This window comes from Mobula birostris, chromosome 18 (assembly GCF_030028105.1).
Source record: "Mobula birostris isolate sMobBir1 chromosome 18, sMobBir1.hap1, whole genome shotgun sequence".
NCBI lineage: Eukaryota > Metazoa > Chordata > Chondrichthyes > Myliobatiformes > Myliobatidae > Mobula > Mobula birostris.
The window spans coordinates 34,014,131-34,158,309 of NC_092387.1; the positions used below are offsets into that span (position 1 = coordinate 34,014,131).

General features: G+C 42.6%; 1 long non-coding RNA gene across 2 annotated transcripts; it reads left to right on the forward strand.

Moving 5' to 3' along the window:
* Positions 1 to 4,908: 4,908 nt before the first annotated feature.
* LOC140211823 (uncharacterized) lies at positions 4,909 to 80,205 on the forward strand. 2 transcript variants are annotated; one of them, XR_011889597.1, is made up of 3 exons: positions 4,909 to 4,969; positions 43,299 to 43,515; positions 79,904 to 80,205. It is a non-coding gene; the product is annotated as an uncharacterized lncRNA (long non-coding RNA). The 2 variants fall into 2 exon arrangements; XR_011889598.1 differs by lacking the exon at positions 4,909 to 4,969 and adding an exon at positions 22,707 to 22,828.
* The last annotated feature ends 63,974 nt before the right edge of the window (positions 80,206 to 144,179 follow it).

Genomic DNA, 144,179 nt, shown 5'->3' on the forward strand with positions numbered 1-144,179 from the left:
TGTCCTTGTCTCATTGCTACCATCAAGGAATAGGTATAGGAACCCGAAGACACATACAGAATATTTCATGAACAATGTCTTCCCCTCTGCCAACAGATTTCTGAATGGGAAATGAAACCACGTACACTTCTTCAGTAATTTTTCCCTCTTTTTCCCTTCTTATTTACTCTAATTATTAATTTATTAATATATAAATATATACACACTTATCATTGTAACTTATAGTTTTATTTGTGTGTATTGCAATGTACTGTTGCTGCAAAACAACAAATTTCATGACATATGCCGGTGATATTAAATCTGATTCTAATGTGTACACCAGGTCTTAGACAATTTCAAAGCATATCACCTAACATCATATGTTTTTGCAACCCTCTAGCTGGCCCCAAACCAGCATGAGACATAATGCTGTGAAAACATCTCACTGCTCTGGGGTTGTAAAAAATCATTCACTGCTTCATTTAGCAGTAAAAATAATCACTATGTATCTTCGTTATTACAGGTAGGGTTCAAGGAAATGAGAGGTAGCGCTGTGTGCCAACAAAATTTGTATGTGTGCTTTCTTAGGCTCTTGTGCCACAGGTTCGCTACCCCTAGATCAGCCATTAGCTCCTCCTTTGCATTTGTAATTTTGCTAACTCCTTTGGCTCCTGAGGGATTCCTTCAATTCTGACACCAGTTTGTATGCTTAGGATGGCCATGACAAAGTTGGGAATCAGATCCAGGTCCAACCAACAATTGGGAGGTCATCCTCCAACACAGGCCCATTGCAACACAGAGCTTTACAAAAATGATCCCAGAAATGAAAAGGTTAAAGTATGAGGAGCTTTTGATGACTCTGGGCCCGTACTCACTGAAATTTAGAAGAATGAGAGGATGGGGTGTGGGGTCTCATTGAAACCTATCAAATATCGAAAGATATATATATATATATATATATATATATAGTGGACATGGAGAGGATGTTTCTTATAGTGGGCCAGTCTTTGCCACTGACAGCTGTGGAGACCAAATCATTGAGTATAGTTAAAGGGGACGTTGATAGGCTCTTGGTGAGTAGGGGCATGTAAGGTTTATGGAAAGAAAGCTGAAGAAAGTGGTTGAGAGGGATAATAAATCAGTCATGATGGAATGGCAGGACAGACTCAATGGGCCAAATGACCTAATTCTGCTCCTATGTCTTATGGTCTTGTGGTCTTATATAAAAAAAAAGACACATTTATCTTTCAGAAAGGATGAGACCTTGGCTGGAAGCCATCTTGAGACTGTCAACTGTGCTTTCATATTCCTGTTCTCATTCAGTATTTTTTTTACTCTTAAACAAAATGAGGGAGCTGATGCAGCAAACACAGTGTCAGCAGCCTTTGTACAGCCGAGTGTCATGAGGTAGTTTGCTGCGGAATCCTCGATCTTGGTTATTCTCAGAAGCTCGTTCCCTCACTCACTGAGTGCCTGCTGCTAGGCTGAGCTCCGGGGAGACAGGATTTGAAGGGATTAGTCTGAGATTTAGGGACCTCCCTCAGCTCCTACATTTCACTGCAGGCCATCTGATACAGATTATAATTTACCGTATGAAAGGATTAGTTGCTCTGTTCATTTCTCACTGCACTGTCTCCTGGAGACTGAAACAGAAACAAAAGATTAATAATTCTTTCACCTTTCACAAGGAAATAAAAATGCCGACAAACTAATTTTTATATATCCGTGACTAGTTCTTAACATTTACCATTACTGGCAATTCCAGACATATCAACAGCAATTTTATCAAGATGTACAGATACATTCCAGCATTCAGCTCCTTATGAAGGCACAATACCCAGAACTGTGCACACTCAAGTAAGCAGCAAATGCATGTCTAAAACCATGGATGACATTGTTCTGTTGGTGTCAGCTGTGACACCTCTCTCCTTTTGGATAGTGAGTTCAAGCCCCACTCCAGGACATGAACACTATATCCCAACTCTTTATCCATTTCATTTTGTGAGGGTGGGCTGCAATGTTGCAGAGTGTGTTACTCTGCTGAAGCATTAAGCCAGGGTATTTTTCTGGCTTAATATTGAAGCGAGAAGATGTCCAAGAGATGTCCTAATATATCTTGCCAATATTCACTCCTCAACCAGCATCTCAAAGCAGAGGACAATCTATACACTTGCACACAGGATCTTGCTGTGTGCAAAGTTACTGCCCTCTTTCCACTATTACCATATTGAGTAAACTTCATAAAATCTCAAAAGTATTTGGAAATCAAAATGTTGTGAAACGTGCTATTCTTTTAATATTTTAAGTTACAGAGGCAGTACTCTGCGTTAATCAACATCTCCCTCAGATCCAGGTGGATAGAATGATCTACTACGTGGTTTAGAACATAGAACATTATAGCACAGTAAAGGTCCTTTGGCCCATGATGCTGTGCTGACCTTTTAATCTACTCAAAGATCAATCTAACCCTTCCCTCCTACATAGCCTTCCATTTCTCTATCTTCCATCTGCCTATCCAAGGTTTCCTTAAGTACCCCTAATGTACCTCTATCACCATCTCAGCAGGTGGTTCATGCAACCACCACTCTCTGTGTAAAGAACTTACATCTTACATCCCCCTGTACTTCCCTCCAATCCCATTTAAAATTATGCCCCCTAGTATTAGCCATTTCTGCCCTGTGAAAAAGTCTCTGGCTATTTGATCTATGTCTCTTATCATCTTGAACACTGCTTTCTCATCCTCCTTTGTGCAGAAACTTGCTCAACCTATCTGTTTAAGTCATACAATCTGGGATAGGCAGCATCCTGCTAAATCTCCCCGCATCCTTTCTAAAGCGTCCACATCCTTCCTATAATGAAGCAACCAAAACTGAACTCAATATTCCAAGACTGGTCTAATCAGGGTTTTTATAGAGCTGCAACATTACTCTGTGGTTCTTGAACTCAGTCCCCCAACTAATGAAGGTCTACATTTTCTTAAGAATCTTATCAATTTGTGCAGCAATTTTCAAGAATCTATAGACTGTGCGAGTAAAATAAACAGGGAAACTGTAGAAGATGAATTCACAGTGAGTGGGGAAAATGTTCATCTCTATGTTGAGGAAGCAATGAGAGTACAGGTTGTTTTCATATTACACTTTACAAAGGAGTCCATACAGCTCATCAAGTCTACATTGGCTTTCAGAGCTATGTCATCTTCCTCATACATCCAGTTACTATTCTGTCTCACACTCCTCAATGCCACCCTGATTTTCCTATCACCCTACATTAAAGGCAATTCACAGCAGCCACTTACCCTTCTGCCAGAACAACCTTTAGATGTGGGGAGGAGCTGGAGCATCCAGACAAAGCCCACTTGGCCAAAGGGAGAGCATACAAACAGCATTCAGAAAGCATATAGGCCAGGACAGAACACGAGTTCTTGGAGCTGTGAGAAAGCAGAATGAACTAGGCCACAGTGATGCCCCTTTCTGGAGTCATTGGTTGCACTGAGTCTACACCAGCTTTACAAACATTCCCATCATCCCATTCCCCAATTTATTTCTCTTTATTCGATTCTCCCTCACACGCCAATCCCACCACCATTCTCCTACTGAATGCCCACTCTCAAAATCTTTAACAGCGATTACTTAACCACCCAACCTCTGAGTCTTCTCCATAGGGGAGGAAACTGAAGTACTTGGGGAAAGCCCGTGTGGTCAGAGGGAGAAATGTAAACTCTGCATAGACAGCACCAGAGGTCAGCATGAAACCCAGGGCACTGGAGTTGTGATGCAGCAGTAATCCTCCTGCACTGCTGTGCTTTGATCTGGGATCGCATACATAGTAAAAGACCTTAACTGATGATCTGACAATGAAGGGGTCATTAGAGGACACTGATCATAATATAATAAAGTTTTATACAAAGAGTGAAAGTGATATTGTTCAGTTCAATAACGGGATCACAAATTAAGGAACAACATTAACTAAGGAGGCCTAAGTTGGCCCTGTTAAGTTTTAGAAACTACATTGAGGTATGAAAATAACCACGCAATGGCAACCTTTAGAAATTCAATGCATTGCTTACAACACATAGCACTTCAAGGCAAGAACTGAAAAAACAAAAAATGTGGTCCGGCTGCAATTGTCCAGTAAAGTTATAGAATGTACTAGATCAAAGAGTCTGTGGATCGAGGAGGAATTTCATCAGTCAGAGAGCGATGAATCTTTGGAATTTGTTGCCACAGAGACCAAGTCATTGGTTGTATTGAAGGCAGAGATTGATAGCTTCTTGATTTCTAAGGGGTTTAAAGGTTATGGGACGAAGCCTGAATGGGGGTGATAACAAAATCAGCCATGATTAAATGGTGAAGTCAACTTGATGGGCTGAATGGTCTAATTCATCTCATACTGTATATCTAATTGTCCTGTGGTTAATGTATGAAAAGAAAAGGGTTGGAATAAATGGGTCATTTATGAGTTGGCTAGTCTTGGTGAAGGGGATGCCAAAGGTTTTGGAACTAAGGCCCCAGATGCATACATCTATGTATATTACTGATCTGAATGAGAGAATTAAGAGTCATATATCCAAGTTCACTGATAAGGTGGAGGTTGTGAAAAGGATAAAGAGAAAAGTCAGTGTAACTAAATGGCAGGTGAACTTCTGTATGTGTGAAAACAAACTGTGAAGTTATCCACTTTGATGACAAATAAAAAGGGAGAATATTGTGTAAATGGAGAAATGCTGAGATATCTTGTTATTCAGAGGGCCCTTATAATCTTTGCACATGATTTACAGAAGTTAATGTTTAGATGCAGCAGATGATCTAGAAAGTAAGAACACATTGGTCTTTGTTATAAGTGAATTTGAGGTCAAGGGTAGAGACATCTTGCTCAACATATAGGGCTCTGGTGAGGTATTGTGGAAAAGTCTGCTCTTTCTACATAAAGAAGAACAGTCACAACAGAGAGCATGCAGCGAATATTCACCAGCTTTGCTCCTTTACTTCAGGTTAGTTATACAGGGGGAGATCAGATAGACTGGGCTTATATTTCCCTGAGTTTTGAAGAGTTAGCAGTGATTTTGTTGTAACATATAAGAGATTCTGTATGTAGATTTGATTTTTCTCTGGATTATTGTCTCAACATAAGGGGCAGACATTCAGAGATGAGAAAGGATTTCTTTCTCCAGAGGGTGGTGAATTTTAGAATTGTCTACCCAAGAGGGATATCATAGTTCAGTTATTAGTGAGAGAGAGAGATTAATAGAAATTAAAGCAAACAAAGTATATGGAAATAGTGCAAATAAAGGGATACCGGAGTAATGGATCATCTTTGATCTTACTGGATAGCAGAAGGATGTCGATGGGCTGAGCGGCCTTTTCTACTGCTACTTCTGATGTTCTTGTATAGCTGATGAAATATGAACCACATGTGTTTCTAGTATTTTCTATTTTTACTTCAGATTTACAGATTTCATAGTAGTTTTATTTATCTCATAGTGGTCACAGTTTAGCAGAGGTTGTAGGTCAGTTCTCTGGACCACCCAGAGCCCTAGCACCTGATGTCTGTCTACAACCTGACGAACCTTTAGTGCAGAGTTTTGTCAAATCCCTTCCGTAAACCCAAGTATCCCATGGATATCCCCAGTTCATTCATGTAATTTCTTCTTTAAAGAATTCCAGTAGGTTAGTGAGGCATGACCCCATTGCTTCTAAAACCCTGCTGACTGCCTCTTACAGCGTCTATGCTTTTTAGATGAACATTGATAGGGTGCCATAAAATGCTGTCAAGCATTTTTCCCACTACCAATGTTAGACTAACTGGTCTGTAATTCCCAATTACATCCCCTTCTTGAGTATTTTTGCATGTGAGTGAAAATCACTGCTTCTATTTTCTACTTTGCCTCATTCTAGTCTATATTTAATTAGCAGCCAGACTTTTTTTTTGAAATTCATTCGCTCCCTAAAATAATTTGTTGAGAATGAAATTGTAGCTGAATTCTGAATTCATCAATTTGCCACAAGGGTGTTTTTTCAGCTGCTGAATGTACATAGATTGGAATATTGGTTTATTATTGCTGAGTAGGTTTATTATTGCCACATATACTGAGGTACAGTGAAAAGCTCATCTTGCATAACCTCCATATGGATCTTTTCAATATAGCACAGCATGGAGGCAGTACAAGGTAAAACAATAACAGAATGCAGAATAGTTTTACAGTTACAGGAAAGGTGCAGTGCAGAGAGTCAATAAGGTGTAAAGCCATACTAATGTAGTTTGTGAGGTAAAGAGTTAATTTTATCATGCTAGGTGACTGTAGCTATTCTTGAGCATGGTGGTACATGCTTTCAGGCATTTGTATCTTCTGCCCACAAACAAGAGAAAATCTGCAGATGCTGGAAATCTGAGCAACACACACAAAAATGCTGGAGGATTCCGGCCTGAATCGTCGACTGTACTTTTTTTCCATTGATGTTGCCTGGCCTGCTGAGTTCCTGCAACATTTTCTGTGTGTTGCTGTATCTTCTGCCCAATGAGAATGGAGAGAAGAGAGACGGTCTGGGGTGGGTGGAAGCTTTGATAATGTTGACTGTTTGTTGTCATTAGCTGAAAGCTGAGAAGTGGATCCAGGTCCAATATTTGCAATAGGCTGGGGTCAGCAATCTTTGCCTTAAAAATCCTTCAGATTTTGGTTAGCCCGCTGAAAAGGGAAGTTTATTTGCAACAGATCAAAACAGTGGAGATGCTTTCAAGCAACAGAGAAGTACTCACCAGTTTAGGAGAAGGCTGGACATGTCACAAGCTTTCAAAGTGTGGTCATTTTATCCCAGACACTACACCCTGTGCCTCAAATCAGCTCAGGGTGAAGACATGGGAAAGATTTAGGTAAATAAGGAAGTCAGCAAAATTAAAATGCAATCCAGTATTTTCTCTAATGGGAATGTTTCTAAATACACAATCCATTGAGTCCAAAAATAAGCACAATAGTCACTAAAGCACTCAGGTAATCTGATCATTTTCCTGCAGCTGGTCATCGCAAAACACATACACTAATACATAAGCAAACATACACATATTAACATGCACAGACACATATATGTACACAAGCAGTACACACGAATGTTAACAGCAATCCTCCCTGACCTGTGGCAACAATATGTGAAGGATGCACAATTATCAGAGCTGTAACAGTTCCCAGAGAACCCTTAATGCCTTATGTGATGCTGGAGAGAAAGTTCTGATTCAGTGTGGGCACAGGTACAGAATCACACTGCTCCATAGCTGTTCAATATTCTGTATCAGTCCAACATCCCATTATTAATCCTTAAGTAGACACTTTTATTTGGAGCTGAATGAAGGGTGGAAGGCACCAGGGTGAAAAAGACTATTTCATTTAGCCATAACTCATGGCATGTGGGTGAATACGGAGCATTCTTGTAAGAAAGTTCATGTGACAGACAGAAAAGAACTTGCTCCAGTGGAATCCGATATCAGAGCCTGTCTGGTCATAAGTTACAACTGCGGCCCTGCTTTCAGGATAATGGCTGTCTGTGTTATATTCACCCCGTAGGAGGACCTGAGCTTGTATTCATCCCAGGTCAGCAGAGCTATGGTGAGATTACTGATGAGAAGTGGGTCCGATAATAGAGTGAGTATTGTAGTCAGCCCAGCATCAGTTAGCTTTGCAGGTGTGGTTGTGTTGATCTATGGGCTACAGTCATCATCCAGCCACTCTGGCTAACATTTACCTTCCATAGGCACCTAAAAAAAGCCACCAGATATCTATGTGCATATATGAGAAGGCTAAACTGGTGACAGAAACTGTAACGGAAGTACTGCAGTTGTTGTGAATCTGAAACATGCTGTAGTTCTATCTAAATATAGAAGATACGGCTCTACCTTCAATTATATTTCCCTCAGTTTGCTCCACCGTTGTTATTTTTTTTTGTTTATTTTGCTGTGTAAGTTATGTGGAATTTACGTTAACTTAGGTTAATTGATGTTGCTAAGTTTGCAATATATTGTGTTGCTGCTGCATAAAGCTAGCTTTCATGGTATGTAAACCCCTGGGTGAGTGTGATCATGGCAATAAACTTGCAGCTGACTAACTTAAGATAAAGTCTAAAATTCCTGGACAGTCAGCACCTGCAGAGATTAAAACAAAGTGTATGTGTGAGATCAATAACCTTTCACCAGAGACACAGCCAGCCTCATGAATGATCATTGATCTGAAACATTAACTTTCTTTTCTCTCTCTCCACAATACTGACTGACCTGCTGAGTGTTTCCAGCAGTTCTGTCTTTTATTTTAGCTACAGAATTTCTTCCATTAAAATTTTGGTTAGAATTCAAAGTACTTCATTGGTATGAAGTGTTTTGAGGTATTGGGAGATCAAGATAGGCACTGTGTAAATGTAGTTTTTTCTTTTTGCATTTCATGTGATTGTTCAGATTGTTCACTCGTGGGACATTGGACCTTATGAGTAAGGCCAGCATATTGCCCTTGAGAAGATGAGGTGAATTAAACTTCAATAAATAGTCTCCCATATTAATCAACACACACAAAATGCTGGAGCAACTCAGCAAGTCAGGCAGCAAAGCATATCAGAGTCTTGGCCCAAGATGTTAAATGTTTATTTCCCTCCATAGATGCTGCATGATGTGCTGATTTCCTCCAGCATTTTGTGTGTGTTGCTTAAGACTCCCGGTATCCGCAGATTTTCTTGTGCCGCTCACTTCCATGTCGATGTTGGGCCAGTAGTTCCAGAATACTGACCCAATGACACAGAAGAAATGGTAATATATTAGCTTAAGATAGCGTTTGACTGAGAGCAGTAACGGAGAGTGGTGCATTCTCACAGCGCTGAATTAGTAATCCTGAGGTAGAGGTGTACCCTCAGAAGATATATCCAAAAAGGAAGGTATACTCAAAGAAGCCTTGGACAGTTACATGGGGCTTTCAGGGACCATCTTCTGCATTGTTAGTTTGCCTTCTATTTTATTGGATTGAACGATGTGGGCTGATGTTCACAAATTGATAAGTTGACACAAGAGTTTTAGGAGATACTGGAAATCTAGAGCAAACACACACAAAGTGCTTGAGGAACCCTGCAGGTCAGGCAGCATCTATGGACGGAAAGGAACAGTTGACATTTTTGGTCCAGGCCCTTCACTGGGCATACGTTGACGGTTCTCTACTGATGACTTAACTCCACAGAATGCTTGGGCCTTTTTTCTCACACTGGCCATCTAAATGACTGACAGCTGGGAAGTCCACAAACTTCTAAATAACAATGTCGATGAGAAGAAATCATTGAACAACTTCAGCCTTGTAACATCCCCCAAGGCACCTTCACAGCATAGTCATACAACAATAATGCAGAGCCAAAGTAAGTGGTCACTAGTTAAAGGTGACCCAGAACAAGTGGGAGACACACTGGAGACCAGAAGTCACTGGATACATTATGCTGAGAGTGCTGTGGGCTTAGGAGAGGTTCCACTAAAAGATGTCTATGAGGAATTTGCCCACGATAGTGACAATTTTAATACCAAGTTGTTACTGGATTTGGAAATGAATAAGCAAGAGAAAGAGAAAATAGGGTTGAAGTTAGTAAAGGGTCAGCAGAGGTTTGGACGAACTCAATAATTCGGAGTGTAGGAGGCAGAAAGGCCTCCAACACTCCAGAGGAGTATGGATGAAATAGTGGACTGGAGGCAGGAGATGTAGATACCCTGAGACTGCTCATGGCAAATCTCCTACACCTTTTATTGCAGTTTGGTGCTGCCTGTTTTAAACCACTTCTTTCCTCTTCTTAAACATTTATAGAGTTTTCCATAAATAATCAGACATCTCTCCCTGAGTCCCAAATGCAATCCATGGCCTTTAAAACTGGAGTTCCTGACTTAATTCTAGATCAATTTTGTCAAGTAATCAGTATTTTCTGCCTTCATGGTGCTATTTTAATGGTTCCCAATTGCATTTCACAGATGATTTAGAGAATGAATGCATTTCCCTTTTCATTAGCTGGCTCACTGTGCAGGAGAAATTGTCTACAGCTGGAGTCATGGATTCACTGAATCGTAGAGTCATTCTGCACAGAAACAGGCCCTTCAGCCCACCACATCCTTGCCGACCATTTTGCCCCTCCGCACAAATCCCATTTACCCTTATTAGATCTGTACTCTTCAATGCCTTGTCTATTCAAGTATCTGCCTAAACAATTCTTAAAGCTTTATAGAGGGTGCAGAGCCAAATTTACCGGAATACTGCCTGGATTTGAGAACATGTCTAATGAGGAAAGATTGAGCAAGCTCGGGCAGTTCTCTTTTAGAGTAATTGAGGATGAGAGACAACTTGATAGAGGTGTATAAGATTATGAGAGGCATAGACTGAGTGAATAGCCAATATCTTTTTCCTATGGTGGCAATGCCATTACCACTGGACATTTGTTTATAGTGAGTGGACAATGTGCACGGTATGTTTTTTTTTCCACAGAAATTGATAATCATCTGGAATGCACTGCCAGGTTTGGTAGAAGAAGCTGATACATAGGACCATTTAAGAGACTCATAGATAGGTAGATGGAAGCTAGAAAATGGAGGGCTGTGGTCTGTGTAGGAGGGAAGGTTTAGATAGATTATAGTGTAGGTTTATATAGATGAACACAACATCTTGGGACAAAGGTCCTGCACTGTTCTATGTTCTACACTCTTAAATGTAGTGATAGTGTCTGACTCCACTGCATCATCTGCCATTGCAGTCCATATATCAGCAACTCTCTATGTAAGAAAAAACTTACCACCCACAGCCCCTTTAAAACTCTTTTCTCGTGCGTTAAATCTATGCCTTCTTGTTTTTGATAGAGTCTTTCCATTCTGCTAGGTTGCAGCACAGACAGAGGCCATTTGATCCATTTGGCTTGTGCCAGCTCGTGAAAGACCTAGCCAGACAAAAACTTCCACTTCTTGACCAGTCACCACAATCGTTCATAGTTTCCTCCTTCCAGGTATTTATACAAGTTTCTTTTAAAGGTTATTTAAATTTGGCTCTTTAGCCCTTCAAGTAGAACGATCATGATGAAAACACTTGATGTTCAAAACACATTTCCTCATGCTCCTGGCTCTTTATATCAGTATCAATGCTTTCTGTTAATTTGCCCTTAATTTCGTCTTAAACTACCTGACCAAAACCATGCATGATTTTGAACACTTCTATTAAATCTTCTTTTTACCTTGAGGAGGAAGCAACCACATTTTTTCCAATCTTTCCCGAATGCCCCCACCCCAACACTCATTCCTGCATTCTATCTGATGCCTTGTCATCCTCCCAAAATTTTAACCTGAAATTGATGAGAATTGTTGTATAATTGTGGAGTCCAGAGTCACTGAGCACAGAAAAAGGCCCTTTGGACCACCATGTCCATGCTGACCATCAATACTAACTCTATTTGGCCTCAAACAAGAGAAAATCTGCAAATGCTGGAAGTTCGAGCAACACACACAAAATGCTGGAGAAACTCAGCAGGCCAGCATCTACGGAAATTTGGACTACAGGTTTCTAAGCCTTGAAGATTCGTGCTTTCATCTAGATGCTTCTTCAATGTTGTGAGAGGTTCTACCTCCACCGTCCCTTCAGGTAGTGCGTTCTAAATTCCAACCACCCTTTGGGTGAATGGATTCTTCCTCAGATTCTCTCTAAACTTCTTCACACTTACTCTAAACCTGTTTCTGGTTTTGGATTGCTTCCAGCTATCGAGCTTACCTTGAGGCCCATAGTTGGTCAAGGTCGACCATGGATGTTGCATCCCAGATGTCCATATGATAGCCAAGCCAGTATGCAGTCTGGGTCAGTACAATATGGAAAGCGAGCTGTTGTCTACGTGGCAAGGCTCCTCCTCTTCACACACCTGATGAATCCAAAGAAACAGCAGAGACTGATACAGTTTGGCACCAGCGATGTCACAGGAGTCGCCAGTCAGCACTGAAATCAATGTAGGACTGCCTTAGGGACTCCAGCTCTGTAATTTCCCAAAGACTTCCCCACAAGTGGGTGTAGCCGCAAGGCAGTGGAAATTTGAGATCAGAGTTTTCCTTCTCCTAGATGAAATGCCAACCACAGCCGATCAGCCCCTTCTTCTTGAAGCGACAGGCTTTAAGGCGCCAGTAATCTACTTTTTTCCATTCTTCTGTCAGTAGACACGGTTCCACTAGGCTTAGTAGCTAAGCTATAAATGCAGACCAGGTGTTGGACTTGATTGTCAGAGGCTATTTGAGATGTATGCCATTGGGAGCATTTAGTAGGTAGTGGGAAATTATTCCCACTTCCACCCTTGGCTATAACAGCCTTAAGGAACCTGAGCTTTTCTATGCTTCACGTAATTGTATACACCTGCATCAGGAACCCCCCCCCCCCTTAGCCTCTTCTGCTCGACAAAAAACAATGCCGACTATCCAGACTCTCCTGGATTTACTGACAGACAAGTATATGCAGCACAGAAAAACCCAGAAATCTGCAGTTGCTTTGGATAGGTTGCTTGTATCCTGACATTTCATACACATTGAAATTGGCCCACACAGACTCTTTCCCCAGGGTTAGGGAATAAACAAGTATAACACATAGGCTTAAAGTCAGAGGGAAAGATTTAAAAAGGAACTGAGAGGTAACTTCTTCATGCAGAGTGTGGTGTGTATATGAAACAAGCTGCTAGAGGAAGTGGTTGAAGTAGGTATGATAACATTTAAAAGGTATTTGGATAATACATGGATAGGAGAGGTTTCGAGCAGGGGTTCCAAATCTGTGGTTCATGGGCCCCTTGGTTAATGGTAGGGGGTCCATGGCATCAAAAAGGCTGGTTACCTTTGTTTAGAGGGATATAGGCAAATGAGATGACGACTGTCAACATGAACAAAACAGGTTGAAGAGATTCTATAAACTTCTTGCTTTAAGTCAATTTATTTTTACATTGGCTTCCCATCTAACCCTAATCTTCCCCTTCTGGAAGACTAAAATTACTTCCTATATTCAAGCTAATTAAACTCCAGATCCCTCCCATCAAACAACTTTCTCAACTCCTCCTGCCACCCTTGCTACCTGCCCATGATCATAGACATCTCCCTTTTATTTAAATTGCACTTATTGGTAGAATTTGTAACATTTATTTTCATTACCTTCTTCCCGCAGATCTGAAATCAGTTTACCTTGAACTGTTTGTTTTGAATTGCCTTTCTTTGCTCTGGCCATTGCACCCACTGTGTCTGTTGATATCTGCTGCTAATCTCCTCAATTCTTATTATATTTCTGTGTTTTATTTCATCTGCAAACCCTGAAATTGCATTTTGCGTGCTCAAGACAATAATATTTATCAACTGGACCAATGATTCGAGCAACATTTCCCGAAGGACGCTTCCCCCCAGTCTGAAAATCAAATGTTCTCCCTATTCTTTCTCTTCCTTATCCAATTTCTGATTCACACAGCCACTTTCCATTAACTGTAGGGACTGCAGCATTCCACGTTATGTGGCACTTTTGTCAAACTCCTCTTGAAAGTCAATGCTTACATTAATAGCACTACCTCATTCAATTACTCTCCCTGTAATTTTATCAAAGGATGTTAAAAAATTTGTCAAACACATTGCTTTTAACAAATCTGTTCATGTTTTCATTTATTAACCTGTATTTTCTAAGAATTAATTTTATTCCAGATTATTACCTCCAAACATCTACTACATTAGGCTGACTGTCCTGTTGTTACCCAGTTTATTCTCATTCCCAGTTTAAACAGAAACTTATAAACTATTGTCACTACAGCACAACTTATACACACATAGCAAGTCCCAGGCTGTAATATCCAATTATGCAATGGTCATTGGAAACCAAGTGCCAAATTCTTTTTTAATGATTTGTTGGTAACTTTGGATGGTCTTTTGGGTATTGTTTCTAACTTATCAGCTGTCTCGATCCTCCACTTCAAGCACAATGCAAAGAATAAATTACTTATTGCCTGTACAAAATTGTACTTTCACCCTTCCTTGTCAGAGAACCACTGAAATCCCTTGCGTTCAGCACAGTCCGTTTTCCCTGAAGCCTCTATTACTCAGCTAAACCACTTTCTCTCTATTTGCTTTCCCTGAGCTAACAGGCAACAGAAGTTCTATATTTCCAATTTAATTTAAAATGATTTTCTGAGTTAACTGTGGTTATGATCTGGAACTCAGTGCCTGTAAGGGTGCCGGAAACAGAGTCAGTCAAGGCTTTCAAAAGGGAATTGGACAAGCACGAGGGAAAATAATTTGCAGGGCTATGGGGAAAGAGTTTGGAGAATGTGACTGAGTAGGTGGCTCAATGAGGCAGCACAGTCTTGATGGGACGAATGGCCTCCTTTGTGTCCTAATGACTCCTACGCACTTCTGCAATGTTCTTAAATAATTCATATTCCTCCTGTAAGATCACTGCACAGCTGCTCACTTCTGAGATACATTACCTCTAGGGATTAGCTTCATGCCTGCTTGGTGACTTAGATAAGAAGGCACCTCATTCTGGGAGTGAACATCAGGGTTTCACCAGTCGCAGAGCAACAAAAGGTAAAGTAATGATAATTTAGGCAAATTTATGACTGATGACAGGAAATTTGTCTTTCTGTAATCAACATGTCACCTGGACTAACAATAACAACAACTCTAAGATCACTTAAGTCACAAGCGCATCCTGCAGCAATCAGATCAGAGGTACCCTGAGCCAAAGAGATCTTCTTATAATTGTTGACTTTATATGTTGTTGCCAAGTGATAATGTCATGGTCCGGTCCGTAAAGTCCACATTCCAGTTCACGGTCTGGTCCATTGTTCCTCATCCTAGGTTTTCCAGTTTTCCCTTGTTCTGTTGGGTGCTTTAATTGAGGCACCTGATTCACATTTTGGGCTGGTTCGCCTCGTCAGTATCCCGTCCTCGCCTCTGTGGGGTAAGCCAGGCCATTTTTGCCATTACCCTGAGGCTGGACTGTTCCATTCCCTTCCCCTTCCTTCTGTAGCCCTTGCCTGCTACCTTCACCTGTAGCCTCGCATGCTACCTTGCTTGTCTCCACGCCTCCGCTAGGTAGGTCCAGCCATTTGCCACTACTTTGAGTTGGGAACTGTCTCTGTGTCCATGCCTTTGTTAGGTAGATCCGGCCATTTGCCGCTACCTTGAGTTGGGAACTGTCTCTGTGTCCACACCTTCACTAGGTAGGTCCAGCCGTTTGCTTCTACCTTGTGTTGAGAACCGTCTCTTTGTGCCCTTGCCTTCGCTGGGTAGATCCGGCTGTTTGCTACTACCTTGAGTGAGATCTGTCTCAGTGTTCTGTGTATGAGTCCCGGCCCTACGTCCTGCTCCCAAGGAGGGGTCCTGGCTCTGTGTTCCATGTTCCTGTTCTCTCACGACCAAGGTTCTGCGTCCCTGTCTCCCTCGACCATGGCTCTGCATTCCTGTCTCCCTCGACCAAGTCAAGGCTTCATGTTCTCATCCTGTCCATGTGCCTCACCCAGCTCAGTGCTGGGGTTCCCTCGTCCTGACCAGGAGTCTTTCATCCTGACCAAGCCACGTCCAAGAACCTTGTCCTGTCCAAGCCACATCCATAGAACCATAACCATAGAAACTACAGCACAGAAACAGGCCCTTTGGCCCTTCTTGGCTGTGCCGAACCATTTTCTGCCTAGTCCCACTGACCTGCACACGGACCATATCCCTCCATACACCTCCCATCCATGTATCTGTCCAATTTATTCTTAAATGTTAAAAAAGAACCCGCATTTACCACCTCATCTGGCAGCTCATTCCATACTCCCATCACTCTCTGTGTGAAGAAGCCCCCCCTAATGTTCCCTTTAAACTTTTCCCCCCTCACCCTTAACCCATGTCCTCTGGTTTTTTTCTCCCCTTGCCTCAGTGGAAAAAGCCTGCTTGCATTCGCTCTATCTATACCCATCATAATTTTATATATCTCTATCAAATCTCCACTCATTCTTCTACGCTCCAGGGAATAAAGTCCTAACCTATTCAACCTTTCTCTGTAACTGAGTTTCGCAAGTCCCGGCAACATCCTTGTAAACCTTCTCTGCACTCTTTCAACCTTATTTATATTCTTCCTGTAATTTGGTGACCAAAACTGAACACAATACTCCAGATTCGGCCTCACCAATGCCTTATACAACCTCATCATAACATTCCAGCTCTTATACTCAATACTTCAATTAATAAAGGCCAATGTACCAAAAGCTCTCTTTACGGCCCTATCTACCTGTGATGACACTTTTAGGGAATTTTGTATCTGTATTCCCAGATCCCTCTGTTCCACTGCACTCCTCAGTGCCTTACCATTATCCCTGTATGTTCTACGTTGGTTTGTCCTTCCAACGTGCAAAACCTCACATTTGTCGGTATTAAACTCCATCTGCTATTTTTCAGCCCATTTTTCCAGCTGGTCCAAATCCCCTTGCAGGCTCTGAAAACCTTCCTCACTGTCTACTACACCTCCAATCTTTGTATCATCAGCAAACTTGCTGATCCAATTTACCACATTATCATCCAGATCATTGATATAGATGACAAATAACAATGGACCCAGCACTGATCCCTGTGGCACACCACTAGTCACAGGCTTCCACTCAGAGAAGCAATTCTCTACCACCACTCTCTGGCTTCTTCCATCGAGCCAATGTCTAATCCAATTTACCACCTCTCCATGTATATCTAGCGACTGAATTTTCCTAACTAACCTCCCATGCGGGACCTTGTCAAAGGCCTTACTGAAATCCATGTAGACAATATCCACTGCTTTCCCTTCATCCACTTTCCTGGTAACCTCCTCGAAAAACTCCAACAGATTGGTCAAACATGACCTACCACGCACAAAGCCATGTTGACTCTCCCTAATAAGCCCCTGTCTATCCAAATGCTTGTAGATTCTATCTCTTAGTACTCCCTCCAAGAACCTCATCCTGTCCTAGTCAATGCTTTGTGTTCTCATCCTGTCCATGTGCCTCGTCCTGTGCAGGAGTTCCACATCCTATTCTGTAGCCACTTCCTGTTCTGTAGCCATGTCCTGTCCTTGCCAAGATCCTATTCCTGAGTCCTAGCCTAGACCCGGGTTCCGGTTCCGAGTCAAGACCCAGGTTCCAAGTCCCATCCAAGACCCAGGTTCTGGGTCCTTGTCCAGGCTCTGGTTCCGGAGTTCAATGTGCTAGCCCAAGTCTGTGTTCTTGTCTCAGCTCCTAGTCTGCATCCAGTCACGTCCCTAACTCTAGTCTTGTCCTGTTCCTAGTACTTCAGTGTCTGTGTCTTGCATTTGGGTCTGCCACCAACTCCCCCCCTTATGACAGATAATTTCTTCTCTGCCCCTACGTGACTCCTAAATCTTCGCCCAAATGATAATTCCTTGAAGTAGTGCAACTTTCCTCCCATTCTCAGTCTGCATGTTATAACTGAGGCTTATGTAGAATGAACTGAAGTCCCTCAGACTAATTTCATTGGGGCATTCATTTGTTGTCTTGGATTTAAATCTGGAATCCGGAAGAGAAAGTGCTTTTCTGATCCCCTCTCCCTGCCCTTGTGAATATCAAGGACTTAGTGTATACAATTCCCAGACATCCCAATCTTCTTTATTGCTAATTATCTCTCCTGCTGTTCTCTTTAAATCCCCAATAACATCCAAAACCAAGAAATACATTATTTTTCTCCTTCATACTTTTCTCTCCTTTCATTAGATCATTGTGTATCTGTATCAAAACTCTATCTATATCATGGTGCTCCAGTCCTTACTGTATTGAATAAGTTTCTATTGACCTCAGTTTTCAAATATTCAAGATACGTTTTTTAGAGAGTACAGTACAGAAACAGAACATTTGGCCCAACACATCAATGCTGACCTTTACTTCCACCTACACTGGTCCATAACCATCCATGCTTTGCCTAGTGTCTGCCTAGAATTCTCTTAAATGTAGTCATTGTATCTGATTCCACCACCTCCTTAGGTAGTACGTAGCAAATATCAGGCTCTGTCAGAAAAACTTTCCCTTCTGATCCCCTTTAAAACTCCTTTCCCTGACTTCAAATTTATGCACTCTTGTTTTAGATATCTTCTCCATGGGAAAAGATTCTAACTCTCTGCACTCTATATGCATCTCAAAATTTTATGTATCTCTGTCAGTTGAGCCATCGACCCCCTTCACACAGAGAAAATGTATCTATCTTATCCAAACTTTCTTTACAATTCAAGTCCTCCAACCCAGATAACGTACTGACGAATGTCCTCTGTGGTGTCTGTAGCATAATCACATCCTTCCGCAGACTCATCCAGCTCCAGCAGGGGCACAAGCCTCCCAACCATCAAGGACATCTATAAAAGGCAGTGCCTTAAGAAGGCAGTATCCATATCATTCAGGATCCTCACCACATGGGACATGCACTGTTCTCAATACTACCATCAGGGTGGAGGTGCAAGTGCCTAAAGACCCATACTCAACATTTTTGGAAGAGCTTCAAAGGTTCCAAGGTCCACTTATTATCAAAGTATACAACTCTGAAATTCTTCAATTTTCCGGGTAGCCATGCAGCCAAGAAAGAAAATAAAAGCAGCACGATCATCAACTCCCAAATCCCATCTATCCACAAAAAAAAATGAACAAAATTGGAACTGGCACATCAACCCCCAAATCCCTCTCAGGCAAAAAATCAACCGAGACGATCGGGTGAAAAAGCTGTGAGATTGAGAAAAAGATTCTATAGTCCAAGTCCACATCCAAAACACAGAGAAAACCTGGGCAACACTCTCCAAAGCGGCAGGATTTCCCTTCTCTGGTAGCGTAGTACAGTGAACAAAAGACAAGTAGCTGGTGCCCACCCTCCATACTCACTTGAATGCTTCAATTACTGTCATTGCTTTAGTTGGCAAACAATGCAAACTTTAATTGGCAAAAAGGAGCCAAACATTGGCCTTCAGCCTGCACTATGTGGTTCTCCCACGCTGCCTCTGCCACTTTGAATCTCTCAAAGATGGCAGAGCACTGGACTACCCAAACAGTCTCCAAACGTCCACACTCGCCTCGATGTTCCAATCACCCTCATCGCCTTAATTGATGAACAATGGAGACTATAATCGGTGAAATGGAATCAAACATTGGCACGCGCATCCCCCTGCAGCCTTCTTGCCACAAGGTTCCTGCACGTTGCCTTTGCCTCCCGGAATCTCAGAGAATGCAGAGTGCTGAAGCTCCCAAATGATCTCCAAACAACTAAACACAGTCTCCAACGGTTCCAGAATCACATTCAAGATGAGAAACAAAAATAAAAGACATCAAAGAAGTGAAAAAGATGGTTCCATGATCTACCCAGAAGAAGTCAACCAAAGGAGCATTGTGTGCAGGCGCCATCTTGACTGAAGATCAGTCTTCTTCCCTTCAGCCATCAGATTTCTGAACAGCCCATAAATCCATGAAAACTACATCACTATTCCCTTCTGCACTATCTATTTATTTACTATTATAATGTATAATAATTTGTTCTGTCTTGTACTGCACTGCTGCCACAAAACCTCAATTTCCATAACATATATCAGTGATAATGGACAGATTCTGATTCCTTTAGGGCAGTGAGACATTTTTGTAGAAGAGGATTCCAGAATTCCAAGGCTTTTTGTATGAAGAAATATTTTCTCAAGTTAAATATCCTTTTAACTTTCCAATATTATGATCTGACTCCGAAATACTTTAATAACATCGTCTCTGTTAAAACATCCTGCTATTGTACACTCTACTAAAATCTGTAATCTCTCTGTGAAAAATGGAAACAGCGTAGTCATGTTTATTGGACCTCTTCAAGTGCCAGGAATTGAATTGAATTGAATTGACTTTATTACTTACATCCTTCATATACATGAGGAGTAAAAATCTTTATGTTGCGTCTCCGTCTAAATGTGCAGTGTGCAATTATAGTAATTTATAATAAATGTTCTGTACAACAGGATACTCAATATAACATAGAAATACAGTAGTATCAGCATGAATTAATCAGTCTGATGGCCTGGTGGAAGAAGCTGTCCCGGAGCCTGTTGGTCCTGGCTTTTATGCTATAGTACCGTTTCCTAGATGGTAGCAGCTGGAACAGTTTGTGGTTGGGGTGACTCGGGTCTCTAATGATCCTTCGGGCCCTTTTTACACACCTGCCTTTGTAAATGTCCTGAATAGTGGGAAGTTCACACCTAATGTGCTGGGCTGTCCGCACCACTCTCTGCAATTGAGGGAAGTACAGTTCCCATACCAGGCAGTGATGCAGCTCATCAGGATGCTCTCAATTGTGCCTCTGTAGAAAGTTCTTAGGATTTGGGGGCCCATACCTTCTTCAACCATCTGAGACCCAGAGTGTAGGTATGGAGCACTCAGTGAGTCAGATCCCTGATTTCGGGCTGATTTTAGTGTCTTGCAACATATTCAATAGCATTGTAGTTTTACCCCCTTGGACCCTCTTGATTTCCTTTACTGCCACCTCTAGTCTAGTGGCTTTCATTACAAGTAATCCTCAGTTAACTCACCTGTGCCCTGTCCAGGTGAATTATTTCATTTACTTTAAATTCCATCTGATGTGTACTCTGAAGCGACAGAGTCTGCAGATGCTGGAAATGTGGAGCAACGCACAAAGCACTGGAGACACTCAGAAGATCAGACAGCACCTGTGGAGGGAAATGGACAGAGAACATTTTGGGTCAAGAAAGAGGGGGAAATAGCCAATATAAAAGCTAGGGGAAAGTTGGTGCAAGAGCTGGTGAATGATAGGTGGATCCAGGTGAGGTGGGGGGGGGGGCAAGATAGGTTGGTGAGGGAAAGGGAGAGTGGGAATGATGTAAGAAGCAGGGAGATGATAAATAGAAGTAAGGAAGTTCTGAAAAAGATGGAATCTCATAGGAGTTGAGAGTAAACTATGGAATAAAGGGAAAGATGTAATGAGTAAATGGAGAAGGTAGGGGAGGGGTTAGAGACATGTACCCTGACCCATTTCTAGTTACTTCATAGTCAAACGGAATAGAATAACCAAGGCTCCAATCTCAGGTTCCATCTCCACTTCTCCCCTCAGCAGGCCCCTCCTTTCAGAAGATGTACTGCACCAACTTAACCTCCGAAGGAATTCCCAGCATCATGCCATCCACAGTCCAGAAGGATGATGATATCAAGTTCCAAGACATCGATATGTCAAAGTTCCCTGCAAGTCATGCAACCTTCTGATTTTGGAATATATTGTAGTTTCTTTTTTAGATGCTGAATTAAAATCCTGAACCACACTAGGAGAGCATTTCACCTGATGAAGCCCAACACTCAATTCCCAAGGGTGACCAGTGCTGGATGTGCTTTGTTGACTTTGCCATAGAACCTACATCTTGCAATGAATGTTAAAACTTTCCTCAGATATTCAGTAGCTGATGAGGGATATGATTTAACAACTCACCCGTTCTCCTCTGATGTTCCCATACTCTCTCAGCATTGCACTAAGGCAGCAGCCTAGATGCAGATATTGGTGACCAAGTGTTGATGGTGGATGGGTGGGCACACAACTTACTGATTCAGTTCCACCCTCTATACATCACAGTGTAGTATTAATGCACTTACAATGTTCAGTTTCTCCTCTTGTCTCTGAAATACACAAATTTCAATAAGAGCCTTATTCCTTCCCAACAAGGCAACATTATGATCCTCTGTCTAATCAATGTTGCCCTAATTTCAGTACTGACATGACATCCGTTAGTTGAAGAGTCTAACGTCTGAGGAGAGAGCCTCAAAAATAAAGGGATGTCCCTTTAAAACTGAGGTGAGGAGAAACGGCTTCAGCCAGAGGGTGGTGAAAATCTGTAGAATTGTTTGCCATAGAGGGATGTACAGGTCAATTCACTTGAGTGTATACAGGCAGAAATTAATTGAGTCCTAATTGGTAAATGGGTTAAAGGTTATGAGGGGAAGGAGCAAAAAATAAATCAATCAATCAATCAATCAATCAATTGAAAATTGATTAAATGGCAGAGCAGACTTAACAGGCTGAATGGCCCAAGTCTGCTCCTGCATCTTATGGTCTCCAGGAGTTGAAGAGTACTTTCCAGAAAATTGTTGCAAGTGGAATTAAGAATAACACAGGATTTTTAAAGAAGGTGCTTCTAGCTTTTTGTCCACCTATTTTTTTTTAGTTATAAGTGAAGTTGGGATTGATTTAACTGCTGGTCACTCAATCATCTTGACACTGTTTTGGGAAGCTGGCACAGTGTGAGGGTAGATATGTCCAGTGGCTGGGTCATGCTGGGTGGTGCACAGGAGAGGTGAAGAAATGAGGTCTCATAGTTGATGTTACAGTACCCAACCCTTGTCTCCTTCCTTCTGGCCACACTGCTTCTTCTTTCGGCAGAAAAATTGTGCACTGGACTAGAGACGATATAGAAATATGAGGCAAGAGGTAGTTGAGGACCATTGAATTTTATGAGAAGATAAGGGAACACAAAATATTTCTGCTAAAAAAAATCAATTCCATTCAACAGCCTAATTCTCCCTCTTTTCCACTCTCTCTCTTAAATGTTTCCTCTCACTGTCACCCCACTCTCTGTATTTTCTGTTTTATTTTTCTCTCTTTGCCTCTCTCTTTCCCTTTCACTCTCTCCCCTCTCTCTCTTTTTGTCCCTCTTCTCGCCTTCTCTTTCCTGTGCACACACATGTGCACACAGCAGTTGCAAGGGATGGAAGCTGGCCAGAGTATAGCGTGGTTCTGACTGACCTGACGGTAACTCAGCCAAGGATGTTTGCCTTGCGGAGACTCACTCACCTTCTCTGACAGACGACGTACAAAGGATTCCTTTGGTTCCTAGCAGGTGAGTAAACTGGTCCAAAGTACCTCTGAGATTCAGAAGGATGTGAATCTATTTGCCTTTGCTACTTTGGCTTTGGCCTTATACTGAGCTTCAAAACAGCGAGACGTGTCAAGAGGCTTTGATGTCTCAGCTCAATAGTTAGCCAAATGTTCCTGTCTCAGTGAGGGCACTTCAGTGAGAGTCACTCCTGCAGCACATCACCAGTTTAAAGAGGCATTTGAAACAAGTCAAACTGCACTGTGTCCAGCTCTTCACAGTCCTGCATTTATTCTGTCTCCGAGTCCATCTACTGGAACCAGTACAATCCTGTGCCAACTGACAGAAAGTTAGAGGAGGAAAAGATAGAACTGCCCTGTTAGTAAATAAAATCCCATGTGTGGGGAGTACCATTCCCACTCCTATTTTTAAATAAGCAGGACATTGACTGAATTGTAATCACTCTGTCCTAATCAATATCGACTAGTTCATGTACCCTGAACAGTGAATATCATCCCCTCATGCTGTATAGATTGTGTATATTGCATTTTTTAAATTCATCCAGGGGCACCAGAGTGGCAGAGCCAGTAAAGATCTGCCCATCCCAGATTTCGGGCGCTGTCTGTGCAAAATTTGCAAATTCTCCTAGTGACTGTTTGTGTTTCCCCTGGTGCTCTGCTGTCGTCCAACATCCCAAAGACATGAGGTTAGTCAGCCACTGAAAGTTTTGGTGACTGTGTGGGCAGGTGGTGGAAATGAAGGGCTTGTGGCTAAATAGAATGAGATTAGTGTAGAATGAGTACAAATGGGTGTCTGATCATCAGTATGGACAGTGGGCTGAATGGCCTGTTTCTCTCCTCTATAACTCTATTAGATTCTATTCTTGGGACATTGTCATTACTTGCTTAGACAGGCATTACTGGCCATCCCTACCTGTCTCCAGAATATATCAGAATATTGTTGCGATCCATCACTCCAAAGACCTTGTTTGCAACGGACTGGTTGTGCTACATTAGCGTACAGTTGAGGTCACGAGAATGGTATGTTTCCATGCACAGAGGACAAAGGCTCACAAAAGTCCAACAGCTTCACTGAAGTCAAAGATTTACTGCCAGTTTTAAAAATTATTGAATTCACTCATTAACTGCACTGACCTTTTGGTTACTAATCCACAATTATTACTACCTAGCTTTTATTCCCCATGCTTCCAATTCTTGTTTTTTTTTACCACAGTAACAGCTGCCCGATCTCACTTCCCACTTCTTTCAAAATATTGCAAAACTTGACATCACAGGAGGAAGCTGCTGAGTCCCTAGTTGCAACGCTGGCTTGCTCTGAGAGGGTATCTGGTTGCATTTCCCTTTCAATATATTTTAATATAAAACTATTGGAAGGACGGTTATGGCAGTCAGTCAGAATCTGTTTCCTCGGGTTGGAATGTCAAATACTAGAGAACATGCATTTAAAGTGAGAGGGGGAAGCTTAGAGAAGTTGTGTGGGGCAACATTTTTTTAATGATTGAGACACAGCTTAGAGTAGGCACTTCCTGTCTTTCAAGCCCCCATAATCCCCCTGATTTAACCCTAGTCTAATCACAGGACAATTTGCAATGACCAAATAACCTCCCAACCCATACATCTTTGGATTAGGCTGTGGGAGGTTATCAGAGAACCTGGAGGAAACCCGTGCAGTCGAGGGGAGAAAGTACAAACTCCTTACAGGCAGCAGCAGGAATTGAACACGGCCTGCCTGTACTATAAAGCATCACACGAACCACTATGATACTGTTACAAGGTGATTGATGGGAGCCTGGAAAGAGCTGCCAGGTGGTGGCAAAAGTCAATAAGGAAATGATATTTAAGAAGCTAGAAGGTGGGCACGTGAATATCCAGGAATTGGAGGGATAGATATCATGTGCAAGCAGAAAGGATTTAGTTTAATTCTACATCATGTTCCGTACAGACATTGGGCTGAAGGGCCTGGTCCTGTGCTGGACTGTTCTACACTCTATATTCTATGGAATAATTTCTTTTCTCTCCAGGAGCAATCCACTTCCTAACTAAAAATTCTATTATTTCTGCTTCCATCACTCTTTTTGAGAATGTATTCAATGTTCCTACAAACTCCATTTAAGTTTCTTCATGTTCTCTTTCACTCACAGCTAGATTCATTGTTGACATGCTACTTTTAATCCTTTTCCCATTTCATGGTGATCTTTGAATATCCCTGTTCACAGACATCACCTTCATCTTAAGCCGAGACCACACAATTAGACCCAGAGACGATAAGATGATAGAACATGGAAGCAAAATTAGGCTATTCGGCATATCATGACTGATTTATTATCCCCCACAATCCCATTCTCCTGCCTTCTCCCCATATCCTTTGACCCCCAAACTACTAAAGAACCTATCAACCTCTGCTTTAAATATACTCAATGAATTCCCTTCATAGTCTGTGGCAAAGAATTCCACAGATTCACCATCCTCTGGCTAAAGAAATTCTTCCTCCCTCCCTGTTCTAAATGGAAGTCCTTCTGTTCTGAACTGTGCCCTCTGGTCCAAGACTCACCCAATACAGGAAACAGCTTCTCCACATCCAGTCTATCTAGGCCTTTCAATATTTGATATATTTCAGTATATTTCAGTATGATTCCCTGCCCCCCCTTTATTCTTCTAAACTCTAGTGAGTACAGACACAGAGCCATCAAATGCTCCTCATATGCTAACCCATTCATCCATTCATTCCTGGAATCATTCTCGTGAGTCTTTACTTAGATAAGAGGCTCAAAACTGCTCACAATACTCCAAGTGCAATTTGGCGAATGTCTTATAAAGCTTCAGCATGACACCTTTGCTTTTATATTCTGGTCCTCTCAAAATGAATGCTAATATTTTACTTGCCTTCCTAACCATAGACTCAGTCTGCAAGTTAAATTTTAGGGAATCCTGCATGAGGTCTCCCAAGTCCCTTTGCACCTCTGATTTTTGTTTCTTCTCTGTTTGGAAAATAGTCTACGCCTTTATTCCTTCTATCATAGTGCATGACCATACACTTTCACACACTATGTTCCATCTGCCGCTTCTTTTCCCATTTTCTGAATTATTTTAAACAGCCTTATGTGCAGATCCTCGTCAAAGGCCTTCTGAAAATCCAAATAAACAACATTCACTGACGTCCCTTTGTCTATCCTGCCTGTTATTTCCTCAAAGAATTCCAACAGATTTGTCAGGCAAGATTTCCCCTGAAGGCAAGGGTTCCCAACCTAGGGTCCATGGACCCCTTAGTTAATGGTAGGGGTCCATGGCATAAAAAAGTTGGGAACTCCTGCCTTACAGAATCCATGCTGACTTTTGCCTGCTTTATCCTATGCCTCTGAGTACCCCAAAACATTATCCTTAATAATGACATCTTCCCAACCACTGGTCTATCTAACTGGCCTATAATTTCTCTTCATCTGCCTTTCTCCCTTCATGAAGAGTGGAGTGACATTTGCAATTTTTCATTCCTCCAGAACTATTCCAGAATCTAGTGATTCTTGAAAGATCATTACTAGTACCTCCACAATCTCTTCAGCTACCTCTTTCAGAACACTTGGATGTAGTCCATCTGGTCCAGGTGACTTATCTACCTTCAGACCTTTCAGCTTCCCAAGCAACCTCTTTTTAGAATTAGTAATTACACTCACTTCTGCTCCCTGACACTCTCGAATTTCTGGCGTACTGTTTATGCGTTCCACAGAGAAGACTGACACAAAATACTTGCTAAGTTTATCTTCCATTGCTTTATCCCTCATCACTACCTCTCCTGTATCATTTTCCCATGGTCTAATATCCACTCTCGCCTCTCTTTTACTCTTTATATATCTGAAAGAAAAACATTCGGTATCCTCTTTTATATTAAATCATTTTGGGGTCATAATCTTCCCTCTCTGCCACTTGACGTCATTTAGTTGCCTGGACCTTTCCCCAGAGTTAAACATTTTTCATGTCATCCACTGACATCTGGTGGTGGTAGGACTGCTTTACACCAATGCTATTTTTGAGGTTGTGCCTACAACACATGGGATGTTGCTGCATGAGCAAGATCAATGGAAACTAAGTCACAGAAATGTAGAGAAGTGTAGCACAGTAACTAGCCCTACAGCCCATCAAGTCTGAATTGACCATAAAACATCACATACATTAATCCTACACTAATCTCATTTTATTCTCTAATCATTCCCATCAAGTCTCCTTAAATTTTACCATCTGCGCGTGCACACACACACACACAGCAAATTATAGCGGCCTTATCCTACCAACAGGCATGCCTTTGTGATGTGGGATAAACCAGACCATCCGATGATTCCCACGCCATCCCAGGTCGAATGTGCAAGCTCCACTCAGACAGCTCGACCAACTGCACCTCTATGTTTTTTTTTTGTTTATGCAGAGACCCACCAGGTTTCAAACCAAACTTTCTGGGACACCTGCACATCAACACTGGTCTTTCTGACTTTGAGGAGGAGGGATGGGTACACATACTCTTGACATATGGCCTGGCAAGGGATCTAATGTACCTCTGCTTCCAAGCTGACAATGACACCCAGGTCAGCTCTCACTTCTCTGCCCTCTGACTGTGCTGCCAGTACATTAGATAGTCAAGTAAAGACCAACTACCCCACCAGATCCACTGTGCTGCAAATCATGGATATGGGCAGTTTCTATCATTCATCCACAGTTCCAGAATCACAGAATAAGAATCAGAAGAGTTTGAAATTCAGTTGTTGCACTAGTTAGAACTTACTTAGAATGACACAGCACGAGGCCATTCAGCCTGGCAGGTTCATGCTAGCAGAACAATCCCATAAGACCCATTTCTCCTCTCTTATTTCTCTCTAATTCTGCAATTTTTTCTCCCTCAAATTCATACTAACTGATCTTTCTACAATTTACCTACACTATGGGGAAATTTACAGTGGACAATCTACCAGTTTGGCTTTGGGATGTGGGAGAAAATTGGAGCACTCAAGGGAAATCTATGCAGTCACAAGTATAACACACAGACTCTGTGTAGAATACACCTAGGGTCAAATTAAAGAGAAGTCCTTGGAGCTGAGGGACACAACTCTAACGACTGCATCGTTAGGATCATCAAACAAAATGAGAAGGCATCAGATAATTGTGAGGAAGATGAATGAATGTGGTGACAGAATTTATCAGCAATCTTGCATCAGTGCTAAGTAACTGGTTAGATGTGAAACTCCCTTGAAAACTGGTCATTTCTCAAAAATGCTAAGGTGATTCTGTTCGGGTGATTGCATAAAAGGACATTTTAAAGTTTGAAGAAACCTTGGAAATAAGTTCTTCATATTTGTACGAAAGTCTTTGAACTGGCAATAGGAAATTTGTATTAAGCTGACATCACGTTCAGATGTCACAGAACAATTGAAGTTTGTGGACAATACTGACACCCGTGGTGACTCCAGGAAGTGCATGAAGAGAAGACACTGAAGTTTGGCAATGGCCACCAAAGATGGTTCAGAGCAGATGGAGCAGGGAATGGGCAGTGGGAATTGAACAACAATGGCATCATAGGGTTTATCTCGGAGAGATAAAGAGCAGAGAGCAATGTAACAGGCAAAACTAATCACAATTAATTAGTTGAAGAATGAACATTAATTTTATGCAGTGTTGCTGAAACATGGAATACATTGCTAGAGGAGGGGGTGGAGGCAGAGACAGTCAAAATCTTTAAGAAGCATTTGGAAGGACACTTGAATATGCAAGGCAGAAGGATACAAACCTAATATGGGCGAATGAAATTAATACTGATGAGCAAAACTGTTAGCATTGTCACAATGGGCTGAAGGGCCTGCTTCAGTACTGTACAAATCTATGTCTCCATGACTCTATTCTGTTCCTAAAATAACATTAAAAAACAAAACCGACTGATAGAATAAATAATTGTTGTTTACTCAATGTCTTCAGTGTCAGGTCTTTGCTCCTTTAGTCTTTTCAACTAACTGCATATAGTGAGGTGATTGAAATTTGCATATAGGACCACTTTGCCAGAAGCTTTATAGGAACTTTAAATGAGATACACAGTCCTGAGCTCTAGGAATTATTGGGGTTGGCAGTGCTAGACCATTTGAATGGGGATTCAGTAGTATTCGGGTCTGTGGTATATAGTTGAATACAAAGTCAAGATTATAGTCACATATACAAGTACATGCATGCACAAGTGCAATGAAAAGCTTACTTGCAGCAGCTTCACAGGAACATAACATCATATAAGTTCAAGTTTATTGTCATCTGACTGTACATATGTACAAACAAACGAAACAATGTTCCTCCGGACTATGGTACGCCCACACAACATATATCACACATAGTACATAAACCAAAATATTATACCATAAATAAGCTAATAAAATATAATCAAAATGCATGTAATAAAGGGCAGAACAGGTAAACGGTAGACAGTACATTAAACAGCCCGTGTCCTTGTGATGAGACCTCAGTGATGGCAGGGTATTCATTAGTCTCACAGCCTGAGGGAAGAAACTATTATCCAGTCTGGCAGTCCCAGTGCTGATGTTTCTGTACTTCCTTCATGATGGTAGTGAGTCGAGGAAATTGTGGGGTGGGTGGTAGGGATCCTCAACATTGTTTTGGGCCCTTTGTCTGCAACACTCCTGGTAAATGTCACAAATAGAGGTGAAGGAGTCGCTGATGATCCTCTTGGTGGTTTTTACTGTCCTCTGTAAGGTCTTGCAAACTGAGGCCTTGCAGCTTCCATATCACACAATGATACAACCGGACAGGAAACTTTCAATGGTACTCCTGTAGAAAGTTGTTACAATGGGGGTGGGGAGCCTTGCACACTTCAATCTCCTCAGAAAATGTAGGTGCTGTTGTGTCTTCTTCAGTAGTGAGGAGGTGTGGGTCCAGGTTAGATGGTCCATTATGTGCACACCAAGGAAGTTTGCGTTCTTCACTCTCTCCATGGCAAAGCCATCGAGGTGCAATGGAGAGTGGTCGACCTGTGCCCTCCTGAAGTCCACAATCATCTCTGTTGTCTTGCCCATGTTGTGACTCGGGTCGTTATTCTCACACCATTTGACAAGCCTCTCTAGTTCCTCTCTATATACCAACTCATCATTGTTGCTGATGGGGCCAAGAACTGTTGTATCATCAGTGAACTTGAGGACATGGTTTGAGTTGAATCTGGCTGTGCAGTCATGAGTCAGCACCGTGCACAGCATCAGATCGAGCACGCAACCCTGGTGAGCACCAGTAGGCAGGATGATGGAACTTGATATGTTGCTGCATTATCAGACCGACTGGGACCCTTCCAGCAGATGTCCAAAACCCAGTTGCTGAGAGGGTTGTTGAGTCCCAATGAGGACAGTTTACTCCGCAGCCTCTGAGGGGATGGTTGTGTTGAACGCTGAGATGAAGTCAATGACCAACATCCTGGTGTACGAGGCATTGTTTTCTCGGTGGGACAGGACAGAATGGAGGACTGGGGTTATGGCATCATCAGTGGAGCAGTTTGAGCAATGGACAAACTGGAAAGGGTCGAATGCAGTGGGAAGGTGGGATTTTATATGATCCATTGCCAACCATTCAAAGCACTTCCTGATTATTGAGGTCAGTACTGCTAGGAGGTAATCACTTAGGCCCATTGCTACTGCTTGCCTGGGTACCAGGCTTGCTGGTGGCTGCCATCAAGCCTGCTGGGACGGTGGACTGTTTCAGAGAGATATTGTAGATGTCCATTAAGACCTCCTTTAACTGGGCCACACAGTCCCTCAGCGCGTGACCAGGAATGATGTCCAGCCCTACAGATTTGTGTAGGTTTACCCTGGTTAGGGTCCTCTTCACCTTGGCTGCAGTCAGACAGGGTGCCTGTTCCTCAGGAAGAGAGGGGGCTTTCCGTGAAGTCACATCGTTCAATTGGTCAAATCATGCAGAGAGAGCATTCAGCCTATCCGGCAGGGAGGCGTCACTCTCATTGACGTGTAGGGTGGAGTTGTAACTGGTTATGGTTTGTATACCTTGCCACATGAGGCGTGCATCCCTGGTGTCGCAAAGGTATCTGTGGATTTTCTGTTCATACTCATGCTTTGCCTTCCAGATGGAATATGAGATCATGGGTTTTGTTGATCTTAGAGTTGTCCTGTCACCCGATCTGAAGCCAGCCATAGTTTCTGGTTTGCCCTGGTAGTGTAGTGTTTAATCACAGTAATGCATTCAATGCACGTTCCTGTGTAGGTAGTCAATGATTTGTGTATTTACCAATGTTGATGTGTTGATCATAGGTAACTGCCTCCCTGAATATGCTCCAGTCTGTGCTTTCAAAGCTACCTGCAGCCTGAGGTGGCGTCTTCTGGGCAGACTCTGATCTCGGCGTGAATTGGCTTGACTCACTTAACCTCATTTAATATCTGTATGCAGATATTAGCAAAATGGATATGTGGTCTGAGTATCTGAGGTGAAGTGAGGGTGCGCGACGACCTTGTAGACCCCACGAATGCTGGTATACGCCAGGTCAAACATATTCCCTCCTCTGGTTGCAAAGTTGACATGCTGGTGGAACTTTGGCAGGTCATTTTTAAGTTGGCATGATTGATGTCACCAGCAGCAATGAAGACACCATCCTGAGGTGAGAGGCTTCGGGGTTGCAGATTCTGCCGTAGAGTTCTTGCAACTAGTACAGAAGGGGATAATCACAATGGTACTGAGTTCCTCGGTAAGTAGAAGGACATGCACTTCACTGTGAAAAACTCTACCTGCAGAAAGCAGTGGGCCATTACTATCAAGGTGAACACACACCTGTTCTTATTGATGTAGAAACATGGACCTCCTACACGGGTCTCACAGGAGGTTACAGCATCTCTGTCCACCCGAAAACAGAATAGGTCTTCTAACTAGATGGTCGAGTCTGGAATGGTGTCATGAAGCCACGTTTCTGTCTGGACGAGTGTGCAATAGTCCTTCATCTCCCGCTGGTTCAGACACAAATGAAGGTAATTCAATTTCTTCTCCAGTGATCGAACAGTAGCAAGTAGAATCGACAGGAACACGGTCTTGCAGGAATCTGCTTTAAATCTTGTTTTAATACTGACGCACTTATCATGCTTCTGCGTTAGAGTGTATCGCTTCCAATGGCTGCTCCCCCGAGCAGTTATAGTAGACTGTGGCTCAGAGAGAGGACCTGCTCCCCGTGTTAGTCCTTAACTGTGCAACACCTTCATTATTTCACTTGTTAGCAAGGTAGTCTTGCAAATGTTAGTGTTCTTAATGCTCAGCTGTGCTTTTCAGTCGTAGAAAAAGTGAATAGCCCAAGAAATTTCAGCACTGGTTGAAGCCGGAGTGAGCACTGTGTGCATATAACCATATAACGATTACAGCACGGAAACAGGCCATCTCAGCCCTTCTAGTCCATACCGAACTGTTACTCTCAACTAGTCCCACCGACCTGCACTCAGCCCATAACCCTTCATTCCTTTCCTGTCCATATATCTATCCGATTTAACCTTAAACGACAATGCATGTGCACTGCCATCTTGTAGATATAAGCAGCATTTACAAAAAAATGCATAAACTAAACATAAGTGATACACAATTTTTACCTTTTTTGCAAGGTGATCAAAGTCCTCATAGTGTTGTTAAACTGTAATGAATAGCATTGTGCCAATTGATTTCAGAATCAAATGGTGAAAGGGAAGTAATTATTCTTGAACCTGGTGATCTGGGTCTTCCGGCTTCTGTACCTGTGAGAAGATGACATGGGGAAATTTGGTGATGGATGTTGCCTTCTTGAATCAGTAAGTACCACTGATGGAGGGGAGTGGTGTGCCCATGGTGTATCAGGCACAGTCCACTATTCTGTGCGGTTTCTTACATTCCTGCACATTCTAGTTACCGTACCAGACTGTGGTGTAACCAGTCAGGATATCACTTATCTGAGCTACTTGGATTGTGATTCATGCAATCATTTTGTTCTGTGACACAATGCTAATTGAGCTCAGGATGTGGTGGGATAGGGGTCAGCGGCTTGGGGCTTGGATATCCATGTTGGAGCTGCTCATGTAATGGACTCAAGGTATCAATGAGGTTTGTGGAATTTAGAGTCTCTTTGAAGCTCAGTATACCAATGGAGGCCGTTATAATCTCTAGATATACTCCTGTCTTAAATTGTCCTTTGGTGAAAAGGGTAATGCTCTACTTTTTTGGACAACTGGTGTCCTGCTCATGAAGCTTCTCCTCCAGTACTTTTGGGTAGGATTTTGACTCAGATGGTAGACCGGCAACATATTTCCATTATAAGAATGGAATGGTGTATAACCTGAAGGGGAATCAACAGGTGGTGCTATTCACTCCTTGTGTTTGGTGGTGGTACAAGTCACAGAATTGGGGGATGCACTTGGAGTATCATAGGAGAATAACTGCTGTGCATTTCCAGTGGCCAAGGAAATGAGTGTTGAGCATGGTTGACAGGATGATTGTCAAGTGAGTGTATGACTTAAACTGTGGCAGCATTCATCCAGATCAGTACGAAGTGTCCCCTTACATTGATTATGTGCCTTGTATAGGGAATATACTCCTTGAAGAATGAGGACCAACCTTATACAAATATTTAAAATTATGAGAAGCATAGATCAGGTGGATGGTAACAATCTTTTCCCCAGGGTAGAGGAGTCCAACTAGTGAGCATAGTGAGAGGGGAAAGATTTAAAAAGGACCTGAGGGGCAACTTTTTCATGTAGAGTGTAGTGAGTTTATGGAACGATCTGCCAGAGGAAGTGGTTGAGGCAAGTACTATAGTCATTGCACACGCTTAGGTAAATGGAAGGGAAAGGCTTAGAGGGAAAAAGGCCATTTTCTCTCTATGGGTAAGTGAGACTAGCTGAGTGAGCACAGTTGTCAGCGTGAACTCAATGCGCTGAAGAGCTTGTATCTATAATATATTGCTCTATGACTCTAAAAACTTCTAGGCTGTTAGGGGTCACTTGGTGTAGGATACCATTGTCTTAGCTGCTCTTGTAGACATAATGCAAAACTGGTTTGTCTAGTTAATGCTCTGGTCAGCAACTATCCTCAGACATTACCAGCAGTGCTACTGCATGTCAAGGGGAGAGGTGGGCCCATGAGCATTCTCATGTTGGAGATGGCCATTACCTGTGCAACTGGAAAAGTATTTTCTATTTATCACTGCATGGCTGAAAGTTACAGAGGTTGGTTGTTTCATTGATTGTTTCAGTAACAAGCACTGTGCTGCATGGGCTAAGAACCTGTTGCTTGCAATAAGCCCCTGTGCCAACATTTGTCAAATGGAGACTTGGAAAGGTAAATTAGTGATGATGTTCTTCCTGCTGATTAGACAGAAATTAGGACTCATAATATCAATGTAAAGGGCAGCCATCCAGGCCAGAGCAGAGAAAGAATTTTGGAAACCTTTACCTGAGGACTTGGAAGATTTAGTTGATTAGAAATTGTGTACATTTTAGATACTAAAGGAACCAATAACTCAAATAATTGAGCAAGAAAGTGGCATGAAGTAACAGATCAAACATGAACTCTTGAAAGACAAGTGATTTTGATTCTCGCATGGATAAAGCGGTGGCTGATCGGCAAGAGGCAAATAGCGGGAATAAAGGGAGCCTTTTCTGGTTGGCTGCTGGTGACTAGTGGTGCTCCATAAGACATAGACATAGGAGCAGAATTAGGCTATTTGGCCCATCGTTTCCAATGAGTCCGTATTGGGACCAATTATTTTTATATTATATGTCAATGATTTGGATCATGGAATTGATGGCTTTGTTGCAAGCTTTGCAGGCAATACAAAGATAGGTGGAGGGCAGCTAGGTTTGAGGAAGTAGAAAGGCTACAGAAAGACTCAGACAGGTTAGGAGAAAGGGCAAAAAACATCAAATGGAATACAGTGTCAGGAAGCGTTTGGTCATGTACTTTGGTAGATGAAATGAAAGGGTTGACTATTTTCTAAATGGAGAAAAAATACAAAAAACTGTGGCGCAAAGGGACCTGGGAGTCCCTATGCAGGATTCCCTGAAGGTTAATTTGCAGGTTGAGTCTATGGTGAGGAAGGCAATGTAATGTTAGCATTCATTTCAAGAGGATTAGAATATAAAAGCAAGGATGTAATGTAAAGCACTGGTGAGGCATCATTTGGAGTATTGTGAGCAATATGTACCATATCTTTACAGTTAAAGGTATCATTGGGTCTGTAATTGTGCCTTAGTTTTCTGCTAGTGCCTGTAGTACACACTCTCCAAAACAAGGCTCAGTGGGGTACAAATGTCATTCTTCTACACTTCCTTCTGGCAGGTGTTAAAATCATCCCAAGCATCTGCGTTGACATGAGACTCTCCATACAACCATCAGTTGCTATACCTCTGCTTTCCAGCTATAGTTTTGTCATCGTCTAGCTTGCTACCACAAGATCATAAGACATAGGAGCAGAATTAGGCCATCTGGCCATCGAATCTGCCAGCCATTCAATCATGGTTGATCCCTTTTTCCCTCTTCATCAACCCTAGTTCCCAGCCTTCTCCTCATAACCTTTGATGTCATGTCCATTCAAGAACCTATCGATCTCTGTCTTAAATACACCCAATGACCTGACCTCCACAGCTGCCTGTGGCAACAAATTCCACAAATTCACCACCCTTTGGCTAAAGAAATATCTCCGTATCTCCGTTTTGAAAAGGCACCCCTCTACCCTGAGGCTATGCCCTCTTGTCCTAGACTCTCCCACCATGGGAAACATCCTTTCCACATCTCCTCTGTCTAGGCCTTTCCGCACTCAAAAGATTTCAATGAGATCCCCCCCTCATCCTTCTGAATTCCAGCAAGTACAGACCAGAGCCATCAAACGTCCCTCGTCTGATAACCCTTTCATTCAAGGAATCATCCTTGTGAACCTCCTCTGGACCCTCTCCAATGCCAGCACATCTTTTCTAAGATGAGGGGCCCAAAGCTGTTCACAATACTCAAGGTGAGGCCTTACCAGTGCCTTATAAAGCCTCAGCATCACATCCCTGTTCTTATATTCTAGACCTCTTGAAATGAATGCTAACATAGCATTTGCCTTCCTCACCACCAATTCAATCTGAAGGTTAACCTTTAGGGTGTTCTGCACAAGGACTCACAAGTCCCCTTGCATCTCAGATTTTTAGATTTTCTCCCCGTTTAGAAAATATTTCGCACATTTATTTCTACTACCGAAGTGCATGACCATGCATTTTCCAACATTGTATTTCATTTGCCACTTTCTTGCCCATTCTACTAATCTGTCTAAGTCCTTCTGCATCTACCTGTTTCCTCAACACTACCCACCCCTCCACCAATCTTTGTATGATCTGCAAATTTGTCAAGAAGGCCATCTATTCTATCATCTACCATGCCTCAGTAAGACAGCATTTACAAGCAAACTTTAGCTGTTTCAAACACAACTCCTCGGGGTATCGGGCAGCGTCTGTGGAAATGCTACAGACTGATGACCTTTCATCAGGGAGACGAAACATGTAGGTGGATATCGGAGAGCAGGTAATTGATAGAGCCTGATTGTCAGTGGGAATGCTGAGAAGGGTTTTTCAGGTCTTTTTTGTTGACATTCACCCCAGATCAATGATAATTTACTTCCACTCCACATCCCAGGAGACTGTGTCCAATTTCTCAGTCCACAGTGGCCTGCTGGGGTAGGTATTGACAACCCTTCCACAGTCAGCTCCTCCTGACAATTTTCCAAGCTCAGAAAACCTGGTTAACACAAGCTAAAAATAAGAAATAATAAGAGGGCACTTACCAAGTTACTTTAACCTTACTTTAAAGTTATGCTGGTTAATTGAATTCCGATATTTTGACACTGAAAGGATCCTTTCCAGAAGACAATGAGTTTTGACCCGAAGAGTTGCAGGTATTCAAAATGCCAGAAAAGTTGCCATCAACATCAATGCCTCCATCTGGTGGGGTGAAATTCCCTCTAGATCTGCATTAAAACGATGTTCAGATCATCAGCATTTGCATTAAAAATTATAAATTGCCAAATGTGCCAGGCAGGGTTGGATAATATCGTACATACAAATACCTGGCTGATACAGCACAGCTAGAGTTGGAAGAGTTCTGGTGTAGATAAGGTACCAAACAAAGGTCTACAAACAATCTGCTAGAGGAACTCAGTGGGTTAGGCAGCATCTATAGGGTGAAAGGAATTGTTAATGTTCTGAGTTAAAACCCTACATCAGGAAATGTTTCTTTCAAACCAACGTCCTTTGTTGCATGTAAAAGAACGAAGAAGATCAGAAGTCCCACAGTCTGCAACACCCACGGTGGTTGTTATTCTTGGTCGCTCAGATCTCCCTCTGTATCAGGTGACAGGATGTAAGCCTTGATCTCTTGTTAGAATATAGAACACAGAACATCAAACAGTATAGCAGAGTACAGGCCCTTCGACCCATGATGTTATGCCAACCTTTTACTCGAACCTTCCCCTCCCATATAGCCCTCCATTTGCCTTTCATCCATGTACCTATTTAAGAGTTTCTTAAATGTCCCTGGGGGATCTGCCTCTACCAGCGCACCCAACAGTATGCTTCATACACTTACTACCCGCTATATAAAAAACCCACTTGCAACATCCATCCTATACTTTCCTCCAATTACCTCAGAAGTATGCCGTCTTATCCCTATTGCTGTCTGGGAAAAAAGGGGCTGGCTGTCCATTCTGTCTGTGCCTCTTACATCTTATACACCTCTATCGAGTCTATCAACCTCTGTTGCTCCAAAGAGAAATGCCCTCGCTCGCTCGACCTTACCTCATAAGACATGCTGTTGTAAGATGTTGCTTTGGGTCAATACCCCTTTCCGGACTTCATTTGCAGCTCGGTTCTGAGGGGGTTTCTGTTGGAGGTGTCACTCCTGGTGTAGCGGTGAGCTTTCCCATCACGGTAGACAGATTTAAAGGAGGGTAAGGCTGATGTTTACTTTTTGACCAACGACGCCAGGAACAAACGGTAATTTCTGGGGTTAGGATCCGAGGGTAACGTTTGGCTGGCAGCGCTGCAGTGGCAGATGGAGTAACACCCGCATCCACCATGTGGAAAGTTTAAACACTCATCTTTTATCCACATCGTTAATGAAGCAATTTCAATATATTAATCATCGGGTAATGGTCTGGTCTTCAATAAATAGCCTGTCAACACATGTTAAACCTACTAATACATATTGCTGGGCTCCTGCTGGGTTTGTGCAGAATTCTGTAATACCACATGCGGGTCACACCACTCCAGAGATAATATCTGCTTTACAGAAACTTTGCCATGCCACTCCTAAATGTGCACGACTGATATACAGCAAAACAAATGTACCAAGGGGATGGGCTCTGTCTGTTAGTCCATGGAGTCATTGGACCAAGAGTTCTGCTGCTTCTCCTCTCCCAGCCACCACTCCTTGACAGACCTTCCCCAGTCAGCTCCGCCGTCTTCAGGGAGAGAGAGGAAAAGAAAACAAAGGGGAAAATACTGTCGAAATGGATTCTCTCAGGAGAGTGCTCAGACCACAGTGTGTTGCTGCTAACTGTTCTGTTCCTGGACCAGTAACCTTGGAAAGCTTAGCTAATAATCCATTAAACAAGAGGAAATCTGCAGATGCTGGAAATCCAAAGCAAGACACACAAAATGCTGGAGGAACTCAGCAGGTCAGGGAATGTCCATGGAGCTGAGTCGATTTTTTGGGCTGAGACCCTTCTTCAAGGCAGAGAGGGTCTGAAGTAGGGCTCGGCCTCTTAGTCCTGAAGAAGGGTTTTAGCCCGAAACATCAACTATCTATTCATTTCCATGGATGCTACCTGACCTGCTGAGTACCTCCAGTATTTTGTGTGGAATCCATTAAACACTAGTTCAACCCCATTGTAACAGCTTTAGAATTTGAATAAAGGAAGATAGGTGGATAAAGAAAATATTGATATCAGTACAAGTGACCTTGAAACTAACTAAAAATAACTAGCAACAGACAAGGTGCCTGAGGAACTCAACAGGTCAGAAAGCTTCTGTGAAGGGAAATGGAGTGTTGATGTTTCAGACTGAAAGATAGGGGAAAGGTAGCCAACGCCAGGGGTCCCCAACCTTTTTTGCACTGTGGACCAGTTTAATATTGACAATATTCTTGCGGACCGGCCGACCAGGGGGTGGGGTGGGTGTTCAAGTAGGGTTAAACTCACCTCAACATGTCTTTTACAGTTAGGGTTGCCAACTTTCTCACTCCCAAATAAGGGACAAAAGTAGCAGTCAAATACAGGACATTTGTGTTTACCCGGAGAAAGACTACCATGACCATGAAGCCTTGCACAGGCACCTGTGTGTGCATGCGTGATGTGCACATATGTGACGTGCGCATGCACGTACGTGCCGATTTTTTTGGCTTAATCTTCCTGACTACACTGCACGTACATTAATTCTACTTTATATAGGCTGTGTATTTATCATATCATTCCTGCTTTTACTATATGTTAGTGTTATTTTAGGTTTTATGTGTTATTTGGTATGATTTGGTAGGTTATTTTTTGGGTCTGGGAACACTCAAAAATTTTTCCCATGTAAATTAATGATAATTGCTTCTTCGCTTTACGCCATTTTGGCACGAAAGGTTTCATAGGAACGTTCTACCTTTGCGGGGGAAATACGGGACAAGGGCGGTTCCCATATGGGACAAACCAATTTAGCCCAATATATGGAATGTCCCGGCAAATACGGGACAGTTGGCAACCCTAAGTTCAACAGTGCGTGACAGGGAATGAGGAAAGGTGCAGCTGACTCATATAGTTTCCTCACGGCCCAGTGGTTGGGGACCGCTGGCCAATGCAAATAGTTGAATAGAAGAGGTGGAGCAAGAGCAGCAGGAGATAGGCAAATGGAGGAGAGCAGTGTAGAAATAGCACAGAAGTTGAGAGGTGATAGATGGAGGCTGCAGATGATAGAATCTGATAGGAGAGCAAGCTGGAACGTAGAAGCAAACTAGAGAGGTTGAGAGGGCAAATGGGAACAGGAAGAGTGGGGACCCAGAGGGAGGAGTGTGTGAGTGACAGACAGAAGGAGTGAACAGAGGAGAGGAGAGGAAAGGAACAATGTGATGGTGTGCAGGGGTGAGCAAAGGAGGTACTGGATAGATCAAGGGGAGGGGGAAAGTGGACAGAGTGGGAGCAGTTTACTTGAAGTTGGATAAACAAGATGCTGGAAGAACTCAACATATCAGGCTGGATATCTCTTGTATCTGCAGAACTAGCTGTTAGAGAAGAACCCCTGGCCATCTCCAGTCTGACCTTTAATGTGTCTCTGGACTGAAGCCTCTGGGAAGCCAGATGTATAAAACTGTTGTAAATATCTTGCAACATCATATCCTGAACACATGAAGGGCAATTCTTCCCTCCTTAGAGAGGGTTGCAGCTGAAGCTATAATATTTTTGTTTTTATTTAGAGATACAGCAACGTAACAGGCACTTCTGGTCCAATCACACCACCCAATTACACACATGTGACTAATTATCCTACTAAACTGTACGTCTTTGGAATGTGGAAGGAAATTACTGTACCCGGAGGAAAGCCACAAGCAAGGAGAACATACTAACTCCTTACATACAGCGGCAGAATTGAACCCATATCTCTTGTGCTGTAATAGTCTCACACTACTGTGTCACCCCTAATGTCACGGTTTGACCAGTCTCAAACAGACTTACAATCCAAAATCTCCCAGTTGAGAATGATTACTGGGACAGCGCCAAATTTGGCATGTTGGTACCTCAAATTATATAGTATATGACAATTCAGATTTGCTGCATGTGCAGCAATAAAAGCCGGGTGATGATATATCATCTCTGGAGTCTCATTGCTTTAGGTCTTTTCTGCAATGTCAAATGGAGTCAATACATCACAACTTGGAGGGTGCCCCATTGACAAGAAGAGAACTCGAGATTGACTCCAGAACAGAGGAAGACTAGCTTTTAGGGCAGAAAATTCTCCTCACCAGATAACCGATGCAGGCCTAATAAAGAGGAAGACCTTCCCTTGCTCTCCAGTTGTATTGACGAAGAAAATCAGTCATCCCTATAGTTTTCTAAATCCCTTGCATCATGCCTGAAGAATGGGCTCTGCAGTGAAGGGTTTGAAAGGGAAAGCATTCAAACCACAGTAACCCAGTGAACCCACATCCGAGACAGATGTGCTGGTTGATTTTTAGCTCCATTCACTTCTCCTTTTACCAGTAAAAAGCAGAAGTATACTGCAATCATTTCTTTTCAAACTCATCAAAGTTTAGTGGGTAACACAATCCGCAATGTTAACATGGACCCAGCAGAAGAGAGATTCTACACTGAACAGCAGCAAGGTTCCTAGATTTCAAATGACTTTCTCCATATGAAGAACTAAAGTCCATTTCTAGGCTCAGACACCTTTCAATTTGAGCGCTTCACTCACATATGAACATTTGAATCAGAAGTAGGCCACATGGCCCATCAAGCCTGCACTCTTTTAAATAAAATCATAGCCAATTTGACTGTAAGCTTAACTCTACGTTCTTGCCCACCCCACTAACCTTGCTCCACATCTCCACCACAAAACCCCTTCCCACACTTTTCCAGTTCTCACTGGAACTGTAAACCAGTATGTTCTTTGCTACAGATAATAATCCTACCACAAGTGTCTGCAACCTCTGGTCAGATTATCACTTGCCATGTGTAGACATGGACCCAGCAAATAAACACACTGATGAAGGTATGAAATTGGTATTGTTACTGGTTTATTATTCTCACGTATATCAAGATACAGTGAAGGACTTTACTGCATCTTGCTCATACACAGCAATTTATAACACAGTACATTGAGATAGAAAAAGATAGAAGAATAACATTGCAGAATAAAGTGCAACAGCTACAGAAAAATGCAGTCAATAAAGTGGATAATCATAACAAGACAGATTGTGAGGTCAAGAGTCCTTTTCATACAAGAGGTCCATTCAGGACTGTAATAAAGCGGGATAGGAGATGTCCTTGATAATCCAGATAGAGTGCTTTCTATGGTGCAACAATAAAAATTGTACTCAATAATAACTGAATTTGATTCCACAATGTTGTCTGGCAGATATGAACTGTTCTCTGTGTGACAAAAACTTGCCCTTTGGACGCCCTTTCAAACTGCTTCCTCTCACCTTGATCTGAGCCCTCTGGATTTTGATAGCCTTATCATAGACTTTGACCCTATCCTATCTATGCTTCTTGTATACATCAATCATATCACCCCACAGCCTTCTCTACTGCACGTGGACTTGTCCAATTTCTGTAACACTTAAACATCTCGTTTATGAGGAAAAGTTTCTCACCATCCATCCCATATATGTCAGTGATAATGTTGTCTACCTCTATCAGGACCTGATTCAGCCTCTTCTGTTCCAAGGAAAACAAGCTCAGCCCATCTAGTGTGACCCTCTGATTCTCGGACTGGGTATTTGTACCAAAGTTTAAACATCTTACATCACTTCATGGGCAGAGAGAGACAGATATTGGGGAAAAGTAAAGCAGTGTATCTGATCCAGACACCTTATCACCAAAAGTGGGGGTCTGCCAGTATAGGCTAGTACCAGTTAGAAAATGGTCCAAGTAGCATTTGCAAATAAGTTAAATCTGCATGATCACCGCTACAGCCTTGTAGGTAAGGAGTTTAAATTTCATTCGTCCTGCCTGAAGGCAGTTTTCTGTCATTCTTCTGTTGCTGTTTGTTACTTGGGTAATTTTGGCTCCTCCCTCTATCCTGAAGGCACTTCAAAATAACCATGTTGCTTTGGACATGAGCTGCACTATGAGCAGGCAGGATACAGGTACCAGGTTCCATTCTGAAGGACATCAATGGCCCAGTTGTGTTTTACTGGTTCCAAGCCACAAGTTACCAGGTTTATTGAATTGAAGCTGATACCTTGTTGTGATTAAATACAAAATAGCTGTTGGATGTTCATAATTTGCACTGTAACGAGCTATCTGCTTCAGGTATCTCCTTCAAGCACAGTGGGGTAGATCCAGGCACTGATAGTGTACAATGGGTGAGACTAAATTGGGTGCTTTATCATTCCTCCACTGACCAATTAAAGTACAAACAGGATAAAATGTAAATTAGCAGGTAATTTGCTATCAGCCATCTTTTTGAATACAATCTACAATCCCATGTGAAGATAAACAATCTCATGTGGCAATTTTGGAGATAAGCAGTGAATTATCCAGTGTCCTGGCAAATCTTTACTTCTCATTCAGCAAGATCAGATCATTTGGCTGCTACTTCTGATGATTCTGGGAGCTTGTTGTGCAGTAATGTTTTAAATATGGTTCCTATACTACACAATGATCAGAATTCATTTGCTGTAGAGCACGTTTGGGAGGTTGTAAAATGCACATGGAAAGGTGCTATATTAATGAAGTCTCCCCCTTTCCTCTCTCATTTTACCAGGGTTTCTATTACTCCTCCACCACAAATGCTGCTCAACCTGCTGAGTTCCTCCAGCAGTTTTATTTTCTGCAAACAACAGGAATTCTGCAGATGCTGGAAATTCAAGCAACACACATCAAGGTTGCTGGTGAACGCAGCAGGCCAGGCAGCATCTCTAGGAAGAGGTACAGTCGACGTTTCAGGCTGAGACCCTTCGTCACGACTAACTGAAGGAAGAGTAAGTAAGAGATTTGAAAGTGGGAGAGGGAGGGGGAGATCCAAAATGATAGGAGAAGACAGGAGGGGGAGGGATGGAGCCAAGAGCTGGACAGGTGATTGGCAAAGGGGATATGAGAGGATCATGGGAGAGGAGGCCCAGGGAGAAAGACAGGGGCGGGGGGGAACCCAGACCATTCAGGGCCCCAGACAGTCCTTCCAGCTGAGGCGACACTTCACCTGTGAGTCGGCTGGGGTGATATATTGCATCCGCTGCTCCCGATGTGGCCTTCTATATATTGGCGAGACCTGACGCAGACTGGGAGACCGCTTTGCTGAACACCTACGCTCTGTCTGCCAGAGAAAGCAGGATCTCCCAGTGGCCACACATTTTAATTTCACATCCCATTCCCATTCTGACATGTCTATCCACGGCCTCCTCTATTGTAAAGATGAAGCCACACTCAGGTTGGAGGAACAACACCTTATATTCTGTCTGGGTAGCCTCCAACCTGATGGGATGAACATTGACTTCTCTAACTTCAGCTAATGCCCCACCTCCCCCTGGTACCCCATCTGTTATTTATTTTTATACACACATTCTTTCTCTCACTTTCCTCTCATATCCTCTTTGCCAATCACCTGTCCAGCTCTTGGCTCCATCCCTCCCCCTCCTGTCTTCTCCTATCATTTTGGATCTCCCCCTCCCCCTCACACTTTCAAATCTCTTACTAACTCTTCCTTCAGTTAGTCCTGATAAAGGGTCTCGGCCTGAAACGTCGACTGTACCTCTTCCTAGAGATGCTGCCTGGCCTGCTGCGTTCACCAGCAACTTTGATGTGTGTAGTTTTATTTTCTGCTCCAGTTTCCAGCATCTGCAGTCACTTGTGACTCCTTTCCATTACTGTCATCCACTCTCCACCTCTGTGATTAGATGCTTTCTTCTTCCCACAATACCGACTATGTAAACATTATTTTCAAGATGTTAACATCACTGGGAAGACGAACATTAGTGGCTCAACTCTTCTCTTGGTTAAGTGATAGTGAGATGCCCTCAGGAAGTGCTGTGTTACAACTGTGGCAAACTCTGAGACATAATCCAGGATCCTGGACAATGTGCAAATATACACCACTTGGGATAGACCCAAGAACTCTCTAGCTACAGTGACTCAAGGAATAGTTCAAATGATGTTTCAAAAAGTGGTACTTTTTCAAGGGTATTTAGGAATGGGGAATAAATGCAGCACTTGCCAATGACCTCCAGACCCTGAAAATGAATAAAATAAGCTAAAGACCTTTTTTTGAATGTCCTCCTATATTATTTAGGAAGCAGTTCTAGAAGTTAGACCTTCTAAAGGACAGATGATATACTTCCAAGTTAGAATGGTTTGTAACTTGGAGAGGAACCTTCAAATGGGAGGTGTTCCCCACGTCTGCTTCTCCTGTAATGAATGGTCGCAGTTGCATATGGCATGAACATTGACTTCTCAAACTTCTGCTAATGCCCCACCTCCCCCTCGTACCCCATCCGTTATTTACTTATATACACACATTCTTTCTCTCTCTCTCCTTTTTCTCCCTCTGTCCCTCTGACTATACCCCTTGTCCATCCTCTGGGTTTTCCCCTCCTCCCCCTTGTCTTTCACCCTGGGCCTCCTGTCTCATGATCCTCTCATATCCCTTTTGCCTATCACCTGTCCAGCTCTTGGCTCCATCCATCCCCCTCCTGTCTTCTCCTATCATTTTGTATCTCCCCCTCCCCCTCCCACTTTCAAATCTCTTACTAGCTCTTCCTTCAGTTAGTCCTGACGAAGGGTCTCAGCCCAAAACGTCAACTGTACCTCTTCCTAGAGATGCTGCCTGGCCTGCTGCGTTCACCAGCAACTTTGATGTGTGTTGCTTGAATTTCCAGCACCTGCATATTGTGATGTGTTTGGGTGTTCGGTAAAAGAACTAAAAGAATAGAAGTTGTTGTCAGTAAAATGGAGCATTGTTAACTAAAGCCAGAGCAGAAATCCAATGTTTCTCTGAGAACTCCTACTACTGAGGAAGTGTCGGTTTTTGACACTTATATCGAGAGCATTCTCCATAGTTTGGAGCCTACGATAAACATAGAAGATTGCATTTTATTTTATCCAAAAAGGAAGTGAGACTTCCTCAAAATTATTGAAAGCTGCTTTCTATGTAACACTTCGGATGAATAATGCTTTTATATAATTTGACACTTCCTGTGGCAAGACAAAAACAATGTTGTAGTATCACAATGCATAAAACAAAACCATTCAACTTAATCATGAGGAATTCTGCAGGTGCGGGAAGCCCTGAGCGACACACACAAAATGCTGGAGGAACTCACCAGGTCAGGCAGCATCTATGAAAATGAATAAGCAGTTGATGTTTTGGGCTGAGACCCTTCTTCAGGACTAGAAGGGAAGGGGGAAGCTGTCAGAATGAAAAGGTTGGGGTGAGAAGAAGGAGGCTAGCTAGAAGGTGACAGGTGAAGCCAGGTGGGTGGGAAAGAAAAACAGGTGGAGAGGAAGTAATCTGTTAGGAGAGAAGAGTGTACCATAGGAGAAGGGGAAGGAGGAGGGGACCAGTGGGGGAATGTGTGACAAGCAGGTGAGAAGAGGTACAGGGCCAGGGTGGGGAATGAAAGAAGAATGGTGGAGGAAGGAAATTAATTTTACTGGAAGGAGAGATTGATATTTCTGCCATCAGGTTGGAGGCTACCCAGACAGAATATAAGCTGTTGTTCCTCCACCCCGAGGATGTCGTCATCGTGGAAAAAGAGGAGGCCATGGACCGATATGTTGGAATGGGAATGGGAATCAGAATTGGCACTGGGAAGTTCTACTTTTGGCGGTTGGAGCAGAGAAGCTCGGTAAAGTAGTCCCCCATTTTACGCGGGTTTTTGCAATGCAGAGGAGGCCTCACCGGGAGCACCGGACACAATAGAGAACCTCAGCAGATTCGCAGGTGAAGTGTTGCCTCACCTGAAAGGACTGTCTGGGGCCCTGAATAGAGATGAGGGAGGAGGTGAATGGGCAGGTGTAGCACGTTGGCTGCTTGGAGAGATTCATGTCAGGAGGAAGATTAGGAAGTTTCCCTTGACTCAGCTTCTACCACATTCCAGATCATGACTACTCACAGAGTAAAAGATTTTAAAATAAAATTAATAAATTATAATTAACTAGTTGGAAATTAATTTTTATTGTTTTAGATGTCCAATTGAAAACCAGTGGTTTCAAAGCAAAACAGCATGTAGTGTTTCTACTCCAATCACCTTAAAATCATGCCCCGTCATATTAGTCATTTCCACCCTTTGTAAAAGTTTCTGGCTGTCCACTTTATCTATGTCTCTTATCATCTTGTACACCTCTATCAAGTCATTTGCAAGCTTACTAACTTGCTGTAAAGAGAAAGGTCTTAGCTCACTCAACCATGCATTGTATTCCAGTCAGAATCCTGGTAAATATCCTTTTCAACCTCTCGAAAGCTTCCACATCCTTCATTTAATGAAGTGACCACAGCTGAACACAATACTGCATGCGGTCGAATTAGTTTTATAGAAGCTGCAACATTACCCTGTGGCTCTGAACTCAATCCCCTAAATATGCCATCTGAATTACCCTATCAACTTGGATGGGAATTTTGAGGGACCTATGGACTTGGACATAAGGTCCCACTGTTTCTTCCCACTGCTAGGAATCATCAACTCTGTACTCTACCTTCCAAACTGTATCACTTCACACTTCTTTGGATTGAACTCCATCTGCAACTTCTCAGCTCAGCTCTTCATCCTAACAATGCCCCTATTGTAATCTATGACAACCTTCTACAGTATCAACAGCATCACCAACCAATGTGCCAGCTGCTGCCTTACTAACCCATCATTTCTCTTCCTTATCCGAGACATTTATAGAAATTACAATGAGCAGAGGGTTCAGAACAGATCACTGTGAAACACCACTGCTGACTGATCTCCAGACAAAACACATTTCATCAGCTACCACTCTCTGTCTTCTATGGTCAAGCCAATTCTGAATCCATATAGCCAAGTTTCCCTGGATCCTATGCCTCCCAACTTTCTGAATAACCCTACCATGGGGTACCTTGTCAAATGCCTCACTAAGCTATACATACTACACCAACTGTTCTACCTTCATCTACCTGTTTTGTCACTTCCTCAAAGAATTAATTTATTCCAAAATAGTGTCAAGCTGCAGTATCTGTTGAGGTTGCAGCTCAGATGGAGCTTTTTTTTAGTCATTTTAAGTTCGTAGGAATGGTCTTGGGAACAGTTAGTGGTGTTAGGGGTCAGGTTAGGGGTTAAGGACAAGGATATGGGGGAATTAGAGGACAGGCTGAAGCCTAAGCCTCCAGGCTGAGTTCAAAGGCCAGCGGTGAGGGTATATCTGGCCGTTGGCTGACAGACGGGCAAGGTCAATTGGAGTCCTGTCATTGATGAGACTGGCGTTCCAGTCCTGGAGTTTGAACCCCCATCAAGGGTCCTTATTCATCACCATCTGTGAGTCCTGGGTTAATAGCGAAGATTAAAGCCCATAGATTGATCAGAAGTACAGATCAAAGCCAGAAGTTTGATCAGAAGTCCCGATCGAAACCCAAAGGTTGATCAGAGGTCTAGATTGAAACCTGAATGTTGATCAGGAAGTCCAGAAGTCGAGGTCCAATGACTGGAACCTGAGACTGCTGGAGAAATCAGGGCCTAGTGTCTTTGAATCCATGGGTCCGCTGGAGGCTGGAGGCCTAAAGTGGCCTGTCCTGGTTTGAGAGGACTCTATAAATGCGTGGGTGACAAGGAAGGTAGGGAAAATAGGGCTTGTTTCACTGTTGTTGCTTTGATGCTGCTTATGTTCTGTTTTATTGGATTCTGTGTTATTCGCCCAGCATTGTGGGCATTCTATATTGGCGCTGGAATGTGTGGCAATGTTTGCAGGTTGCCCGCAGTACATTCTTGGGAGTGTGGGTTGTTAATGCAAATGACACATTTCACTGTGCGTTTCAAAGTACATGTGATAAATAAATCTGAATACAAATCAATCAGGCTTGTAAAACTGGACCTGGACCTTCACAAAGCTATGCTGACTATCCCTAAATGGACTATACATCTAAATGCTCATAAATCCTCTCTTTAAGAATTCTCTCCAATAGTTTATCCACCGCTGACATAAAACACAATTAGTCTAAAATTCCCTGTTCCCTTTCTTAAAAGAATAACTTTTGCCATGCCATCTGGTTCTACTATGGCCAGTGATGACACGAAGATCATTGCCAAAGTCGCCCCAGTCTCTTCACTTACTTCCCATAGTATCCAATGGTATATCCAGTCCTAAGGAGTTATCTTTCCTAATGTTTTTCAAAAGTTCCAGCACATCCTCTTTCTTAACATTGACATATTCCAGCACATCAGCCTAATTTACATTGGCCTCACATTAGTCAAGTCCCCCTCACTGATGAATACTGAAGCAAAGTATTCATTAAGGACCTCCCCTACCTTATCCAAATCCAGAGACATGTCTTGTCTTTTATCCCTGATCGGTCCTACCTTCCAGTTCTTTACATACATGTAGAATGCCTTGAGGTTTTCCTTAATCTTAATTAGCAAGGCCTCCTCATATTCCGTTCTAGCTCTCCTAAGTCCACTCTTAAGCTCCTTCCTATATGATTATTGCTTCCTACACCTCACGCATGCTTATTTTTTCCTCTTGACTAGATGTTCCATGCATCTTGTCAACCATGGTTTTTACTCCCTCCCATCTGATTTCTGCCTCAATGGGGCAAACCTATACAGAACCCCAAGCATATGCTCACTAAGCAACTTCCACATTTCCGTGGTGAATTTTCATGAGTTCACCCATTCCCAATTTATGGTGCCATGTTCCTGCCCAATAACAGCATAACTCCCCCTCCCAACTAAATACTTCCTATACCATTTGTTCCTATCCCTGTTAAGGCTATGGTAAAGGTCAGGGAGTTTGATGACTGTCTTTGAAATGCTTACCCACAAGAAGTCTGTCACTTGACTGGCTTCATTGACTAGTACAAATATGGCCTCTCCTCTTGTCAACCTGTCTGCATTCTGTGTTAGGGATTCTTCCTGGACACACCTAACAAATTCCAACTCAACTAAACGTTTTGCAGTAGGGAAGTGCCAATCAACAGAAGTTGAATTCACCCATGACAACAACCCAGTTATTTTTGCTTCTTTCCAAAATATGGCTTTTGATCTACTCCTCAGGGTCTCTGTTGTTACTGGGGAGATTATTAAATACTCCCTACAGAGTGATTGCTCCCTTCCTATTTCTGACTTCCACCCACACAGATCAGTAGACAACCCCCTCATGACACCTTCCCTTTCTGTAGCTGTGATACTATCCCTGAATAGCAATGCCACTCCGACATTATTTTTACTGCCATACCTTCTTTACCTCCACAACTTTTTAAACTCAATCCAAATCTCCTTTGAAACATCCAAACCTCTGCAGCCATTCCTGCCCTTGTGACAGGCAAGACTCTTTAATGGCCACAATGTTGTTTTTCCATATACTGTTCCAAGATTTAAGTTCATCAACATTGTCCTGGATACTTCTTCCATTAAAGGAGACACATTTCAACCTATCCAACTGACTGCATATATGCCTTATACCTTGCCTATGTTTCCTCACAGTCTCTCTATATGTTGCATCTACCTTTACACTAGCTGCCCTATCTTCTGACTATCCCAACCCCTGGCAAACTAGTTTAAATCCTTCCCAACCCCTGCAGCAAACCTGCCTGCAAGGAGATTTGTCTCCATTGAGTTAGGTGTAACTCATAATTTTGCACAGGCCATATATTCCCCAGAAGAGATCCCAATGAACCACAAATCTGAAACCCTGCCCCCTGCACCATTTCTTCAGTTATACATTCAGCTGCCATATTATTCTATTCTTACACACAGTAGTGCGTGGTACAGGCAATGATCCAAAGATTACCAACCTTGAGGACCTGCTTTTTGCTGATGACGCTTCACATTCTCGTAGATTAATTTCCCACTTTTCCTTATTTCAACAGAAAACTAGATAGCTGGACTTGGTCTCTCCATTGCTGTAAATTGCTGAGACCTCACAACTGATCCCTCAGTCACTCACTGCCTTAACTACCCTTTCTTTTTGTTATCTGAAAGATTGATGGATTAAGCCCTTTACTTCTGTAGCACCTTAAGTATGGTACTTATCAGTTGACACTGGAAATGCAAATAAATTACTGCTTTCCCTTTTCTCTCCTTATTGTTACATCCTAAAAGGAGTATAATTAATTGTTTAATTAAATCACTGTTCTTCTTTTCATTAAACCATGTTGACTCTGAAAATTTTTGTTTTGCTTTTCTAATTATACATTATAATTTCCTCCATAATGAATCCCTAAATTTTTCCTACAATTTACATAAGGCAAACTGGCCTGTCATTCAGTGATTTAAGACTTCTTTCTTTCCTTCAAACTGAAAGTGAAGTTTCGTAATATTTTGATCACTCTTCCCCAGTTTATCCATAGCCATGAGATTATTAATTAACTAAGTGTGACTGACCAGATTAAAAGTAATATGCTTTTTAGTTGGATCCAAAATAGTTTCTCAAAAAAGTCCAAATCTAATCTATAACCATCTTAAAGGCCCCATAATAATTGAAATATCTGCGTTACAAGACCCCTTTTAACCTGCATCAAATCTTAACTGACATTCTTTCCAAAGTTATGGCTATTGTTAGAAGGTCTATAAATATCCATTTGTATTTTCTGAACTTTGTGATTCCTTATCTTAAGAATATAGAACAGTACAGCAGAGTACAGACTCTTTGGCCCAAGATCAATCCAACCCTTCCCTCCCACATAACTCTCCATTTTTCTTTCATCCATGAGCCTAACTAAGAATTTCTTAAATGGCCCTAATGTATCTGCCTTCACCACCATTCCCGTCAGTGGTTACATGCATTAACCATTCTCTGTGAAAGAAACACCTTCTGACATCCCCCTATACTTTCATCCAATCGCTTGTATTAGCATTGCTGACCTGGGAAAACGGTGCTGGTTGTCCTCTCTATCGATACCTTTTATCACATTATATGCCTCCATACAGTTGCCTCCCATCTTCCTTCGCTCCAAGGAGAAAAGCTCTAGCTTACGCAGCCTTTCCTCATAAAACATATTATTTAATCCAGACACAAAGTACTAGAGAAATGCAACAAGTCAGGCAGCAACTATAGGAGGGAATAAACAGTCAAAGTTCATCAGTATTCTAGTATCTGCAGGAATTGCTGTGTTTATGATTCTGTAATCCAGGCAGCATCCTGGTAAATTAAAATTGTTTAACGTTTAATGTCATTCCCTGTACATAAATGTAAGGAGAATGAAATAATGGTTACTCCAGATCTGATGCAGCACAAAAAAACACAAAATATAAAGAACACAATAATAATACTAACAAAAGGAATAAATATAAAGCATGAGATAGCTTTTATACATAAATCAACATAAGTTCACTGATGAGAAATAATAAAGTATTGGTAGAGTTAGTGGCTAGAGGGGTTGATCAGTCTTACTGATTGGGGAAAATAACTTCTTGAGTCTGGAGGTCCAAGCATGGATGCTATGTGGCCTCCTCCCTGATGGGAGTGGCAAGTGAGAAAAACAGTCCATGAGCAGGGTATATGAGATCATTCATGATGTTACAGGTTTTTTCCAACATCTTTCTGTATACAGTATACAGTTTGTCCTTGAGGATGGATAGGCTGGTGCCAGCGATGTATCAGGCGGTTTTGACTACCCGTTGTAGATCCTTCCTGTTTCCACAGTGCAGTGACGTTTCCACATCAAGCAGTGATGCAGCTTGTTTGGGTGCTCTCTACCGCACATGTGTAGAATGACATGAGTATAGATGTGCAAAGTCCAGCTCTCTACAGCCTCCTCAGAAAGTAGAGGTGTTGTAAGCTTTCTTGACTGTGTAGAATGTGTTCTGGGACCAAGAGCATTTGTGTGTGATGTGCACTCCCAAGAGATTGAAACTGCTGCTCTGCACCCTCTCTAAAGCTTTCATATCCTTCCAATAACAAGACAAACAGAACTGAGCTCTCCAAGTGTGGTCTAGCCAGAGTTTTATCTTCAGTCAAACTAACTCTATTTCTTGATAGTTCATGCTAAATTCTTTAATCCTTAATGGAGTCCATACTCCTTTGTGCTTTCAGAACATATGTCGCCATCTTCCTGTGTTGTCATTTACCACCAGATCTAGTCCCACCTCCTTTTCACTCAGAATTATATTAAACTCACCATTTTCCCGGCAATTTCTAATCTTTAAAGACTGCCGTACGGGGTGGTAGAGAAGCACAGCAAGATCTGCAGCTCCTTCAGAGTTCCAGCAGCTCAGGTTCAATCCTGACTTCTGATGCTGCCTTTGTGGAGTTTTCACGTTCTCTCTGTGCTAGCTTTCCCATCACTGCTATCACAGCCCCACACCCCTCTACGTAGCCCAGTTTCCTCCACCATCCCAAACATGTGCTGGTTTTTAGGTTAATTAACTACTGTGACAGGTGACACAGTAGAGGAATTCATGGGCATGTGAGAGAGAATAAGTTACATGGAATTAAGTGAGAGAACGGCTCAGCGAGTCGACATAGATTGAATGGCCACCAACTATGTTGTAAGGAACGATGAATCCTATCAAAGAACATGTGCCATCTCAAGCTATTTTGAGTGAAGAAGCTATGATGCTTGTTTCAAACAAATCAAACTTCCTGAGATTTATCTGTTGTTGGCATGACCGAGACTATAAAGATACTGCAGGTGTTAGGGCTGGTGCTGAAGTTGCTTGAATATTGTCCAAGCCAGTATAACACAGGACTATGTTTCTTATGCTACTTTGAGAACTTTGTGTATCATTCTTGAAATATCCATGTGGCAATGTGTGACCTTGCTCCCATTTTGTCAGGTTTGCGGAGAAATTAAAAGAGCTGGTTAGAGTTGTTGAGTCAGAGGCCTGGCTAAACTCTACTCTTGTTGCATGTCTCCAACTCTGTATGGTGCCTCACCTGGCAGAAGTGCATCCAGCCTAGCACCTTTGTTTATAACCACAGGGTGTCCCGGAGCACTTGGCTCATTGAGGTCTGTGTTGTACTATGGAAGCCAGCCAGCCACATGGTACTTGACAAACAGCAAATGGAAGTCCAGATAAATAATTCCCAGGGAGATGTCCAATTCTCCTTCAAAAGTGTGTATCAGAATCTTTTCTGTAGATCTAAATAAGATTAATTTTACATTGAAAAGTGACATTTGGTCAAAGAAGGTTTGAAAAAAGGATTAGAACACATATCCATCCTTGAAGGTGATAATACAATGTTGGAATCAAAGGGATGTAGCTTTCAGACTGGAGCATAGAATAGGGAAAAACAGGAGGGGATTTGGTCAGTAATGAAGATCTAGTTTCTAAGATATAGGATGTTTGGAAGATGGAGGAACTTTGGGAATTTAGTGAGAAAATGTACTAGGTTTACACCTGATTGGATTTTTTGAGGATGTGACTAAACACATTGATGAAGGAAGAGCAGTAGGTGTAATGTATATGGATTTTAGCAGGGCATTTGATAAGGTACTCCATGCAAGGTTTATTGAGAAAGTAAGGAGGCATGGAATTGAAGGGGATATTGCTTTTTGGATCCAGAACTGGCTTGCCCACAGAAGGCAAAGCATGGTTGTAGACGGGTCATATTCTGCATGGAGGTCGTTGACCAGTGTGCCTCAAGGATCTGTTCTGGGACCCTTACTCTTTGTAATTTTTATAAATGACCTGGATGAGGAAGTGGAGGGATGAGTTAGTACATTTGCTGATGACACAAAGTTTGGGGGTGTCGTGGATAGTGTGGAGGGCTGTCAGAGGTTACAGCGGGACATCAATAGGATGCAAAAACTGGGATGAGAAATGACAGATGGAGTTCAACCAAGATAAGTATGAGATGGTTCATTTTGGTAGGTCAAATATGATGGCAGAATATAGCATTAATGGCAAGACTCTTGACGGTGTAGAGGATCAGAGGGATCTTGGGGTCTGAGTCCATAGGACACTCAAAGCTGCTATGCAGGTTGACTCTGTGGTTAAGAAGGCATATGGTGCATTGGCCTTCATAAATCGTGGGATTGAGTTTAAGAGCTGAGAGGTAATGTTGCAGCTATATAGGACCCTGGTCAGACCCCACTAGGAGTACTGTGCTCAATTCTGGTCACCTCACTACAGGAAGGGCGTGGAGACCATAGAAAGGGTGCAGAGGAGATTTACAAAGATGTTGCCTGGATTGGGGAGCAAGCCTTATGAGAACAGGTTGAGTGAACTTGGCCTTTGCTCCTTGGAGCGACAGAAGATGAGAAGTGACCTGATAGAGGTGTACAAGATAATGAGAGGCATTGATCGTATGGATAGTCAAGAGGCTTTTTCACAGGGCTGAAATGGCCTGCACAAGAAGGCATATTTTTAAGGCGCTTGGAAGTAGGTACAGAGGACATGTCAGGGGTAAGGTTTTTACGTAGAGAGTGGTGAGTGCGTGGAATGGGTTTCAGGCAGCAGTGGTGGAGGCGGAAATGATAGGGTCTTTTAAGAGACTCCTGGATGGATACATGGAGCTTAGAAAAATAGAGGACTATGGGTAAGCCCTAGGTAGTTCTAGGGTAAGGACATGTTTGGCACAGCTATGTGGGCCAAAGGGCCTGTATTGTGCTGTAGGTTTTCTATGTTTCTATGTTTATTATTTGGGGTGATGGGGGTAAGATGAAAGAATCTGGCAGACCAGGAATAAATTGTACAAAATGACTCAACTTGAAGCAGAGTTTCAGTGTTGGAGGGTCTGAGGTCAAAGAGAAATTAATGACCTTATAGAGAAGGACATGTCCAGGGACATTGTCAGGCATGTGGGGCAAAGACGGAAAAACCTCGAAATAAAAACGGAAACATTTGATGGTACAAAAAGCATCTGTGGAAAGAGAAACAGTTAATGTTACAGGTCCAAAAGTATTGTTCAGAACTGAGAAAGAGAGAATGCAAGTTAGTAGAGGTCACTGAGAAGGTGGAAGTAGAACAGAAGGAGTTTCTCTGAAAGCGTGTAATAATCGGCAGTTAAGGGGCAGTTCAGATCAGATGAAGTTTTTTAGTTTGTGTAATGTTTTACTAATGTGATAGTCTGTGGAATGTTGCGTAGTTAGTCAGCAAGACAGGCCATACAAAAAAGAAAGACAACGAAAGGATGGCAGGCAAAAATGGCCAGTTCTTATGCAAACAGAAAGGAAGAGTGAGTATTGCTGGCTACAATATGGCCAGGTGAAAGACGAGGTGTAGTTTCTTGAGCTTTGATGTAATAGGAACCCACAGACATAGTGGTCAGAGTGGGATCTGGTGAAAAGTTAAAGCAGGAGGCACTGGTGCACTGCAAGGTGATCATCAAATCTGTATTTGGTTTCTTCAAAATGCCAAAGGTCTCTTTCCACAATCTCTGCCTGATCTGCTGAGTTTTTCCAACATTTTTTGCTTTGATTTCAGATTTCCAGCAGCTACCTATTAATTGTAGGATGGCACATCTGACAGTGAAGCACTCCTTTAGTAATGTCAACCTTGACTGAGTATTCAGTCCTTTAGATGGGGCATGACCCCCACTCCCACCAAGCCCATTTTGGCTTTAATGAGAACATATGCCCCATGCCTGAGGTGGGCCAAATGAAGGGGGAGATTCACCACACTGCTCTGAAGTCCACAGAATTTAGCTTTACTCTGCAAATACAAAGAGCCCACAAATATGAACTCAGGCAGAACCAGCTTCCCGTCGAACCCTTCTCAGGCTGAAAAAAAAGAACTGTCTAGGATATTATTCTTGGAACTCACGCTCTCTTTTTTCTCAGAAACACAAGTTTAGCTCACACCAGGATTTATCACACGACATGGATCAATGTGAATGGTTTTGCTTGAATGAAAATTTAGAGGACAGTCACAAGCTATAAATTCCAGTTCCTTGTTGCTTATTCCTTTTATCTGTGTGCGGTGGGGGTGGGGAGTTTTTTGGTGCCCTTTGTCTGCCTATACTCCTGTCACAGAAACTTGGCAAGACACAGTCAAACCTTCAAAACGCATCTTCGGGGAGAGTGAAACATTAAGTTCCCAGCAAATCAAATGAGCAGGCTGGCAAGTGTGTGATCATCTGTCGAGCTGGGCTGTGTGCAGCCCCCAGTCGCACAGGCTATTGAGACAATCTGAAATAAGAGACCAGCCAAGGTCAGACCGTCACTCTTTCACTTATTGAATCAAATCCCACTCCTGAGACTTGAGCACCAAATTTAGCGGATGCTCCAAGGCAGTACCAGGGGAGTGCTGAAGACTTGCCCTTTTGGATGAGCTGTTAAATCAAGGCTCTATCTAGCTTCTCATGAGGTTTCAAGAACTCCCATGGTACTACATCAAAAGAGATCAGAAGAGTTTCTGTGGCTAATACCTGTTGCCCAAACAACACCTAACTCATAAACACAACAGATTCCGCAGATGCTGGAAATCCAGAGTAACACACACAATGCTGGAGGAACTCAGCAGGTCAGGCAGCATCTATGAAAATTCAAAAGCATGAGGGGGTGACCTCATTGAACACTAACAAATATTGAAGGGCCTTGTTAGTGTGGATCTGCAGAGAATAGTCATAGTCATAGTCACAGTCATACTTTATTGATCCCGGGGGAAATTGGCTTTCGTTACAGTAGTACCATAAATAATAAATAGTAATAGAACCATAAATAGTTAAATAGTAATATGTAAATTATGCCAGTAAATTATGAAATAAGTCCAGGACCAGCCTATTGGCTCAGGGTGTCTGACCCTCCAAGGGAGGAGTTGTAAAGTTCGATGGCCACAGGCAGGAATGACTTCCTATGACGCTCTGTGTTGCATCTCGGTGGAATGAGTCTCTGGCTGAAGGTACTCCTGTGCCCACCCAGTACATTATGTAGTGGATGGGAGACATTGACCAAGATGGCATGCAACTTAGGCAGCATCCTCTTTTCAGACACCACCGTGAGAGAGTCCAGTTCCATCTCTACAACATCACTAGCCTTACGAATGAGTTTGTTGATTCTGTTGGTGTCTGCTAATGTTTCCTGTAGTGGGGGAGTCTGGGACCAGAGGACACAGCCTCAGAATAGAGGGAGGTTCTTTTTGAATGGAGATGAGGAGGATTTTTTTTTTAGCCAGAGAGCGGTGAACCTGTGGAATTCATTGCCACAAGAGCTGTGTAGTCCAAGTCATTGGATATATTTAAGGCCAAGGTTGATCGATTCTTGATTCATCAGGGCATGAGGGGATATGAGGAGAAGGCAGAAGACTGGACTGAGAGGGGAAAACGGATCAGCTGTGATGGAATGGCAGAGCAGAGGATGGGCCAAATACCTTATTCTGCTCCCAAACCTTATGGTCTTATGGTAATATGTCATTATTCCATTCATTTTCAGGAATGGCAGAAACTGTTCCACAACAAACTGTGGTCCTTTGTCACTGACTAAGTGTTCTGAAATGCCAGTCCTTGAGAAGAAGCTTCTGAACACGTCAACAATGTGCGAGGCTGCAATGAAAGCTATTGGGAACACTTCGAGCCACTTTGTAGCTGCATCCACTGCTACCAAGAAGTTTGTACCCATGAATGGTCCTGCAAAATCCATGTGAATCCTCTGCCAGGGCAATGCAGGCTATTCCCATGGAATGGAAAAGCAATGCTCTTGACATCTTTTGGATTGATTTGGCATCCCAAAGAGTGCATGCCAAGCTGCTCGATCTGCTGAAATACTCTAGGCCACCAGAAAATGCTTCAAACCAGCACTTTCATTTTGACCACACCTAGATATCAACACGTATCTCCTCAAACACTTTAGCTCTCAGCTTGGATGGTACAAGAACCCTCAATCCATATATAAGGCATACCCTGTCAACGGCAAGTTCATCCTCGCAATGGTAAAAATGGGGGAACTGGAGTTTCTACTGCACATTACAGCCATTTTGGGTGACCATGTAGACCAGTGACAGAGTGGGGTCTTTTCTGGTTTCCCCTTGGAACATCCCTGCCATAGTAGGGAGAGTTTTGAGTTGCATTAGGGAGAATACATCAAGAGTATTGTCCTCATTTGTAAGTGTTTCAGGTATTTCCTTTTCCAAGGAAAAACAGGACAATCCATTAGCATTTCCATGATTAGTTGTCCTCTTGAATTTGATCTTGTGATTCTTTCCTCTGAGAAACAGAAACCATTTGTGTATTTATGCTGCTGCCATTAGTGGAACATCCTTCTGTGGATTGAAAACTGGACACCAGCTGACTGCAATGAGGGTAAACTATCTCCCATACAGGTATTGCTTCAAATATTTTACACCAAACCAGACTCAAGGTCTCTCTGTCAGTCTGTGTATAATTTTTCTCTGCAGCGTTAAGAGAACATAATACAAGGACTTCAGGGAGTTCACTTTTACCATTCATAATATATGACATGATTGAACCTATATATTAAGATAAGGAACTATATAAAAGCTTCATTGGATGATCTGGATCATAAAGCGTGAGTACAGTGTCTGACATTACTAGCTCCTTTGTCTTTTGGAAAGCCACCTCGCACTGCTTTGTCCTTTGTCTCTTTTTCCTGATCCATAGTAATGAGTTCAAGGGTCGATGCACAGTTGCCAGGCTTGGCAGGAGCCTGTTATAGTAATTGATAAATCCTGAAAAGAAACATAACTGTGACAACATCCTTTTGGTCTTGAGGCATCCATCACTGCTTGAATTTTCTCAGCACATGTGTGTAATGCTTATATGTCAATGGTGTGACCACAGTAAGTGATGCTTGGTTTAAAGAAATCACACGTTGTGTCATGCTCTGAGCCTATAGTCTTCTAATCTTCTTAACACTGTCTTGAGATTTTGGAGCTGCTCCTTGTCATCCTTGCTGGTAAGAACGATGTCATCTTGGTAACACTGAGTACCTGAGCAGCCTTGCAACAGCTGGTCCATAGCTTTCTGCCAGTGTGTAGGTGCAGATGATAAACCCAGCCTATTATAACAATAAAGTCCTTGTGAGTGCTTATTGTGAGAAACACTTTGGACTCTTCTTTCATCTCTGTCTATAAGTAGTCCGCAGCTAACTCCACTTTGCTGAAATATTTCCCTCCAGAAAGGTTTTCAAAAATATCCTCCATCCTGGGCAGAGGGTATGGATCTACGTTTAGTACTGGGTTGATGGTAACTTTAAAACCACCTCAGATCCACAAAGACCCATTTATCTTGTCTTCTGGGACCACTGGCATTGACCATGGACTTTATTCAACCTTGAAGAGAATTCCTTCAGTCTGCATGCAATCTAGCTCACTGGATACTTTATCACCCATAGTAAAAGGAACCAGAAGGGCTCTTGCGAAACTTGGGTTTGCATTCACATTTTACCCTTGATATGTTTGAGTTTTCCAATTCTATCCTTGAGTACTGCTGTGGGATCAGCCAGTATCTTTCTTAATTCACTTTTGGTTGTGGCATGCAAATGGTGGACAGATCTCCAATCAATTTGTAGTTGTCTCAGCCAATCACATTCCCACAATGCTGGCCATCTGTTTTTACCACATACTGTACATCCCCAGTGTGGAATCATTGAAACAGGCAAGCCAGTGTCCAATTCCATTTTAATTAATTTGCCATTCACTTCAGATGTTAGTCATATTGCTTGTCTCTTGTTAGTTTTCATATTGTAAATCTCAAGCTATTTTGTTTTGTGTCACATCATTATCAAATTTTACATCAACAGCATGCAGATTAGTGCTCTTTCTGAAAATGCGACTGGACTTATCTTTTTCCCTTCCCTCTGCAGTCCATTTTTTTTGGCCTGCCCAATATACTCTTTGTATGTGTCCTACTTTGATGCATTTTCTGCAAGATTTACCTTTAAATCTGCATTGGTCTAGTATATGTGAGCCCCCGCCACAACGATGACACAATTTATTCAGCTAGGCAAGTTTCTGTTTAGACAATGCAATTTTGTTCATGCTTACTTTCATCCCTGACTGCAATTCAATCGTGTCTCTGGCTGCAGCTTCCATTGATACAGTGATTTCAACTGCTCTTTTGAATGTAAGCTGTGCTTCAGTTGGAGCCATTTTTTGATGCTTTTTTTCTAAGATTACACAAACTAAATGATCTCTCAGTGCATCCTTAAACTCATCACTGAACTGACAATGCTCAGGCAATTTCTTCACTTTGGCTACATATGCTGAAATGGACTCCCCTTCCTTTTGATTCCACTTATGAAACCTAAAACATTCTGCAGTCAACATCGGCTTTTTTTTAAATGTTCTTGCATTACTTTCACGATATCAGCTAAACATATTTTGGCTGGATTGGTTGGAGACTTTAAGCTTCTACGCAAACTGTGTGCTCTTCCACCTATTACACTCAGCAATATTGGCACTCACTTTTCATTGGCTATTTCATTTGCTTCAAAATACTACACAGTTTGCTCGGTATACATCAGTCAGTTATTAGCCAGCCATTTCTACTCTTTTTTAATTTATGATTATTATCACTGCTTATAAACCCATGAATTTCTGCCTGTTCTGTTTCCTTTTTAAGGTGCTTGGAAGTAGGTACAGAGGAGATGTCAGGGGTGTGTTTTTTAGGCAGAGAGTGGTGAGTGCATGGAATGTCATGCCAAATCTTTAGCAAACTCCTCAGAAAGGAGAGCTGCTGCCATGCTTTCTTCATAATTGCACTTACATACTCAGCCAAGGACAAGTCTACTGAAATAATAACACTAAGGAACTTAAAGTTGCTGACCCTCTCCACCTCTGATCCTCTGATGAGGACTGGCTCATGGACCTCTGGTTTCCTTTAGTATTTGTAGTTTATTGTCTTTCGCACATCGGTTGAATGCCCAAGTTGCATGGTTATTATTCCATTATGGAGTATGCCTGCAAGGAAATGAATCCCAGTGTTGCAAATGGTGACATACGTGTACTTTGATAATAAACTTACTTTGAACTTCAAACTTTGAACTTTGAATTAAGTGAGAGAGAAAATCATCCCTAGTCTCCATTCTAGGATTTGACGCAGCAAAGACATGGTTAACTTTTATCTTAAACACAGAAAATTCTGCGGATCCCTGAAATCCAGAGTAACAAACCAAATTCTGAAGAAACTCAGTAGGTTAGGCAGCATCTATGGAGAGTAGTAAAGAGTCAATGCTTTGGGCCAAGTCCTGATGAAAGGTCAACTCTTCATCCCACTCCATAGATGTTGTTGGATCTGCCAAGTTCTTCCAGCATTTTCTGTGCCTACTTTTATTCGTTGTCTTCTGTTTACCACAGGACAGGAAGTGAGCTGTGGAACATTCATGAGAATGCTGCATTTACAGTTAACAAGGACAAATATTACTGCTTGAACACTGTTTCACTACCCCTCATCCTGACATCAGATCATCATGTTCCCTCAGACAGATATCAGCCCTCAGATCACATTCAGTTACGTTCTTCGAGTTGCCAAAGCAACTTACAGACTGCACAGTGACAGGCATATCTGAGGAATGATTTGGGAGGCTTATGGAAATATGTTGATTGAGTAAATATCGTTTGGCTTATTTGACACTATAGCCAATTTACGGTTGCCATAGAGACTAGTTTGCCATTGCATTGTCTAACAGTTGGTTTTAATGTCTTAGTGGCATCACACAGAAGTTTTATAACTGCTTCACCTGGACAACCATCCAATTTTGTTTCCCATTGTTCCCTGAGCAGACGGACTGAGCAGAGGTTTTTGATATCATTCTCTTGCCCAGTTTGTCTTTTGAACTAACAGCAACTAACAATCTGCTGGAGGAATGCAGTGGATCGAGCAGCAGCCATAGGAGGAAAGGAATTGCTGATATTTTGAGCCAAAATCTTACATCTGGACTGATATTATGTATTTCAAACCAAAACATTGAGTGTTCCTTCCTCTCACAACTGCTGTTGGACCTGTTGAGTTCCACTGGCAGACTGTTTGATGCTCTAGATTTCAATATCATTTGTGTCTCCATTCTCCTTTGAATAGTTTCTCCACGTGTTTGGGGAGAGTGATAGAAGGTAACGTTAAAGATACTGCATCTCATTTAACTGTGGCAGGAATCAGCTAACTGGACACCTCACCTCATCCCCTCCTTCAGCCTGCAGCTTGAAAATATTGAGGGGTGGGGTGGAAACACAGACAAGAAAAGTCTTGTCCTAGCAGAGGTTACTTTCATATCAGGGGAGTAAAGAAGAGGAAGGAGGAAGACTTCCAAAGCGAAGCCTCACTGTTATCTCCTTACACCCAAGTTTCCATTCTCCTGACCAGTGCCCTTTTCTCCTGCCCAGTGACTGAGAACTTACTGCCTTTTGGACTTAGTGGTCCAGTACTCTACTGTAGCCGTGACTTACTGCACTTACCTGTCGGCATAGAGGTTGCCAAGATTACACTGTCTATGATAGAATAATGATGGGTTTGAGAACAAAATCACAACTCAATCACTCTGACATTTGTCATTCAGAGAAGAGGATTGCGTGGTCACAATATTGGTCAGTGGGTGAAGCCACTGTCAGTGGCTCGTATTTTTTCCAGTTTCAGAAATAAAATTTATTTTCATAATAAAATTTATTCAAAATAAAATTTATTTCAAAATAAAATTTATTCATAAAATATATGCAGGAAATACAAAATAATCTGTACGTCTTCTTTTTGTGTAATCAATCAGTTAATTCTAATTACAATGCATCAAAGCTATTTACTTTACCGTTTTCACCACCACGCCCAGAAAGCGACTGAGAAACTGGGATATAGAAAGATAATCCCTCACGGGCTATTGATGCAGAATCTTAGATTGCGGGCTTTCCCCACACAGCCTTTATGTTGACTGGGCCAAGTGTCAGAGCATCCACTAGCACATACTTCTGTACCTTGGAATGTGCCGGGGGCAGCGTTGTAAGCATTTTTTAAAATTAGCCTTAAATTAACCTTATTCATAATAAAAAATATTCACAAGAATATAATGTGAAATACCTTTTCATTCCTGGTTCCTAAGGTTGCCTTAGTCGGGGTGGTAGTTAGCATAAGCTCCCACTACCTATAAAGTGCTCCAAATGGTGTGCAACTCTAACAGCCTCTGACAACCAAGTCCATCTCTTGGCCTTCACGTGTGGCTTAGCCACTAGGCCCGGCGGAACTTTTTCTACTGACAAGAGAAGGGGCAAAGGCGGACCACTGGTGCCTCAAAACCAGTTGCTTTGGGCATGTGGGGCTCTTCAGCCTTGGAAGGCAGCCCGCCTTGGAGAAGGAAAACTCTGATTTTAAACCTCAGCTGCCTTGCGGCCATACCCACCCATGGGAAAGGATTCAGGAGTAGACCCCAAGGAAGAAATCCGGAGCCGGGGTCCCTAAGGCAGTTTGATGTTGTTACAACTTCACTCTGGCAACCTCTGTGGCGACACTAGTGCCAAGCTGTATCAGCGCTTGCCCTTCCCTTGGACTACAACAGTGACGTGGAGATGGGGGACCTACTGTATGGGCAACAGCCGGTTCTACAAATCTTCCCAGCCAGGCTTGTGCCCTGGAGAGGACACAGTCTACCAGGGGCACAAACCCATGATCCAGTGGATCGACAGTTGCCTACTACCTTTTCATTCTTACGTTCAGAGACAATGCGTTTAGTGTTAAATTGCATAAAAAGCAATTGCACCATGGCCACTCATGTGGCCCTCCAGGGTGGTACATTAATTGAGAGGCTTCCTCACCCAACATGGTCCCTCCATATCCTATCCCTATTTTCGGTGGACCTTCCTCACTGAGCCTTGCGGTGGCTGCACTAAGCTTCACTGTGTCCCTCAGCACCACTCCTGCAGCCTGCTATGTGCCAGTTGGCAGCATTCCTCCTCGCTGTGCTGACAGACCAGCACATTTTGGCAGATCAAAGGGCATCTTTCATTGAGTCGATGATCTTCCAGCAGCACTTGATTTCTGCCTCTCTGTGTGTCCCCTGGAATAGCCTGTAGATTAGAAGTCCTCTGTTATGCAGGGGCTCAGGGTGAACCATGACACAGGCCCTTGCATCTTTCTCCACACCCTCTTTGCAAACCCACAATCTGCAAAGAGATGAGCGACCATGCGATGCATCTATGCTGATGGTGATTGTGGAGGAGATGCTGTTGCCAATCCGTACTGACTGGGGCCATAAATGAGGAAGTCAAGGACCAGTTACATGGGTAAGTATTGAGACCTAGGTCTTGGAGATTAGTGATTAGTTTCAAGGGAATGATAGTGTCAAAGGCAGAGCTGTAGTCAAAGAAGAGCATCCTGATGCATGCATCTTCATTGTCTAGGTGATCCAGAGCTGAGTGGAGAGCCAATGAAATGGCATCTCCTGTTGATGGAATGGCGGTTGTGATGGTAGGCAAATTAGAGTGGATCCAAATCACTGTCAGGCAGGAGTTGACATGTGTCGTGACCAACCTCTCAAAGCCCTTCATCACAGTGGAATGGTATGTGCTACTGGACAAGCAAAATAAGATGAGTTATATAGGAAATGTAGCAAATGGACACAGAAGTTCCCTGATAGTTCAATGATCATATACTCCAGCAATGTTGGTTGAGAACTAATGGTAGCCAGAACACTAGGGAGAATTCCCTGCTCTTTCTGAACTACTGTTTTCATTTTTTAAAGTTAAGGAGGAGCAAATTCTTGGTTTTAAAGTCCAAAATTGGAAAACAACATCTCTCTCAATATTGCACTCTTTCAGTACTACACTGGAATTCCAGCTGGGATATGTGCTCACGACTGCTGGATGGAATTTCACCATCATTTCAGCCAATCAGGAATTAACAGCCTGTAGTTTTAGATTAAAGCATTGTGTGATGTAATGGGAAAATCTTACTTTGTAGTGCGAAGCTAATTACTTTGATGTGAGTGCTGGTGACATGGCGGTATGGTAGCATAGTAGCTAGCATAACGTTTTACGGTACCAGCAATCTGGGTTCATTTCCCAATGCTGTCTGTAAGGAGTTTGTACGGTTTACCCACCACAGTATGGGTTTCCTCCAGGTGCTCATGTTTCCTCCCAGATTCCAAAGGTGTACCGGTTGTTAAGTTAATTTGTCATTGTAAATTGTCACGTGATTAGGCTAGGGTTAAATTGGGGATTGCTGGGTGACTTGGCTCAAAGGGCTGGAAGGGCCTACTCTGACCTGTATCTCAATAAATAAAAATATAAAATACAAAAAAGAAATGTTCTGCATAGAAAAGGGGGTTGATAATGAATCTATCACATCTTTCCAAGAGGATTGGTTAAATACTTGAAGATAAAACGTTTATTAAACTCTTTAGAAGGAACAGAGAAATCTAGTAATTGTTTAAGTGATATAGGACAGAATTGATAGGCTGAATGGTCTCTTTCTGTATTAGTCTATGACTCTGTGATAAATTATGAAAATCTGACATGTATGGTGCAATCTTGCCATCTACTGGTATAGAAGCTTATGATACAAAGAAGATCCCAGTTCAATGATGTCAGAATTGGCAGACTTAAAACAGGTCATCTGACTTGATTTATAAGTAGGCTTTGTTTCAGTAATTCTTTGATATTCCATGCCAAGAACTCACTGAAATTTATTTGTGATTTCTGCGTTCCGGAGGATATTCTGTCGACACTAAAATGGCCCTACCTCTGCTCTCAATGAAACCAGTTACTTGACTTGCATGCCTTTATGATTTGAACAAATGTTTTCAATTGATCTAAAGCAAAGCCAATATCACCTAAAAGCATTTAGTATTTAAAACCAAGGCAAAATTTGCTCGAGAATTTTACTGAAAAACTTCCATAAATTCAGCAAGCAACAGTTGGAAGCTTCGATCTGTGCATGCTCAAAAAATTCCCTGCAAGTAACTGTGACTCTTATAATTCCCCACAGCATTTCTTGTGTTTGTGTTCCTATTGCCCAACTTCAATTTTAAAGGCAGATTAAAATAAAGATAAAGTAAAAAGGTGGCACCACTGCATGCTGCCACACAGCTTCAGAAATCTAGATTTAATCCTAACGTTTTGGTATCGTGTGTTTGGAGTTTGCACTTTCCCCGTGGGATCACATGTTGTTTGAGTTGTTGCCAGGTGTTCCAGATTTCTCCCAGATCCTGTTGACATGGGGAGAGGTTAACCAACTGCTGGAAGTGGTCCCGAGAGTAGGTGAGCGGCAAAAGAATGTAGTGAGATTAGATTGGAGCAAAGGATTAACAGGGAGGATGGGGTTGTTCTGTGAATTGCTATGCACTCACTGGGCTAAATAGTCTCTGTAAGGAAATATGGGAAAAATATGAGAATATGGAAAAACATTGAAGAGACTACATTCTATAGGCATGAGAGAGAAAATAAGATGCTGGGCTGCTAGGGAATAAGGAGAAAGAATGGTACTGATGAATTTTTGCATCAGAAGTTGTCAGAACTTGACAGACTGATCAGCCTCCTCTCTCTCCTGGTACATAATTTAATGCATTAGCCATTTGTTTTTGGTGATATTTAAACTTGCTTACTAACCCTGCTTTTTGGTACTAGATTGACCCAATTCAAAATGCATGTGAATTGTTCCTGACGAAGAACAACTTTACTTTGATAAGTCTAGTGAAATCGATCCACTATAAGCATGAGAATGTAGGAAACTCTATTCCGGGGATATTCCAATGCCTAGGCAGGGGAGAACGGCGCATTGATGAACGTATATTAACAAGGATGAATCAAATACAAGAGTAGACTTTGTACCCCTGTTCCAGAAAGATAAAAAGATATTGGTCTGCTGTTTAGTAAGGATATAGACAATCTACTGGAAATGCTCATAGGAGCATAGTATGAAAACTGGCTCTTCAGCCTACTAAGTTTATGCTAACCATGAACCATCCATTTACACTAATACTACATAATTTTCATATACTCTCCAAACTCATTGCACTTTCAGATTCTACCATTCTCCTACAAACAACAATTTACAATAACCAATCCATATATCAACCTGTATAGCTTTGGAATATGGAAGAAAACTGGAGCATTGAAGAATAGATCAGAATCAGGTTTATTGTCATAGGCTTGTGACGTGAAATTTGTTAACTTAGCAGCAGCAGTACAATGCAATGCACGATAATATAGAAAGAACAAATAGTTCAATTACAGTAAGCATATATTGAATATAAGAAATGCAAGAAGCACTTAAGAGCAAAATCAAGGGGGCTAATGAGGATTTATTGTATGGAATAATAATAAAGCAGTTTACCAGTGTATACTAGGAGCATTTTACGGTGCCTAATTAATGTATCAGTGGCACTTTTTGGGGATGTGGAAGAAAACTGGAGCTCGCAGAGGAAAATTACACAGTCACATGGTGATCATACAAACTCCACATAGACAACAACATGATTTTGACACCAGTTGCTGGATTTATGAGGCAGCACCTTTATCTGCTGAGTCATTGTGCCACCACTTTTTCTAATGCTTGACAAATCAATAATTGGAATATTGATTAGGATATTTTTAAGCAATAGAACACATCACAGCATTATGTCCCATGCCTTCATCACTATTTACACTACACTTACCATTTACATTGCTGCCATTTTTCTTTCACCTTTCTTTCAGATTCCAGCCTAGTTTTGATTGTTGAAGTGTTGTCTCCCCCAGGTCTTATCTCTGGGTTTTGAATCATCCCTTGGCCTCAAGGGTCTTTGTATGTCTTCTTTGTCACATGCTTTATGTCCTTAATCATTGGTCTGAGATTCTGCTGTGTGCTCAGAAGGAAAGTGTAAACAGATTAGGGTAGATAGAGTTCATCAATGATGTAACGATACAGTGTAAGCCTATTTGCATTAGCCAAAATGTACAATCAGCTTAGTCCATCAGTGGTATCAATAGCAATTTATTATTGATGAAGCCTCAGGGTTCCTAAGTTAAATTCATTTAAACTTAAACATGATTCCACAGTGAAAAATAGGTCATTACATAGTCCTGGTGAAGGATCTCAGCCCCAAATACCAACTGTACTCTTCCATAGGTGCCGCCTGGCCTGCTGAGTTCCTCCAGTATTTATAAAAGTTGCTGGTGAACGCAACAGGCCAGCAGGTGTTGCTTGAAATTCCAGCATCTGCAGATTTCCTCGTGTTTGCGTCCTCCAGCATTTTGTGTGTGTTACTCATTACATAGTTTGTTTTCTCTCTCCTAATTCTGACAAAGACTCTTTGACCTGAAACATTAATTCTAATTTATTTTTCCCACGGATGCTGCCCGACCTGCAGTGTTTAGAGCACTTTTTATTATGATACCGTATATAGTTCCAGTCAGCTGTTTCTATAATTCAAGCAGTTCATTCATTCAGAGAGAAACAAACCAGAGACTTTGGGTCAGTATTGGTCCTGGCACATCACCAGTGATGGATTAACATGATAGTGAGTATCTGTGTGCCCGTGGTTCTAGAAACAAAACAGTAAGCTCCACGATAAACTAACCATGTCAACCTCAAGACATAGGCAATGAATGCATACCTACTGAGAATGGAAGTGTGTGTGTGTGTGTGTGTGTGTGTGTGTGTGTGTGTGTGTGTGTGTGTGTGTAGGTATGGAAGGGAGTTACATACTGAGGGAGGGAGAGTGTGTGGGAGTTGCTGAGAAAGGGAATGTGAGGGAGTTTGTGAAAGAGGGAGTGTGAGGGAGTGACAAAGAGACAGAGTGCAATGAGGTTACCACAGGTAAGGGTGATAATAAGGGAGTGGAGGATAATTAGGGAATATTCAGCACTATGAGGGAGTTATTAAGAGTAAGTGTGTGAAGGAATCACTTGAGGGATGGTGCAAAGGCATGCTTTCTGCTCCTTTCCCTGAACAGCAGCGGAATGATGTGGATGTTGTGTGAGGGTTGGCACATTTGAGTCCTCACTGTTGGAGAGTCATAGAGGGTGGATGCAGGCCCTTCAGCTCAACTGGTCCATGCAGACCAAAATTCCGATCTAAATGAGTTTCATTTCCCCAGAATTGGCCCATATCCCTCTAAACCTTTCTTACGAATGTACCTGCCGAAGCAGATTTTTAAATGTTGTTAATGTACCTGCCTCAACCACTTCCTCTGGCAGCTCATTCCACATCCTGACCACCCTCTGGGTGAAAACGTTGCCCCTCAGGTTCCGATTAAATCTGTGAGATTAAACTGTTGTTTAATCTCCTGTGAGTTCAAACAGATTTAAGATTAGGTCTCTGCAAAAAAAAAAAGAGTTCAAAGATTTCAGGACGCAACCTGGAGCGCGGTTCCCAGGGACGCTCGGAGTCTTTTTCACAGCGGAGTGGATGAACATTGAGTAATTGGCCAGTAGTAGACGTTCCTACAATCTCATCACCATGTTTCATGTGGTGTACTTGCTATCAGCCAGTGGCAAGCCCGGTGTCTGCTGATTTATGACAACTCTGCTGAGGTCAGACTGTTTAATGAAATCTGTGACAATGCATTAATGAGGCTGTTTGTTTCTGGACAAAGTCTGGTTTCTCTTCCTACCCCCCTTATCCGCTCCCCGCCCCGCCCCCCAGGCACACTCCTCCGAACCCTCCCCACACTGCTGCTCCCAGTCCCACACACATCAAACTTCCAGGCCAGCCACAGATTAAAAGCTCAGTAATTTAATAGTGGTTACTGATTGGCTGCCCTGGTGAAAAAAGTGGAGTTAATAATGAAGCTATGAATCTATCAGACATTCCGTCTGGGAAAGTTCTGGGGAAACTCAATCACTTTGACAATCAATCCCGAAGTTCACATTAAAAGGCGTTGACAGGGGTCGGAGCCAGGGCCACTTTCATCTGGGGACAGGACTATACTCAACCTTCTGCCGCAACTCTTTTTTTTATTGAACAGTGTTTCACCTGGTAACAAGAGTCAGTAGTTTCACACGGGAGATCAACTCCCTGAAATAATTATCTTACCCTTCATTCCTTCTTGCTATTTTCTTCTTTCTATAGGTTGATCACATTGACAATACTTCTGTCCTTCACAGGCCCCATAGACACCAGCTCTGCCACTTTCACTCCCCCTCGCAAGTCACATCGACTTCATGGTCATATGCACAAACACCCATAGGCACAGGTGTAATGAAAAACCTGTTTGCGGCAGCAACACAGGCACATATGAGCAGCATTCACAAGAAAAGCAGAAATTAAAAAGAGATCATGCATAATTTTTACAGGAAAGAACGCAATAAAAGAACAAGACAAATTAACAAACAAGAAAGTCGATTTAAGTACAAAGCAGTGTTTCTCAACTGTAGTGATTAGTGTTTTGCCAGTTAGCTCAAGAACTGAACAGTTCTTCAGATGTTAAACTTATTAGGTCTTTCTGATAAGTCTCATTGAAGCTTTTCAATTGGATAGGCCTCATGGGGCATCATCAGCTGCCATTGATACTTGCCCTTTCCTGGAGGAGTAATTGAGATTGAAGAGGTGGTCACACCCAGAGTACAGGCGTCTGACAGCAGATGGGTGACCACCAGGAGAGGTAAGGGGATTAAGAAATCAGTGCAGGGTTCCACTGTGGCCATTTCCCTCAGCAACAAGTATACCTCTTTGGATACTGCTGCGGCGGGGGTGGGGGGGGGGTGTTTGGAGATGACCCATCAGATCATGGCAGCAGCAGCCAGGCTGGTGCCACTGTGGCCAGCTCTCAGTCTTGACAGGGAAGGGTGAAGTCAGGCAGTGCAGTCGTTATAGGGGACTAGATAGTTAGGTGGACAGAAAGGAGATTCTGTGGCCGCAAGAGAGACACCACGATGGTATGTTGCCTGCGGGGTGTTGGTGTCCATGATGTACTGCAGGATATTCTCAAGAGGGGGGAGGAACAGCCAGAAATCGTAGTGCCTATTGGCACCAATGCCATAGACAGAAAGGGGGAAATGGTCCTCCGCAATGAGTATGTAGAGTTAGGAAAGAGGTTGAAAAGATCGTCCTTCAAGGATATAATCTCCTCTGTTCTCTCTGTGCCATGGGCTAGTGCAGGTAGGAATGGGATAATAGCACAGATGAATGAGTGGCTGAGGAGATGGTGCAGGGAGCAGGGTTTCCAGTTCTTGGATCATTGGAACCTTTTCTGAGGAAGGGGTGACCTGTCCAAGAGAGATGGGTTGCACCTGAACAGAGGGGAACCAATATCCTGACCAGGAGGTTTGCTGATGCTACTCAGGAGAATTTAAACTAGTTTTGCAGCAGGCTGGGAACTGGAGACCCGGGTCAATAAGGAAAGGATCGGACCAGAAGGTAGATGTTAGGAGAAGCATTGAAAGGCAAAATCAAAATAACAGGGATAGTCAAAAAGCTAAAAAATCTGACTAAAAAATCACTAAAAATAACATTTTCTGAGGTAAATTGTGTTAAATTATCGCCACAACAAGTGAAAGGCAAGTGATGGCGAGGCAAGCTTTGGGGAAAAAGGTAAAACAGTGCGTGGCAGAATCGTTACAGATGCAGTTCCGATGCATGTACAACTGGTTTGGGAGCGAGGTTGAATTCCTCTGAGTGTTGAAAAGAGAAGTCAGGGCCGGGGCGGAGAAGTTCCAATGCTTGTTCAACTGGCCCGGGTGCGAGATCAGATCACTGTTGGCACCAAAAACAATTAGGGCCCGGGCAGTGGAGATTTGGTGCCCATACAACTGGCCCAGAAGTGAGATTGTGTTACTCTAGCTGCTGAGCTGATTTGAAGAGCTTGAAAGCAGCTTTGGGCTGGGCAGTGAAACCTGGGCCCGGAGCAAGTCGCTGGGTAGCGTAGTCTAGGCCCAGAGCCTTTCACTGCAACCAGTTCCTCGTGGAAGGTACGATACATGGTTTAGACAATTTAATTGCTGGCCTAAATCGGATGAGGGAGTCGATTTTGCTTGCTCTCAGTGATCTTCACTCTTCTCTCCAGGTTACCAGACACTTTTGCTATTCCATTGTTGGGTCAATTCAAATGGTGGCCCAGGTAGACCGAAAAGACAGAAGTTTCTTCTGACTTCTCAACTTTTTTTTCTGTAGTCCTAATGAAGGTCCCAGCCCGAAATGTTGACTGTTAACTCTTTTTCCATAGATGCTGTCTGGTCAGCTGAGTTTCTCCAGCACCTTGTGTGTGTGTTGCTTGGACTTACAGCATCTGCAGATTTTCTCTTGTTTATGTAAAGACAGGGTGTCAGGATCTAGGGTGAGAGCTGATTTTGCTCATTCTCTGCAATTGTCATCTCCATAGCACTGAGACTATGAAGACTACCCTAGCTGCTGTGCGTCATGCCTGCTAATATGATAAGTGGGGCTTTGGGCCTACTCCATGATGCTCTGGGTTTGGATCCGAGGGCTCAGTTTTGGTTTGGAATGCTGCTGTTGCTCACTTCAATTGTTCTCATTTTTTTCTCTTGCGCATCGAGTATTGTTCTTTTATTTTTTTTCTTTAACGGGGTTCTTTCGGGTTTCTTGCTTTGCGGCTACCTGTGAGCAAGCAAGTCTCAGGGTTGCATAATTTATACATTCTTTGAGCTCGCAACTCAGCCTCGTAAAATAATACTGCAAACTGTCTGTGTGAGGAGTGGCGCCCCACACAGCCTTTCGAAATGCGCCTTGTAAGGCATGAAAATGCCCGACGCTGGCCTCTCAGGGCTGAGTCGACGTCATCATCATGATAATAAATGAATCTTGAATCTTGATGGGTTGGATAGTCGAAGTGTGTATATTTTAATGCCAGGAATATTATGGGTAAGGATGATGAATTTAGAGCATGGATCAGTACATGGAACTACAATGTTGTAGCCATTACTGAAACTTGGTTGAGAAAGAGGCAGGAATGGATGATTAATGTATCAGATTTCAGAAGTATTTGAAAAGATAGAGGAGGAGGTAAAAGAGGGGCAGGAGTTGCACTACTAATCAGGGAGAATATCACAGCTGCACTCAGGGGAGACACAACGGGGGGGGGTGGAACTGATGTATAGGAAGAATCAATCACACTGATGGGCCAAATGGCCTAAATTGTTCCATGTTCTATGTTCTATATTCTCACTGAGGCAAAGTGACAGCATCCTCCCCAGAATCCTAATTTACACCTATCTTTGGCCCTCAGTTACTTTATACACCAGTCCTAATCTGATGCCACTTTATTCTCCCAACATCCTATCATCGTTCCCCAGATTCTGACACTCATCTATGCAGCAGGGACAATGTACAGTGATCAATTTCCTTCCACCAGTCTTCACACATTTGGGACATGGAAAGAGACTGAGACACCCACAGAAAGCCTATGCACTTACAAGGAGAATATACAACTCCACAGACAGCACCTGAGTTCACTGTCAAGCCAGCGTCACGGTCACTGGAGGCTGTAAGGCTGCAACTCTACTAACCGTGCTATTGTTGCAGAAATGATTTTAACATCCTATTTTCAGTACTATACTAAAGTCAACAGAGTGTTTTTTCAGCATTGCTCCAAGCTCAGCTTTTCCATTCTTCATCGGCAGATATACAGTAAGTTAAACTATAAACACCATAGTTTACCAGTTCTAACATCAGATACCAAAGGTGCTTTTGAAATTGATTCTCAAGAACTGGAGTCACTGAGCTGAAAGTTCCTGATGAGTTTACTGTAAAAGTTGGCAAATCTCAGGAAATGTTGGATTTGTTTCATATTGGATGGTTGTAGCCAATCTCTGACTGCCTGTGTCTTTGTAGGAGCCATCTTGAGGTTGCCATTCATGCCCAAAAATAAAACAACGGCTACATGAAATTCATATTTCTCCAGCTTGACATGAAGTCCTTGATCCGGAAGCCTCGTTAATATGTCTCTGACGTGAGTGATGTGCTCCTCCATGGACTTCAAGAAGATTAGAGTATCATAAAAGCAGACAAAGGTGTACTTATAGAGAGCATTCTGGAACACCTTGTTTATAAGGGCCTCAAAAACCTCGCACATTTGTGAGGCCAAAGGGCATGACCAGGTACTGTACTCATAATGCCCTGTCAGTGTGTTGAATGCAGCCTTCCACTTGTTGCCCTCCTTTATGCAGACCAGATTGTACGCACTCCACGAGTACAGCTTCGAGAATACTCTTGCCCCTTGGAGAATCCCAAAAGCGATGTCCATGAGTGGAAGTAAGTAATGATTTTTGACCATTATGTGATTCAGCCCTCTATAATCAATGGATGGTCACATCCTGTCCTTCTTCCATATGAAGAAGAAGTCCACACTGGCTGAAAAGCTGAATGAATCCCAGGGCAAAAGCCTCCTTTATATACCCCTACATAGAGCTTCTCTCTTGGCCTGAGAGCGCGTATAACTGACCCCTTGAAGGACAAGTTCCAGGCTGTAGATCTAGTCATAGGGTCGGTGCAGTGGAAGAGTCGAGGCCTTTCCCTTGCTGAAGACCTCTTCCAAATCCTTGTAGACCGAAGGGATTTTGACCAATTTGGGTGCTGCAACTACCCCGAATCTCCACTCCTTAGATAGTTGGTGTGATTCGGTGGACCTCAGCGTCTCCTTCATAGGTTCGCTAGAGTCTTTAGTTGAAACAGAGATCAAATCAGAGTCCATTTCCTTTTCCGTATCCTCAGACAATGGCATTAACACATTACAAATGGCCTTTGTACTCTTGGTAATAGGGTCCAAGGGTCTGTTTAGGACTCTTTCCCTTAGTTGGGTCCTAGCTCAATCCCTTAGGTTTGGCTGCTAGAGTTCAAGAATATCTGGGCACCTCCTCGGCTTGCTCCTGAACTACAAACCCTCTCTCTCTAGTTCCAGCACACTCCCGATTCGACTGGGTCAGGACTCGCACAGTCTTATTGGCTAGAATCGGCTTGTATGCCCATGGAGACAGGACCAGGTCTCCCGAAGGGTCCAGGTTACTCCAAACAAAAATCTCCCTTCTCTCAAGCCAGTAATCAATCCAGTAATGGCAAAAAAGGAGAATGTTGAAGCGGCCTGTTGAGGATATCCCCAAGGATGAATCCATGCACCAAGCTAACCAGGTTTGCACGAGTGTCAGTGGGAGTATTCCTCAGTTTAACACTGGTTTATGGACTGATCACAGCCTCATAGGTAGAACATGGTTGTTAATGACAACAGCTCTGCAGGGGCTTTGGTCACGATAGAGAGGCACAAAGGATTGCAGATGCTTGGATCTCCAGCAGCAAACAATCCGCTGAAGAAACTTATCATGTCAAGCAGCATCTGTGGGAGGAAAGTAATAGATGCAGGGTTTTGACTCGATATCTGGACAATTCTTTCTTCCATGGGTTCCTCCAGCAGATTGTTTGGAACCCCATAGGGTATCCATGTTAAACTTTCTGAATAATTGCAAACTAACAGCTTCTATGCAGAGTAATGGCTATTAATTCAATTTACCTCTTCTATTTTGTGAGGAAATTTGAGATGAGTGGAACCCATTTCTTGACACATTTCCATTGGCAGCCAGGAAATTCCAAGCATGGCATCAATATTAAAGTTGAAGGACTATTTTCAAGTAATTTCAGTGAGACCAATATGAGGTACCAGAAAATTTGTGCAGCTAAGAGAATTGAGCTGCCATGTTTTGCATATCTTACAGTGACCCTGCTGTATTCTGCGCAATTCTGTCTTGCCTGTGTAGGGTGTAGGAAACATGCATTGTCACACATTTTTTGTTTCTCTTAGTTTATAAAACTTTAGCCATCTTGACCATACAAGATTAAATGATCAGAATTGCTACTAAGTTATACCTTAGAAAATAATAAGCTGACAACTACATTGTCCTTAAATCAGGTGTCGGTCTGCTGGGGTGATAGAGGTGAATCATATGGCTCTTGGTTGTTCTTTATCCAACAATTCCTATGCCTCTAAAACAAAAGACTAAAAGACAATCTGTGAAATGGTTTGTATCATAGCACAGGGTTCTCTGATACCCAACAATAATGGTTTTGACTGATTATAAGTAGGTTTTGCTTTCCATTTGTCCTGAGGAGATTGAGGTGAATGAGACTCCTCAACCCCTTCCTCCCATTCTAACCAATTTTTACAGGAGCACATTTGAAAGCAACTTGACAAGCTGCATCACTGTCTGGTACAGGAAGTGCAAGGGATCTGACTCCAAGACCCTACAAGGGACTGAAAGGACTGCTGAGAGGATCATTGGGGTCTCTCTTCCACCCATCTGAGACATTTATCAGGAGCACTGTGTAGGCAGGGCCTTTAGCATTGTCAATGATCCATCCCATCCATCCCAGAATCTCTTTGATCCTCCTACCATCAAGAAAAAGGTACCATAGCTTTAACACAAGGACTGTTAGGATGGGAAACAGGTTTTGAGATTACTGAATTCCCTGCCACCACCTAGTTCTCATTACTTATGAAGCACCAGTAGTGTTATACTGTCGACTTTCTGACTTGTGTTGTAAATGCATCTTATGCTAATGTCAATAATCTGGAATCTTTTTTATCATATGTTAATTTATCTGTGGCAATATTACTTCATGTGTTGTGTGCGAGTTACGTGTACTGTGTTATGCATCTTGGTCTGGAGGAATTTTGTTTTATTTTTAGTATACTTGTAGATGGTTGAATGGCAATAAACTTGAACTTGAACTAGTCTTTATTTGCAAGACCAGCCTTCCAAAGCCTGCCAAAGCCCTTCTCCACAATTCTATATCTCCTCCTGCTGCCAATCCTACCCTCAACAACTCAGTAGCAGTCTTCTTTTTGCTTGATGCTCCATCTTCGAGAGCTTGCTCTTTTGCCCATTCTAATCTGTTATCTCAGTACTGGGTTAAGCTTTTCCATTTTTTCCACTACAGAATTTTTCTTTGAGAAGGTGCTAGTAAGTAACGTGGTGATAGTTTTCCAATAGACCCTTTGATTGAGAGGCTCCTGCATTTTCATGAAGCACTGTTAACAAATCTCTGAGTTAGAGAGGTGTCTGGCACGAAGCGTTGCTATATCAATATGTCTGCTTTCTTGTCCTAGATGATGGATCACAATCTGGAATATCTACCGTCCATTTCTCTCCATAAATGTTGCCTGGCACATTAAGTTTCTCCAGCCTCCATCACAGGCATAAGACTCCTCATCATTGAGGATATCTTCAAAAGATGGTACCTTGAGAAGGCAGCATCCATCATTAAAGCCCGCACCACTTTGGGAATTTTCTCATTATTACCATTATGGAGGATTTTTAAGGAGCCAAAAAATCTCAATATTTCAGAAAGAGTTTCTTTCCCACATTTCAGTATTGTCCATAAACCCATGAACTACCTCGCTCTTCCTCTTTAATACTATTTATTTATTTATTTAAATTTATTGTTTGTTTGCTATTATAGCTTATAGTTATGCCTACACTGTACTGGTGCCTCAGAACAACAAATTCCATGATTAATATCAGTGACAACATATCTGATTCTGATGCTGACTGTGCGTTGATCCAAATCCCAGCATCAACAGTCTTCTGTATCTCCTTTAATAGTCATAGTCATAGTCATAGTCATACTTTATTGATCCCGAGGGAAATTGGTTTTCGTTACAGCTGCACCATAAATAATTAAATAGTAATATGTAAATTATGCCAGGAAATAAGTCCAGGACCAGCCTATTAGCTCAGGGTGTCTGACCCTCCAAGGGAGGAGTTGTAAAGTTTGACGGCCACAGGCAGGAATGACTTCCTATGACGCTCTGTGTTGCATCTCGGTGGGATGAGTCTCTGGCTGAATGTACTCCTGTGCCCACCCAGTACATTATGTAGTGGATGGGAGACATTGTCCAAGATGGCACTTTCTACTTACTTTGTCCAACAGGAATGTTCTGGATTTGGAGACATAGTCAGAGAAGTTGTTACAGTAGATTATGGAAATGATCTGTATTATAACTGCTATGAACCAATGAAGGAGAATTAAAGGCTTCAGAAGTGACTAGGGTGACAATCTGATTCTGATCAAGTGACTACTTTGCCCTGGATTGTGCAGAGGTAGTGAGGCGTAGCATGGTAACAGGCCGTTTGGTCTAAATCATCCATGTCAACTAGAGAGTACCCTTTCATATTAATCCTATCTCCCAGCACTTCCTCCATAGACTTAGACTAAAACTTCGACAAGCTTCTATAGATGTGTGGTGGAGAGCATATTGACAGACTGCACCACACCCTGGTATGGAAACACCACTGTCCTTGAATGGAAAATCCTACAAAAAATAGTGGATACGGCCCAATCCATCACGGGTAAAGCCCTCCCCACCATTGAAGATATCTACAAAGGTTTCAAAGGTACATTTAATGTCAGAGAAATGTATACAATGTACATCCTGAAATGCTTTTTGTTCGCAACCATCCACAAAAACAGAGGAGTGCCCCCAAAGAATGAATGACAGTTAAATGTTAGAACCCCAAAGCCCCCTCACCTCCCCCGCTTTGATGCGTAAGTAGCAACAAAGCAACGATCCCCCCCCACCAGCAAAAAAAAGCATCGGCACCCACCACCAAGCACTCCAGCATGCAGCAAGGTAACAGCAAAGACACAGACTTGCAGTACCCCAAAAACTAGTTGTTCACCCGGTCGTTTGATATACCATAGGCTCTCTCTCTCCTTAATAAGGGAGAAACAGATGTCTCCGTTTCACAGCGAGAGGGGAGACATAACAAACAACTCGCTGATTTACGATGTTAAAAGTCCATTGCGTCTCTTTTTTCTGAGCTCTGTGCCCAAAGATCTCAAGTCTCTGGGCACACAGCCAAAGATCTACTGTCTCCCATGATGCACCAGTTTCCTGCTGGGACACCGACCTTCGGTCCACCCATCTCCAGAGCCACGCGATCCCGGAACTCCGAAGGCGAGCTAATATCTTAGGCCGCATCTTTGGCCAGTCATGAAACTCCGAGAGCGAGTCCCATTCCCGTAAAGAACCAAAGTCAGCGTGTAATTCCAGGTCAGGGTCTTCAGAAGAACCCTGAAAAGGAAAAACAGAGATGTTAAAGATGGAAATAGAGTTGTCTCCAAAGATGCAACCAAAGGAGTTGCCGTTAGACACCATTGTCTCCTCCTAAGCTCCTAATATACAGAGTATTGTTGCAGGAAAGCAGCATCTACCATCAGGGATTCCCACAGCCTAGGTACATGACTATCAGTGCTCACACCACCAGGTTCAGGAACAGTTATTATCCCTCAACCATCAGGCTCTTGAACCAAAGGGGATAACCTCATTCAACTTCACTTGCCCCATCATTGAAATGTTCCCACAACCTACGGATTCACTTTCAAGGACTCTTTATCTCATGCTTTTGATATTAATTGTTATTTTATTTATTATTATTTTATTATTTTCTTTTTGTATTTGCACAGTTTGTCTTTTGTGCTAACGGTGGTGTAGTGGCATCAGCACCAGATTTCGACGCGAGTGGTCACGGGTTCGAATCCAGCCAGCTCCTCATACACTTTCCATCCATGATGGGTTGAATGTCAAACTGGCAACTCTTCCTTGTAAAAAACAGACAAAATCCTAAAGAAAGAGCAAGGTTGCCACCGATGTGCCACAAGGTGTGGAGAGGAATAACAATTGTCTTTTGCACACTGGTTGCTGCAGCCCAGTCGGTACGGTCTTTCATTGATTCTATTATGGTTATTGGATTTATTGAATATTCCTTGCAAGAAGATGAATCTCATGGTTATACATGGTGATATTTATGTGCTTCGATAATAAATTTACTTTGAAATCTGAACTTTTGGTTTTTAGTGTTAGACACGATTTAAATACTCAATGATTAACCACTCTCTCCGACAGAGTATTCCATATTCTGCAGTTTACGTTCCTCCATACTTGGTATAATATTAATTCTTCCCTTTCTTTATTGATTTTTTTTACCTTATTTTGCTGAATTTTGAAAACACTCTGAAGCTTACTGATTGTCTTTTTCCCTGACAAGAGATGTCTTTATACCAACATTATTATCTAGAGTGTTGAAAAGTCACTGAACAGCACTAATATAATTTAGTTGGTTTCTTAGCTATAAGTTAACATTTTGGTTTACCAACCCAGCTACAAGATACTCTTGGAATTGATACCCTATGTTGTAATTACTAATTTTCCTGTCTATACAGTATGTATTTTAAACAGCAAGAATGGAGACTTCAGGAATTACTGAATGACCATAATTCAGTTATTTGAGTAAAAGATGTATGTTAATGCTCCAGCTTTATTGTTTCGACTAAACTGCTGCAATCTACCATCATTCATTGTGGGACAATTCTTCAGTCCCAATCTTCCTTTTAGAACATCGAACAGTACAGCACAGGACAAACCCGTTAGTCCATGACGTCATGATAGCCCGTTAACCTATTCCAAGATCAATCTAACCCTTCCCTCCCAATCCATTTTTCTTTCATCTGTGACCCGGACAGTTTCCTAAATGTCCCTAATGTATCTGCCTCTACAACCACCCATGGCAGCATGTTTCACACACCTATCACTCTCGGTGTGAAAAAACCTACCTCTGACATCCCCCATTATTCTTTCCTCCAAACCTCTTAAAGTTATGCTCCCTTGTACAAGCCATTTCCACCAGGTTTAGAGGTGGCACCCCATCCATCTGCATTCCAGCCCAGTAGCAACAGCACTTCTTGCTGGCTGCATCTAGTAGCCATTTACCCCAGGCCGACCAGTGATCCCTGGTGCTAGGGTATCACTGCGTTAAGGCAGAATTCTGACTTGAAGGCATTCAGTCAAAATACTGCAGGTGATAGCTTCATGCTATTGGCCCCTCAGCCAAGCACATACACAGCATTTTCTGTGTGACTCTAGCTATGCTTCTATCACCAAGTCACCTCTCATCCTCCTTCTCTCCGAAGAGGAATGCCCTAGTTCGCTCAATCTTTTCTCATAAGACATACGTTCTCTGGGCAGCAGCCAGATAAATCTCCTCAGCACCCCCTCTAAAACTTATATATCCTTTCTATAATGAGGCATATGCATACTGTATTAGTTGAATAATAGTCCACCAGTGTTCATTACTGAATGAGCAGTTCTCTCGATCTTTAGTCTGATGCATTGATTGAGGGGTTGCTAACCTGTCTGCATGTACTGCTGCTTCACTAAGTCGACAATTCACTTTTGGCAGAATACCAGGTTGGCACTGACTAGATGGACTGAAGGAGCTATTTTTGTGCTGTGGTATTCTATGGTTCTATAACAGGTTGTATGCAGCGAGAACGCTTCTCCTGACTGAAGAGTCTGGGACCAGCGGGCACAGACTCAGAATAAGGGATAGGCCAGATAGGATTGAGGGGAGGTGTCACAAGTGCAGAGCACGGGTGGACCCAAATGCAAGACACAAACACGTTTTGTAGTGTTAACAAGAATAGAGTTTATTAATCGTTACTAGGAAAGCAGGGAAGCAAGGATAGTTCAGAGGGAGATCAAGGAGTGAGCAAAACAGAAGCAGGAATAAATGTGGCTAGACTCGGACTAGGACTTGGAACTTGGAACATGGAACTCGGGACCCGGACATGGAATTCGGAACTTGGAACTCGGGACCCGCACTTGGAACTCAGAACGCCAGAGCCTGGACTTGGAACTTGGAACACCAGAGACTGGACTTAGAACTCGGAACTTGGAACTCGGAACACCAGAGCTTGGACTTGGAACTTGGAACACCAGAGCCTGGACTTGGGACTCAGAACTTGGAACTCGGAACACCAGAGTCTGGACTTGGAACTTGGAACACCAGAGCCTGGACTTGGAACTCGGAACACCAGAGCCTGAACTTGGAACTTGGAACACCAGAGCCTGGACCTTTCGTAGACACAGGGCACAGAACACTGAGCCAGGACTCTGCTTGGACACAGGACATAGAACACTGAGCCAGGGCTCCTCCTTGGGTACAGGACATGGAGCCGGGACTCTTCTTTAGACACAGGACATGGAACACTGAGCCAGGGCTCCTCCTTGGATACAGGACATGGAGCCGGGTCTCTTCTTTAGACTCAGGACATGGAACACTGAGCCAGGGCTCCTCCTTGGATACAGGGCACAGAGTCGGCTCTCTTCTTTAGACTTAGGACACGGAACACTGAGCCGGGACTCTGCTTGGACACAGGACATAGAGCCGGTACTCTTCTTTTAGCCACAGGACTCAGAACACTGAGAGACAGGATTTCCCAACTCAGAGTTGTGGTGCACGGCCGGACCTACTCAGTGGAGACGAGAACACGAAGAGACAGTTCCCCACTTAAGGTAACGGCAAATGTCTGGATCTACCCAGCGGAGACAAGGACACGAGGAGACAGTTCCTAACTCAGAGTAGCGACAAAACAGCCAGACCTACTCAGTGGAGATGAGGACACGAAGAGACAGTTGACAGTTAAGACCTTGACACGAAATGGCTCCAAGTAGTGGCAACCCCTTGACGTGGCCCAGGAACTACAAACAGTGGCTCTAGTCTCACTCCGGCGGGTTAACTTGATGGACCCGCTCTGGCGAGGTAGCTTAGCGGCTCGATCAGGCAAGGTAACTTAACAGGCTGGCTCCAGTGAGGAGGGGCGACTTACTGGCACTCGCTTAGGGGAGAAGACTTGAGTAGCTCCGGCGATGTAACTCGGCTCGTTCCGGCAGGGTGACTTGCTCACACTTGCTTCGGTGACGTCCGATGACGATCTAGCGCCGAGTAGCTGTAAGCCCAACACTAAATGCTGCTCGTCCAGCTGAGACTCAAGTGCCTTTAATTACAGAGCCCAAGAAACACAGGGAAACAATGAATTAAGGAAAACAAGGAGTCAACGGTCCTGACCGTGACATAAAGTAAATTTAAAGGGAACCAGGGAATAACTGATCAGGACTTTGACAGGAGGAGAAATTACTTCATTCAGAAACTGAGATCCTCTTCCCTGGATTGCTGTGGAAACTTAGCTGTTGAGTTTGTTCAAAACAGAGAATGATGAATTTCTGGATATAAGGTGACTAAGGGATACGAGGATCATACTGGGTAATGAAAATGAGGTAGAAGATCAGCCAGGGTCTTGATGAATGGTGGAGATGGCTCTATGGGTTAGTCCTGCTCCTAATTCTTACATTTATGTTCTTTGACCTGCTTTTTTTTATCACAGTATTTATGCTTCTTGCCTGATCAAATTTCTGGCTAATGATGACCTTCATGATATTGATGTCAAGGCATCTGAAAATGGTGGAGGTTTGAATATCACAGAGAAGTGGTCAGACTATCCTTTGTTGTAGATAATGAATGCCTCCCACTTTTAGGTCAGGGATTTTACTTCTCACATCACAACCTGAGAGAGAATTATACTCAGGACTCACCACATGGAGCTAAGCAGAAGCTGTGAATGGAACTGCAGTTATCAACAAACATCCCTACTTTGACACTTGCATAGAAGCATAGAAAACAGCAACACAGAGAGGAAACCATTCATTCTATTATGCTTGTGTCAGTCAAAAAATTGATCTATTTGGGTTACTCCAACTTCATCATTTGAATTGTGTTCAGCATTTCTGGCCACCAAGTTTTTAACCAATGAGCACAAAAATCCCACTAAGATTTTGCTGTAGATGAATTCTTTATCTCCTTTTATCCTCCCATCACTTACAAGACATTTTATTCCCTCTGGTTGTTGATATCCCAGCAAAAAAAAATTAATTCCTTCCTATTCTCTCATTATCTATAACAGATCAATTATGTCTCTGCTTATTCCCCATTATTGCAGCTTAGTCAGTAACTCATCCTAAGCAAAAGTTTCTAGCTCTGACTACATATTTGCAAATCAGTCTGCAATATCTGCAGAGCTATCACATTGTGTCTGCAGTGCAATAGGTAGGATTCCACGTGGAGCTGTGGCTTAATGATTGTTCCATACAGTTTAAATACTATCACCCTGCTCATTCCTAAGCCAGCAAAGCCATCCATCCTGAATACATCCTCACACTTTATCTATCTACTCTGGACATTCAGGAATCTGTGGACATACAGTCTCTGTCCCTACAGCAGAAAACATTATCATGTATTATCCCTTTCCCAGTTCTGATGAAGCATTATCTCTGCTTCACTTCCCAAATGTACTGCCTGATTGGCTGAGTATTTCAGCATTTTCTGGTTTTATCTCTGTTCCTTCACACAACTTAGTGTCTTATCATTTATTGTGAACTCTCTTGCCTTATTTGAACTCCCAAACACATTGTCTCATACTCCTCCAGATAAATTGCATTGCCACCTTCATATGCCTACCTAACTGTCCATTGAAGGTCTCCAAGAACTTGTTTCCCCGTTATCAACCACTTTGCCAATTTTTGTATCAAAAGCAAACCTTTTAAATTCAAGTCTTTAATGTATACAAAAAAGATGCCCAGTCCAAATTCGGCGTACCTCACTGATGGTGCCTTCCAGTTATTAGAATTCCCATCCACCATTACCCTTTATACACTTCCAATGATTCAATTTTTAATCCAACTTTCTAGTTTCCCTTGATCCATAGACTTTTAACATCTCAACTAATCTACTCCTAGGAAATAACAAACACCCTGCTGAAGACCATGTCCACCATCAAATATATGACCCACATCAGCCTTTCCTGATACACCTTCTAAAACGTCAGTTAACTGTATAAAACAGAGGGTAGATGACAATTCTATGTAGAGTCCTACTCAACTACACTGTGGAAAGGACACAGTTGCACTGCAGAGAGTGCAGAGAGATTTACAAAGAAGTAATTAGAGCTGTAAAATTTTACTTATGATGAGATACTGGCCAGACAGCAACAAAAAAGACTGAGGGAAGATTTAATTGAGTTGTATACATAATGAGGGTTGAACAGGTTAATTGGATACAACTTCTCTTAACAAGCCTATGCTGACAGTCCTTGATTAAATCTATTCCTCTACAAATGTTTTCTGTTGTCTCCTAGAATTTGTTTCCATTGGTTTCATACAGATGTTGGACTAGCTGGTCTGAAGCTATTTGAAACATCCCTTCTACCTTTTCAATCAATGGTACCCAATTAGTCATCTTGCAATGCTCTCATACCCAGAGAGGATAGGAAATGGTAGATTCTACCTTCTTTAAGACCTTGCTTCTTTGAAATCATTTGGGCACATTAAATCCGGGCCATATAACTGTACTTTCTTTTAAAAAATTCCAGTCTATTCTGTCTAAAAATTGGATTGCTTAGCACTGAAAAAATTAAGAATCCAATTTTGACTCAATCAGGCATATATCACATTACTAGTCGTTCAAGAACAAAATCCCACCAATCACAAAACTGAAGGCATTTCCAGTCACAGTTCGTTAAGTGTGTTGACCTTCTTCCAAAATCAGCTGACCACTTAATGATGTCACTTTCCATATAAATATGTAAAATTGGTTTATTATTGTCACATGTACAGTGAAAAACTTTGTCTTGTACACCATTCATCTGGATCATTTCATTATATTAGTGCATTGAGGTGGTACGAGGGGAAAAGAAATAACAGAATGCAAAATGAAATGTTACAATTACAGAGAAAGTTAAGTGCAGGCAGTCAATAAGGTTTAAGGCTAATATATCAATTTCTGCAAATTTCTGAAAAGCAGGAACACTTGAACTAGTAGCATATTATACTGGATTTATATTCATTACCGCATAAAGGGATTCCCTGATAACATCAGGATGCCTAAGAAAATTAATCTCACGGTTATATACAGTGACATACCGTCACTATAAATTGATAATAAATTTACTTGAACTTCGAATTTTTGAATTAACTGGATGGTTTCAGAATTATCTACAGACTGTTTAAACATCTTCCGTGCTTCACAAACTGCACCTAGCAGGAAGTATTTCTCCAGGATTAAGCTGTAAAGATGTTCAGACCGTGGTTCCTCAGAAGCGACACTGACTGTAGAACTCCAGTTCTGGTGGTATCATTAGTCATGACTGATCTCTCAGGGTACATCAGGAACATTGGGGCTGGAGGCACAGACCCTTGGCAAAGAACACATCTCCAGAAAGTTTCTACATTTTACCTGGACCCCTCTGATGAATAATCTGTTCAACCGTCTAGGTTTTGCGATGCAGTCATCAATGACCTAGATGACTTTCTGCGTAATGCTCTTCAGCCACGCTCTGTGTCTGGCTCGTGCTGTCTGTTGAGGTGAGTGTCATATTGACCTCAACCATCCTCATCAGAGCATCTTTCCAAGCACTGTCTCCTCTCCCAATCTGCTCCTCACCACTCTGTCAGAGACATCAGTCAGACACTGTATTTTCCAAGAAATAAATTATTTGAACTTTTATTTCAGTGAAAAGTAGGCTGGCATTCACAGCACAATCTTGCAAGCACTATGGGCTCTCCATAACTAAAGAGCCCCATCCTGTGCCCATCAAGCTCTCGTTAAAATTGGTGCGCGCTCTCTCTCTCCCTCTCCCACCCACCCCCACCCCCCATCTATCTATCTATTTATCCATCTCTATATGTTTACATTCCCTCTTTTCGGTGGCTGTCGCTGCCTGGGAGGATGATCCTAGGGAGTTCTGCATCCCTTAGTGCTCCCATTAGTCCTTGCTGTTCAACTGCTCCAGCTGACTGTAGGCTCTTGGTTGGCCTGTGATTTCATTTAAGTATACAACTGGATAGCCTCACAAATCAGTTTACGATTTGTGAACTGTCCAGGTAATAAACAGTACTCAGGAAGGTAACCATAAAATATCTTGGTGGAAATTTGTCCAGCACCTCAGGGAGAACCTATCTGTACAAGCAACACAGATCAAAGTTGCTGGTGAACGCAGCAGGCCAGGCAGCATCTCTAGGAAGAGGTGCAGTCGACGTTTCAGGCCGAGACCCTTCGTCAGGACTAACTGAAGGAAGAGTGAGTAAGGGATTTGAAAGTTGGAGGGGGAGGGGGAGATCCAAAATGATAGGAGAAGACAGGAGGGGGAGGGATGGAGCCAAGAGCTGGACAGGTGATTGGCAAAAGGGGATACGAGAGGATCATGGGACAGGAGGTCCGGGAAGAAAGACAAGGGGGGGGACCCAGGGGATGGGCAAGAGGTATATTCAGAGGGACAGAGGGAGAAAAAGGAGAGTGAGAGATAGAATGTGTGCATAAAAATAAGTAACAGATGGGGTACGAGGGGGAGGTGGGGCCTAGTGGAAGTTAGAGAAGTCGATGTTCATGCCATCAGGTTGGAGGCTACCCAGATGGAATATAAGGTGTTGTTCCTCCAACCTGAGTGTGGCTTCATCTTTACAGTAGAGGAGGCCGTGGATAGACATGTCAGAATGGGAATGGGATGTGGAATTAAAATGTGTGGCCACTGGGAGATCCTGCTTTCTCTGGCGAACAGAGCGTAGCTGTTCAGCAAAGCGGTCTCCCAGTCTGCGTCTGGTCTCGCCAATATATAAAAGGCCACTTCGGAGCACCGGACGCAGTATATCACCCCAGTCGACTCACAGGTGAAGTGTTGCCTCACCTGGAAGGACTGTTTGGGGCCCTGAATGGTGGTAAGGGAGGAAGCGTAAGGGCATGTGTAGCACTTGTTCCGCTTACACGGATAAATGCCAGGACGGAGATCAGTGGGGAGGGATGGCGGGGGACGAATGGACAAGGGAGTTGTGCAGGGAGCGATCCCTGCGGAATGTAGAGAGAGGGGGGGAGGGAAAGATGTGCTTAGTGGTGGGATCCCGCTGGAGGTGGCGGAAGTTACGGAGAATAATATGTTGGACCCGGAGGCTGGTGGGGTGGTAGGTGAGGACCAGGGGAACCCTATTCCTAGTGGGGTGGCAGGAGGATGGAGTGAGAGCAGATGTACGTGAAATGGGGGAGATGCGTTTAAGAGCAGAGTTGATAGTGGAGGAAGGGAAGCCCCTTTCTTTAAAAAAGGAAGACATCTCCCTCATCCTAGAATAAAAAGCCTCATCCTGAGAGCAGATGCGGCGGACACGGAGGAATTGCGAGAAGGGGATGGCGTTTTTGCAAGAGACAGGGTGAGAAGAGGAATAGTCCAGATAGCTGTCAGAGTCGGTAGGCTTATAGTAGACATCAGTGGATAAGCTGTCTCCAGAGACAGAGACAGAAAGATCTAGAAAGGGGAGGGAGGTGTCGGAAATGGACCAGGTAAACTCGAGGGCAGGGTGAAAGTTGGAGGCAAAGTTAATAAAGTCAACGAGTTCTGCATGCGTGCAGGAAGCAGCGCCAATGCAGTCGTCGATGTAGCGAAGGAAAAGTGGGGGACAGATACCAGAATAGGCATGGAACATAGATCATTCCACAAACCCAACAAAAAGGCAGGCATAGCTAGGACCCATACGGGTGCCCATAGCTACACCTTTAGTTTGGAGGAAGTGGGAGGAGCCAAAGGAGAAATTATTAAGAGTAAGGACTAATTCTGCTAGACGGAGCAGAGTGGTGGTAGAGGGGAACTGATTAGGTCTGGAATCCAAAAAGAAGCGTAGAGCTTTGAGAAAGCTATCTGTGTTCCTTTGCAAAGTGATTATATACATCCACTGACAGAGCAGAGAATCTCAGTGAGGCGTCGTGTTTGACAGTTCAGCATTCTGTTAGCATTGCATTAGCATTATCAGACTGGATATGTGTTCAAATTATGGAATCAGTTTTCAACACGCAAACATCTCTGGGGTGATGCAGATACCGACTGTGGCAACACACGCTCTCTAACTCTGGGATGCGCTCAATAAATGGTAAATGCATTTATAATTGTCACAAGCAAGAACCGATCTTATCATACTAGCGAACAATTCAATAGCTTTATATCTATGGTGTTGGATGGAAGTTGTTTTTAAGCCCGTTGGTACATGTTTTCAGGCCTTTGTACCTTCTGCGCAATTGGGGTTGGGGAGTGGGAGATAGAAGAGTGAATATCTAGGGTAAATGGGATATTTGATTATGCTGGATGCTTTAATCAGGCAGGAAGAAGTGCAGACAGAATGCACGGAGAGGAGGCTGGTTTCCATGATGTGCTGAACTGCATCTACAGCTCCCTGCTGATTTGTGATCATGAGCAGAGCAGTTGACTTACTAAGCCATGATGCATCTGGATAAGATGCTTTCAATGGAGCATCAGTTCGCTTCCTGAGGAAGTTGAGGCGCTGGTGAGTGTTCTTGCCATGCTGTTGTCATTTGCCAGCCTTTAGGATTGTCATAAAAGGATAAAAGAAATGCTGAATCAGTTTCCACCGGTATATAGAACAAGGATTCTCTCTCCTAGTCAGAGATGCAAGAACATCCAGTATGTGGCTTGGTGCAGGAAGAGAGTTTGAGATCATATTTATTCAAATGTTTGTTTCAGGAGCTCTTAAAGTGTCTTCCAACTGAGTATGGGCATTGTCATTTTTGAATAAAGCCAGCAAGGTTTAGCACAGGTCCAAGGTAAGGATACTGGAAGTGTGGTGAAGTTTGATGTTTTTGCTGAGCTCACGTGATTGCCAGAAAATAACATCAATCTTTGCAACCTTCATCAGGGATCCAATCAGTGCCTAATTGCCCTGAACCCAGTTAGCTCTGTTCCGAAAAACAAACTCTAATAGCAATGTTTATTTGTTTGAAATCTGAGCTACACCTGCTAAACTTTAGTCATAGAGTTGTACAGCAGAAAAACAGGCTCTTTTGAATCACCATGTCACTGCTCTCTGTTGTACCTATTGCTATTAATCCCATTGCCTGTATTAGATCCGTAGTCTTCTATGTCTTAGCAATTCAGAATCAGACGCAAAATCAGGTTTATTGTCACAACATGTGCTGTGAATACATACACATACTTGTCTATGTGCTTCCTAAATGTCATAAAAGTTTCTGCCTCCACCACCACCTCAAGCATATTCCAGACTCCAGTGACCCTCTGTGTGAAAAAAACCTTCCCTTTGGATCCACTCTAAACCTCTCACCTTAAACTTATGCCTCTTGTCTTAGATAACTCCACTGTTCCGTTTTGCAACTCCAAAACATAAAACCAATTGAAAGAAAAAGACAGGAGCCGGAGGGAATTTGTATGTTTCTTTTTTACTTTAATAAAGCACACACTTATGACGTGGTGGCGTGATGATGTATGTCATTCACATACTTTTACATATAACCCATGATAACTTACATATAACCCATAATGACTTAAGTAAGCAACAAAGAATGCTTAATCAAACAATATATATTTTCAATATTACACAAATATTACTGAAATATTAAATACATGACACACCTCCCTGCTTAGCTATAAACTCCAACTCAATGTAGGATTAATCTTAACACAAATATGTGACGTGCTGCACTCTGGTCATCTTACACAGTATACTATATAATACAACTGCTAGATAGAAATCCATAGCATAGTAAATTTTAAATTATCCTAGGCCATAGGACTGTAAGACCATAAGACAACGGAGCAGAGTTAGGCTACTTGACCCATCGAGTCTGCTCCACCATTCAATCATGGCTGATCCTTTTTTCTCCTCCTCAGCCCCACTTCCAGGCCCTGTAACCTTTGGTGCCGTGTCCAATCAAGAACCTATCAAGCTCTGCCTTAAATATACCCAATGACCTGGCCTCCACAGCAACCTGTGGTAATAAATTCCACAAGTTCACCACACTCTGGCCAAAGAAATTTCTCCGCACCTCTGTTTTAAATGGAAGCCCCCTATCCTGAGACGGTGCCCTTTTGTCTTAGACTCCCACACCGTGGGAAACATCCTTTCCACATCTACTCTGTCTAATAATTTAAGCCATTCAGGCCGAATGATTTAATCACTGTGGAGGATTTCTTACTCCTGTGGGGTAACACCTTTCTTGACAAGGGTGTCACTCTGCTTGGCTGGTGAGACTTACAGCAGTGAAACAACCCCAAGTTCTGAAGCCACCTCCATGGTGGTTGTAGGAGTTGGACTGGGACTGCAGGAAATGGTTCTGACAGCTCTGGATACCTGTCTTCCCCTTTCTTATTTCTTCTCCATGTTGCTCTTGGCATCTTCTGGATGTGTTGCCAGTCTGAACAGTGCATGGCAAGTTGCTCGATCTGCTGATCTATCTCAGACCACCAGATAAAGCTTTCAGCCAATGCTTTCATTTTGACTATTCTGACATGTAGCTCTTCCAACACATTAGCTCTCAGCTTGCATGGTACAACAACTCTCAATCCTCATATAAGGCAACCCCTGTCAGGGGCAAGTTCATCCTGGCACTGGTAAGATAGGGGTAACTGGGATTTCTGCTGCACTTTCCACCCATTTTGAGTGACCATGTAGATCTAAGACAGTATGGGGACATTTCTGCTTTCTCTTTGAATCATCTCTGCCGTAATAGGGAGACGTTCAATTTGCATTAGTGAGAATATGTCAAGAAATTCATAAATTTTTCAGTTATCTCCTTTTCCAATGGTAAACAGGATAATCCATCAGCATTTCCATGATTAGCTGTCCTCTTGAATTTAATGTTGTAATTGTGTCCTCCAAGAAACAGAGCCTATCTCTTCATTTGTGCTGCTGCTATTTGTAGAACAACTTCTGTGGATTGAAAATGGGCACTTTAAGTTGATGATCAGTAATGAGGGCAAACTCTCTGGTTGAAACATCTTACACCACAAACAAGGCTCAAGGCCGCTCTGTCAATCTGTGTGAGTTTTTCTCTGCAGCGGCAAAGGAAAGTGATGCAAAGGCTATGGGATATCCACTTCCATCACTCATCACATATGACATAACTACTGTACACTATACAAAGAGGCAATGCAGATAAGCTTCACCGGACAAGGTGATCTAATGTCACCATTTCCTTTACCTTTTGGAAAGCCACCTCACACTGCGTTGTCCACTGCCTTTACTTCCTGATCTGTACTAATGAGTTCAAATGGTGCAGAATGGTTGCCAGACTTGGCAGGAATCTGGTATAGTAATTGACAAATGCTACAAAAGGACCACAACTATGACACTTCCTCTGACCTTGGGGCATCCATCATTGCTTCAGTACATTTGGGTAATCTTTGTACATCAAAGTTGTAACCACAGTAAAAGATGATTAAAAACATAGAAACACAGAAACATAGAAAACCTACAACACAATACAGGCCCTTCGGCCCACAAAGCTGTGCCAAACATGTCTCTACCTTAGAACTACCTAGGCTTTACCCATAGCCCTCTATTTTTCTAATCTCCATGTAGCCATGCAGGAGTCTCTTAAAAGACCCTATCGTTTCCGCCACCACCGGCAGCCCATTGCACGCACTCACCACTCTCTGCATAAAAAACTTACCCCTGACATCTCCTCTGTATCTACTTCCAAGCACCTTAAAACTATGCCCTCTCATGCTAGCTATTTCAGCCCTGGGGAAAAGCCTCTGATTATTCACATGATCAATGCCTCTCATTATCTTGAACACCTCTATCAGGTCACCTCTCATCCTCCAGCGCTCCAAGGAGAAAAGGCCAAGTTCACTCAACCTGTTCTCATAAGGCATGCTGAGTTTAAAGAATTCAGACTTGTTGCACCGTGCTGTGTGCCCGCTCTTCTTTTTTTAAGTCTTTTTAACACTGTCCTGAGACTTTGGAAGTGTTGCTTGTCATCATTCTGGTAACAATGATATCATCCAGGTAACACTGAGTGCTTGGGCATCCTTGCAGCACCTGATCCATAGCTTGCTGCAAGAGTGCAGGTGCAGATACTGCTCCAGATGTAAACCTATTATAGCATTAAATCCATTTGTGAGTACTTATGGTGAGAAACACTTTGGACTCTTCTTCCATTTCCATCTGTAGGTAAGCCTAAGCTAAGTCCACTTTGCTGAAGTGTTTTCCTCTAGAAAGATTTGCAAAGTTATGCTCCATCCTGGGCAGAGGGTATTGATCAACTTTCAGTACTGGGTTGATGGTAACCTTAAAATCTCCACAGATCTTGAGAAACCTATTCTTCTTGGTTCATGGGATCACTGACATTGCCCATGGGCTCCACTCAACCTTGGAAAGGATTCCTTCAGCCTCCATTCAATCTATGTCGCTGGCTACTTTGTCACAGATGGCATAAGGAACCAGAACTGCTTTGTAAACTTGGGTGTGGCATTTTCATTTAACATTATTTTACCCTTGATATACTTAAGTTTTCAATTGCCATACTTGAACGCTGCTGTGGCATCATCCAGTACCTTTCTTAATGCACTTCCAGTTGACTCTCTTGCAGTGGATTTGGCATGCAAATGGTTGATGGATCTTCCAATCAAGTTGTAGATGACTCAGCAATTATGACCCAACAATGCTGGTACTCCTGTTTATACTACATGTGGCCCAATGTGGCTTGTTAGTTCTTGTATTTCACTGTTGCAACTGACATTCCCACAGGAGTTATCTTTCCTTCAGTATGATTTTAGCTGGACACCTGGTGGCTTCAGTTCAGTACCTTTGAAATACCTTTCAAACTAATTTTGTGAGATGACTGAAACTGCCGAGCCAGTTTCCAATTCCATTTTAATTAATTTAGCATTTACTTCTGGTGTAAGCCATATTGCTAGTTTTCACATTTTATATCTCAAGGCTACATAGTCCTGTGCCACTCTCTTCATTATCAAATTTTTCAACAACAGTACGCATGTGAGCATTCTTTTTCAAAATACAACTAAACTTTTTCTCTTTTTTCTTTTCCCTGTTCAGTCCATTTATATTTGTCTGCCTAACATGCTCATTATACTGTATGTGTCCTACTTTGTTGCATTTTCTGCAACTTTTACCTTTAAACTTATATTGGTCTAGTGTATCCCTGCCACAACAGTGCCATAACTTGTTCAGCCAGGCAGGTTTCTGTTTAGACATCACAATTTTGTTCATGCTCATTTTCATTCCTGACTGCAACTTAATTGTGCGTTTGACTGCTGTTTCCATTGACATAGTGATTTCAACTGGTCTTTTAAATATGAATTTTGTTTCAGTAGGATCCATTTATGAATGTTTTCTTGTAAGATTCCATGAAGTAAATAATCTCTCAATGAATCATTAAGCCCATCACTGAACTAACAATGCTCAGAGAATTTCTCTGGTACAACCACCTGAGCAGGGATGGACTCCGCTCCCTTTTGTTTCCACTTATGAAACCTAAAGCATTCTGTATTCAACAGTACTTATGGTTCTAAATGTTCCTATATTACTTTCATCATATCAACAAAGCTCATTTCAGCTGGTTTGCTTGGAGAAGTCAAACTTCTAAGCAAACTGCATGCTTTTCCACCCAGTGCACTCAGCAAAACTGGCATTCATTTCTTTTTTGCTACTAGTTGCCTGCATAGGCTGGATATTTGTTGGGCTAAAGTTCTAGCAGCTGCTAATGGATGAATCTTCATGCTTGCAGGGGAGGTGGAGGGTTGCCGTGTTGGGTAGCTGGATTTGTACTAGAGGAATGAAAGTTGGAATAGAGGGCAGGAGGTCTGGAGGTTGAGGGAGCACAGTGTAGTTGTGTGCCCATTGAATAGTTGTCTGTCACTCATTCTCAGGTAAGACTGTGATATTTACTCTAGACTTTTGTGGTGTATACAGAGATTCCTGATTAGACCAAACTGAGCTCAAAGGTTCATTCACATAGGAGACAGTGGTGTAGTATTGCTATAGCATCAGCATTCTTGATTTTAAAAATTCTCTTTTCCTCTATGCTTTCTCTATTATGGTCTCAACATATGAGCAAGCATTGCCTTTTCTGTGGGTATGCCAAACAAAGCGATGCAATGTTCCCAGTCACATGTGACAATGTTCAAACTCTTCGGGGACATTCTGAATGGGTCATTAACTCTGTCCACCACAAATCACACATGGCGTGCATGGGGTCAAGTGGAACTGATTGAGCAGGTTAGTACCTAGTGTCTTGGGCAACTGCAACAGGCTGGATTGTGAACACTAGTTGTATATGTGATTCACAAGCTAAGAGCAAAAGAAGGTTAAGTAAGTTATAAAGTTGTAAATTCCTTAAGATCTACTTATGTACGTTTATACTCACTCCTCCATGAACTTCAGCTCATTCTCTGACATCTGCTGACTACAGTTCACACTAAAGGGACAGAGTTTCTCAAAGCACATTAGAGCTCTCTAGAGGCCAAAGGCAGAAGTGGCATGGATAGTGATGAATTAGTTTGTTACCCTGATGGTAATGTAATAATCTTGTAGAGATAAGCATGACCAATGAGGAAAAACAGCACAATTTCCTTCAAAATCCATATTTGGCTTCTTGTAGGAAAAACACAGATTGATCTTATTCAATTGGCATTGGCCAATTCGCAGTCTATTCCACACCTGTGACGTTCATTTCTCTACTATTAAGAGAGATAATTGGAGACACGAGAGACAGCAGATGCTATAACCTGGATCAAAAGCCAAACTGCTGGAAGAACTTCAGCAGGCCAGGCAGCATCTGCGGAGGCACAGCAACGGTCAATATTTCAGATTGAGACCCTGAAGGGTATTAGTCAGTTGTATTAAAAAGGATTATCTATCAGCCAGTTCCACATTATTCCCAAGATGATCTGATATCTTAAAAAATGGGCTCTCTCATATGAAATGAAAAGCCTCAGACTTGGCCTTCGGTCTTTTGACCTGCTGAGATGCCAGGAGGAGAAAGGAGTTGATTCCAACACCACATCTTAATGGTCAGTCTGATGGGATGATTTGGGAATCAGGGTTAACAGAGTACCTTGGTTCATCGACATAGTCTGCTTCTTGAGCAGTCTGGCATGTCATTCATTGCATATGCAGTTTCCAGTAAAGGGTTTCTACTGACTCACAGCAGATGGAAGGAAAAGACTTCATTTTGGCATCAATGTTGAGATCTCTGTTCGCTGCATTGGACCCGCTCTCCCCACACACCCACACCACCCCCCCACCACCCCCCACCACCTGTTCCTTTCATGTGAGTTTGGAATAGTGGCACAGATATTGGCTGCTATTTCTACGAAAGTCAATGTGATATTCTACACTGTTGTGGTGATTTTGCCAAGCCTGTGAAGTGGAAGTTTGCTTTAGCACATAATTTCCACTGTTTTGTAGTGAACATTGGAATCACAATCAACAATGAACAGTTAGGCCAACCAGCTCTGGGACCAGTTAATGATCCCTATAATCACAATTTTTTAGCTGTATAGCTCTTGTTAGCTGTGTTTGGGTCATTTGTATCTTTTAGTCATATATATTTGCTCCAAACTACATATTAAATCTTTATCTGTTAGCCATTTTTATTTTACTATTATGCTTCCCAATCTCACTCCCTCATAACGTTGTAATTTGCTTTGCTTAGATTTAAAATCCTGGTTTCTGTATGAACTACCACACTTTCAGTAAAGTTTTCAGCATTGATCATTGTTCCCTAAAGGGGCCTTAAACTAACAAATTTTAATTAACCAATTTCTCTTTGCACAATGCTAGATCCAAAATAGATTGTTCCTTCATTGGTTCCTCATAATACTGATCTTGAAAACTACCTCTTATACCCATCATGAATTCATCCACCAGGTCATTACTGCTAATTTGGATTATATGTAGATTAAAATCCCCCAAGGTTAATGCATATGCCTCTAATTCCTCAATTTATACAGAACACTACATTACCACTACTCTTTGGGGACATATTGTCAATTTTCTGCCTCTTGCTGTTTCTTAGTTCTATCCAACTGAATGTAGTTGGTTTTCTGAGCTGTAACCCTTTCTCTGAACGGACTTCACCCCATTCCTTATAATCAGCTCTTCTGGTTCCAATCTTGGAAAGAGAAGTATTCCATTATATCTAATTTCCAGCCTTGTTGACTTTGCAACTACACCTCTCCAATGTGTATTACATTTTAACTTTTTCATTTCTATATACACCATTAGTTTACTATGTATGACAAACGCTGCGTGCATTCAGATAAAGAGCTTCTTTTCACTTTCACCATTTTTCCATGCTCTCACTCTAACTGGACAATTTCTGGCTATCATTGCTCACATTCCTCCAAGAAGACCATAACCTAGTCATTAGGTTTGGAGGCTTGTGTGCCTCAATGACCTGGAGAGCTATGTTGGCTGGATTCAGGGCTTTATTCTGGCTCTCGGTAGGGCCACCCTGGCTAAACAGGTCAAAGTGTAGAGGATAGACCAAGAGTGGTTCATTAGTCCTCCAGGTTTGGGAGTTCAGCTCAAGGCTAACAACTATGACTGGTAAAACAAAAATGTTATAGACACTGCAATGAAGAACCCTTCTACAACTGTGTGTGACGATATTCCTGACGACCTGCATGACCGGCAGTAGTGAAAACCGAAAGGAAGCTTCTGACACGATGAAGGATGCCCTGAACACTGTTGGAGATGGAGAACCTTCCTTGCTATCCTACACGCCAGTGGCATAATGAGCTGTAAGTAAGAAAGTAATTGGCCACTTTGCTTTCTTGTGCTGTCATATTGTTCCTTCTCTATTGCATTTTAACTTTCCCCTTACCTCCGCACTCTGTCTGAAATAACCATCCGTACTCCTAGTTCAATCGACACTGTGACTACTTTCATCACTTTGCATTACAATGGACTTCATTTCTTTCCTGTTTTAATTGTGCTCTTTCTTGTAAAAAAGGTGTATAATTCATACTTAATTTATGTTTTTTTCTTGTGAATGCTGCTTATCTGATGTTATGGGCCTATGATGCTGCTACAAAGTTTTCATCGCACAATGCAAACCTGTACTTGTGCATATGACAATAAACGTCTTTCAATTTGAGTTGAGCATGGACTCTGATCCCATTTGATTCAAATGAAACCCATCCAAATGGAAGAGTTTTTTTCTATTCCAGTATGTTTGATGGTGCCCCATAAATTGAGGCCAATTTCACCAATCTTTCAACACATTTAACTTCCTTGATGTTGGCTCAGACAGTAAACCTTGATCCTTTGCTGCACTTGTTTCATCATCAGAATTTCTTTGTTGTCCAATCTGTGTGTATTAGCTGCTATTAGGCTTTTTGTATCTAACTTTTCTTCCCTGCGTCCATGTTCATGTCCAGCACCAATGAGATATCCTTAACTCTGGCACCTGACATGCATCCAGAATTTAGAGCTTTCTCTTCTCTACAACAAACGTATCCATACTCTTGCCTGTAGGGTCCCAGTCATTTCTCCATTCTTTTGCAATCCCCATCTTAATGCCACTTTGTACAAATTTCCTGTCACGAGGCTGTTCATAAACCATACACTCTTTACAGGAACCTCATTCTTGTTGGACAAAGGCGAGGGGTGAGCTTCCCCTGAACTCACTTCTGAAATCTCCTACAGCCTCACATATTCATACCCTCCTGCCCCTCTTGACTGAGCAATTCTGCAATATTTACTCTAATGGGTGTCACTATCTCCTGGAACAAAAGACCCCTCGCTTTTTCATTACAGTGTCTGAATCCCAGGCACTGTATGAAAATAAGGTAGCTAATTTTCACACAACAATCTTTCAACAACAATAATGACCATTCAGTGATGCCTGAAATATAAATATTAGTCTGAACTCTGGTGACAATTCTTCTCTCCAATTCTAACAAAGGGTCATTGACATTACACATTAACCCTGTTTCACATTTCACAGATGCTGCCTGACCTGCTGAGTGTCTCCAACATATTTTGCTCTTATTTTAGATTTCCAGTATTTTGATATTCATCCACCATTTTGCAGCCAGCTTTAGATATAATCATGATTGGATGGCAGCGTTCAGCATTGAGTGTTAGAGATAATGTGAACATTGAGGTGGTACAAAGAAAAAGCAATAAAAGAATGCAGAATGAAGTTTTATAGTTACAGAGAGAGTTCAGTACAGACAGACAATAAGATTCACAGCTGGAAGTCCCAAATAGATGATCCACCTTAACTTCCCCCTGAGATTTCCACCATCACAGAAACCAGAATTCTACCAACTAGTTCACTCCATAAGATAAGAAAAAAATATGGATGAGAGTAAAGGATGCAGCAAGACCAGTCAATATCCTGAGTACTACTAAGGACCGATGTCTCAGAATTACTTGCACCTGTATACGAAAGACTTTTGTTTTGCATACCCTTACACAATCTAAAGGTCTTTAATGTATAGCAGTACATATGACAATAACAAGCCAATTTACCAATTTACAAGCTGTGTCCGTGTAGTTACAACACTGGCATCTACCTGATGATATGGACATTGTCCAGGTATGTTCAGCTTACAAAATTGCAGGACAAATCCAGTCTGGCGAATTATTGTTCAATCAGTCTGATCGTAATCATCAGTAAAGTGATGGGAGAAGTAATCAACAGGCCCTGATGAATCTGCACTTACCCACCAATAACTGATTGATGATACCCAATATTGGATTTCAGCAAGACCACTATGCTTTGGGCCTCCTCGCAGCCTTGGTCCAAACATGGACCAAAAAGTGGAATTCCAGGGGTGAGAGTCACTGCCCTTGAAATCAAGACAGTATTTGACTGAGTGGGACAATAATGAGTAAAGTCAATGTGGATCAAGAAGAAAGTTCTCCAATGGTTGGAATCAGAGAGATAGCTGTGGATGTTAAACATTCAGTCATCCCAGCTCAAGAGCATCATTACAGCTGTTCCTCAGAACAGTGTAAGTACATTTATTATTGTCACAATGAAAAACTTTGCTTTGTATGCCAGCCAAACAGATCATTTCAAGTTAGTACAAGGGAAAAAGCAATAACAAAAGGTAGAATAAAGTGTTACAGTTACAGAGAAAGTGCAGTCCAGGGAGACAATAAGTTTCAAGCCTTGACAAAATAAATTGTGAGGTCAAATGCCCAAACTTACCAGACTACACAATAGAACATAAAACATAGAAGAGTACAGTACAAGAACAAGCCCGTCAGCCCACAATGTTGTGCTGAACAAATTAAATTAGTAATCAAATGACTAACTAAACTAATCCCTTTGGTGTAAAAATGTCCATATCCTTCCCTTTTCCTCACATTCTTAATCCTATCTAAACATCTATTATAAGTCCCTAATGTTTCTGCCTCTACCACCACCACAGGAAGCTCATCGAATTCACCCACCACTCTCTCTGTAAAAAACTTGCCCCTAACATCTTCTTTGAAATTACCCCCTCTCACCTTAAATAAATGTCCTCTTGTATTGGAACTTCCAATCTTAGGAAAAAGATATTGCCTGTCTACTCTAGCAATGTTTCTCATAATCTTATAAACCTCTATCAGATCTCCCCTCCGCCTTCACTGCTCCTGAGAAAACAGCCCAAGTTTTTCCAACCTCTCATTATAGCACATGCCATCTATTCCAGGTAGCATCCTGGTAAATCTCTTCTGTACCCTCTTCAAAGCCTCGACATCCTTCCTATAATGGGGCAATCAGAAATTTTGGCCATACTCTAGATGTGGCCTGATTAGAGTTTAATAAAGCTGCAACATAACTTCCAGACATTTGAAATCAATCCCTTGACTAATGAAGACAAGTATGCTCTGTGGCTTATAATCACCCTGTCAATCTATGTAGCCATTTTCAGGGAGCTCTGAACTTGACCACAAGATTAGTATGTTCATCAGCATTGTTTAGGATCTTACCCTGCGGAACACCACTAATGACAGACCTCCAGCTAGAATAAGTCCCTTTTGACGACTACCCTCTGACATCAATGGGCAAGCCAGTTCTGAATCCAAACAGCCATGGATCCCAGGCATCATAATCTTCAGGATCTTTACAGCAAGAATCAAATATGGGCCAGTAAGTGACAACCTACAATCACCTCCAATATGCATCTACTGTATCTTCCTTTGAATGTGAATGACATTACCATTGACCAGTTGTCCCAGCCTTGACATTCTGAATACACCATTGACCAACTGAACCAGCCATAATGACATCATGCCTGTTGTAACTGTAAGCAAAGCCACTGGAGAGACACAGAAGCTAGTGGATGTAGAAGTGTTTCATTTAGCAAAAACGAGCACTAGGCATCATATTAAGACACTCTTGGAAGAAAGAATCCTGCTCAACCCAATATTACATGACACTTTTATATGCTAAAGATCAAAGGTAGGGCAATTCTATCATTATAATGTATCTACATTGCTTCCTTTGAAATACATATAGTTGCCAAACACCTCCTTCTTTGCACCCACACTCCAGACACCCAAAATGAATGTTAATTCCCACCGGCTCTAGGGCACATTCATGCATATGCAGGCCTCTGAGGTCTAAATGGAGTGTTTCTTTGTTTGCGATTGACCCAACCAGCAGCCCCAGGGAACCCATTGTTCTGAATTGTGTTTTAAATTTCATCTGCAATCCACATTCAAATCTGAAGAATGGCTGTTGTTGAACTTGTTGAATTTAATATTTGCTCTACGCTCTAACTCCAGAATATGCCCTAACAATGCCGACACTTTAGAGCATGATAAATGTACTCCACTTCCCCGTGTAAATCTTGCTGAATTCATCTCTAAGATGATAAGTGACAATGGGTCAGTGCAGAGATGGGAAGACAGGATCTGCTGGCAACAGCAATCCCTCGTAAAGCTGCACCAAACCATTTTAAAGTAATGAATATATATCGAGAGGCAGTGTTATACTGCAGTGCTGATGGACATGCCAGATGCAAAGCAAATTGTGACTTAAGTACCGTGGCACTACTTTGGGAGGGGGAGGAAAGTTGCAGTTCAGTTACAAGTAGGCTTCAGGGGTTGTCTGGCTATTCAAAGAGATGAAGCTGTTTCCCATTCTACATGGAGAGAATGCAAATGATTCAAGTGGCCAACAGTATTGCTGAGGTGGAAGAGAGGGCACAGACATTCTCCATGAGGGAATGGAAGCAAGAAAGTTTACTCACAGAAGTTATCTTTGAAGAGCATTACATGCACACAATTTAGTAGCTCTGTTTGCAGATAGTTCAGTAAAGGAGGAGGAGGAGAAGATGGCAGCGCGACACAGCGCGCGCACGGCCTCTCCAGTGAATGATATCTGTAATTTGTTAAGTAAGGGACCGTGCACAATTTTGATTTGATGAACACAGATGTGAGAGTATGGAAGAACATCCGGAGAAACTTCTGAAATGCTCACTTCGCTGCCGCTGCTACTGTGTGGTAACCAGAATCTCCGGAGCAGAAGTCCCTGAATCCTTGGCTTTGCTTGTTTCAGCGGCCGGGGTTAAGTCGAAGGTGCTTGGCAGAGGATGGCACTCAGGAGGCTGTATCGGAGGGGCTGGTCAGAGGCTCGAAGTTTTCAGATGGACGGACTCAGTGTCGGCTGTGGTCGGCTGCTTCCATGGCATCGGCAGTTGTCGGTGCCTGGAGGTTTATGGCAGGGAGTTTCTCCCTTTTGCCGCCTGCTATCGGGGACTCGGGAGTCAATCGAGACTTGAGACTTTTTTTTTTACCGTGCCCATGATCTGTTCTTTATCAAATTATGGTATTGCTTTGCACTGCCGTAACTATATGTTATAATTATGTGGTTCTGTCAGTGTTAGTCTTTGGTTTGTCCTGTTTTCTGTGATATCACTCTGGAGGAACATTGTAGCATTTCTTAATGCATGTATGCATTTCTAAATGACAATAAAAGAGGACTGAGTGTTCTCATAATCTAATTGGGAGGATATTCTGTCATTTGAGGTGGTGCAGGGCTATAAAATCTGCAAGTGCAGTCAGAAACTAAGGGACTATATTATTGGGCTCAAAGACCTGTCAAGTCACCGTAACTCTGAAGCGATTTTAGATGTTGCTCAGGGAGACAAATCCATATGTGCTCTGAGAGAGTAAAGAACCTGCTGCCTACACAAAAAACTCACATTTAGTTTGGCTGGTGGAATAACAACTTCCATGGAGGTGGCAGCCAAACTAACAGCCGTTCAGATTGACTATGGTATTCAACAATTTGTAATCCTGAAAAGAAATCTGACAAAATATTCTGAGTGTTTGGGCGAACACAGACAAGTTTCTAACTGAAGGCTAACTTCAAAACAGAGAAACAGCAATTGGTGCAAGACAATAATTCAAGGCAGTGGAAGGCAAAGAGGTAAAAAGTCAAAATTCCCGTGAAAAAGTATGAGGCACAGCAATGGGACTTCAAAAAAGTAGCCTGAGTCTGTGGTTAAAGAGGCACCTGAAACACACGAGGGATGTCAGAGTTCACGAATCAAGATTCATTGATTATCAAAGAATAAATGAACCTTGAGATCTGTTTGCTCACAGGCAGCCACAAAGCAAGGACCCAAAAGAACCCAATTTAAGAAAAAAAGAATTGAAATGAAAATAAAAGACCAACACTCGATCCTCAAGAGAAAGAAAAAAATACATATCATGCAAACAATTGAAGCAAACAACAGTATTCCAAACCATAAATGAGTCCTCAGGTCCGAAACCTGGAGAAGCCTGGAGTAGGCCCAAAGCCTCACTTATCAGTTCATCATATTAGTGGGAATGGAACACAGCAGCCAGGGCAGTCTTCATAGCTTCAGCACCATGAAGATGACCATTGCAGAGAACGAGTGAATTAGGCTCTCGTCCCTGTCTTTTCAGTCCATCTGGGCCGACGTTTAAATGGACCCAACAGCGGGACAGCGAAAGGCTCCGGCACCCTGGAGAGAGGAGTGAAAATTGTGGAGATCATATGAAATCGGCTCCCGTCTCCAATCAGGGCCAGCGTTTAAATTGTTTAATTAGCGTATCGTACTGTGCACTAGAACCCAGGCACCAGGCCTAAACCATGCTGCCCAGCTACTTGCTCTGGGCCCAGATTCCATCGCCCAGCCCGAACCTGCTCTCAGGCTCTTCAGGTCAGCTCGATGCCCAGAGCAATCCAACCTCTCACCCAGGCCAGTAGAGCTGTCACGTTGATCAGGTGATCACAGCAAATGATAAGTCTGAAGAAAGTGAAGTGATCTATCCTGATGATGATACTCAGCCAGTTTCTCTCGAGGAGCTGTGGGCATTAGTGAGCCAAGCCTAGAGGTGCACGTTCCTCACTTCAAGGAAATCATGCCAGTCCATGGCTGAGGAGGTTGAATCAAATCAGAATCAGAATCAGGTTTATTATCACCGGCATGTGATGTGAAATTTGTTAACTTAGCAGCATCAGTTCAATGCAATATACAATATAGCAGAGAGAGAAAAAAATAATAAATAAAATAAAACATAATAATAAATAAACAAGTAAATCAATTATGTATATTGAATAGATTTTTTAAAATGTGTAAAAACAGAAATACTGTATATTGAGATAGTGTTCAAAGCTTCAAAGTCAATTTAGGAATCAGATGGTAAAGGAGGAGAAGCTGTTCCTGAATCGCTGAGTGTGTGCCTTCAGGTTTCTGTATCTCCTACCTGATGGTAACAGTGAGAAAAGGGCATGCCCTGGGTGATGGAGGTCTTTAATAATGGACACTGTCTTTCTGAGACACCACTCCCTAAAGATGTCCTGGGTACTTTGTAGATGGTGTCCAAGATGGAGCTGACTAGATTTACAACATTCTGCAGCTTCTTTCAGTCCTGTGCAGTAGCCCCTCCATGCCAGACAGTGATGCAGCCTGTCAGAACTGTCAACAGACTGCATCAGTGATGGCTGTGTATGTGGGAAGAGTTTTCGAAGTGGGAAAGTCATGTACCATATTTAAGTATAATGCATAAATAACTCATGTGAGTATAAATAGAATGGCATGTTCACATGTATACAATGCAGGGCATTATTTGTTATGACATAGTGTAAGACCTGAATAATTGATAATTAGTCATTGCTGTTTGGTTTATTGCTGTCTATGTACCATGATACAGTGAAAAACTTTCATTAGATCCTATCCATAAAGATCATTTCAAAACATAAGTATATTGGGTAGTACAAGGGAAAAACAATAAGAGAATGCAGAATATGATGTTACGGTTACAGAGAAAGCGCATTGCAGTCAGACAACAAGGTGCAAAGGTTTAACTGAGGTAGATTGGAAGGTCAAGAGTTCACATTTATCATAAAGAAGGTCCATTCAATGTTCTTACATCACAGTGAGATAGAAACTGTCAACTGTTATCTATGGACCCCTTTGCCTGCATCTCTTCTATATCTCATCTATCTGCCTTTACTCCATTACTCTCCCCAGACTGAACAATGTTGGAGTTCCTCTAGTCCTCACCTACAAACCCACCAGCCTATGCATCCAACACCATTCTTTGTAACTACTAGCAACTTCAACAGGATCCCACTGGCATGAACATCATCCCCTCCCCTTTCCACTCTCTGTAAGGATTGCTCTCTTGATGACACATATTTCACCAGTTAATTGCCCTCCCCATCTCCTTCAGTTTATTCCATGGTCCACTGTCCTCTCCTGTCAGATTCCTTCTTCATCCATTTGTCACTTGCACTCATCACCTGCCAGCTTCTTGCATCATTCCAACACACCCTGCCTCCCCCCTGCCCATTAATGCTCCCTGGGTGGACTTTTCACCTGCCAGCTCTTGTTCCATCCCTTCCACCTACCTTAATGTCCTGGCTCTCTGCCCTCTTTCTTTTGAGTCCAGATGAAGTGTTCATTTGGAAATGTAGAACAACGCACGAAGGATCTGGAGGAACCCTCCATAGATGCTACCTGACCTGTAGGGTTCCTCCAGATCCTTTGTGCGTTGTTCCACATTTCCAGCATCTGCATTCTCCTGTTTCTCCAGAAGCTGTCCTTGACTTTGACGGTGGGTGTTTTCAAGCTTTTGTATCTTCTGTGTGATGGAAGGTCTGATGACACAGAATATAGATTATGAAGACATGCAGTCCTCTTTTATTGTCATTTAGTAATGCGTACATTAAGAAATGATACAATATTTCCTCCGGTGTGATATCACAAAACACAAGACAGACCAAGACTGTAAAAACTAATACAACCACATAATTATAACATATAGTTACAACAGTGCAACAATACCATAACTTGATGAAGAAGTCCATGAGCACAGTAAAAACTTCAAAGTCTCTCAAATGTCCCACATCTCACGCAGATGGGAGAAGGAAGAAAAACTCTCCCTGCCATACCCAGCCACAGTTCAACTCTGAGTCATCCGAAAACTTCGAGCCTCCGATCAGCTCTCCGACACCGAGTACTGAGCACCATCTCTGTTCCAACGATTTGACCTCAATCTCAGTCGCCAACAGCAGGCAAAGCTGAGGATTTTGAGGCCTTCTCTCCGGAAGATTCCCGACTGTGCAGTAACAACAGCAGCGAACTGGCGTTTCAGAAATTTCTCCAGATGTTCCTCTGTGCTTACAGGTCTATCTCCATCAAATCATAATTGTCCACGGTCCCTATTTAACGGATATGATATCATTTTTCACCGGAGGGCTGCGCACGCGCGGCGTGCTGCTCTCTCTCCTCCCACCGAATATCTGGAGTATGTGCGATCTTTGATTATGCAAACTACTTTTTTGAGGAAGTGCAGACAGCATCCATGGAGGGGAGGCTGAGTTGACCAAGCAAAGTCGGTCAAATGCTGGTTGGACTGAGTTGTGTCCACAACTTTATTATGAGGGGAATAGGGTAAATGCAAGCAGGCTTTTTCCACTGAGGTTAGGTGAGACTAGAACTGGAGGTCATGGGTTAAGGGTGAAAGGTAAAATCTTTAAGGGGAACATGAGGGGATCTTCTTCACAGAGGGTGGTGAGTGTGGAATGAGCTGTCAGGAGAAGTAGTGGATGCAGGTTCAGGAAAAATTTGGATAGGCACATGGATGGGAGGGTTTGGGAGGGCTTTGATCCAAGTGCAGGTCAATAAGACTTGGCGGAGTAATAGTTCACCATGGACTAGATGGGCTGAAGGACATGTTTCTGTGCTGTAATACTCTATGACTCTAACTCTCTGCAATTTCTTGTGATAATGAGCAGTGCAGCTGCCCTACCAAGCTGTGATATACTTGGATAGGATGTTTACTATCGTGCAGTTACGCACCCACCCATGTTTGAAGTTCCTGGTGTCATGTGGACATTATTGACTTTGGAGTTTACCAACAGTCCCAACACATGTTTCCTTCCAATAAGCTCTGTGACATTTCAGCAACATGAAGAGTCCTCCGGGTGATGATTCAACAGCAGTCCATCTCATCTGTTGATGAACAGGTTCCAAATGTTCTTCACTTGGAAGAATCTAGCTGATCTGGACCTACATTGGACCGCTAAAATCCTCTTACTTATCATGGAAAATAATTGATCTTTGTTCCTCAGTGCCATATGCTCTGCTCTTGAAGGGAGAGCAAACAAGAACTTGGAGTAGTGTTTATTTGCTTCATATTTGTATATTCTCTCAGCATAAGCAGTGTAATGCTGCAACTATGAGAGAGCATAAAACAGGAGCAAACAATGGCTTTCAAACACTGGGTTTAGGAGACAATGGTAACTTATTTACCAAACGGGAAAACAAACTAAAACTAATCATTTCTGCCAATATACTCTTTTTGGATTTGTTTCCAAATGTTGCAACAGTGAATCAAAAACTTGGAGAGTCATGTTTTACCCATCTTAATAACGCAGAAACTTAATGGAGCTGAAAGCTGTACAATGCTGGAACAATATTAAGCCAACCTCAGACAAAGCAATTTTAGCGCCTTTTCACAATGCTTATTGTTATCCAGTTTACACCACATCTAAGTGACAATAGCTGTGCTCTCTGCTAAATCACACAAACAATTACTGGCTTCAGTTTGAGGGGAGTGACAGGGGGTGCATATGTGAAATTAATCAGAACAAAGGCACTCTGAAAGTATAGAAGGAGACACAATGAATAAAGGAAATGGAATGAGAGGCCAAGACATGTCTTTTCAGGGATGATGTTTGTGTGCTGAAGTTTAAAGTTAATCAACAACAGCGGAGGGGAGAAATGCACTTTCTCACATGCATAAGGCATTGTTAGAAATTTGAAGTGGAACATTTCTGTCCTTGTGCTTCGAACGTTAGAGACACTAGGTAGGGAAATTGGGATTGTTGACCTTCACTTTCTGGTTGACATGAGTAGCCACAAAGTTTCAAAATGACATCTGAGCCACGTATACACATTTGAGGGTGAATCAGACCAGATTCCTGCTGGAGAACGTTGCCATGCAAGCAGTGAATGTCTACTGGAAGTATGCACACCAGGGAGATTATGACACCAAAAACATTGTGGGATTTGAATGGTGCTGCTCCTGTCTATAAGAGGCTCCATGCCCTACGCAATTAATTCTTGTTATTTTGCAGTAGCCTATATTGGTCCAATCCAAGATCACTGACTTCTTGAAAGTTAGTTACAGGTTGATTTCCTTTAGCTATTTCCGTGGTTCATTCTAAGGATCTGCAAGTTTGATAACTACCAAAGGAATTTTCTCCTGAGTTTGAGCTTCTACACAAAACATGTTCTGAGAGGATTACATTAGTAAGCGCCCCCTTAGAATATTTGGGAACAATTCCAGAGACACCAAGAGAAGGACAAGCGGTTGAAAGAGAAAAAGGGGGCAGCAGACATTGCTCTCAGAAGGATACAATAGCTGCATAAACTGTTTGGAGAAATCCTCCTAGCTGAACCTCAGCAAGGAAGAGTGTGCTTAGAAGTCTCATATTAGCTGCAGCCACAGCTCCAACTTCAGATCAGGACAAAGGCTGTGCTCCCAGTGTACGTTAAGCTGACCAAAGTAATGAGGCTCAATGCATCCGGTTCCTTCTGACTCTTGCTGAGTCTCAATGGAGAGGTTTGCAGATAGCCATGGAGAGTTAGACCTACAGAGCTGTGGGCTGACTACTGATCACATCATCTCCGCATGGGCAGTAGTTTCCTACCCTGGCCAGTTGACTGTCAACACAAAGCAATGACACCTTGCAGAGAGAGAGAGAGATCAGTAGCTTGATGCTACATGGAGTCATAAAGACAAAAGAGCATAAGAAATGGAGAAGCACTATCCCGCTAAACCCCTGGAACCTGTTCCACCATGAGTAAGATGCCGAAAGATCTTCAACCTCAGCACCACATTGCTTAATTTGTTTTAAATCCAGATATGCTTCACTCTCAGTTTTGAGTGAACCATCATGTCATACAGGGTTCGAGAATTGGAAAGGTTTTCCATCCTCTGAGAGAAGAAATTCCTCCTTGCTTTGGTCCTAAATAGTCTGCATCTAATTTTGAGACTGTGATCCCTAGTTCCGGGCTTCTTACTTGGGGAAATATCTAGTAGCCTACATCTAACCTGCAAGAACTTGGTACATTTCAATGCTTCAATGCAGTAGTCTGTTCCACCAGACTCAAGGACAGTTTCTATCCCACTTTTATCAGACTCTTGAACAGACCTCTCATTCACTAAAATGATAGATCTTAGGGCAGCACAGTAGGGTAGTAGTTAGCACAACACTTTACAGTACAGTCGACCCAGGTTCAATTCGTGCACCTGTCTGTAAGGAATTTATACAGTCTCCCCATGACCAGTTGGGTTTCCTCCAGGTGCTCCGGTTTCCCCCTAAAGTCCAAAGATGTGCCGATTGGTTATTGTAAATTATCCTGTGATTAGGCTGGGATTAAATTGGAGATTGCTGGGCGACGTGGCTCAAAAGGTTGGAAAGCCATATTCCATGTTGTATCTCAATTAAATATATTAATAAATCAATCTCGATCTTCTTTTCTACCACATTTTGACCCTTGGTCTATTTGTCTACCTGCACTTTCTTCATAACTGCAAAACTTTGTTCTGCATTCCTTATCATTATCTTTTATGTTGGAATGATTTGTCTGGATGGCACGTAAACAAAAGCTTTTCAATGTATTTTAGCACAGGTAACAATAATAAACCAATACTGATTCTTCACATGCTTCTAAACTCTATAAAATAAATTGCCTTTCAATCTCTCCCTTTATGACAGTCTCTCTCCCCAGAAACAGCCCATCAAATCTTCCCTGCAATCATTCCATTGTAAGTAAGTAACTTTTTAAAAAAGAGAACAGAAGTATACAGAACAGTGCAGAAACACTTAGAACTTAATACCATAAAACATAGGAGCAGAATTAGGCCATTCAACTATCATGGTTGATAAAATATCCTTGCCTTCTCTTCATAATCATTGATGCCTTAACCAATCAAGAACCTATCAACCTATGCTTTCAATATAAAGATTCAAAGTTTCGAAGTTTCACAGTACACTTATTCTCAATGTATGCATATGGTATTCAACCCTAAGGTTCATCCTACTGCAGGCAACCATGAAATAAAGAAAACACCATGGAAGGTGTTTAAAGAAAACACCATGGAAGGTGTTTAAAGAAAACATCAAATGCCCAATGTGCAGAAAAAAGAACAAATCATGCAAACAGCAAAAAGTGAGCAAATGACACACAGAATATTAAACATCAAGCCACAGAACCCCAAAATGGTCCAGCCACCGGGACAGTTCAGCTTAGTGCTGCGTTGATGACTGCTAGCCTCAGCCGCAAAGTCAGCTCCGCGCCGAAGCACCTCAATTAAATCGTGCAAATAGCAAAAAAGGATTAAACAGAAACTCATGGAGCATAAATCACGCAGTCCACCGAAAGAGTCCCATAGCCATAAGCGACTTGAGGTGATTGCAACTTTCAGCTTGGGGCCCGAGACCCGTTCACTGCCTGCACTCATCCTCATCAATCTCAATCTTGCTCTGGTGTGAAGTAATAGAGCCAACCATGAGTTTGTGTTCTGCCATGAGGAAGCAACGGTCACACGTTCCGCTGTCAACCTCGCCAGATTCAGCACGAGATTGCAAAAGCACCAGATCGCTCAATCAGCCCAAAAATACATCTGCAGAATGGAAATTACGAACCATAATCCATCGCGGTTCAGGAGAGGAAGCATATTTAGAAGAAGAAGAAGTGGTTTGTGCGCTGTCTGCAGGATGTCACTAGAGGTCATGTTGGATGCTAGTGCTATCTTGACCCCCACAGCCATCTATGGCAATGAATTCCACAGATTCACCACCCTCTGGCTTAAGAAATTCCTTCTCATCTCTGTTATAAACGGACATCCCTCTATTCTGAGACTGTGGCCTCCAGTCTGAAACTTCCTCAGTATACGAAGCATCTTCTCCACATTCAATCCACCTAGGCCTTTTAATATGCGAAAGGTTTCAATGAGATCCCCCTCTCATTCTTTTAAACTGCAATGAGTACAATCCCAAAGGCATCAAATGCTCCTTATACGTTAACGCTTTCATTTCTGGAATCATTCTCATGGACCTTCTCTGGACCCTTCCCAATGCCAGTACATCTTTTATAGAGTCATAGAGTCATAGAAAAGTACAGTAGAGAAACAGACCTTTTGGCCCACCTAGTCCATGCCAAATGATTTAAACTGTCTACTCCCATCGACCATAGCCCATTGTATCCCCACCATCCACTTACCTATTCAAAGTTCTCTGAAAAGTTGAAATCAAGTCTGCATGCACCACATGCACTGGCAGCTCATTCCAAACTCACTCAATCCTCTGAGAGAAAGATTCCCCTCATGTTCCCTCTAAGCTTTTCATCTTTTACCCTTAACCCATCCAACCTCAGTAGAATAAGCCTGCTTGCATTTACTCTATCTATAACACTCATAATTATGTATACCTCTATCAAGTCTCCTCTCAGTCTTTTGTGTTACAGGGAATAAAGTCCTATCCTATTCAATCTTTCCACATAACTCAGGTCCTCCAGACCCAGCAGCATCCTTCAAAATTTTCTCTTTACTTTTTCAACCTTATTTACATTGTATTTTCTGTGATAAGGGGACCCAAACTGCTCACAATACTCCATGTGCAGTCTGAACAATGCTTTAGAAAGGCTCAGCATTATATTCTAACTTTTATATTCTGGTCCTCTCAAAAAATGAACACTAACATTTCATTTGCCTTCCTTAGCACTGACTCAGCCTTCACGTTAACCTGCAGGGAATCCTGCACAACGACTCTCAAGTCCTTTTGCACCTCCAATTTTTGAATTTTCTCCGCGTAAAGAAAATAGTCTGCACCGTTATTTTTTCTACCAAAGTACAAAACCATACATTTTCTTACACAATATTCCATCTGCCACTTCTTTGACCATTCTCCTAAGTTGTCTAAGTCTTTCTGCAGATTCCCTGCCTCCTCAGCACTACTTGCCCCTCCACCCATCTTCATATCATCCACAAACTTGACAACAAAGCCATCAACTCTATCATCTGAATTATTGACGTACAAGGTGAAAAGAAACAATCCCAATACAGCCTCTGTGTAAATCCACTAGTCACCAGCATCCAACCAGGAAAGGCCCCCTTTATCCCATCTCCTCACCACCTGCCAGTCAGCCAATCTTCTATTCATGCTAGTATCTTTTCTGTAATGCCATGGACTCTTATCTTGTTAAGCAGTCTCATGTGCGGCACCTTGTCAAAGGCCTTCTGTAGATCCAAGTAAACAGGCGCTGACTCTTCTTTGTCTATCCTGCTTGTTATTTCTTCAAAGAATTCCAACAGATTTGTCATGCAAGATTTCCTCTTTAGAAAATCATACTGACTTTAGCCTATTTTATCATGTGCCTCCAAGTACCCTGAAACCTCACCCTTAATAATGGACTCCAACATCTTCCCAAACACTGAAGCCAGCCTAACTGGCCTATAATTTCTTTTCCTCTGCCTTCCTCCCTTCTTAAGGAGTGGATTGGCATTTGCAATTTTCCAGTCCTCCAGGATCATTCCAGAATCTAGTGATTTTTGAAAGATCATTACTAATACCTCCACAGTCTCTTCAGCTACCTTTTTCAGAACCTTGGGGTGTAGTCTATTGGGTCAAGTTGACTTATTTATGTTCAGTCCTTTCATCTTCCCAAGAATCTTCTCCTTAGTAATAGCAACTACATTCAGTTCTACTCCTTGATACTCTTGAATTTCTGGCATCCTGCTAGTGTCCTCCACAGTGAAGACTGATGGAAAGTACTTATTAAGTCTGCCATTTCTCTGTCCCCCATTGCTACATCTGCAGCATCACTTTTCAGAGATCCAATATCCACTCTTCCTTCTCTTTTACATTATTGGCTAGCTTACCTTCATATTTCATCTTATGGCTTTTTTTAATCGACTTCTGTTAGTTTTTCAAAATTTCCCAATCCTTTAACTTCCCACCAATTTTTGCTATATTATATGCCATCTCTTTTCCATTTATTCTGTCTTTCACTTTTCTTGTCAGTCATGGTTGCCTCATTTCCCCTTTAGAATCCCTCCTGATCTTTGGGATGTATCTATCACATGACTTTTGAATTGCCCCCAGAAATTCCAGCCATTTCCGCCCTGTCTTCATCCCTGCTGGTGTCCCCTTACAATCAACTTTGGCCAGCTCCTCTCTCATGCCTCTGTATCTCCCTTTACTCCACTGTAATACTGATATATCTGACTTTGTCTTCTCCTTCTCGAACTGCAGGGTAAATTATATCATATAATTATCACTGCTTCCTAGAGGTTCCTTTACCTTAAGCTCCCTAATCAAATCTGGTTTGTTACATAATGCCGAATCCAGAATTACCTTTCCCCTTGTGGGTTCAACAACAAGCTGCTCAAAAAGCCAACTCGTAGGCATTGTACAAATTCCCTCTCCTGTGATCCAGCACCAGCCTGATTTTCACAATTTACATACATATTGAAATACCCCATTGCCCTTTTGCATGCCTTTTCTACATCCCATTGTAATTTGTACCCCACATTCTGGCTATTGCTCGGGAGACTATATATAAATCTAATCAGCATCTTTTTACACTGGCAACTTCTTAACTCTACCCGCAAGTATTCTACACCTTCCAATTCTATGTCACCTCTCTCTAAGGATTTTTGATTTCATTTTTACCAACAGAGCCACCCCATTCCCTTTGCCTACTTGCCTGTCTTTTTGTTACAATATGTATTCTTTGATGTTAAGCTCTCAACCATGACCTCATTTCAGCCACAACTCTGTAATGCCCGCAATGTCATACCTACCAATCTATAACTGCGCTACAAGATCATTTGCTTATTCCATACACATACTGTGTGCATTCCAATATAACATCGGCAGTCCTGTATTCATCACTCTTTTCAATTTAGCACCATGTTGCACTTTAATTCAACCCACAGATTGCAATTTTGTTCTGTCTTCTGCCTGTCCTTCCTCACAGTCTCACTACACACTGCATCTATTTGTATACCAACTGCCCATCTTCAGCCCCATCTCCCTGCCAAATTAGTTTAAACCCTCCCCAACAGCTCCTGCAAGGTGTTGGTCCCCCTTGGCATGTTTTGCATGCTAATTTACTCATCTGCAGGGTGGTCCATACATTAGTATAACTTCCATTATATACTGCAACTGTAGGTTATCAATACAGTTGGCCGTTACTTTCATTATGAAAAATGGGGCTCGAAGCTCTGAGAAAAACATGTGCCAAGCTGCTGACAGACCTCCATCTCCCTGAAACCTAATGCAGGCACTCAGGTAGCCGTCTCAATGCCGAAACAGTTTGGTGCTCATATCCCATCAGACTCCACGTCCAGGTTCCTGTCAAAGTTCTGAACTAGGTCCTATGCACAAGAAACTATGTTTCCATTTTCATGCTTCGAACCAGCTCCCATTGAAAAGTTATCCAGTTAGTTTCCAGCACTCATTAAGGCAGCACAAACTGTCTGCGTGGTAGTGTGGAGCTCGGTTCAATTGCGCCACTGCAGTACAGTACATTCTCTCCATGACTGCTGGGTTTCCTCTGGGTGCTCTAGTTTCCATGCTCATTCCAAAGGCATACTGGTTAGTAAGTTATTTGGTCCCTTGAGTTCATTTGGGTGGCAATGGGCCGTTGGGCTGGAAAGGCCTGTTATCATGCTATAGCCGTAACTAAAAATCAAACAAACTGCTGGAAGAACTTGGCATGTCGAGCATAATCTGTGCAAGTAAGTGATTACCATTCTGGGTTGTGACCCTGCATCTGGACAGGCTCATGCGCTGAAACATATTTAGGTTAAGAAGGAGGCAGTGTTGGAGCATTTAAAAAACATTAGGATAGATACAGTGTGTCCCTGGGCTGCACATGATATACCACAGATTACTACACGGTGAGGGAAGAGATTGCTGGGACGTTGACAAAGATGCTTGCATCCTTCCTGATCAGAGTAGCGGTACCAGAGGATCAGAGGATACAAATGTTACTCCTTTGTTCGAGAAAGATATTAGGGATAATCCTAGAAATTATAAACCTTTAAACATTGTAATTATGTTTGCCTTCACCACCTCCTCCACCAGATTCCATATACCCATCATCCAGAAGTCAGCCAGTAGCCTTCAATTTGTGTCTCTTCACAAAATCATTCAAAGTCTTCCCCAATCAAAAACCCTGGATGAACCATGAGATGCAGTATTTGCTGAGAGCCAGATCTGAGGCATTCAAGTCCGACAACTAAGAAAGTTACAAGAGGTCCAGGTACAATCTCATGCAAAGCCATTTCATGAGCAAAGCGGCAATTCCAAATTAGACTTGTATCAACGAGGGATCCTCAACAGTTGTGGCAGGGCTTGAGTACTATCACCTCTTATAACGTTAAATCAGACGTCACATCCAGATGAGCTCAATGCCTTCTATACTCATTTTGACTGTCAGAACATGGAGGAACCATCACAAACTCGCACAGTCCCCAGTGTTTCTATCATTTCACTCTCTGAAGCCAACAAGCGAGCAGCCTCCAGGACAGTGAACCCACAAAAAGCATCCAGCCCAGATGGGGTACCTCTCCAGGTACTAAACACCTGTGCTGATCAACTGTTTGGAATGCTCACGGAGATCTTTAACCTCTCACTTTAGCAATCTGAGGTACCCACATGCTTCAAGCAGGCTTTAATTAAACAGGTGCCCAAGAAGAGCCCCAATAATTATCCCCCAGTAGCAGTTACATACACAGTTCTGAAGCCTTTTGAGGGATTGCTGATGAAATATGTCAACTTCTGTATGAGAAGTGACTTAGGTCCACTCCAATTTGCTAACCCGAGTAGATGCCATTTCATTGGCTCTGCACTCAACCTCGGAACATCTGGGCAGTAAAGCTGTGTACATTAGGATTCTCCTTTTTTTTAAATACAGCTCAGCATCCAATACCATCATCCTCTCAAAACTAATCAAAAAGCTCCAAGAGCTTGGCTTCAATACCTCCTTGTGCATTTGGATCCTGGAGTTCATCACATGCAGATCCCAATCAGTTCTGATTGGCAACAACATCTCCACAATTTCCATCAGCACAGGTGTGCCACAAGGCTGTGTGCTTAGCTCCCTGCTCTATTCACTTTATACTTACGACATTGAGGCTAAACACAGGTCCAATGCCATATTGAAGGTTGCTGATGACACCACTGTTGTAGGATGAATCAAAGATGGTGACGACAATCAACATATAGGAGGGAGATTGCAAATCTGGCTGAGTAGCGCCATAACAACAACCACTTTCTTAATGTCAGCAAGACCACGGAGCTGATAATGGACTTCAGGAGAAGGAAACTAGAGGTCCATGAGCCGGACCTCATCAGAGGATCAGAAGTGTAGAGGGTCACCAACTTTAAATTCCCAAGTGTTATTATTTTGAAAGACCTGTCCTAGTTCCAGCATGTAAGTACAATTATAAAGAAAGCAAGACAATGCCTCTAATTCCTTAGGAGTTTGCAAAGATTCTGCATAACCTCTAACACTTTAACTAACTTCTATAGGTCTGTGGTGGAGAGTAATTAACTGGCTGCGTCACAGCCTGGTATGGAAACACCAATGTTCTGGAACAGAAAATCCTACAAAAAGTAGTGGATGTGGCGCAGTGCATCACGGGTAAAGCCCTCCTCACCACTGAGCACAACGACATGAAACACTATTGCAGGAAAGCAGCATCCATTATCAGGGATCCCCAGCAGCCAGGATATGCTCTCTCCTCACTGCTGTCATCAGGATAAAGGTACAGGAGCCTCAGGACTCACACCACTGGGTTCAGGAACACCCTTCAACCAGCAGGCTCTTGTTATGGTTATTATTCTGTAGACTTATTGAGTATGCCCTCAGGATAATGAATCTCAGGGTTGTTTATAGTGACATATATGTACTTTGATAATAAATTTACTTTGAACTGAAAATTGAACTATCCTCAGCAAGCAACACACATCAAAGTTGCTGGTGAACGCAGCAGGCCAGGCAGCATCTCTAGGAAGAGGTACAGTCGACGTTTCAGGCTGAGACCCTTCATCAGGACTAACTGAAGGAAGAGTTAGTAAGAGATTTGAAAGTGTGAGGGGGAGGGGGAGATCCAAAATGATAGGAGAAGACAGGAGGGGAAGGGATGGAGCCAAGAGCTGGACAGGTGATTGGCAAAAGGGGATATGAGAGAATCATGGGACAGGAGGTCTGGGGGTCTTTCCCCTCCCCCTCCCGCTTTCAAATCTCTTACTAACTCTTCCTTCAGTTAGTCCTGACGAAGGGCCTCAGCCTGAAACGTCGACTGTACCTCTTCCTAGGTACCGCTGAAATACGAGGTGGTGTTATTATTGCTTCCCAGGACAACTTTTAATTTGGTTACGGACATGAGCATTTATTGTTTATTCCTGTTTACCTTTCAAATGATGATTGAATTGCCACAATCCTTCTGATAAAAGTACTCTCCTGACTGCTGTTAGGGAAGTTTCAAATTTAAAATGGTGCTGGTGACTGGTTTAATATAGTGCAGGTGAAGCGCAGCAACTTCATATTGGTAGGAAACAAAACAAATAAAACTACTATCTACTTTATTAATCACACATTTTCTGGTAAACGATCACTACAATCAATAGTCTGTAACTTCGCTTTCTGAGATGAGCTTTTGAAACGCCTGTACAACCTGACATTTTTGCAGTGTAAACTGAAGTCTCAAAGGCGCAGGACAGTTGCAGCGTGGAGTGTATTGGGCGAAATGAGGTAGCGGGGCCCAGGACTGAGAGCGGGGAATGAGCTAATGCTTGGCCATTGTTGGCGTGGACGTGGAAGTAATTCGATGCTGCAGAACCAACTCAAGGCGGTGGGGCTCAGCCCCAGGCCCAAGGGCAACAAACGACCTGAATTTTGATTGATTTAAACACCAGGCCGAATTGGAAAGGTCGAGTACGGGCCAAGAGTGCATCGAAACAGCAGGTCCTGGGGCTGAGAGCACAGAGTGACCTGAGTTTAGATTGATTGAAGCGCCAGGCCAATTTGAAAAGATCAAGGTGTTGGGGCTGGAGGTGAGAGACAGGCCTGTTCAGCTCGCTGCTCTGCAAGGTTTCCTCATCTCTGCACTGAACTGAGGCTGTGGCCTGAAACGGATGGGCTACTGGATCGGCTGCTGTAATGAGTAACTTTACGGCTGTGGACTCACTTTCGTGAGCTTCAGTTGTTTTTGCTTTTGCTGTTTACACAATTTGCTTTTTTTCTGCGCATCGGGTGTTTGACTTTCTTTTTTTTAATGGGTTCTATTGGGCTTCTTTGTTTTGTGGCTGCCTGTAAGGAGATGAATCTCAAGACTATATATGGTATACGTACATACTTTGATAATAAATGTACTTTGAACTTTGATACTGAAGGACTGCAAACACACCTCTATATCAAGGTGGAGTGTGATACAGAAGAGTATCTGGATAAGGTGGTTTTCTATGCACATGCTTCCATCAACCTTCTTGGTAATGGAGATCACAGGTTTGGGATTGAAGGTGTAACCTCGAGAAGTAACTGCAATGTATTTTGTCAATGTTACAGCCATTGAGTGCCAGTGGGAGACAGAATGAATGTTTAGGGTAGTGGATGGAGTTTCAGTCAAACAGACTACATGGTGTTGAAATTCTTGAGTGTTGTTGGCTCTGTGCTCATCTCAACCAATGGATCTGTTATTATCTCTCAGCTATTTCTCTATGTTGGACACGTTTGTAGTAAGCACAGAGCATAATGAAAGCTCCTTTGTATGGAGCGGCTTCAGCATCCATCATCAACAGTGACTCAAATGATTGAAGGAAGACTGACCAGACAACAGGTGGCTAGCAAACGCCACGCAGGAAAGCTGCTTTTTATTCAAAGCATCAAGTTGAGGACACAGCCTTCTCTTCAGTGGATGCTGAAGATTCCACAGTTCTGTTTTGAAGATAGAAGGATATCTGGTTAGTATTTATCCCTTAGCTGATAATACTTAAACAGATCATCTGACCATTATCTCATTTCAAAGTTACACAATAGGTTGAAACACAATTGGGATTGCGATGGAAAGTTCAAGAGCTTCAACACTCTCAAAATCATTGCATTTTGAATGAGGTGTGGTCTAAGGCCTTGCTTGACTTTTAACAAACCTCTGAAAATGTGCTGGATCATATAAGAGCAAGAAAGGTTTACTGGTGTCCTAGGACTGGTCACTTGGTCACCTGGTCACCAATGAAACATGACCCTTGCCGTGTCCTAACAGACTGCCGAGAAAACTGCAGTAACTACTTGCAGGAGATACTGTAAATAGTTAGCTTTAAATCACATTGAGATATACTAAGGCAAGGGTGCAGTGAAGTTGAATGATCTCTCAGCCTGCCTAGAGACAAGAATATTGTACACATTTATTGACTAATTGGGATGAGTAAAGAAACAAATGGGAAGATGACATGTTCTGCAGTGGTTAAAGAGGTCAAAGGGGCCTTTACCACTATGGTCAATAGGGAGAGAATGTACTTCAGAGAATTGCGTAGAAAGGAGACATATCTCTCAGTGGTCCTCTAGGGAGAGAGGATTCCACAATGATCTCATTTGAAGAGGATGAGTTCAATAATTACGTTTGTACTTCAGTGAGAGGAGAAGCATTCTAATTAGTCTCATAGATAGGGATTGCATTTAGCTATGAACATCAGGAAGGTAATGAGTTCCACAATGACCCATAGGGATGGGATCAATTCTACAGTGTTAATGACAGGGGGATTTCCTCCACAATGTTGGTAGGATAGAGAAGTTCTACACAAAGGCTCAAAAGATGTAGATCTGTTCTGCAGTGAAAAACATAAATGGTATGTTATTCACTAAGATTGCAAAGGGAAGGAAAGCATGTATTCCACCATGTTCCCATGGAATGTCTTCTAAAATATCCGATAGATCGATGAGGCCTTTCTATAGGGACCAGAGAATGCTCTCCACATGGACTTGTAGGGAGGATGTGTTCCACTACATCCCACAGGGAGGGGAATGCTTTCAACAGAGTCTCATAGGAAGCTACATATTAAATAATTATCCTATTGGTAAGGGATTCTTTTCAGAATTAACATTCCACAGATTTTCACTATAGCCATTGTCACCAGGTTTGGATATGGCCCAAGTGTGGAGTGAGAGACACTGAAGCAGGTCGATAGATCACAGACTCTAATGCAAACAGTATTAAAGGAAAAAGAAAACAATAAACGCTAGGCCAAGCAGGGCTGTTAACTAAAACTCTCAAATGGAAAACGAAGCCTACACTGCAGCTGAAAAGAACAACTAAGAATAAAACGAATGCCACTAGCCTTCAGAGTCAGTTGGCTCGACAGTCCAATTTCTCACGCAAGGCGGAATGCAAGCAGACAGCGAAGCGTTGCTGTGTCCAAGTCTCAACAAGCACTACGACAACAGGTATGGAGTTAAATACTATCACAATGAAATAATAATTAGCTGACATGTTCACACTCACAAGCATAATTTTTGTATCTACTGCACTGCCAAATCCGTGGTTGTGACAGCCATATGGTAGGGATCTGTTGAAAAACTGGACTCAAGGTGAATGGATGATTCTAGATTGAACCATAAGACAAGAAATGTTGCACAATATTAATATGGGCATGAGGTGCTCAACATGAGCCAATGGGGTGTGCAGGGGTTAGATAATTGTCCCAGAAAGAATGTACTCAACAAGGAAAGAACACAGTTAGGGAAGGCACATAGGAATGGAATGTGTTCACAATTGGCCATAGAGATAAGGGTATTTTGTGTCAAAATAACCATTATGGAGAGAAAATGTTATAGCTTGGCTTCATTAGAAGAACATATGTTTCACAGCAGCCCTTGAGGGCAGGGATAATTTCCAAAGTGAGTTCAAGGTTTGCAGAGAGGATAGAACCTGGTCTTTTACCTTCCCAGGGAGGTAAGTACCTGTCTTTTACCTTTCCAGGGAAACCACGCATACTTAAAGCAGAGAGTTTTTCCTGCAGACAGATGGCATGTTAGCTGTGGATTCTCACGCGTGGGAAAGTGCTCATAACTTACTTGCATTTTCAACCCCTGTGAGTTATGGGTGCAAGAACAATGGAGACACAGGCTCATTAGGAGCAGATCCGATATTAAGCCTGATCTTGTGATCGGTTCATGACATGGCAGGCGTCCGTGGCACAATGACACCCAGTTTATTTAACTCTGCATTGACCACAGGCAAGGTATTTGAGACCATTTTATTGCAGTGTTATACTCTTTGGAAGCTGAGTTTTATAACTTCTTTGCTCCAAGCAATTTTGACAGATGGGAATACACTACCTGAGATGGTGGTAAGAGCAGAAGCATGAGCAACTTTTAAGAGATGTTTAGATAGGCACACAAATATGAGGAAAATGGAAGGATATGGACATTGTGTAGGCCAAAAGATTAGATTAGGTTACTAATTGAATTGGTTTGGCCTGTTCCTGTGCTGTACTGTTCTATGTTGTATGCCTGTATTTCAAAGCTCTAAGCGGAGGACTGTTTGTTTTCCCTTCCTTGGACCTCTGATCCTGCCAGGGGAAACTTCTGTAGTTGCCATCAGATTAAAGAGATCTCTAGGAGAAGGTTCTCAGTTAGCCCTACGACTAGATCCTTGTCTCATGTCCACGTTAGCAAAGCAGCCACTTCCTAGGAGAAACTATGAAATGGAGCTATCGAGTTTATACCTTTAAGTAAGAGCCCACAAGGCAGCTTGCAACCAATCATCACTACACAGCACATGCTCTCTTTCTTACGTAAACAGGAATGAAGTTCTTGTGCCTTTGAATCTGTTCCACAAGTCCAACAGTTTTAAAGTGATAACTGTCTTGGCAAGAGTAGGTGTTAGACCACTGAAGGTGCAAATCTGCAAAAAAATGTCTTTTGAACTGCAGCCTGAAGAGATTAGAGACCACAGTGCAGATGGAGTTCAGGGATTGAATACGTTGTGGGTAAATCTAATGAGTCGCCCCATTCCCCTTCTCCTTCATCTAACGAGTTATTGAGTTTTATTTTTTGATTTATTTTTGAGATACAAAGTGAAATAGGTCCTTGTAGCCCTTCAAGACATGCCACCCAGAAATCCCCCAATTTTAATCCTAGCCTAGTCACAGGACAGTTTACAATGACCAATTAAGCTACCGGTACATCTTGGAGAGGAGAGGAAACTGGGGCACCTGGAGAAAACCCATATGGTCATGAGGAGAATGTACAAACGGCGGGAATTGAACCTGGTACTATAAAGCATAGTGCTACCATGCCACCTCAACAGTACAGTTTGCTAACACTGTTCTTTGACTGACTGACTGATAATGAACCGTAAAACTCTGAGGGTGTCATGTTCAGCAACCGAAGATGAGGAGCTTGAAAAACCAGATAGAATTTTGTTGTATCCCACCATGAACAATCCCTGCCTCGATGTTGGCACAACCTCTCCCTGCACCACTAGTAAATCAACCCAACTTTACCCTGACACAACTCTTACCAGAGCCAATGTCACAGTCTACCACACGACTAACACAGCTCAACCTCACCCTAACCCAACATGCGTTCCATCCAAAAACACCCAAACTAACTGCAGTTTGATACAAATTGAACAAAAAAAAACACACTCAGCCATGCTAACCCAAACCAACCCCATCTTCATTCATTGCCCAATTAACTTCCACACTGACACACTCTGGATCAAACCCTGGTCCAGCAAAACCTCCCAACCCAACCATGGCAACCAATCACACCCTGACATACATTTGGGGAGGGATATCAAGGGTAGGACACATTCAGTAAATGGTAGGATTTGAGGGGGTGCTGATAAACAGAGGCACCTTGGAGTAAAAGTCCACAGATTCTTGAATGTAGCACCACAGCTGGATAAGGTGATGTGAGGTATATCAGATACTTGATTATTAGGAATTTGTTGTGGTGTGTTGGCACAATATGCAATAAAAAATAATAACATCTAGCAATTATAAAGAATAAGGAATTACATAGTAAAATATAATCAGAGGTTAAAGTACAGATATGGAATAAAATGTGCATAAATACATAACTACCAGCTCATCTTTACAATATAAACGGCATTATAAGAAGTATTTGGAAGTGTTTACAGTGCAAGCAGTGACTGGCTAACAGGTAGACAGGAGTGAGGGAGTAACAAGCATGGCTGGTCATATTAACTGCCTGGGAGAAGAAACTTTGCAGATAGCCCTACTTAGGCCACACCTGGAGTATTGTGTGCAGTTCTAGTCACCACACTTTTGGAGGGACATGATTGCACTAAAGAGAATGTAGAGATGATTCACTAAGATGTTGACTGGATTAGAGTGTTTTGGTTGTAAGAAAAGAGTAGATAAACTGGTTTTGGAGTGGAGGAGACTGAAGGTGACCTGATAGAGATCTATTAAATTATGAGAGGGGTTAGGTATGAGAGATAGTAATATTTTTTCCATTGTGGGAGTGCCTAAGGAAAAGAGCAGAGGTTACGGGTGAGAAGGAGGAGATTTGCAGAAGGTCTGGGTTTTTTCTCTTCACTCTGAGTGATTAGAATGTGGAAAACACTACCTGAGATGGTGGTGGAGGCAGGAACTCTCATGATATCTAGGAAACATGTAGATGAGCATTTGAATCACCGAGGCATGGAAGGCTAGGGGTCTAATATGGGGAAGTGGGATTCGTTTAAATAGGTAGAATTACCTCAGTGACCACTTTATTAGATACACCTGTACACCTGTTCATTAATGCAAATATTTAATCAGTCAATTATGCAGCAGCAACTCAGTGCATAAAAGCATGCAGACATGGTCAAGAGGTTCAGTTCTTATGCGGACCAAACATCAGAGTGGGGAAGAAATGTGTCCTAAGTGACTTTGATTGTGGAACAACTGCTGTGCCAGACAGCATGGCTTGAGTACCTCAGAACTGCTGACCTCCTGGGATTTTCACCCACGCAGTCTCTAGAGCTTGCAGAGGAAGGTGCAAGAAACAAAGAAAACATCCAGCGAGTGGCAGTTCTGTGGGCAAAAATGCCTTGTTAGTGAACGAGGTCAGAGGAGAATGGCCAGACTGGTTCAAGCAGACAGAGGGGTGACAGTAATTCAAATAGCCATACGTTACAACAGTGGTGTGCAGAAGAGCATCTCTAAATGCACAACACGGCAAACCTTGAAGTGGATAGCTACAACAGCAGAAGCACTTGAACATATACTCAGTGGCCACTTTACTTGGTGCAGAATGTATCTAACAAAGTGCCCCACTGTGTGTATAAACCTGCTGGATCAATAAACCTGTTTCTGTGCTGCTTGTCTCCATGACTGTGTGACACTGAATTGATATCAACCTGACATCAATAAGTCACATTTAGTGATAAACCATGTAAGATGTTGTGTCACAGATGTAGGTTTTAAGCTACATCTTAACGCTGGCCTGTGATGTAAAGAGATAGAGCAGTTTAGAAAGGGAAATCTAGATCCCATGGCAGAGCACGCCATGCAGTGGAGGTGCACATCTAGTCTTTCTACCAGCAAAGCCTCGTAAACCAATAGCCATAAAGCCATAAGACATAGGAGTATAATTAGGCCATTTGGCCCATGGAGCCTGCTTCACTCTTCCATAATTGCTGATATATTACCCCTCTCAACCCCATTCTATTGCCTTCTTCCCATAACCTTTGATGCCCTTATTAATCTAGAACATATCATCCTCCACTTTTAATGACCTGGCCACCACAGCTGTCTGTGGTAAGGACTTTCACAGATTCACTACCTTCTAGCTAAAAAAATTCCTTCTCATCTCTTTTCTAAATGGACATCCCTCCGCACTGAGGCTGTGCCCTCTGGTCCTAGGCTCCCCACCCACCCTACCCACCCCTAGCACCAGCTCTGTGAAAAAGACTCTGACTATCGATACCCCTCATAATCCTACCTTGGTCAACCCTCAGCCTCCTACCTTCCATTTAGAACAAACCCAACATATTTCCTGTAGAGTGGTGACCGGAACTTCAAATAACACTCCACCTGTGGTCCAACCAATGTTTTGTATAGCTTATGCTTAGTGCTCAGCCCAAGAAGACAAACACACCAAATGCCCTCTCCAATGCCCCATCCATCTGTGTCACCATTTTCTGGCAGATGTGGACTGAACTCCCAAGGTCCCTCTGCACATCAACACCCCCAGGCTATCACCATTCACTCTGTATGCCCTACCAGAGTCCAACTTCCCAAATGCACAATCTCACCTTGGTCCAGACTAAACTCCATCCGACACCGCTCCACCCATCTTTCCGCTGATCTGAGTCCCATTTACCTTAGACAATCTTCTTCACTGCCCGCAATAGCACCAATTTTCATATCACTTGCAAATCTACTAATCATACCTCAATGTTATCATCCAGATTTGGGACATTGACAGAGGTGGGCTGAGAAGTGGCAGATGGAGTTCAATCTGGAAAAGTGTGAGGTGAGTCACCCTGGAAGTTTGAACTTGAAAGCAGAATACAGAGGCAATGTCAGGATTCCTAGCAGTGTGGAGGAATAGAGGGATCCTGGGCTACACATCCTTAGATTCTCCCACAGTTGTACTCAAGTTGATGGGGTTGCTAAGGAGGTGCATGGCGTGTTGGCCCTCAGTAGCCAGGGGACTCAGTTCAGGGTATTGTTGCAGCTCTATAACACCCTGATTAGATCACACTTTGAGCACCGAGCCCAGCCCCAGCTGCCTCACTATAGGAAGTATGTGGAAGCTTTGGAGAGGATGCAAAGGAGATTTACCAGGAATTCTTCTGCAGCAATGCAGGAAAAGTTGCGTGCTGAGGACAGAATTGGCAAATCAGCAACTATTTACTGAGTTCCCACATGGCAGAAGATGCTTGCAGTTCCGCAGCAGCTGGCAAATCCATTACACCAATTTCTGAGATGTTCATTCATGTGTAGAGGCTGTACAGAAGTCAGGCACTTGTAAGCTGGAGAGGAGTGCGCTTAGCACAGAGATGGGGACACACATTGTAAGAGTTATATTCTGGAAGAAACACATCAAACACTGTCACCTAGTGGAAGCATTGAGATAAAACAAACCAGAAAGTCAAACACTGGAGTAGTTAATATGATACGTAATGAATCTGGGAATTAACATCATAACTTCCCTTATTAAAATGTTGCTAGATTTTTTTTAATTCACAGTTGAAATGTTGCCAATGATTTTCCTTTCTTGTGCTTGTTTTGCTCTCAGAATCCATTCTTCCTTTCTTTCGCTGGGTCTGAATTGACAACTTCACTCTATTTCCCTCCTTTCTCTCCTCTAGTTCTCTCTCTACATTTAGTTCTATTTGGCAATTGAAATTAACTGCTAGTTGTTCCATTGGACAAGTCCCAGGTGCCCTCTCTCAAACTTCCTCACTGCACAGCAGGAAGCTATTCACCCCATCAGATCTATGCCAACCTTATAGCAGAGATCTTTTCAATATCAACTGCACAATGAAAAGTCTCAGTTACTTGATATTTCCTGATGCGTAATCTCAGCCCTTTGTCTCACTCACTGCCTTGTGCCAGTGCAACACCAGAATAGAAGGCTTAGAACAATATCATCCAACACATTGTACCACAATCTCTTTCTTCTCAGGTCCCCATGAACTACCATTTGAAATTTCCCCCACCGACATATACGATGGACGGCATTTGCTAATTAGCTACCTAACACCTCTTTCTGGCGTATGAGGAAAGGAAGCTCACATCACCATGGGGAGAATGTGTTAAGTCCACGCAGGCAGCATTGGAGGTCAAGATCGAACCATAGTCACTGGAGCTTTGGGGCAGTGGAGCTACCTGCTGCACCACTATGCCACTCAGTTTATCCAGGGAATTTTCTTGAAAACAAGTTTGATTCTGAATGGTGTAAGGAGCTGTCAACAAAGATCATCCCTTTAGAACAACGATGAGGAAGAATTTCCTTACCCAGCGTGTTTTGAATCTGAGGAATGAATTGTCATAGACATCTGTGGGGGTGAAGCCATTGGGTATAAATAACACAAAGTTTCACATGTTCTTAATTAGTAAAGGTACCAAAGGTTATGGAGAGAAAAAAGGAGAATGGGTTTGAGAGGAATATTAAATCAGCCATGATGGAAAGGCAGAGCAGACTCACTGGACTGAATGGCCTAATTCTGCTCATACTGTATGTGTTGTGGTCTTATGGTCAAATAGTATATTCCGAAATGTGTCCCAGGTTACTATAATTTGATAAAGAAGATGCAGAATGACCAATGTGGAGCTGAGCATGGTGACCTGCCTTAGTGTTTGTCGTAATCAGATGTCCTCGCATTTTGAGGGCTGAGGCTGAAAATTCAATCAAATACATCTTTCCTAAGTGGTGTTCTCTTCTATTTTTCTCAAGTATAAAGCAACCATCCGTACTGGTGTTACACTCACACAAGGCAATGAGTGGGACAAAGGTAAACACAGGAGGTCCTGCAGGTGCTAGAAATGTGATGAAGCTCTTTGAGAGATTGGTGATGAAACATTAAAATTCTAGCCTGAGGAGTGACTTGGAACCACTCCAATTTGCCTACCCTCACAAAAGGTCAACATCTCATGCCATTTCATTGACTCTTCACTCAACCCAGCAATATTGTACAGTGAAGATGCATACATCAGGGTACTCTTCACGGAATACAGCTCTGTATTTCAATACTATCATTCCCTCAAAACTAATCAATAAGCTCCAAGATCAACAGCAGGTCTCAATACCTCCTTGTGCATCGGGATCCTCAACTTCCTCACTTGCAGACCCCAGTCAATTCAGATTGGCAACAACATCTCCTCCACAATCACCATCAGCACAGATGCACCACAAGGCTGTATGCTTAGCCCCCTCTTCTATTCACTTTACACATATGACTGTGAGGCTAGGCAGAGCTCCAGTGTCATATTTAAGTTTGCTGACTACACCACTGTCATTGGCCAAACCAAAGGTGATGTTGAATCACCATAAGGGAAAGAGATTGAAAATCTGGATGAGTGGTTCTGCAGCAACAGCATCTCACTCAATGTCAGCAAGACCAAGGAGCTGATTATTGATGAGAGCATGAGGGTACTAGAGGCTCATGAGATTAGAGATAGAGAGGGTCAGCAACTTTAAATTCCTTAGTGTTATCATTTGGGAGGATTTGTCCTGGGTCCAGCACATAGGTGACATTACAAAGAATACATGGCAACATCTCTACTTTCTTAGAAGTCTGCGAACATTCAGCATGCAATCTAAAACTTTGGCAAACTTTTATAGATGTAAAATGGAGAGTATATTGACTGATTGCATCATGGTCTGGTATGCCCTTTAACGGAAAAGCCTACAAAAAGCAGTGGATACAGCCTAATCCATCGTGGGTAAAGCCCTCCCCACCATTGAGCACATCTATATGGAGCCGTGTTGCAGGAAAGCAGCATCCATCATCAAGGACTCCACCACCCAGGCTATGCTCTCTTCTTGCTGCAACCTTCAGGAAGAAGATACAGGAGCCTCAGAACTTACACCACCAGCTTCAGGAACAGTTATTACCCCTCAACCATCAGGCTCTTGAGCCAGAGAGGATAACTTCACTCAACTTCACTCGCCCCAAGACTAAACTGTTCCCACAACCTATTGACTCACTTTTAATGACTTTTCATCTCATGTTCTTGATATTTACTACTTATTTATTTATTTATTCGTTTCTTTTAATTTCTTTTTTGTATTTGGGCAGTTTGTTGTCTTTTGCACACCGGCTGTTTGTCCATCTTTTTCTGTGCAGTTTTTCATTGATTCTATGTATTTATTGTGAATGCCTGCAAGGAAATGAATCTCAGGGTAGTATATGGTAACATATATGTACATTGATAATAAATTTACTCTGAACTTTGAACTTTGATCTATAATGATGTTTTACAACCTTTTGGGCTGAGACCTCTCATCAGAACCATCAGTCCCGATGAAGAGTCTCGGCCCAAAATGTTGATGGTTTATTCTTCTCCATGGATGCCGCCTGACTTGCTGAGTTCCTCCAGCAGTTCCTGTGTGTTACAAGTGAGAACAAAGGACTAAGATTACACATCAGGAAGCATCAAGTAACTGAGATTATTGAGTTGAGTTCAAATGGCCGCTGATCATTCTCCATTAGAACTTGGACGATTTTTTATTGTTCCTTACTCCTGTTATAGTCTGTTTACTTTTCTAAGGCTTCCTGTGCTTCATTAGAGTGATATAACTGGTTTCCCAAAAAAGAATAATTAAATACGTATTTGTGTACCTTTAAATAGGTACCTGTGTAACTCTGCACTGATTTTGTCAATGTGTCCTGCTGTTTCATTGTATGTTCCACTCATCACTAAAGCAGCATGCTTCCGTCACATCACCTTTGTTTGTTGTGAGGCAAATCGTGATTATCACAGCTCATGTCTGAGCCTGATGGTAGGTAGCACCAAAAACAATCCCCCAGGTTTAAAGAATACCATAGTCATGCCAATGTAGGATGGCTACTAAAAAATCCTTCCTTGGACACTTGGGATGTGAACATTATGACAATTGCAGGACAGTGAATAGAATGAACTTATGGCATAAGGCCATAGAGCTGTGCAGTGTAGAAAAGAACTCTTCAGCCCATCAAGTCTATTCCATCCTTTCTAACTATCAATGTTAATCTCATTTGCCTGCATTAGGACATCATCCTTCTATGTCTTGCCCGTTTAAGTGTCTGTCTAAATGCCTTTTAAATGTAGTAATTCAAAGTTCAAAGCGCAAAGTAAAATTTACTCTCAGAGTACACACGTCACCAGATACAACACTGAGATTATTTTTCCTGCGGGTATACCCAGTAAATTTATAGAACATTAACTGTAAACAGGATCAATGTACAACAAACTGTGCAAACGCTAGTATAAATAAATAGCAATAAATAACGAGGGCATGAAATGACAAGATAAAGGGTTCTGAAAGTGAGCTTTTTGGTTTTGGGAACACCAGAATAGAATGAGTGTAGTTATCCACTTTTGTTCAAGAGCCTGATGGTTGAGGGGTAGTAACTGTTCTTGAACCTGGTGGTGTAGGTCTTGAGGCTCCTGTACCTTCTACCGGATGGCAGCAGTGAGAAAAGAGCATGGCCTGGGTGATGAAGATATTTGATGACAGATGCTGCTTTTCTACAGCAATATTTCATGTAGATGTACTTAATGGTTGGGAGGATTTTACCCTCGACGTACTGGGCTGAGTCCACGACCTTTTGTAGGATTTTCTGCTCGAAGGTATTGGTGTTCCCATACCAGGCCATATTGCAACCAGTCAGCACATTTTCCATCACACGTCTATAGAAGCTTGTCAAGGTTTTTGATAACATGCCGAATCTCTGCAGGCTTCTGAGGAAGTAGAGGCACCATCGTGCTTTCTTTGCAATTACCTTTATATGATGTGTCTAGGACAGATCCTCTGAGAGAGTGACACCCAGGGATTTAAAGTTGCTGACCCTCTTCACCTCTGATTCTCCAATGAGTACTGGCTCCTGGACCTCTGGTCCATTCAATGTGACCAAGGCTGGTCTACCTCAAGTCTCAACTCAGTTCCTTTCAACCCTCAATTCTCGGATCTTTTGAAAATTTATCTAATTCAATTGAAGTACGTCCAGTGCTCTACCACGCACAACTCTCTGGGTACAGAATTCCAGAAATTCACGTTATCTGCAGGAAGAAGTTTCTACAGATCAGTTTAAAATAACCAACCCCTTATTTTGAAATTGTGACCTCTCACTCAAGACTGTCCCGTAAGTGGAAACACCTCGACAACCACTCTGTAAACTGACATTAGGACCACAGCCAAGGTCACCTCTCATTCTTCTAACCTTCAAAGAATATGGATCCAACCTGTAGAAATTACTCCAAAAGGCATCAGATGATTTCACCTTGCATTTTACTTTTACTGAACGTAAGGGAACCATTAAAACCAGGCTGTTAGTGTTGCTTTCATTCCGAGATTAAAAAAACGACCAATGATACTTGTTGAAGATGGCCAAGATGAAGTCAACGTAGGCAATCACCACGGATACCAACCTTGGCCAGCTTATGCAGTTTGTTTACATGAAGAGTGTCAATCATTCTTTTGGGTGAATCCTTCTAAGATTACAAAAGCTATGATTAGTAATTTCTATCTCCGCATTGAGGTGTTACAATATTTATTAAGGTATGTAACTGATATTATATCAGCTTTTCCTAGTTGGCATGAAAGTGCTCCAGTCCCAGTTCCAGGAGTGCTTCTAGCAGCAGAGTAAAAATTTTTGTTCAATTTTTAATCAGTCTTCCATAAAGGGCAATCCATAATTCAGGAGTAGCCCACACAGTTTCTGATTGTAAGCTGCCACCTTATATAGAACAGAATGAAAGAAGAAGAAATATTTGTGTATATGTACGTCTTTCACAGCCTTACAAAGTCCAAAAGACCTTTACAGCCACTGGCGTACCTTTGATGTAGAGTTACTGATCTAATCTATGAAAACAAAGCAATTATTTTCCACACAGCAACCTCCCAATAATGAGGAGATTACATTTTTTTGTAACGTTGATTGAAACACAAATCCCTGATGATAATCCCTTTATCCAGTTAAAATTAAAAGATCATGACTTGGTAAAATAACTCTTTTCCTCCAAGGATGCTGCTTGACCTGCTGAGTGTTCAGATAGGTTTATTCTTCTCACCTGTACAGTGAAAAGTATTGTTTTGTATGTCATCCAGTCAAATTGAGCCATACATAATTGTACCATCAAAACATCCAAATGTAAGATATATAGTGGAGCTGTAGCTACAGAAGAAGTGCAGTGCAGATAAACAAAAGCTGTAACAAGGTAAATCCCAAAAATCAAGAGTTCAAGAGTTCATCTTTTGCCTTTGAAAGGTCAATTCAAACACCTGATACACAAGATAGGAACAGCCCTTGAGTCTGCTGGTATGTACTTTCAAGCTTTCATAGTCTCTGCTTGATGGGGGTGGGGGGGGTGGGGAGGAGATGAGATAATGACAATGGTAAGAAGGGTCCCTGATTATCTTAGTTGCTTTCCCTAGGCCAGGGATTCCCAACCTTTTTATGCCATAGACCAATACCATTAAGCAAGGATCTGTGGACCCCAGGTTGGGAGTCCTTGCCCTAGGCAGTAGAAAGAGTACGTAGAAAGTTATATGAGTGAGACATACAGTAAATATCAGAACTCTGGTGATAACTCCTCTGTCCACTTATGCCAAAGTGTCTATGACCTGATACATTAACTTAGATCCTGCTGGATGCTTGCTGAATTCTCTGTTTTTTAGTTCAGATTTCCAGCATCTGATTTTTTTCATGCTCATTCAGATTAGTTTGTCTTAACCTTTTTTTTCAAGTTTCTGGGCATCATGACTAAGACAGTGTTTATTCCCTGGTCCTAACTGATTTGGAACCGAGTGGCATGTTAGGCCATTTCAGAGAGCTTGTAAGAGTGAACTACTTTGGTACATCTGCAGCATATGCAGGACAGAGTGCTCATCAAGGCTGGTTTCTCTACTGAAGGGGGGAAGGACTTCAATGAACATTTCGTAGATATGCGGTCATTAATACTAATGAATTTTTAAATATTCATTTATGGGATGTGGGTGTTGCCAGCTAAGCCAGCATTTATTGCCCATCCCTAGTTGCCCTTGAGAAGGTGGTGATGAGCTGCCTTCTTGAACCGTTGCAGTCCCTGAGGTGTATTTTGTTTTAATCCAGACCTTTAACTGAAAACTTCCACACCTGCTATACAAGCTGAGCATCTGGATTTGGTCCTGATCATCTCAAAGCTGCACTACTGGTCATACCTGGCTTTCTGCGCTCTTCTAAACTGCTCACATTGGCTGGTGGATACCTCAGCTAAACGGCAGCACTTCTGACCTTAGTTTTACTCCAAGGTGTGTTGGTGTCACAAGTGGGCATCACAGTGATGTTGCAGGTGGATCTGCTGCCCCACAGCTCAAACAACCTAGGAATGAAATGATCCCAACCTTGGATGCTATCTGTGAGGTGTTTTCGCCTTCTCCCTGGGACGTGGCTTTCTCTGGGGGCGGGGGGCTCCGACTTCCAAAGGTGTTTAAATCGGTGGATAGTTGGCTGCTGTAAATTTTCCCTGGTATAAGTGGGTAGGAGAATCGATGGGAGTATAGCGAGAATTGATTACAGGGAACATTGGTGGAGAATTGGATGCCACAGGAGTCAGCAAAGACTCAATGGACGGAAATGGCCTCTTTCTATGCTGTAATGAAATATATATGGAGTGTAGAGGTTTGCAATGTGGAACGCTGTGGATTTTGACAAGTCCAATCACTGGCCATTGGTGTGGCCTCACAGTGTTCTCCAATTCCCATGTCCCCATGTCCAACCCTAATCATGTTGGAGTACCTCTTGGGGTCATCTGTCACTGAGTGCTTCTGTTTGTCTGATCTTATATCCCTGAACCAAGCCTGTGTTTTTCAACCTATTCAAACTCCTCTTAAATGTTACATTTGAACCCACGCCTACCACTTCACTGGCAGCTCCTTCAAAACTTGCACCACCCTCTAGGTGAAGAAATTTCCCCTCAGATTCTCCTTAAATAGTCCATCTTTCACCTGAACCCTATGACTTCTAGTTCCAGTCTCACTCAACCTGAAGAAAAAAAGCCAGCATGTGTTCACTTTATCTACGTATATCCCTCATAACTTTGTACAGTTTATAAGATCTCCCCTCATTCTACTGTGGTCCAGGGAATAATGTCCAAACCAATTCAACCCTTTCCTATATGTCAGGTCCTTAAGGTCCAACAGTATCCTTACTGAAGTGATTATGAAGACACGTAGTCCTCTTTTTATTGTCATTTAGTAATGCATGCATTAAGAAATGATACATTATTTCTTCTGGTGTGATATCACAAAACACAGGACAAACCAAGACTGAAAAACTGACAAAACCACATAATTATAACATATAGTTACAACAGTGCAAAAATACTATAACTTGATGAAGATGTCCATGAGCACAGTAAAGTTCAAAGTTTCTCAAATGTCCCACATCTCACACAGACAGCAGAAGGAAGAAAAACTCTCCCTGCCATGCCGACCACAATCCGACTCTGAGTCATCCAAAAACTTCGAGCTCTGATCAGCTCTCAGACACCGAGTACTAAGCGCCATCTCTGTCCGAACGATTCGACCTCCTTCTCGGTTGCCAAAAGCAGGCAAGGCTGGGGATTTTGAGGCCTACCCGCCGAAAGATTCCCCACCGCGCAGTAACGACAGCAGCGAACGGGCGTTTCAGAAATTTCTCCAGATGTTCTTCTGTGCTTTCATGTCCATTCTCCATCAAATCAGAATTGTCCACAGCCCCTATTTAACAGATACGATATCATTTTTTACCGGAGGGCTGCGCACGTGCGGCGCGCCGCCATCTTCTCCTCCCATAAGTGTGGGAGATGAATTACCAAAGTTTGTGGCTGAACTAGAGACCAAATCTACATGTAATGCAGTTAACAATTTAGTAGGTTCACATGTAAGAGTTAATCAGTTAAAGAGTTTGAAGTGAAACTTGAAATCTTGATGAAATTATGTGTGATGAGAACTGAATGGGAAATTCAGTTCCCATTACACTGGCCAGGTTCTTACTTAGTTTTGAGCCCCTCAAAGCAGAAGTGGACTCTTAAGTGCACCACTTGGCCCCACACATGACTGCCATCAAGAAGGCAAGTGGATTGGCAGCATGCCATGACTCATGACAATCTCTTAAACTTTGATTTGCTCCACCCTTCCCTACCCCCCACCCCAACACACACGGATACTGAGCTGCTGAAAGAAAGAAACTGGTAACCAATTAAAGTCAAGTGAAGTTGATTGTTATTTACAACATACCTGTATATAACGTATATAATGTATATAGAAATGAGACGTTTCTTTGAACCAGGGTGTAAAGCACATACCACACGTAACACCCGATAACTCATGAAGGTCTGGATAAAATCTACAAATGAATCACACATAAATAACAAACTAAAGTGCATTAATATTAAATATCATAAGATATGGAACGGATTAACCAGTGACATTTTGAATATGATGTGACAGGGAGTTCAGAAGCCTGATGACCTGGGGGAAGAAACTGTTTTTCATCCTGACCGTTCTTATTTTTACACATCGTAGTCTCCTGCCTGATGGTAGAAAGTCAAAGAGAATGCCGGATGGTTGGGTGGGATCCATAATAACACTAAGGGCCTTGCATATGCAGCGCTCCTGATAAATGTCCCCAATGGATGGTAGGGAGACCCCTATGATCCTCTCAGCTGTTCTCACAGTCATTTAAAGGGACTTCTGGTCAAATGCTCGACTGCTCCCATACCAGAGGAAGATGCAACTTGTCAGGATGCTCCCAATGGTGTTCCTGTAAAATACAGTTAAGATGGGGTGGGAGCCTTGCTTGCCTCAGCCTTCTTAGAAAGTGGAGGCTCTGCTCTGCCTTTTTTGCTCAGGGAAGTGATTTTAAGGGACCAGGTGAGGTCATCCATGATGTGAACTCCCAGGAACTTGGTGCATTAACTCTCTCTATGGAGGAACTATGTATTCGCAGAGGGGAGTGGTTTGTCTGCACCTTCCTGAAGTCCACCATGATCTCCACATCGAGTCTCAGGCTGTTCTTCTCACACCAATCCACCATCCACTCCACTTCCTCTCGATGCTCTGTCTTTGTTGTCATTCTTGATGAGGCCAACCACTGTTGTGTCATTCGCAAATTTGATGACACGGTTTGAGCTGGATCCTGCGACACAGTCATGCATCAGCAGTGTGAACAGCAGCGGACTGAGCACACAGCCTTGAGGAGCGCCAGTGCTCAGAGTAATGGGACGAGAGATGTTGCTGCCACGTGGACTGTCTGTGGCCTTACTGTTAAGAGGTCTAGTATCCAACTGCAGACGGAGGCGTTGAGATGCAATGAAGACAGTTTCTCCATCAATTTCTGGGGTATGATGGTGTTGAATGCCAAACTGAAGTCTATAAACAGCAGTCAGGCATATGAGACCCCATTTTCTAGGTGGGACAGGACAGAGTGGAGGGCAGAGGCTATTTGAGCATTAAGAAAAGTGGAAAGGGTCTAGTTTAGCTGCGAGAAAGGCTTTAATGTGCTCCATGACCAGCCACTCAAAGCATTTGATACTGGTTGATGTTAATGCCACTGGGTGATTAGATTATGAGGACACTCGGTCCTCGTTCATTGTCATTTAGAAATGCATGCATTAAGAAATGATACAATGTTCCTCCAGTATGATATCACAGAAACACAGGACAGACCAAGACTAAAACTGACAAAAAACACATAATTATAACATATAGTTACAACAGTGCCAAACAATACCGTAATTTGATAAAGAACAGACCACGGGCACGGTAAAAAAAAAGTCTCAAAGTCCTGATAGCCCCATCATCTCACACAGACAGTAGAAGGGAGAAACTCTCCCTGCCATGAACCTCCAGCGCCGCAAACTTGCCGATGCAGCATCCTGGAAGCACCCGACCACAGTCGACTCTGAGTCCGTCCGAAAACTTCGAGCCTCCAACCAGCCCTCCAACACTGAGCACCGAGCACCATCTCTGCCGAGCGCTTCAACCCCGCCCTGGCCACTGAGCAACAAGCAAAGCCGAGGACTTGGGGCCTTCCCCTCCGGAGATTCTGGATCACACAGTAGCAGCGGCAGCGAAGCAGGCATTTCAGAAGTTTCACCAGATGTTCCTCCATTCTCTCACACCTACCTCCATCAAATCAGGATTGTGCACGGCATCCTACTTGACAGATAACAAATATTCATCACCGGAGTGGCCACTGCGAGCTGCGTCACGCCGCCATCTTCTCCTCTCCTCATTGTGATAGTCATTTAGGCAGATTACTGTCTCCTTCTTTGGCACTGGAATGATGGTTGCCTGCTTGAAAACCGAGGAGACAATGGATTGTTCTAGAGAGAATATATCCATCAGCCGGGCTGCACAGTCTTTCAGAACCCGACCTGTTATGTTATCGGACCCCAAAGCATTGCATGGATTGACACTAGCCAGGATCTTTCTCAGCTCAGCTTCAGCCACACAGAGTGTCTACTCCTCTGGAGGGAGGGGTGCCTTCCTTGCCAGCTCTTTGTTCTGTGCTCAGACTGGGTGTAGGAGACACTTAGCCACTCAGGGAATGAAGCATCCTGGTCACTGACACACAGGGTAGACGTGTGGTCTGTAATCCTCTGAATTCCTTGCCACATATGCCTTGAGTCCCTGGTACCACAGAAGTGACTGTAAATTTTCTGAGGATGCTCCCATTTCGCCTTCCTGATGGAGCAGGGAAGCATAATTCTTGCTTCCTCGAAAGCTGTCACATCTCCCGATCTAAAAGTAGCATCACAGTTGCCTGGCACGCACTTCTGCAGTAATCTATGGCTTCTGATTTGATGTGTTTGATGATGGTAACATCTTCAGTAATCTTCTCTATGTAGCTGGTCACAGAATCCACATATTCCTCAATGTTAACATGGCTGCCATAGGCCGGAGTCTCCCTGAACATTCTCCAGTTCGTATTATCAAAGCCGTCCTGCAGTGCAGAGATTGCACCCTTTGGCCAGGTTTTCATCACCTTTAGAACTGCTTTGACCCCTTTGAACACTGGTTTGTATGCTGGAATTAACATTACAGGTAAGCGAGCTGGCAGTCCAATGTGGGGTTGAGGGACTGCTTTATAGGCACTTGGTATGTTAGTATAAACCCGATAAAGTGTACCTTCACCTCAGGTAGCAAAATCAACACGCTGGTGGAATTTAGACAAGATTAAAATCACCTGTGATAACGAAGATTCGGGATGTTTGGTTTGAAAGTTACTGATTCAGTTGTAGAGTTCACGCAGTGCTTTGTCGGCATTAGTGGGGGGGGGGGGATGGGATATACAACTACCAGCACAACTGTAGTGAACTCCCTCGGTATACATTTCGCAAAAATAAACTCAATCATCAGAAAACAATGGGACACCACTGCTGAAGGGTGCATACGCCAGTTCTTATTTAGGTCAATATGGATACCACCACTTTGTATCTGCTGATGGTAAGAGCAGTTGGTGAACTGCTCTCACCATCAGCAGATATGCAGCAATGCTTGTATTGACGAATTGAACCCATATCATGGGTGCTGTAAAGCACTGCAGTAACCACCATTGTGTAAATATATATTGATATGGGTGCGACAAAATTATAGTTAGGACTGATGGAGAGAAATGTTTCTGTTAGCCGAAGGGTCAAAAATCAGAGGAGATACATCTTTAATAAGTGGTCAGATTGGTAGCTGAGATGAGGAATGATTTTTTATTATCTAGAGAGTGGTGGGAATTGGTAATGCACTCTCTGAGGGGATGGTGGAGGCAAGCACTCTCACAGCATTTCTGCAGTATTGAGGCAAAAATCACAAATCACTTCACAAAAATAAACTCAATCATCGGAGAACAATGGGACACCACTGCTGAAGGGTCTATACACCAGTCCTTATTTCTGTAAATACAGTTATCGCCACTGTGTATCCGCTGATGGTAAGGGCAGATGGTGAAAGGCTACAAGCTGAGGGCTGGGAAATGAGAGTGGGAAATGAGAGTAGGAAAGAGAGAGGCTTGATAGTTGACATGGATGGTGTGGGCTGAAGAGCCTGTTTCCACATTGAATGACTCTGACTCCATGAGTTTTCAAAGCTGTCATTCCAACCAATTTACAGTGGGAAATCTATAAAATCTATAAAAATAGAATACTTAGTATTCTAAAGTAAGATAACTAGCATAGAAAGTAGAAGAAGATGGCACCAGTGACCAACATGACCAAAGGCGACATTCTCCAGATGGTTCATGAAACTGCTTCTTTCATGCCTACTATTTCATTCAAATGTGGTTCTGCACCATTGGAGCCTCTGATCTACATTTTGTTGGTGTGTTTTTGGTCCGATTGTGCTATCTGGCAGTTATCTGTCTCCAAGAGGGTTACATGAGGCTCCAAGCGAAATGTGTAGCCTTGAGGCCAAGAAACCTGGAGACAAGGAGCCAGCCCATGATCAACTCTATTTCTTGCCAATTAAAGTGCCAAGAAGATTGAAATCATCAGGGTGAATGCAAAAGGCAAGGGGGTGTTCAGCACCATCTACCAGTCTCTCACTTGCTGCTAGAGTCACCCATCTTGCAAAGGCACTGCCCAGAAGAAGGTAATGGCAAGCCACTTCTGTCAAAAAATTTGCAAAGAACAATCATGGTCATGAGACCATGATCGCCTATGTCATATGACATGTCACATGATAATGATGATGTACCCACAACTATCAAATTTACTGCAGAAGGACACAGTCAAAGAAGCTAGAGTGAAAAAGATTCTCTGTTCATCCTCAGAGGACCATTGAAAGAATTGGCTCCTCAACCATGAACACGAAATCATAATGAAAATCAAAAAAAAAGTACAGCTACTGCAAATCTGAAATGAAAGCCGAAATACTGGAAACACTCAACAAGTCAAGCAGCATCTGTGGAGAGAGAAACAGATAACATTTCAGGTCTGAGGCTCTGCATCACCTCATAAAGAGATATTGAGCTAACATGCCAACTCAAGTACTCTTTCCACACACTTCGCCTGCTCCACTGAATATTTCCCTAAATTCTGTTTGTGTTGAGGAAATATACTGGGTTTGTTCTCAGAGCAGCAATGGAAGATTACAAGAGATTTCGATGAGATGTTCAAGGTTCAATGAAATATTCAAAACAATGAAGAGCTTTACATATACAAATTTCCAGTGATACTAATTTAAAGCTACCAATTACAGAACCAAGCAGGTGGAAGTAGCGATGTAGGAGACGTTTTTATTCAATGAGTTGTTCTGATCTGAAAGCCAATGCCTTCATGCTGGTAAGCCTTAATATTGATTCCTAGAAATTTTCAAAAAGGAATCAAGTAAATACTTGAAATAGAAACTTTTGCATGTTTGGGCAAAGGAACTAGAAACTGGAAATAATCAGCTGGGTTTTTCAAGGGTCCTGCACAGCCAAGGGTCTGATATGTAGTTTAGAGTAATAGGATTCTGCCACTGCATGTGATGCCCACCATTTTGCACTAATGCCAAGTAACAAAGTGCAATATTTCTCCCCATATGAAACACATCAAATTGGAAGCACAAAGCACTATAATAACCATGCTGCATTGTCAATTAGCTGTCAGTGATCATATCCGTTCTCTTGTGTGCACTTCAGGTATCACTATCCCAGTGTGATGGTTGTAGGTATCTTACACAACTCTTTACAGCTCTATGTAAGTGATAGGCCATTTTTATGTCAAAACCATGCAGTGCAAGTTACTCATCCATGGTCCCCAGCTGTCCCCACTATCTGGTTACCCCTGCATTGAGAAACGAGGATCTGAATAGGGGAAGGAGGTACGGAGTGCTGGCAGTCTCTCAGCTCCTACATTACATTAATAGAGCTGACATTCTACTTTCCTGAAACACTGCCAACTAGTCTTTAATTTCGCCAAACTATTTCTAAATAAGCACACCAGTCATTAATACCCCCTGCCGGTGTATTGGAATGGCTACTTGTAGGTTGCCCTGTAGGTAGCTTTTGATCAAAATTTATTAACTGAAGATAGATCTGATTGATTCAAACAACCTTACAGTGGCTGTTTTAATACAGGTATTTAGAAGTGCATCTTGCCTGATATAGGAAGCTCAGGTGGAGAGTCTATGCAATGTTTAGATTCTCTCCTCCACCCTACCACAGCTCACCTGTCACCACATTTTTCTGTTCCTTACTCCCTCTTGTGGTCATCCAGCTTCCCCTTAAAAGCATTCATCCTTCAATTTTCCACATTCCCATTCACCTCCAGGTAATGTTACTTTTCTATGTACCTCATGGAATTTATTAGCGACCATTGTCTATGTATGGCCCCAAGATTTGATCTCCACCTCCACCTCTCATCAATGGAAGTTTCCTGCCCACCTGTTGCCTGTTATCAACAGACATTTAAAAAATTTAAGAAGTCCCATGTGTTTCCCATCCCTGACCCATGTTTCCACCTCTGGAATCAACCTTCTATGTGGAACATTTTAGAATGTTCACATGATAAGCAGAATCCAAAAGATGGAAGCAGGTTGCAGTAATGTAACCTCTGCCCCATCTCTCCAGCAAACAGTTGCTGAGACAATCAGAACAGAAAGTAATACATTGACATATCAAGAGTGCTCAAATCCATTCACAGCCACTGGCTGTCTGCATCTCGCTCTCTCTCCTGCTCCACCTGAAAGTCCACCTAAATTCATTTCTCAAAGATGGAACTCTCCCCTCTGAGCTGTCAGTATAATCCTCATCCAGAGAGATCAGCAGGAAGCATAGGATGCCACACCCTGGTGAATGCTGCACCAATGGAGCTTCATTCTCACGTGCATGAGCAGCAGACTTTTGACCCACAGATTAAAACTGCAACGGTGTTAAAGGAGAACCCAGAAAGTCCCTTCAAAATCTAACTGCATGATGCACAATCACTTGCACACAAACGTGAACATGAATGCACACACGCGACCACACACACAGAGCACTTTTAATGTTTGGCATAAGAGAAGAAAAAGGAGGACCAAACCCATGCAGATAAAAAAAATGAGCAACTTTATTCACTCAAGCCGCAGCACTTCAGTTTGTGAGTCAGTATTTTCGGTAGCACTTCAGAGCAGTATAAAGGAATGTTACAGTGCTGCATTGCTTCAGTTCAGACATTAAGCTGAGTAGTGCAAGTGACGGTTTTGTGGCAACATGCAGAGGGGAGCTGAATGATGTACATGGGACTGTTGTGAAGTTGTGGGATCACTGGGCTGGGAGTATGTCACACAGGCACTGCAGGGACATGAGAAGATTACATAGAAGCTGACCTTGTGGAGCTTCTTCCATCCTTCTCCCGAACAAACCTCTCCTTCCCCACCTCACCTCATGGGGTTCAGAACTGCCAACTATCTGGTATCACTCTCCAATTATCAGTGAATGCGTCACTCTAGCAGTAAGCAAACTGATACAGGTGAATCATATCATATCACAAAATGATTACAGAACAGAGGAGGCCATTTGGCTCATCACATCCATGCTAGCTCTCTACCATAGCTGAGATTACTGGCCCTTTCAGAATCAGAATCAGGTTTAATATCAACAGCATATGTCATGAAATTTGTTAACTTTGCAGCAACGGTACAATGCAATACATGATAAATATAGAGAAAAAAGAGAATTGCAGCAGTTATATATAAAAATAGTTAAATTAAAATAAGCAGTGCAGACAAACAATAAAAGTCGTGAGGTAGTGTTCATGAGTTCAATGTCCATTTACATCTCGGATGGCAGAGGGGAAGAAGCTGTTCCTGAATCACCGAGTGTGTGCCTTCAGGCTTCTGCACCTCCTTCAGAATGGTAACAATAAGAAGCGGATATGTCCAGGGCGGTTGGAGTCCTTATTAATGGATGCTGCTTTTCTGAGGCACCACTCCTTGAAGGTGTCTTGAATACTACTTGGGTTAGTACCCAAGATGGAGCTGACTAATTTTACAACCTTCTGTAACTTACTTCGATCCTATGCAGTAGCCCCACCCACCCCTCCCCCCACTTTAGTTTAACAACATTTTTCTCCAAGAGTCCAAAAGTGGAAGGCTAGAGCAGAGCCTCAATGTCACCATGTCCAGTAAGCTGCCACCATCATCACTAGTTTGCTCAGGAAGCTGAGTAGGTTGACTAGGAATAAACGGGAAAAGGCTGTCAAATCTTAGGGTCTGTGTGGACAAGGATCATCTACGAGCTGTGGTACTCCATAATCATCCAGGAAAGGCATGAGGCTTCCTCATTTACAACTGAGATCCAGTTAACTAACACCCTCATTAGCACCTTCCACATGGGCAACCACTCCATCGCATGAGGTGAAGACTGTCCTACAATGCTGGGGAATTATAGGATAATGTCCCAACGAAATCAAAAATAGAAAAAATGGAAGAGAACTAAATAGTGTCATTAAGGGGCTATGTTTGTGTGCAGCTCCGATGGGTGTTATCAAATATTCCCATTTAGGACCACTACAGCTGAAATCCACACTCACAGCCATGGTACTTCATTTTCAAATGTTTAAAAAATCTATCGATACTCAAAATTAACAAACCTTGTATGGCAGACTTGGGTTGTGACTGCAGTTCCCCTTTAAGAAAATGAAAATTGCCTCATGGTGCACAAATGTGCCAGTTATGTCTCAGACTTGCTCATTTGACCTGGAAAATCTGGCAGTCAAATGTGGTGCCTCTTACCTGCCAAGTGAATTCTCCTCTGGTCTATAAGTATGATTGAAATGCAGAGGCCTTGGTCCCCCATTCCCAACTACCCTGCTGAGGAACTACAATCTCTGGAAATTAAAATTGGAGACTTCAGAACAAGATTGCTGTAACAAAGAGACATCAG